The 125,896-nt window shown below is 37.8% G+C and overlaps 1 protein-coding gene across 1 annotated transcript; it reads left to right on the top strand.

Annotated features, from left to right (window-relative positions):
• Nucleotides 1-52,012: 52,012 nt before the first annotated feature.
• adamtsl3 (ADAMTS-like 3) lies at nucleotides 52,013-121,630 on the top strand. The gene is made up of 29 exons (XM_007909814.2): nucleotides 52,013-52,045; nucleotides 52,490-52,617; nucleotides 54,924-54,969; nucleotides 58,085-58,321; nucleotides 63,279-63,405; nucleotides 64,279-64,353; nucleotides 66,631-66,788; nucleotides 73,195-73,306; nucleotides 73,935-74,073; nucleotides 74,946-74,996; nucleotides 76,848-77,052; nucleotides 78,280-78,427; nucleotides 78,971-79,055; nucleotides 79,707-80,002; nucleotides 80,582-80,711; nucleotides 85,933-86,143; nucleotides 89,731-89,910; nucleotides 90,301-90,454; nucleotides 92,249-93,362; nucleotides 105,380-105,507; nucleotides 106,284-106,412; nucleotides 108,872-109,054; nucleotides 109,213-109,332; nucleotides 110,749-110,961; nucleotides 113,034-113,217; nucleotides 117,402-117,609; nucleotides 119,691-119,800; nucleotides 120,941-121,155; nucleotides 121,376-121,630. The coding sequence occupies exons 1-29, from the start codon at nucleotides 52,013-52,015 to the stop codon at nucleotides 121,489-121,491; spliced, it is 5,235 nt and encodes a 1,744-aa protein (XP_007908005.2). The 3' UTR covers nucleotides 121,492-121,630.
• Nucleotides 121,631-125,896: the final 4,266 nt, after the last annotated feature.

Below are 125,896 nucleotides of genomic sequence, written 5' to 3' on the forward strand. Positions count from 1 at the left end.
GGTTTAAAAACCTGAAAATTTGAATAGCTTTCGAACATATAAATGTTTGCGATATTTCCATAATTTACTTTGTCCAGTTGTTTAAAAGGCTCCCAAGATCTTGGCCACGGGGATGTGATTTTGCTGCCAATTTTGGGGGGAAAAAAACGTCAGACCAAAACTGCCAAGTCTTCCCTAGTAATTCTCACAGGAAAACTGTTTGCTCAACAGAGGGTAGTTAAGCAAACGTACACTCTCTGTAGCCTAGTATGCGCAACACTGAAAAATCCTGCTGCATGGCATTAAGGACAAAGTGGTCATTAGTTTTACCTTCACATATTTCAGTTTTGGGGTTTACCTTTCATATATTTATACAAAACTGATAACGATTAGCAATAGGTAGCTGGTGTTGTGTCCATTCTTTGTCCCATATGGTGGAAATTATCAGGAAAATAGATTTGTATCGCCATTCGTTAATGTAGGTAAAACTCCAGTGTGCATTTCGTACAGTAATTCTACCTTTTCATCATTTGCACTATATGTATACATGCCATATTGTATTTTAAAAAACTTTCCTTGAGTTCCCATTCACAAAGTAAATCAAGACCAGTATTCATGGTGAAAGAGCACAGCCTGTGCCTCTGCATCAAGTTAATGAATCAGAACTTGCACATCTAGGCAGACACATTCTGACCTTATTCTCACGGGGTCAATAGGTGGATGCAGTCTTGATCCTTGATGGATCAGATTATTACAGTTGGCTCAATAAGTTCCTGCTATATGGGCCTATAAATCATTCTGAATTCCTGCAAGGATGCATTAATGATTGTTGTTTGAACANTTTTTTGGTGAATTCTGCTGCTTTGTGTGGGAATGAACGCCTCCGTGATGGGAGGCAAAGCATGCACCTTGTGTTCTCTGTAGGTCGCATTCCACAGACCACAAATTGAATGTGCAGCTCTTTGAAAGATGCGATTTGTAACTTTGAGTTCTGGCTGTTGAATGTTACCTAGAAGGTTACCTAATGTTTGTTTGGAGAAGTTCTGCACCGCTCAGCAATGCAAAAAAAGCAGCATCACTGTCCGAACCATGGACTGCTGAGCTCAAGTGACTATTTTCTGGGGGGTGGGAAGGAGTAGGGTCTCTTTGAGACTGATTTGGCTGTGAAGTGACACAGTTCGCAATGGATTATTGGAATCCGTGGCAGTCTTGATGGTCCATTTCCTGAGCAGGCAGGTTCACCGTAATACAAGGCACTGCTGATGAATGACCGGTTAGCCAGGCTCGTTAGCAGAACATGGAGACTTAGGCTTGTTACTGGGATTCTTTCCTCCTTTAAATCTGAATCCAAAGCCCTAATGGGTAAGATGCTGCTAACTGGAAGCTTGCCAGTGTTTGCAATAGTAAGCTACGTGGCTTTAGCTGGTTAAAATCTAACAATTCCTCCAGTACACACTCTGGGTTCCCCAAGCCTTAGCGCTTGCCAACCTGCGCTTAAACTCTCCGGGATTAGGTAAGCAGACTGCATCCTGCCTGGGATCCAGTGCACACTCCACACAAGATGAATGGAAACCATAATTATGTGGAACTCTCAGCAGTTTGGTTTGGGGTCTCTGAAGCAAGGTGATTCATGGTGATGGGTTTCCGCATGTGTTAGACATGCGGCTGACCAAAAAGAGTTCAACTGTAGTCTTTGTAGCCTTTTTGGAGGGGGCGAATAGAACTGAAATTAGTTTCTAAGAACCCATATGAAAAATTTCATTCTATAGCTTGGCAATGCTGAAGGCAATTGCCTAGCTGATATTATTCCTATTAAGTCTGCGAGCCAAAGCCCTAATGGGCAAAATGATGAAGGATATGCTTCACACAGAACTGCTATACTCTTTGAGTATTCTGTCCAAAATTCCTAGTAGCAGTGTTTCCACCTCGAAGTAAATGATCTAGGCTTCTAGTGCAACGAAAATAAGGAAGAAAAAATGCATGAGGGGTGCTGCATTTTGTTTGCCTTGAAACATTCTTTAATAAGTTTTTTTGTATAATATGGGTGCAGGTGAGTCACACTCAGATTTTCAGCACATACAAATTGTCAGTTATACAGTCAACTGCTTAGATATTGGTAACATGGAGGGAATGGAATTGGTACAGTTAGGTTTAATTAAGATTTACTTCTCTGCCAAGACTTATTCCAGTTTCTCTGCCAAGACTTCAACCGATATTTTCAAACTAGTATTCATTTGGAAGCACAAATAAACTTTAAGACTGCATTCAGCTTTCTATGGAAAAGTAGATTATGAATTGATTGAATGAACTGAATGAGAATGTATACAAGTTATGAAGTAAGGATCAACTTTTTTTAAAAAAAAGCCAACTTTAAACCTATTTAAGACTTTCTTTTCATCCGGGGAAAGCATATTACTGGTATGCCACTCTAAAGCAATGTGGGAGTTATGCTGTACTATTTGGAACTGAGGTCTTGTTCACCTGTTGAGGTGAATGTTAAAGATCCCACGACACTGCTCAAAAAGAGATTCTCCTCGTGTTCCGGTCAACAACTGCCCAGATAAAAATCAGTCATTCACTTCATGGCTGTTTGTGGGACATTCCGAAGTGCAAATTGGCTGTTGCAATCACTGACAAAGTACACGGTCATTACGCTTCACAGTAAATCTTGTGAAGGGTTTTGAGATAACCTCCTGATGTGAAAAGGAGCTATGTCACGTGCAAGGATTATTACTTTTGAACGTTTTCCTCTTTCCCCCTCTCCCATTCACATGATTTAGTTACTGTGTCCTATTTTTCCCTTCGCCCAGAACACAAGAGACCATGACCTCCATATAACCCAGCTACAGCAAGAGACTATTTTCCCTCTTCCCAGCTCAGAAAAGAATTCTGGGCAATTGTTTTCCAGTACTGAAGGCCATGGATCAGCCCTACTAGAAAGTATGTCAAAGGAACATGCTTCATTTTGAGCATTTTAGCCCAGTCTATTTCAGGGAACAAGTGCATTAGTGGAGTGCTTCAAACAGTTACCAGCTCGGAGGTCTTCATTAACAAGAAAATTGATTTCTTTGACATTGAACTCTCAGGCAGAGAAAAAGGTCTGGAAATGACTTTACAATCTGGTAAAAGATGGTTTCTTAAGTAAAAGTAGAACCAGCCAAGAAAGAAGACACAAGTCTCACTGGTTCTTAGCAGGATATATAACCTTTTGCGGAAGCAATGTAAAAAGAATATTGCAACTCAGAAGTGAGATGGAGCAGTAACCTCACACAAGATTTGTATCCTCTCAGACATTCTTTAATGCTGTGAATAAAAAGGTTGGATTCATACAGGGAAAAGTCTGTTCTGCCTCTGAGTCCCTGCGGATCTCTATAATAACTTCCTATGGGCCAGGTCAATTTGTATGCTCTTGGATGTCTTCTCTCTCTCTTGGTGTCTTGGGAACTATAATTTGTCGAGAACATATCTAAGTTAGCCTCAAAGTCTTTTCATCTAACTCCCTGTGTAATGTACCTTTGATAACATCAATGTAGTTTCAAGGTGGCTATACCTGTGGGCATCTGACTCTGGTCCTAAGACTATCTATACATCTACTTAAATAAAAGAAACTTTCTTAATCAGACCTAAATAAGGTCTTAAAACTTTGCCTTAATCACAAAAGTTGTGTTGTATAATGTTGGATTAAAATGAGATTTAGTGCACTTCAGGGAATTAAAATACCATTTTTTTATTGTAGGCTAGGGGCAGAATTCTCTCCTGTTAGAATAGTGGGAGGAAAGGGCCCGAGACCTTTAAGTAGTATTTAAATGGAGATTATTTGTATCTGCGTTATTGTGGTCGTCTTGGCTATTATTGTGTAGCGGGCTTGCCAGTGATAATATTTCCAGATGAAATTTATTTTCCTCGTGCAGTGGGAGAAGCACTGTACTGCGTGGTGAGTACTGCTGTTGTACAACCTGTTCAAACTGTGTGTCTCCAAAATGAACAGAGATATATTGAGCAGTGAGCATGGACGACCCCTTACATTGGTAATAGCACACAAATGAATAAACAGCTATCTTACATTTGAGTGAGTGAATCATAATAGCCATTTATTTTCAACTATCCAAACCACAACACAAGCATTTGTTTAGTTGTAGTGTTGTATATCTTTCCAAGCCAGTAATTAGGTGGTAACATCTGTTTTTTTGTGGATTTTGATGTTCTAGGTTGATGTGGTCTCATAGTAGAGGAAGTGAGAATTGGCTGACAGAAACAAGATTAGGGCCAGAGGGACCGGAATTGAGGGGCGGGGAGGTTGGGATAATAACATTCACATCCAATATTAACATTGAATTATTGTCAATAATGTTTTTTCAAAGGCACTGAAGCTTTCTTACAGCTCTGCTAGTAAATCGTTTTTAATGTCAGGAAAGATACCACATACCAAATAGTGCTTCTGGAAAATTATTCAAGTTTATTTATATAAAAAACTAACTGGAGCATGAAAGCAAATTAGTTATGTCATAGATTGCAAAGCTACCTCAGATTGAAATTCTTTTAACGTTTGAAAAATGCACTGTTCGGACATCAATCCAACACAAACGTGTGCTTAGGGTGCAAATATGTATTTCAGTTAAAAAAAGATACTGTATATATTGACAGATGTTTACACTTGATAGGTTTTTAGGTAGCAACAGTGTAGCCCTGCACCTTGAAAGGAAGGCTATTTGGGATTTGTAGCCAGGGTTATGTCAAGCTTTTCTTGACATTTTAATTAAATACGTGATATTAATCTTGTTCGCTGTATAAGCTCTATGGTATAATGAGGCACTATATCAATTACAAGGATTATTATTTATTGTAAAGTGTAGTGACTGTATTTTGTAGGTGAACTAGGTAGCCCATTTTTGCACACATCAATGCTTCTAGAATATAATACTTGAACTGCATCTTTTACATCTAAAGAATTCTCGCAGTAATAATAGTAATAATCATGCTCGAAAGCTAAAACAGTGGATGAAACGATTTATACTGTGTGGTAATCTCATGTTTAATTGTTGTAGAAATTGTGTCCATATATGCTGCTTGTATTAACTCAGCATTAACTTAATATATTTCTGCTGGAATGTTCACACACTTTAAGAACTTTCCAAAACGAGAATAATGCAAAGGTTGAATCACTGGATAATATTCAGTAAAGTTGGATTTAGGGCATGTGAAAATGCCAAATGATTAGAGTAAGACCAGTACAATTGTCTTGGTTGATATTTGATTTCACAATTGAGGAGAAACAGAGAGAAATGTCCTGCTTTTTTTCCCCTCGTCTCTCCAGGGGCATGGAGAACAGCCACAGACTGCCTACTTCCTTCCCGAATTTGCACTTTCTCCACAAGGGAGTTTTTTGGAAGACACAACAGGAGAGAAAGTCTTGACTTACCGCTACGATGATCAGGTCAGTATAAGGTTTTTTTTTTCTCCTTAAAGAAACGCCATTGCTCTTGAACAAAGAGCAATTTTGACAGAAGCCAGATCTGAAAGCAAATGTGTAATTATACATTTTTCACAGAATGTTCCGGATAATCAGTATGAATGGAATTTTACTTCTTTCCATGTGTAAATAATTTGGTGTTTCTTCCTGGTTTTTTTTCCTCTCTCACTCCACTGATAATACTTATTCAGAACTAACATTTTTCAGGGCATGGACATTCACTATTAATAACCACATGTCCCAAATTCAGTGCCATCATTTTTAACATTGTGAATTGAATTATTGAGAAGTTAGCACAATTTTAAATGTATACTGAATGGTTATCAGCATTATATTTTAATGGTAGACCATTACCAAAGAGTCTTGGTATTGAAACTGTTTGGTTTAAATATAATAATGATGGAAAAACAATGCTTTTAATTCACCAAGAGGCAGTTTATTTACTAAGGTGTGTTAAAAGATAAACAAAATATAATCAATGTAGCGATGGTTATTAATGTTAGATATTATTAATGATCATATCATCATACAGTAGTCTACTTAAGACAGACCCTTGCTGAAAATTATTTTTACTGCAGTGTGTACTCCAGTGAATTTACAGAATGATTTTGCCAATACAAAAGTAGCATCAAGAGACAGTCACTGTATCTGAATATAAGTTGCAAGAAAAGTTTCTAAAGACACGCTGAAATACTTCCTATATTACATTATTTCTTCAGGTCATTGTGTGTGATTCTTGGATCCAGAAAAGTTCCAACTGTAATACAATACAATAAAAGAGTCATGTAGCAATTGCTCATTCTTCCTAGAATTTTTTTTAAAGAATACAGAATACAGTAATTTAAACAATTTTTCAATATAGAGTAAATCTTACTACATTCTAGCAATGTTGATATTGGAACTCTCTGTGATTGAGGATCTTATGTCCTGTTTACGTTACATTTTCGATAGTTGCAATGTAAATACCAATGTAATTGGTTTAATTTAAGCATGAGGGCTACAATATTGTTGTTACTTGGCAGTTGAAATTTTGTTTCCGGAGAAAGGTTAAACATGAGAGGAAGGCATTTCTGCTGAAAAACANTTTTTTTGTGATCAGGAATCTTAAGTTACGATATGGCGGACTAATTTGCAATTTTCACTGCTCAGGTTTTTGTCGTAATTGCTACTTCCAGTTTGCAAATTTCACAATCTGCAAATAGCGAATCCCAAACATGAACAAAGGCAGTGAGCAAAACGATTGCTTGTTTCTTGCCAGTGTCTTGCTCACCTGCCTCCTTTCAGGATTATGTTATATAAAACCTTTTTCATTTAGGTTTGAAGCATTATTGCCATGAAATAATTTGCAATGTTCACACACTGGATTATTTGTGTTAATTGTAATTTTCGGTTGGCAAAAGTTCATATTTTCACAAAATTAAATATTGACCAGGGGTGTTCTGCTGCTTTGTTAACTGCAATTCATGATTTATGAATTTCGCAAACCGGAAGTTACAGTTAATTCAATTAATCCACTATGTTAATATCAAAAACTAGATCCCTATAGCATGGTACATATTGTGTTATTTAGTCTGCAACACCATCAAGAACATACCGATTACTTTGAGGGAATTTTATCTTTCAGTAACTCAGCTGGTTAAAGAATAATACTGTATCCACTACAGTATTTCCTTATTATTTTATTTGGCTTTTGGGTATAATAGTATATGAAGGAATGCTACTTCTTCGATTTTAGTTTTCTGTTCAAATCATGCTTAAACTGTAAAGATTAGAAATGAATCGCAAAATAGATACTGTCTCCAGTTTTTATAAGGGAGTATAACAATAAATTCGCCAAAAAGATGCATTTAACCTTTTACTACTAGCATGTTCTATCCTATACACCACAGTAAACCAAATAATTATAGTCGGCTGAAATACAAGAGTTTTCTGTAAATGTAATTAAGCAGAAAAAGGAAATTTAACATTTATGTTTTGATCAGTTAGTCTTTATTATGGACTGGGAATCAGGACAAGGAACAGTTGTTTCCTGTTCTGAGTAGCGCATATATAGCAGACAATGAATAAGACACAGATGTTGTGTCAGGGGAGCTTAAACATTTTAACTTAAAACATATTCTATCTGAACTATGTTTGTCTTTATTTGAAAGTAACAAGCAATTTCACGGAAGTTTATTGAAGCTAACCTTGAACAATGTTAAGTGCCAGCACGTGAGATGATCTGTGTGAAACCTTGTCCTGACAAAAACTTCTATTTAAAAAATAAAACGAGAAATAAAAAATCTTACTCATTCGTTCAGCCTCCAAGTACAAATGGATACAGCACTGATAGGAAATCCCCTCGTGGGACTGTTCCTTTAAGATCTTAACGATAATGAAATGATCAACCTCCACTCTATCAATTATGTAGGCTCTTCCTGAACAGCAACCTTAGTTTTTTTTAATCTCATCAGTTTTGGCAGTATTGACTTTCTACTTGGGGCAATGAATGAAGCAATACTGAACTGTAAATAAATTCATGTTTACCACATATAGAGCGTTTGTTTCATATTTAAATGTTTTTAAAGTCGTCATTAGAAACAAAACATTTCTCAAGATGCAATTGTGTTTTCATAAACAGGGAAAAGTGATTTATAAGGGCAGTACTCCATACAATTTATCTGTTTACATTTTGCTCATATAATAGTGTTAAAGTATACTTTGGCAATGCATTTCCTACACCATTGATTTGTTTGAAAGATATTTAACCTTTTAAGAGTGAAGATGCACATCATCCGCCACCAATAGTCTCTGCTATTTGACTATGGATTCCTACCTGTCGCAGAACCAAACCAAAGTTATTGGCATGGATCAACACGCATTACTTGAACCAATCTACGTAGTAAAATATTAAACATCTTCCAAGCTGTTTCTTCAGCTAAAACTACACAAAGACAAATTTAAGTTGTGTGCAGCTTAGAATTTCATTACTGCTACATGGTGTACCTCAACATGACAGAGCATTCAAGCTTAATGGGAGGGAGAGACCTGGGTTATCTTATTTTTAAGTCATTGGACAATTTATGAGGCAAGGCATGTCAGATAGGGAGGGGGTGATGTTAACCTGAACGCCCCCTCTCCCTGCTTTAAGGAAAAGCTTCTATTTCAATAAGAATGGGGTTAACGGTATTTGAAAATGGTTTCAAATGTTCTTGCTGTTTATTGTATTAAAACAATGATGCCCCATAGAGGTCCAGAACTAAATGATCAGTTCAACCATGAGCACAGCACCACTCCAGCCTGTGCAGCTAACTTAATAAGGTTAATTATTGAAGTTTTTATTTCATAGAAGAGCAGGAGCTTTCGTGTCCCAGATAATATTCGTCCCACATCCAACTTTTAAAAGCGACTGAATAACTAGTCATTTACCCAAGTGCAGTTTGTGGGATGTTGTTGGTTCAGATTATTTGCATTGGTTGCTTACATAATAATCACTGCACTTCCATAAAGCCTCTTATTGTATGAAGGGTTTTGAGACGGTTCATTGTGATAAGGTGCAATACTTACAAGGCTTTTGCAATAAGTATTAGCATCATTGGTGTAATTCTGACAGTTTTATAGCTTATTCTTCCTGGAAGTTGGGAAGGGAAGAGGGTAAAAATATTTTGGCTCAACATTGGCTGTAGAGATGTCTTATGGTTGCACAAAACATTTCAACATTATGCCCCAATACTTTTAGTGCATTCCTTCAAGTCAGTCACATCTGAAATGTAAAACCCATGTGAATAAATAAAATTAACTGCATGTAGTGGGATTTATGGTGCAGAACATGCTGGCAGCAGTGGTATTTGAGTGAGTTTAAAAAACAAATCGTGCCAAAATAAACAGTGAAGACTGGTTAGGAATAATCAAAGTAATAAATGTTTTTGACTAGAATCTATGCGCAAAATGCTATCACTTTAATAAGTGCAGCTAGGTTTTCGTTTATCAAACACATAAATAAAACCCCTTATCCGAGAGTAAATGAAGGAAGTGATCACTCATTCTTGGGGAGTAATTGAAGTCAACAAAGAGCAAAAAAAAATTAATAACAATAATAATAATGAAAGCACTTATTGATTGTGGGGAGTATCCAAGATATTTTGGGTTATGGCACCTCGGTCGATCACAGGCAAATAAAGATCAATGAAGACAAAAGCAGCACAGTAACTCACATGGGAAGTAAAAGTGATCGGGGCTGTTTAGGTGATTTGTCACTTGTCATGTACGAACAGTATGAGACAACCATAAACCAAAATATGCTTGGTTATATTGTTAGGGCAGTTTGACTTCAGAGTCCCAGTCATTGTACCCAAATTGGTACATTCCTCTACTTAGAGTGTACCTGGAGTACTGCCCCAACATCTGGGTGTGAAGAGTGAAGTTGATCCCAAGTATTACAGGGGCCTGCTGCAAAGAGCAACAAGGTCAACTCGGGCAACTTTACCTCGAAAAGAGCCTCTCCAAAAGCAGCTCCCAGAAGTGTATCCTGTACAGGGTTAGAAGCAGGATTTTTGAAAAGTTAGGTTTATCTGGACGTAGCTCAGTTGTTTCAAGGACACTTCACTTTTTGGCAATAGGGAGATGGGAGAAATTTTGTAAGCATTACAGTTTAAAGTTGAGAGATATTAATTCCGAGTTTCAGACAATAGAAATTAAGTTGAGACAGCATGCATATTATTTTAACAGGCTGATGTTGGCCTACACATTTGACCAAGCTATTACATGCTTACTATTCAGCCAAAAATGGATTCTTTCCTCAAATACATTTTGACCTGATCCTGGGCCTCGTTATGTGAGCCTGGCAGTGATCAAATGCCAAGCAAACAATACAACAAGTACAATGACTAGGAACTGTTAAATTACCCAAAATGCGATCTCTCATCTGCTGTTTAAAAAAAATCTCAGAATCCAGTGTAATAAAAATCTGAATTTGTCTTCCATCATCCTAAATGAGTGCTGTTGGTTATGATTATGGTCTCTGGAACAGTGTAGTGTTTGTTTATTATGGAATAAAACTCACTGAGGTAGTTTGACCTTCGTCAGTTAAACGCTCCACAGTTTGGTGTAGATTGTGAAAATTATTTTAGTATGTACACCAGGGACCTGAAGGGAGAATGCCCAGTAAATGTTATGATATAACATTTATACAGCTTGTGAATGCAACTGGACGTAACACACTTGCTATTTTGCCAATGGATTGTTGTGCTGTTTAAAACAACAACTTTGCTATGCTCAGTAACTCACCTTCTCGGAAGCCAATGTAAGATCATTACAATAGAATACACATTTACATAGCGCTTTTCAAATCGTAATTGTGTTGTAGCACGAACATGGTGTGCAAACATGATGCAGCAGCTTGGACACATTAATAAGACACTTTATAAATTGACTTGAGTGTTTTTTTTAGAAAATTGCATATCTTAAGCTGGAGGAGGTGTGAGGAGACAATAGTTTAATGATTTTTCCACAACATATTTTAGTATCTTGTTTTATTTTTTATCACTGTTGTAAGAGAAAAGCATTGTTTACATAAGCTTTCTGCACATGGGGATGATATTCTGTTATTACTTGGTTGACACCACATCAGTTTAAGGGAAGTGAGCACCATAACTGAGAACATTCAAAAGCTAAACTAACATATGACAATCACTTTGAAACTGCCCTTCTGTTACAAGATGCATGAGCCACATTTATGATTCCTTTCTTTCATAGAATCATAGAATTTTACAGCACAGAAGGAGGCCATTCGGCCCATCATGTCTTTGCCGGCTCTTTGAAAAGAGCTATCCAAATCAATCTCACTCCCTTGCTCTCTCCCTATAGCCCTGCAAACTTGTCCTCCCCAAATAATTATTTTTCCACAGCAAGATATTAATGTAAGTAGTAGTAGTTTGGTTCAAAATCCTCGGAATTACATTGAACATGTTTCACAAACTTGAATCTGTGGTTAGTTTGCGTCTGTAGATGTCTGTAAAATATCTATGAAAGTAAAGATGAATTTGGTCACTCAATCCACTGTAATTCTAGGAGGAAAGCATTTCAGTCATTTTGGAAGATTTACACACTGAGATTTGCATTTGTGCTGTGATTTTGTTTTTAAAATGAGTTTTAGAGCTTAGAGTCACTTTAAAACAACTCAAATGTTCACTTTTCAGTCTTTTTTTAGTTTCAATACTCTTATTAATTCATTTTTGGTATAAATAGAGGGTACATTGTTGGAAGTTAGTTATAATAATAATGCTAGCATTTGATATAGTGCTTTATTAGTCATGTAATTGAAATGTTTCAAAGTGCTTCACAGAATATAATGTAAACTGAATTTGCTGTATATTTTGTGGTAAAACGTGGCAACCAATTGCACACAGCAGTGGATTGAGTGACCAAATGATTATTTTTTGAGGGATTATTACCAATCAACTAACAACTGAGTTCCTACTTAATGCAAGGTAAACAGAGTCCTAGGTAATGCAAGTCTTGCAGCATTTATCAAATGTACAGCAGTTCTACAGTTTCAGTGAATGAAAAAACAAAGAGTAATGTTGAACCTATAGTTTGAAGTAAGAAAAGTTTCCCCTCCTGGGAATCGAACCTGGGTCCTCTCGCTTGCAAGGCAAGAGCTCTGACTAATACTCTTCAGGACTTTATAGTTATTTTATAAAGTCATAAATCATTGTCTTAAGTGGAATAAATTATCAATATCATTGACTAGTTCCCTCTGTGTATTCTGTTTGTACATTCTGTAAAACTTTCCAAAATTATTTTTGGACAAAAATAAGCCCTTTTTCACCAAGCTGCCCATCTATCTTCTATTTATTGACAATATGATGAAAATCAATCCACTGAAAAGACTAAACAAAATTCATTCAGTGTAATAAATATTGTCGGAAGGAAAAGTGATTTATATTACATAGAAATCCAGGCAGTTCCATTTCAAAATCAATGAAGCAGTAAAAAAAATTGGAATTCTGAACCATAGTTCAAATAGCGATGGCACATTAAATGTAAAAAGTGATTTCATGGTTGTGTGAATACATATTGGCCCCCACAAACGCTTTGTCAGAAAGTACAGACCACAGCAGACATTTTATGGAAAGTGGCATGAATTCAAATCTTGGATGTTGCACACAGTTTGTTCTGCTTGCATAGCAAAGCAGACAGTACACCATTGTGTGGGTCTACAGTAGTGAGATTGATAAGTTTCTGTTAAAAATAGAAACTGACAAGTGGTGAAAGAGTTGAGGTATTTACTGTACAACCCCTCTGGACATGATGTCAAGTCCATGGGTGATTTTACATTTCCTGCCTGAGCTTTCAGGATTGTCAGAGTACAGATTAAAACTTCACCCATAAATCTTTTGCCCCATTGACGCAGATTCTTTGGATATTTTCCATCAATTCCTATTTGTATGGCAGAAATCTAAGGATTCAAAGTTTTTTGAACTTGTCATCGGTTTTGATTGTACACTGTGGTGAACACAAGTCTGCTTGTAAGTGGCTCGACAGTAATGCATTTTGCATGTTTGTTATCTTTGGGAAAAAATAACAGCCAAGGTTAAAGTTTCATAAGGATGTTTTTTTTTAAATTGTATTGTTTGGAAGAAAGTTAACGTGAGTCTTGCTGCATTTATCAGATATACAGGAATTCTGCAGTTGCGGTGAATGAAAAAGCAAAGAGCAATGTTGAACCTACCATCAAAGATCTGGTTGGAATGAACTCAGCTCTTGTCCACTTCAGTAGTAAATGATCCTGTGCCTATATGTAGACAGCAATGAAAGAGATTTTCAAGGAGCCTCATAATGCCAAATGCACCACACAAGAAACTGTAAAGTATAATGTTCAAATTTTACTCACACCATTTGACTGATGTGGCAAGACTAACAAATCAGTTTTATGGCTTATTATGTCAACGTGGACTGCAATAATAATTGCAGCAGTTGATATAGAGCAACATCCAAACATACCAAACCCTTAATGGGTAATTGTTTTCAAGTGTAGTCACTGTGTATTTGTAGGTAAATCACAAATGCTAGAGCTACAAGTTTCCTAACTAGCAAAGAGTATTTGTGGATCCCTTAGTGCGGAAGCCAGATTTTAAATGAATTTCACATTTCTTTTGGCGTAGAAGTGAAGTTGTGAAGCTCAAATCTCATCTCAGTTTCATGACCGAGGGTTGCAAAATTCTCTGTTTGGCCCGAGTCAGCCCTTTTAAATTGAAGGGATCACTAGCACCTCAAATTTAACATTTATAGGTTGGATAAAAAGTGCAAAATAACCCAAGATTTGACTTGAGCTTCTGGCACCCTCACCAACCACAATTTCAGGTCTCAGTGACCAGCAGGAGGGGTGTGAGAGCAGTGCAGTCAGGGCTGTGTTGCTTGTTTAGTTGCAAACCTGTGTAGAAACAACTGGCATCTGCTTTGTGCCTTGCTGGTGAGATTGGAGAGATTCCAGAGTCTCCCAGAATCGAACATGTTGACTACCGCCCTGTGACACTGTGCTGGTGTTTCTTTTCCAAAAATTGGTGAGCAGTGAGACATTCTTCTAATTTGGCATTCTGCTGCAATGGCTTTGTTGAAGATTTATAGACAATCAAATCCTCTTAAAGATTATGCTGCAACGTTTGAAGATTTATGTTAAAATATGCCCTGTAAAGATTGGTAATGTTTGTGTTTAAAAACGCTGTGAGGTAGTTGAAGCTAGATCAAACAATGCCATATTTTCACATTCAACCCTGAGGAGAGCTGGAAAAATGGTGGTTTTCACAAATGGTGTTCTTTTCATTGTGTACAGAATTAATTTTGTTTTTCTTTTGTAAATACTGTACTCTCTGTTCTTTTCTTCATTGATTCAAGAGATGCTCATGATAATTTAATAATGTATGTCCCCATGATTTAGATCCTGCTGTCAAAGATAAAAGTCATTCCCATTTCCAGTTGGCCAATTGCCTTCATTATTTTAAACACCAAAAGTACATCACTCTTAAACCAGCTCAACTCCAAGAAACACGGTCCCAAGCATACCAAATCTCTCATAGCTAAACCCTTTCATTCCAGGTACAACTTTGGTGAAGGGGCACATGATACCCTCCAAAGCTAATACAGCCTGTGAGGTTGGGGGCGGGGGGGCTTTAAATGAACACAATCCTCCAAACAATTAAAAAGGTTTCAAGCACTACAACAAACTGGTTGTTTTAAATTGAACCAGCATTGCTTATTGGTAAATGCCATTGAGTGTGGACAAATGGACTACAGGAGGAATACATGGATTGATGATGTGGAAAGCTTTTTCTCTAATCGAATACAAAAAGTTTTGGCAGCTGCACAAAGCAAAGTGAACAGTGCTTTGACAAGCTCGCTCCCTTCAAAGCAAAAGACTGTCCATTTCTATCATCATTAAATTAAGCGCTGACAGGGCCAAGGTATTCTGTGTAATATATTTTGAAAGGCGTCGTCTTATTATGAAGTAAAGATAAGCAGCATCCTTTATACATGTCAGTTCTCATGTACGAGGTCTTTAACCCCTTTTTCATTATCAATTATTTCACTTGAACCTCCAATGTAATATTTGAAACTTGGGGAAAAAGACATATTCTCCCTGTAGTTCAGTAATCTGAGAGTAGCCCTAATTCCTTGTCTGAATCTTGGTTTAAGGGTGTGTTTGGTTTTGTTTACTTTAGATATTTTGGGATTTGAATCTGCACAATGGAAGCTCTTCAGAACTTATTGCTCAACATCTCTGGTATGTGGTGCTGTACTTGATGCACTTGAGACTAATATGGTGAGACAGCATGGCTAATTAAAGTGGAATGATAATATTCGTTTCTGATCCTGAGTATGAAGTCATCTGGAAAAACGTACAACTTTTGGTACTCTACATCAGTTATCTTGCTGGTTTTCCATTATAATTCCTATCCTAGTCTGTTTTGCAGTACTTTCTAATAAGGGAGGACTGATATGTGCATGGTGATTGGAATTATATTTGATTTAGCGTAGGTGTTCTTCAATGATCTTGTTAAAAATGGAGCTAGAACTTTAATCTCGTCTTGCTTTAAATCCTGCTCACTCTGTATCTTTGCTATGATACTTAGTGCGGATCTCGTCCCTGATGTTAACACAGACTCCTGCTGTTCTTGGTTAACGGACCAGTAGCGGTGTTTGCATTATACGGGAAGGGATTTTCTGTGTCCAGTTTAATCTGCACAAATGATCTGTTACGTTTGCCCCCAGAGAAAACCAGAATGTAAAATTGATATTGATGTTTTAACTCAGTGCGGATATTTGGAAGCCAAAATTCTAGTGCTGCAGTGCACCCGAATATCTTTTTTTTCATTAGCAACAATATTTTCCTTGTACTTTTATCTCTGTTAGAAACTGCTATCAATTAAAGTATTATATCATTGATTATTGAGCAAACAGACTGAAGACACAGATTAAAATGCCACAGTAGTGACTTGGGGGCTTTGTAGGTAATGCACTGATATGTGTTTAGTTGTATTAACAAAGAATGCTTTGTACACAACAGGTAAAATAAACTTGTTTGTTCAAACTTGTTGAAGACTGTTCTATTAAATCCAATAGGTGGGGCACTGCAATTCATATACATAGATTTACTGATTCATTCCACTTTTATGGATATAAACAGATTTAGTGTTTGTGCTCACTGGTTGTGGGATATTGCTGTGTGCAAATTAGATACCACTTTGGCCTACAAAATACACAGTTACTACACTTTGCAGGATATCCAGTTAAGCACTTTGAGACGTGACATGGCACTATATCAAATGTAAGGATTATGATTACTATGTTTTTCTTTATTAGGAAATTCAATGGGCTGTATTATTTAATTGCTGTTTAGCTCCATGATCAAAATCTGACCTCATTTTAAGGTGTTACTGCTGTAGGAATTTCTTCAATACATAGAATGTATTGAATGTGTACATCAGTGCTGTAATATTTCAGCCTCACACTCCTTGAGTATTCCTCTGATTTGAAAATATGCCAATAACATCAAACGCCTCAAAGCGCTTCACAGGTAATTGCTGTCAAGTGTAGTAACTGTGTATTTTACTGGTAGGTGTGGCAAACACAATCAATGGCAATATCCTACAAATAGCCATAAAGTAAAAGACCAATTCATCTGGAGAATTGATGACAAAGATATTGGAACAACTTCCTTCTCTTTACAAGTAGTGCTGTGAAAGCTTTAGCATTGCCACACCTCAGTTTGAAGTCTTATCCAAAGGACAGTTCATCTGACAGTGGAGCCTTTCTTCAGCCCTACATCGATCAGAACAGAAAGCCTTCTGACTCATAGGTGAGAGTGCTACTTCCTACACTGCCTCTATGGCTTATAAGATCCCTCAAACCCACTGGAGACCTTAGTGCCATGTAGATATGATCCTGCATGGTGATAATTTAGTGATTTAGTGCAACCAAAATATATTAAAACAGATTTTTAAATATATAAATAAATGTATTCCAACAATTAGAGTGCAGAATAATGCATGGACATTCTTCTAAGCATTTTGAGTTTCCCGCAGTTGGCAGTTGCAGTAAAAGTATTCACACTGTGCCAAAAGAAACTTTTTAAAATCAGAATTGTAATGTTTATGGTCTACTAAATTTCGTTTGTATCACCAAATAAAGCTGTAGCTATGGCATGTTGGAATGTTTACTGCAGTGGACGCAATGCCAATTCTCATAGTGATGATGGAAAAATGTTGCCCAAATTGTTATAGTTGGTACATATAGCTGGCCTTAGAAATATTAATGGTTTGTAAAGCACAAATCATGCCTGCTCCTAATCACAATACTATACATAAAGGACTGGTGTAATTTCCTATTTCAGTGGAATTATGTTCAAATTTTCCCGTCCAGTTTCCGGAGGCCCCTTCTGCCTGTTCTTCAAGTGAATGTTAAAGAACCCATGACCTTACTCGAAAAAGGTGAGTGAGATTCTTCTGGCTGCCAACAGTTCTCGGATTAATTGAACTTTCACCTGGTTGTTTGCAGGACCCTTCTTGTGCAAATGTAGTGCTTGTTTGCCTGGGTTAGCAGTCAATACTCTTAACAATAATTACCTGTGAAGCGTTCAAGATATTTCGACATAAGACACTATAAAAATGCATTTTTTTTCCTCCTCGCTTGGAGTCATTTAAAATTGTGTAAAATGTAATGTCAAATCCAGGGTTTGGCTGTATGGATCCACTATAATTATAGATGCTCAGCAATGGATGACTGCTTCACCAAATTTATTCAACTCTCCTGCTTGTACCTTACTTCCCAGTAATAACATTGATGGTTTCTGTGGGTATTCTTAAGTCAATCACTGTCTTTTTCCCCTTTGCTTCAAAATTCACAATTGTTCTAAAACTGATAACTCGCCTTTGCTGCTGACATGTGGAGGGTGTATTTGGTTCATCTGCTGTTATATAGAGAGATCTCATGAGGTACTGCCATGTATTCTTGAATGTAAAGCTTTCAGTCAAAACAGCTCTTGTTGTTTCAGTCCCTGCCATTTAGAAGAAAGATTAATCTTCTCATTTACTGCATGAATTAGTTAAATGAGTTCACTGCCCTGGCCTCTATCAGCTTTAGTAATGTGTTCCAGTTGTTTGGTTTACCCTATGTATCAAGAAATAAGAAGAACTTGACAATTTCTCCCAGTTGGTCCATCTAGCACTTGGAAATGACTCTGTTCCAAAACCTTAGGCTAACCCCTTAAGTCATAGAGACGAGTATGGTATGCAGTACTCCAGGGATAGCCTAACCAGAGAATTATATAGCTTCAGGAGGATTTAGAGGAATCACAGGTCAAATGATTTGACAATGTAACCTGGAATTCTGCTTGCCTAGTTTTCTGCTGCCTCACATAGTTTGGAACTAATTTATATTAAAATGATCAAAATATTTGAAGCTGCAGAGAATGCAGAATTGTTTTTATTGCCAAGGGGTAAGACAAGAGTTCAGTTTACATCCATGGTTGCCAGATCTTGGGTACCATGTCAGATCAAGTATTTATCAGACCCTTGGCCTTTTACTTCAGGGAACATACTCTTGTGTGTCCCCTCAAAACCAGTTGCAATTGGCAGTAGCAGAGACTGGGATTACTTTGTGTGACAGTCCCATGAGTCAGGAAATGGTGGATTATTGCTGTAAATTCTAAAGAGGTTTTAAAAGTAAATGTTTTCAACCTATTTTATTCGAGTCTCCCCTAATGGTTCAGTGAGCTTATCCAGCGCACAGCTCAGCCACACAGATCTGAATTGGTGTCAAAATTCACTGTGCTCGAGTTCACCGACCAATCTGCAATGGTCTCTGGATTGGCCTGGCATCTGTCCCCTGATCATTCACCACCCATCATTGTGTGTATGTGGTGGATCTGGATGAAGGCAGGATTCAGCTTGCATTGTCTCTTTTATTCCTCCTCCTCTTTCCCCACTGCCAATCTGTGCAGTTGAATTGTCTGCCAACAGTATCCATCAAGCCTCACACATGAATAATGAGCCATTTGGGTGAGATGCCTAAGGCAACTTGATTCCTATGCAACCTTAGCAGTAAAAGGGAGTCAAATGGAGGAAGCAAAAGAAAATGACTCGCTCAAAGGTTACAATGAACCCGAAAAGAAATGAGCAAAGCAGTGCGACACATAAATGCTTATATGGCCACCATTTAAAGATGAATTAGGTCAGACAGATGACAGACTAGCTTTGCACTTAATCCATGTGCAGACAAGCAGCTGTTCAGCAAACCATCTATCAAAGGGTGGAGTAAAATAAACTCACAAAATTAAAGGAGAAGTACGCTTCCATTTTGGGTCCCAGAGTTGAGCCTTTTGCAATGATGGGTGCCACAGGAATACTGACGTTTTAACCGTATTTTCTAGGTACGGGATTTTGAATCACTTGTGTTTTTATTTTTGAAGAGATTAGTGTGTAGAGCTGCATTGGTTGACAATGCGACAGCCACAGCCTTTGAAGACTTGAGGCAAAATATTCCTCTGATTGTTAATGTTCAGATACGGAACATCATGATTTTTGTGCTCGTCTCTCCATTTTTCTAGTGTAAGACTCCTTTACGGCAAAAATAAAGGCTTTTCAGCCAATCTAATCAAAGGTCCTGTAAAAAGATTGATCAGAATTCCACAGCTGAGAAGGCACATTGTCTGCAATATTTTCACGCTAAGTTTGTCACAGTGTGACTGAGTCTATCATCATCTGGATAACACCGAACCTAAGTGCGGAGGTGGGTTAAATACTGACCCAGCTGGGAGGAAATGTGCAAAAATTAAAACCACCCAGAGAAGCAATCCAATTCTGCCCATCCCCTCCTTATAATGCACACTTTCTCCATTTATCTGCAGAACTTCAAACTTAATTCACTGTCACAAACTTGAAAGCATCGTTCTCATCAGCCCACTTTTATTAATGATAGCTGAACATACATATTTAATCCAAATGGCAATATTTTCAATTAATACATGGCAATTTAGAATGTCCATTAGAATTTTTGAGCACATTCATTTTTATTGTTATCCACTCATACTCTATATTCTGTGAAATGCTTTGAGATTTCTCGAAGACATGATATATCAATTACAAGGATTATAATTATTTTCTAAAATTCTTCAATGTTGCATAAGCTTAACTCGTGTAAAATAGTATTTTAAATACTGTAGAAAAGAGAATAAAATAATCTCCTTTAAAAGTGTGTGTTGCAATCATATTATTTCAAAGAGATCCAGAAGTCACAACACCTTTTGTTTGTTCCTGCATCTCCATATTAGGATTTTGTTTTTGATCCATTGCCTCCACTTCGCAGATTGATTTGCAGTCTTTATGGCTGATACTATATCAGTCACTTACTGTATAGTCACTACACTATACAGTATATCATATGAATCACTCTTTGTGACGTCCTCCCAATGTGAAAGGCATTGTATCAAATGCAAGGATTATTATTGGTTAGGAAATTCGATAGTCTGAAAAGTGTATTATTGAAGATACCTGCAATTTTGACTCACGACTTCCCCCGGCTCGGAGTCATGCTTTACACCAGGCATTGTGGAATTTCTGGTGCAACACCAATGTTATAACTAAGCAAGAAAGTTGATGAACAGATCTAATGTCCCTTTTACTGACCTAAGGAACTTCACTCTCCAGATTTCAAAGTGGCTTTTGCAAATTGATTTTGCAAAATAATTGCCGCAAGTGCATGATTTAACACGGCTTGGTGAGACTAGGCTTGCTATCAAAGAGGTTGATTGTTTTTTTAATTAATGCCCACCAGCGTTTTAAACCTGTTACAAACGAATACACTTTGACCATATGTTTGAGTTCTGTTTTCATGCCATGTAGCTTTGCTTCAATCCCTTACTTTATAACACTCTGTTTATATATTTGTATTGGCGGCTCCATTGCTTAACAGCAAATTCCTAAGGGTTATGGCAAGCCTTACACTGCTCCTAAAGAGAGCAATAAATATAATGTATGTAGATGCCATCGATTTTTTTTTATCAGATAACTCATAGAATGATAGGTTTGTGATCCAAACATACAAAGTAGTTAAATTTGTACTGTACTGTGATGTGATTCATTCATGATGTGAAATGTTAAGACCAAGTGAACCAAACATGGCTTAACTGTAACGTAAAGCCTAGTTGCATTGTTTTATGTTTGATATGTAAGCAGCAATAACAATTGACCTCGCTGTTAAGAGTCCATTATTTACTTGAAAAATATCTTTGATTGAAATAGCATTCTTTAAAATAAAATTGCGACCACTCTATTTGCAGCTCGTATGTGAAATTGATTGTTAATGTATGGTTTTAATGTGCTCTGACATCTGTTTTTAAACGCTTTCATCAATTTTGGACGCGTGCCTTCCCATCTCTATAAAGTGACTGGGAGATCAGCCTCTGGGCCAGCTAAGTCGTCAGTTACTGCAACATCTGGTATCTAAAATGCAGTTGGATGTGTTCTTAGCTACACAGCAATAATAATTCAATATTGAGCCCGAAGCACAACAATGGTGTGAGTTGAAATGACAGTTTGCTTTGTGAGCAGATTCCGTTCAGAAGGGAGAATTTTGTTCTTGGCTTGCCTACTCATGTCGGGTGGTGGTGGGGCGGTGGTGGTGGTGGTGGGGGGGGGCAGAATGGAAGTTTTTTTTTTAACAAAGGAGCAAAGATGCAATGCTAATTTTTCAGACAGTCACAAAGTCCTGCCTGGTATCTAATCCAAACAAGGGTTCACAAATGCTTATGCACTTTTTGTAGCTACTGTATTGTTTGCACTGAAGCAGAAAAGAAACCGTAATGCAAAGATGCAAGTCAAGGTACCTTTATGTAGTATCTATGCTCTGCTCAGTTGCTTACTTTTTACTCCTGCTGGTGCAATAGTACCTGCATCTGTAACTGTTTAAGTAGTTGACTGTACATGTAAGGACCAGGATGTGGTTTCTAATGAGGAGCATACATGAAGCTGTGCCGCACCTGTACTATGAGTTGTACATGCTCATGCATCTGCATGTAGGTTTCAGACATGGAAGGATTTTTTCACTTACATGTGGCTTCCAGGGAATGTAACTGAATAATTTCTGGAATTTCCAATAAAATTGGATATTTGTGTCAGACACCAATTAACATTGGGTAACCTAGATTCCTAGTTTAATTTAAAATGATTGTAGAAGCGATTATGATTTCCACAGTTGCAGATTTATGGATAAACACTCTATTAAAGGAATACGATCATATATATATTTCAAAGCCAGTTTGAATTATGGCATCTTTAATGCATCTGATTTTGTCTGACTTCTCTGCATCATTATATCTTTGGTTTTAATAAATATTTGATTTCTGTGGGCTAGAAAAACGTTACTGATGAACCAACAACAACATATTTACATTTATACAGTGCTTTCATGTCGGGGGGCGGGGGCGCGGGGGGGGCGGGGATTGCCCTATTAAGATGATTTTATCTGTTAGATTGGTGCTATAGACATCTCCTTCCATTATTCTATGTAGTCAAAAAATGACTGAGAAACATTGAACAATGTTGCCTTGGTCATCTATAATGAGGTATAGTGTGAACTCATGAAACAGATTAGATTTTGTAGCTCTATAGGTCTTAAATTCCACCTGGAAGACCAATTTGTCTTTAAAATTTAAGAATTGTTTAGAATTGTGGAAAGTTCTTGAATGGAGTCTTAATTTAGAAGACGGTTTATTGCTGCTATTCTCAAAATGAACCAGCTTGCAAATTAAGTCTGAATTTGAGAATTTTCCGCAGATACACCTGGCCTTGCATTTTAAGGCATAATCGTCTTGCAAACTAAGATCAGATTAAATTTTGGGGCATTATATTGGCTCCAGACAATGACATCTTTTCACCATTGTAGATGTAAATGTGGTGTGAAGTCTGAGAAGGCAATGTAAACTTCAATTTATTACCATCTTAATCTAGATTTTAAATAAACCCTTCATTTCACCCTGAAACAGAAATCTGGTGAACTCTGATTTCTGAGAAACCAGAGGGACCTGAAGGAAGTTCAGAGTTGGAGGGAATAAAACATTCATTGCAAGATATTTGCATTGCACAATTCACCCTGTATATGTACAACAAGTTTTAGGCTAATGCACTGGCTTTCGCTATTTCTGTTTGAAAGTGCTGGCTCGTACTGCTCTTAATCTTCATTTTTCTAAAGAAAACACGTGTTACGTTATAGGGAGCCTTGGAGCAATGTGCATGTGCTGTCAAAAACCTATTTTAAGCTTGTCTGAAATCTAATATACTCATTGTTTTCTTAGTAAATCTATGTAAAGAACATTTACTTCCTCAAGATTGCTACTGGTATAACTGGAAATATTTGAATGAATAGTTCAGGGTTTTCATACTTTCACCTTTGATCAACTGCGTGTGAAAACAATTGTCTTTAGTGCACTGCAGCCATGCAAACATTGCATGCTTACACTTACATGCAGGTTACAAATACACTGCACATGTACAAACAGTGATTGGTGAGTTTTTTTAAAAAAATCCCTGATATTATTTCAAAGACTACGGTGTATTTTGTTTTGCAGAAATTGCTGCACTGTGATCCTTTGAGAATTCTCTTAGTTGCCCGTAGCCTGTCTACATAATACAGTGATCTGATTCTGGTAGTCATACGGTGAAAGATTGGTAAACCGCACTCCATGTGTTTTTTGTTGAGCAGCTGTTTGAATGTTGCTTGGTTTTTGTCTCGGAAACAGGAGCAACTGGAGTCAGGTTGACTGGCAGGCTGTTTGTATTTAGCACACAAAGAATGAATTAAGTGGATTGTGAGAACTGTCTCAAGAAGTTGGTCCATTGTCGATCATTCGTGATCACTAACTAAGATGGTAATTATAGTCACTAAACTGCTTATACAACTGAAAATCCACACTCATAGAAGTAATTGACTTTTGTTGTAGTGTTGCATCGGAAGCAGACGTAGACAATTTTGACTTTCAAATCAATCAGGGTAGGGGACTGTAAACTGGTATTTTAGACTACTTCTCTTGTAAGTGACCTCAGAGGCCATTTTTTAAATGTTGTGATGTTACAATTTTCCGATTTTCTGTCTTATCTTTATTATCTCTGAACACACAGTATCCGCTTTCTTGGTCACTACCAATTTCAGCCACAACTGTTTCACTCCTTCTAAAACTATTCTAAAGCGTGTGCTGTTTATGCAAGGCAGACATTTAACATCTCATCAGAAGGATGGTACCTCTGACAGTCCAACACAGCCCTTGCATTGGAGTATCAGCCTGGACTGTGTGATTCGAAGTTCCGACACAAACACACACACACAAACATATAGTGGCTTGATGGTTTTCTGATTTTAAATATTTTTTTGCCCCAGATGGAAACTTCATCTCATTTGGTTGCATAATAATCGAACAACTAAAGACTGTGACTATTGTTTTCATCCACTATTTTCATGGAAACCTGTAAATAGCATCATCATATATTCCACGATTTGTTTCAGTTTAGCGTAATTTCAATACTGATTTTTTTTTCAGCTTAAATGCTCTGTTATCTCCACCAACAAAAACTAACTCGGGAGGTTTCTCACGGTTTTCTGGCCAGCCAACCTCTCCAGATAAAATTGGTCATTCACTTAATAGCCGTCTATGGGACACTGCTGTACACTAATTGGGTGCTGCATTCTCCGACAAATACACAGTCACTCCATTTTACAGTAAACAACACCTTGCATTTATATGTGAATCCTGTGAAGTGCTTAAAGACTGATGTGAAACGCAAGGATATCACATGCAAGGATTATTATTATTTTAACTAACAAATTGAAAATCTATAATACCTCTCCATAAAATGAGATAATTGATAAATTATGCATACTGGAAATTGCATAGGACCAGTTTTTCTGATGCACAATGAATGTGTAGTTGCCACATTATCACATCGAAGAACAGTTTGATATGAGCACGCGTAATTGAAAACCTCTGGCCCTGGCACTTGAGCTCTTCCTTGGCAATTTAGTTTTAAACCCCTTCCCAACATTTCCTGTGAAATCTCTGAAACAGTTACTCACAAGAGTGTCCAGAATAAGTTGCCAACTTTTTTTTTAAGCGCTTTTTTTTTACATCCAGATGTTCCAAAAAAATCAATTAATTGTTCAGTGATCGGCGTATTACATTTGGTAAAAAGGACTTTTTAAAACATTTAAAAAAAAATGTAACTGTCATCCTGGTTTTAAAATGTCTATTTCCTCAGTCATGCCCTGTTTCAGAGGAAAGTCAGGCAACCTGCTCTGCACTTTCCCCCATCATACGTTGACTTTCCTTTCTTTAGGGCAAGCCCTTTGGTTCTTCTAGACACTGGCCCCCAATTAAAATGGTAAAGCTGACCCATCTGTGCAAGCTCGCTATTCTGATCAGCCGCATCAGTCAACGACTCAGTAGTACTTTAGCTTTAAGAAATTTTCTTCAACTTTCAGAAACTACTTTGCGAAAGGTTTTGGATGGGACAAAAAAAATCATGGAGCAGTTGGAAGATATTGATTTCCATTGCAACATTGGTATTTAGTTGACTAAATACTTGGAACCATTCTTGTGCCCTCACTGATGAGAATATTTGCATAAAAAGTATCAGAAGCATCTGGTTAGGATGTCTTCAGTTCCATCCTTGCAAACACTTCAGCCAAGTATGTTCAGCGAATTGTGCCAAATTTCAATATGGTGGTTAATGCAGGTTTTAGCTTTGTCTTGATCGCTGCACAAACAGTGATGCTCAAGAAGATTTTAATTTCTACCTCTGGGATAATTGTCATAATTTAAATGGAAAAAGGAATGAAGCCTAGTCTTGATTTTCTTGGCATCTACTGTGTAGATATTGTTGGCATGTGAAACAGTGAGTGCCGTTTCTGTCGGAAAAACGAAAAGTGGAACATGCCTTGAAGGGAAATTGCTTTGTAAATCCATATCAATATTCAGCAATCATCTAAATCCCAAATGGGTCCCATCAAGTCAGTTGAAAAAAATTAACATTATATTGCCATTCACTATCTGTGTTATGATCAAGTAGTCATTTTCTTGCATTTTTGTNAAAAAACTGTTGAGTGGCATTTTTATGGAAAATAAACAATGAAATTTAAATGGGATATTAGACTCGAAGGAGTACATTTTGTTCCAAGTATTCCCTCTGGGAATTGAAGGAAATAATATCCTTTTAAAAATAATTCTTCACCAGAAGTGAAGAAATTCTTGCTTGAAGACTTTATTTGTTGCCTCCTCCTACTCTTGGCCTGGACTCTGGTCAAGTACATTACAGGGAACACTGGCATGGAGATGAGGGACATGCCAGCTTTGTACTCTGGACTGATCCAGAGCCACCTAATGTAGGGGGGATTCAGGACTGTCTGGATTTAGCTGTCGTTCCTGGGGTTCAAGCAGCTGTGTATCAACAGTTGGGCAGGTCCGAAGCTTCTGTCCCTGTTAAATTCAATAGAAGCATTACTGCTTCTCCCTGCAAAGTGCATAAACAACAACAAAATTACATTTATACCGAGGCTTTCACATCGGGAGGACTTCCCAAGGCGAATCAGAGGAACATGGGAGCACCTTCAAATAAGTAATACTGCTGGCAATAGACTGTGAGTGAAAATATTCTTTGGGTGGGTGGGGGGGGGGCATGCTGAACTGAGCAGAACAGAGATGAAATGGGTCAAAAGGTCCGTTGATGCAAAACTCTCATTTATCTCATAAACAAAAGGCTTCAAAAGAAAGATGCAAAATCAAAGGACGTTATTTTGACAGAGAAAGGAAAAGTAGTAACTTGTTTTTATGGATTGGATCAAACAGAATATCTTAGAAATGAATGTAATGCCTATATTTGGCTGGATGAAAGTAAAACTTGGAAAAATTCATCGTATGATATTGGTCTTCTGCCTGTGAGAATTTGTACTGAATCCAACCTCGCTGATGGGACTGATGTCAACATTATTTTCTGGCAGTTTCACTCAGGCCACAAGAGTGAAGCTGAAGCTTACACTGGCTTAATCGAGGGTATTCTCTGAGGGATGGAAGGAGATGGATTCCACATATGTGCCCTGAGCTGGAGAGCTTGATGCTGACACAGAAGGTCCAAACGCCAAATCTCTCATAACCACTGGTTAATAGGAATTGGACGCATTTGTTGGTGCAAGGTTTTGCTGCCCATTTTGTTGGATAACCTAGCTTCATATCTCCGTAGACCGACACATTTTTGGAATATTCCTTCACAGTGAGCTTGTTCATCAGCTTAAACTGCAACATATTTCGGGTGCAGACTACACAAGATTTGAAGTTTTTATAGACGTTTGTTTCCTGATTTCTGAGAATAGTCATACTGCCACTGCAGAACTAACATTCCTTGCATTCAGAATGTCGGCACTGAATACGAAGTCTATCATTAACATCTATCTTCGTAATGCTATTTGTACATTTCTTTGAGGTCTCGCCAACTCAGTCTCTCTTGCGGTCTTTAAAATGACCTGTATCTGAGGTGGTTCTGAGGGACCGTAATTCTGCAATGTTGTGGTTCCAATTCCTCCAACATGAACTGTCACCACCTCTGTACTCAGATTGGTTGACACACGTTTCAATTATATTTTACCTGAGGATCTTCGGACCTTAAATGAATTCATAAAGGCGCAACAACTGGCTGAAACTGAAAGGACAATGGCTATGTTCCCTTATTTCCTCAGCCCGATATTATGATGTTAACCATGAAGAATAAAGAGCTGTGGTGTTAAATTCTCAATGGGACAGGCAACAATTCTGGACATATTGCAATGACCCTTGTAGATATGGCACTTGTTTATAGAGCAGTAAATCAGCTTTTCACATAACTGTAGGGTTGGTAGTATTTTGTTTGTAAACAATGCTTCTTAAAACATTACACAATTTTCCACTTCCTCCAGTCAAGACATAAAAAGCAATTGGCTGCTGCGTTCGCCCACAAATATACAGTCAATTCACTTTACAGTATATTCTGTGAAGCGCTTTGGGACGTCTAGAAGACGTGAAAAGCGCTATATCAAATCCAAGGATTATCATTATTATAAAATTGAATAATGTAGAGTTGTGTGTTACAGAGAATAGATGAGTGAAGAGTCGCTGTGATTTGAGAATAGTGCTCCCTCATGTTCTTCAATATAATAAAACATACCTTGAAATTATGGGATTTGAACATTTATTTAGAAAAAATACACACACAATGGGCCGAATGGCCTCCTTCTGCGCTGTGTAATTCTATGACAATATAAAAACTTCTCGAAATGTATATTTTGATCCTGATCAGTTTATAAGTAATGCTTTTTTTAAAAAAAATTGGATACATACATTTTTTAAATTAAAGCAAGATGGTTGATTTCTTCTACCTATAGGTTCAGGCAGCTGCACAACAGATGTAGTGAACTTCTTTATTACCAGGAAATAATGCAACTATATTGTTAAGGTTCCTAAATCTAAATATAATTTCCAAAAGTTTGGCCATACTAGAATGTTCTCTTTGATCATGATAACATTTGCAGTGGGTAAGTATCTGAATTAATGCATTTAATTTGCTTTGTAGTAATACGTCTGAGACAGTAAATTAGATTATCCTATGCCAATTACAGATGATATCTCAAACTACAAGTGTTTGCAATAGGAAGATCAAATTCCATTGAGTGCCAGTAGCAGCAAACACAGGGGAATAGCCCCCAGATGTCAGATTTTCTATTTTTATTTTTGTCTTTGTGCAACTGATAAATCTCACTTTAGTGGTGTCTTTAACCTTCCCCCAGCATTCATATCATAGGTGAGCAGATGGATATGTTAGGTTAAATATACTACCAACAGCTTGCATTTGGAGAGCACCCTTCATGTACAATAATATCTTGAAGAGCTTTACAGAGATGACACAATACAATATGAAATTAAATTTTTATAGTGCCTTTCACACCGGGAGGACGTCCCAAGGCACGAGATACAGGACACCTATGATATCCAATCAAGCATTTTCAAATATCTTTAAAGTTTTTTCCACCTATTCTACAGTAGAAGAATATCAATGAGTTTTTTTTTCTTCTGTTAATTTTGCCTTGTGTAGAAAGCTTAATTTGAATGGGGATCGCACATGAAAAGCATGAATGTTGGCTTCTTATATGCCCTGCACATGATACTGATTAAACATTCTTTTTTGTGGAACAAAGGGTTTGATTTAAAGGCCTGAACTTGGAATGTAACTTCAAAGCATCTGGATATTTGTGGAAAATCTGTTGGTGTCAGTGCAACACTTCTGGGTTTTACATTAAAGGGTATGTCTAGTTTTTAATGGACTGAATTTCTTTGCAAGCAGAACCTGTTTATATTGCAAGCTACCCATAATTTTCTGTTTTCTTTCACGGTGGCAGATAATTCTAACAATGTCTTATTGAGGAAACTCAGTGCTGAGGTTCATATGTTCCAAAAGTAAAAACTAAGAAATAAATCAATCCATCCTTTCCCTTTCTTCCAAGCTTCCCCGACATTTAACATTTTTCTTTTTATTTATGGTTTCCTTGTTAAACGCACCAGTCAATGGGTCCTGAAGCCAATTATTTCAATGTTTTATTCAGGCATGTCAATGAGCAAAGTTGTAGGATTATCTCAGAGCTTTAATTGAATCTTTCATTTTTATTGCAGCCCAGAGGCTGAGAACCTCCAATTTTTAATGTTGTTTTCTTCCACGAGTGATGGGGAAAGCATAATTTAAAGTGGCGCAGTGCAGGGAGTTTTATGCACCAAGGATGAGAACAGTCAATCGATTGATGCAGTGATAAAAGCTTACTGTGTATCTCAATTTAAGATTTGAGTTGGGGGAAGAACAGAGCACATCCAATTCAAATATCCTGCAAGCTAGTATTGCTGGATACATTGGAATGTTAGATAACTGTCTTTAATTTGCGATTTGTGATATGCATCATACAATCTTCCTATTTCAGCATAGTTTCATTTTCAACAATATTTTAAGTTCCAATACTAAAACCGCAGTAAGTGCTGTTCATGTGATCACTACATTAATAGAGTTACATTCGTTACTGTATTTACTAGAGGATAAGAAACCCCAAAATCTAAACCAGAGGTAGATTTTTAAAGGATTAAGGAGGACAATGAGAACTTTAGTGCAATGTAAAAGCAACATTATAAGACACACGCTGATTTGTGTAGGTCCTTTTTAATAAAATAGGTCACACTTTGGATTCAAGTGTATATAGTAGTTAATTTGTGATTTTAATGAACACTTTTAACAATGTGATTTTCACCAGTCATGGTTTGTCATGACACAACGCTGAATATTAAGTGGTGAATTTTTTTAAAAAATCACTTTGAATTGTTAAGCAGCTGCCTGTATTATAGTCGACAGTCGAAATAGAAGTGTCATGTTCCCATCACAGTGTAACACAACACATGACACACTGAAGTGTCTGCTAATCAGTTTCATTTCCCTGGACTAAGTTTTTTGATAAAAGAGTGTCTCTTTTGTTTAGCAGTTCTGTCATTAGGCAAGTGTTAGCTAGATATGTCATTATAATTAAAAACTGCATGAGAACCTAAAATGCTCAGAAAATGGATGGGCGTGTGTATCTGTCTTTCAGGGAAAATTGTGCAGTGAACCCTGTTTGTTAAATCTGTTACTGGTGTTGATATGAAAGAGATCTCAAAACCCAAATCACATTCACTTCGTGGAGAAATGCCAATAAAACAACAACAAAATTACATTTGTAAAGCGCCTTTCACAATTACAACTGATCTGACCAAACTTTTGACAGTTTTATTCCATTGTGCATGCATTTACTACAGTATTCCCTCACTAAAGATACTTTAGCTTGCCACATCTTGCCCTACTCTGAATTTTCCTTTATAATCCACTCATACAATTTAAGTTAGTGAAAGCTTCTATATTCATAAATTAAAACTTATGACAATTATTCATTGAGCATGTTAGAATATTGTACTTTTGTTAGATTTAAAAAATCCAGTGACATCTCTAAATACGAGCATAGAATTCTAAAAGCTTGCAAATATATATTTTTCATTGTTGGGAGGGTGGGGCTTTATCATATGAAGCATTATCCTTAACAATCAGGAGTGTGATTCAGAGATCGCTACTTCATTCACAGGATGTGGCCACTTTCAAATCTTTGATCAAATTGTGCATGCATTACATCATGGCATATAATCTGAACATGATGTAACTCACTGACTTGTGGATCTTATCTTTTGAACAGGGTGGGAGGGGGTGGGGGGGGAATCAAGGTGGTGGGTGATGATCCTTGTAGCTGATTGCTGGCAGAGAGCATTGAGAGTTTTGGAAGTTGCACATGTGTTTGATTGGGCATCTCTCTGGAGTGTCCGTTCGTCAAAACAAGCACAAAGGGATCCGGAGCCCAGCTGCGCAAAAAAAACCATCTGGTGTGGCATAACAAAGTTTGCATACAGGCCGCTCTTTTTCCCAACTCTATAGCATTTCCCGGAAATACTTGCAAATGCTTGGTTTATTGCCGTCATTCAGTAAACTGCCCTGTGAAGATGGTTGGCAGATAAGAAGATATTTATCTGCTAACATTTTGGGCACTATTACGATTTGGGGGAAAGGTAAATGGTGACACACTAGTTAGAGTCCTAATTGTTTTGGTTCACGTTTCTGAGCACTGTGACCTCCACCCTCACCCCCCACCACATCCCCCATTTTCCAGGTTGCTCAGTAAACGCCAGCCTGCTTCCTGGTTGCTTTCTAGAGCCCTATCATGGAGTTTTTGTGCCTTGCCCCCTCCCTTAAGACGTATCTTTATGATTACACTTTAGGCCACTTCTCCCGCCCTCTTGCCGCTCAAGCGCTCATACCTTTTTGAAACATCATCCTGACATGAAAGATGCAAAATAAATTATTGCTGAGTGATCATTAGATTCTCTTTGGAACAGATAAAGCTCTTTAGCACTGGACTCTTTGAAGCTGGGTACGTGATACCAGGTACGGTTCTCATGTCGTATCTGCAAAGGAAAGTAGGTTATATTCTGCGTTATATGCCATTGAAGCTTTTTTTCCCCTTTTCATTCTTTGAGGCTATAAACATACAGATTATATTAAACTGCTTCATGGAGAAAGTTGCATGCGTTTCATATTAGTATTGAAAAACTGGGTGTGCCGACTCTGGACACAATTTAATTAGGTCAACTGGCTATGGACCATCACTCCTGCCAACAGTTTTGACAAAATGCAAAAACAAAATCATTTTACCCATGAAATGGTTCCCACGCCACACCCATCACTGTTTGTTCTGTTAGTAAAATGGGTCAAAGGAACCAAACAAACAAGAAAGAGCAAAAGAGATGATTTCTGAGGCAGTGCCGGCCTCAGTGGCAATGTTATTTTGCTGATGGAGCCTTTCGACTTTACTGACTGGAGAGCTAAGAGACTAAGTCCGGTAAAGCAGCTTGGGCTGGTTGCCCTGTGCACACCTCCCCCAGGCACTGGGAAAAGGTGTGGGAGCCAGAAACTAGGGTGCAAATTGTGACTTAAAAGGATGTGTTATGTGTGAAATTGCCTTTGATTCCACTAATAAATATGAGTAGAGTGGTTTCTCCAGCACTGGGACCATGAAAGGTATAAGCGATTCTGTAAAAGAAGTCCCTGTAAGTAACAGCCACACTACTGTACTCCCAGGTTGTGTTGCCTTGAAGGAACTAAAGCATTGAAACATCAATCCACAAACGTATCCTGTTAAAATAGCCGTACTGATACATCCTTACAAATGCCATACACAGAGCAGAACAACAAAATGGCAATAAATTCTAATTTCAAACAGTGTCATTAAAATTAATATAATGGGGATTATTATCCCAATGGTGAATTAACTGACCTTTGGCAGAAAGTACACATAATGGGACATCCATTAAGTAAAAGTAACACACAAGACCCATTAGAATGTCAAACCCATAAGATTATGTTTATTGTAAAACAGCCCCTGCTAATTTCAAACACAGCCATTGGGGAATGGGGAAAGATGCTGTTAATGTTCAAAGCATGGGAAAGGGACCGATAAACTTCAAAATACAACTGGTACCGATAAACTCAAAACATGTAAAGCTCTAATAAATTTAAAGCTCTTTGGGGGGCATTCAGTTTTGAGTCCAGCAGATTCATTAAATTCTCAACACAAATTAACAAGCATCCCTTATGTGAGAGTACAAGCTTTGCTTTAAATCAGTCCAGTGTTGTCTCGCCCTTTAATCAATACCAGCACAGGGCTTGCATCTTCCCTCTAAACCGAGTATTCAGCTTGAAAAACCACAAAATTTGTTGTGTAGCCTTAAATGAGCCCAGTGTATTTACCAAGCTGCCTCTAGGCTTACATAACTAGATTAGCTAGTCTGCAAATATTTTCTTCTTGAAACTAGAAATGCCATGTTTTGCTCAGAATGCATGCCAATGGGAGAAACTAGGGGCTTTTTAGCATTTGCTACAAGGCAACTGAAGTCAACAATACTACAGCATTGAATGGCAAACAGGGTTCACTTGCTGGCAAAATCTGAATCGATCTGTATCAAGCTACTGGGTAATTTGGCACCACTGATGTTCTTTTCCGCACTTGGAGCCTCCATACTAGTTCCTCTGTTAAAATGCATACACAGTACTAATATTATCAAGTGTATCATCACCAGGATCAGTATTGTATTGATTTAACCTAATGAATTGCAAGAAGTCCTTTCTCTTGACAATTGCCTATGGCAATTTCATGGCATACTTTATTAATATTTTTACTTACGTTATCTCCTGGCGGTACTGGTAGGAATATTCATTAATTCAGTTACTAAGGAAGACATTTCTGTTCAGTTTAGAATAACTTTTTATTTAATTGCTAAGTGCACTATGTTGTAAAGGAGTGTTGCCAGATGTTTTCTTGAGGCTTGACACTTATCTTAGACTCCAGTAAAGTAGACATTCTGTCATTGAACATTTGAACTTGAGTCTGATTCAGTCATTGAGAGGTCATCAAGTAGATAATGCCCTGTTAGTGGGTTTGGAATGGAGATGTGCATACCAGTTGCTGCTGCCAAACCATTGAATTTGGCAAGTACTGTAGACAATCGTTCAAAATATAGTCATTATGGTAGATAAAATTAAATCTATTGTGTTCAAAACTGTTTGAAGTTAGAACTATTTTCATCACCGCATTGGTATACTATCAGGGAATTTGGAGTCCTGTAGTTCAGTGGTTAGAGCACTCACCTCGCAAGCAAGATACCTGGGTTTGATTCCCAACAGGCAAGTTGGGCAGGTTTCCTTACTCTACATGCCTCTATTTATCTAGCAGTATGTAGGAACCTGGTTGTTAGTCGATTGGCAGGTCACTTTTCCAGGGGTAATAATTCCTTCAAAAATAATAATAGGTTGGTCATTCAATCCAGGACTGTTTGTAGGACACTGCTGTTCGCATTTGGCTGCTGCATTTGGCCCACAAAATATACAGTCAATTCACTTTACAATATATTCTGTAAGTCAAGGCTTATTTAATTTACTACATAACAAAAGCCATCAAAGGACTTCCAGAATTACTGGACAAAATCAATCTCAAGTTGGGCTCCAGTTAATTTTCTCTGTTACACTAAATAAACCTATTCCATAACACACATACAGAATTCCAGTCACAGTAGATCTCAGATTTTGAAAAGCAGGTTGAAAAAAGTGTCTCATCAGGCTGTGAAGTAATGCAGTAACAACTTGCATTTATATAGCGCACTCCACACAGAATAGTGTTCAGAGCACTGTTCAAAGACGCTGAGCGAAGAAGAATGGGGATAGGGAGGTAACCATTAGCGAGGTCAAAGAGATAGGTCTTTGGATGAGATATAAAGATTGATTAAAAAGGGGGCAAGGTGGAGGGATTGAGGCAGAAAATGCCATTCGAGGCATTATGGCAGAAGGAACAGTTACCAATGGTAGTGGCGTGGAGGGGTCGGGGGATCTGCAGCAGGCTTGTGTTAAATGACTAACTCTAGAAGCTGAACAAATAGATAAATAGATCTAATGCAATTTAAGATTGCCAGAAGCCTGGGTATATTTGTACCTGAAAATACCTCGGAGGAAGTGATTATTTAGAGTAGTTGTTTTGCCCACTGATTTTCCACATCAGGGACCTGCATTTAAATTCAGGCCAGAGTGGGACTCTGTTTGTTAGCTATAGAGGTCCTACGTGAAATATATTTGGCCAGATGTATTCGGGTTTCTAGTTGATGTGGGCCATGTGTTCGAATCAGGCAATCTGACAATTGTGGCAATCTCACTTAAAGGGAATGTCTGTTTCCATCATACCCACTTTAGGGAGCCTGACAATGATTGAAATGAAATATTGCTGAAAATTAGGATTCTGTGAAGATCACCCAAGAAGAGTTGTGCAGCAATTCCTGTGAGACAAGTTGAGGGTATTATGGAGTTGATAAATTGACATTAAGAGTAAGCACACTTAAGAAGTTCTTCCAGCTCGTATTCATTTCAGTTGACAGGAACCAATTCCACCAATTTATTTGAATCTGTCAGATTTTTTAATTCAAATGCCCTTCCCTTTTGCAATGCATCTTAAATCTCTACGACTCATGGGAATAAAATACATTGAAAATCCAATACTCAATTTGTGATATTGTCTAAATAGCATCTGCAAAGTTTCTTCCCTTTGGATCTGACAACTCAGTTCTTCCTCCATATACCTAAATGTTGCTTGAAGCAGAACTCAGGTTCTGTGCAAGGCATGTGTGCTGAGTGAAAAATGTCTGGTGTAAAAAATAGTTACTTGAAAACAGTAAAACGGCTGCCAGATACTGCTTGAGAGAGAGTCCCAGCTCTCCTGGAGAATAAGACTCAGGTGGGTAAGCAGTTGTGGAAATGGAATGGTTGTGAGGAGGCTCACATAGTGAGCACTTTTACCGTCTCCAACCTGAGGCAGAGTCTCAGTACTATCAGGCCTATGTCATCTCCAGTGGTCAAAGTGGAATTTGTTAAGAGAAGGTACTTACTATTTATTATCCACAAAAATATGTGGCATGTTTTTGATCCAGGTCTCTTCCACTTCCTTTCCAATTCTTACTGTGAGAGTCCTCTCTCACTGGTCACAGCCCTCCAGACTGTTTAGATTTTAAAATCCTGTAATCCTGTAACGTGAATTGAAGAGAAGGCCACTTTAGAATGCAATTGATTTGAAAATCAATTAATTAATCAATCAATCAGGAAGTAACATCAGTGGTGACATAACAGTCCTGTAGCTCAGTGGTTAGAGCACTCGCTTTGCAAGCGAGAGACCTGAGTTCAATTCCAGGCAGGGCGAAACCTTGGGCAAGTTTCCTTACTCCACACGCCTAATAATAATCCCTCCAAAAACCCCAAAACAATAATAAAAAAAATTGATCAATTTCAATCTACGACTGTTTGTGGGACATTGCTATGTGCAATTGGCTGCTGTGTTTGCCCACAAATATACAGTCAATTCACTTTACAGTATGTTCTGTGAAGCGCTTTGCAACGTCCTCCCGACGTGAAAAGAGCTATATCAAATGCAAGGATTATTATTATTATAACAACCCAGAAGTTGTTTTTTTTTCCCCCATCAAGCAGGAAGTCAGCTAGTAGGTGTTCTGAACCTAACCACAAGACACCCACCTTATAAGAGCTGCCCTGTATCTTGAAGAAATAAAAATTATGATGATTTGTCATAGCGTTTTTTGAAAAAAGTCTGCTTGCAATTAACTCAGAAGTTTTTTTTAAAAAATTGTAAAGTTTAGTATTAATCAGAAGCTAGTTTTAATCTAAGTGGCCATTTCTCATTGCATTGTGCATATTTACTTTTTGTTTTGATTCATATTCAATTTCTTCACCTCAACTGCTATTTTTTTGTGGTTGTTGTTTTCAGTTCAACTGTGTGACACTGAGCTCCTCCATTGTTTGAGAGCCAAAGCTGCTGTGTGAGGCCAGTCAGTGGTGGAATTGCAGCTGAATCCAAACACCAGTGACCTTGACTTCAAAATGTTTTGGTCTTGGATTTTTTTTTGCATCCACCACCAGCAGGGCAACAAATTGCTGAAACTCTTGAGATGTAAGAAGATAATAAAGTAGCGTGGTTGGAGCAACTAATAGCTGCCAAGTCTTTCGCACCAACAGCTTTCCACTGAAAACAATCCCCTGACTGCAAATAAATCAATCAAAAATTCCCATACATTTATTAGATAGTACAGATTAATCATTGGAGCTAAAAATCCACCGGTCCAATTTATAGCCTGTGGTGGAAAATTCCATTAAAGAGCCTTTTAAAATAAATTGAGCATGTAAAATATGGAACTGAACATATACTTAAACCAAAGGGTTTACAGAAGTAGCTCATGTTGGAAGAGCGAGGTGGAAAGTGGACTTTTTTTGTAAAATACACATGGAGTTTGAATGTAATCCTCAGGTGGACAGTAAAGCTTATGGGTCTTTGTGATCATGAACCAAGAATGCAGCCATGGAGAACCAATTAAGTTCCTACTTTACATCTCATAAAACCAATTCAGACCAACCCCCTCCCCTGCAATAAGCACAAATAATAACACTTGGATTAATATGGTCAGAGACAGTATCAAGAACACAAAGAATGACAAACCAGGGCAATTAAAGAGTCTCAATGATATTATAGATGGAAGATTTCAGCAAGTCAAAGTGTAGGATCTTTGGAAGTGTAATGCTAATTGTACCACTCACCTCGTCTTAGCCCAGCAATAGTGACCAAAGCTCGGGAGCCAGTTGGAAGCTGTAAACCAGCTGACTGAACTTTGTTCAAATCAGGTCATTTATACTTTGAAAATTTTCTTTCAACCGAGCAAGAATGGCTTCATGTGGTGTTCCAATGGAAATGCTCGCTGGTTGGTCAGTGCAGACACGTTTCCCTTGATGCTCCTCACCAATTGTTTTTGCCAATGTGCAAGTACATTCCAGTGGCTTTGAGGTTTGCTTCTGCACAAACAGATCATTTAGCTTGAGTTCCTATTAAACCTATTAAGAACAACAGTGGTCACTTAATCCTTCACTTTGTGACATCCCATTAAGGCTGTTGGCTTCACAATTGATGTCTAATCACACTTTAATAGCCTCCGGTTTCTTTCACTCTTCTCTCCTTTCTCCCCCACATGGTATCCAAGCAAAACTGTTAATCTTGCTGCAACCTATAACCATGCCATTTTATGTTTCAATTGGCTTGTGTGTAAGATTTTTTTTTCCCCTTGTAGGTAATTCAAATAATATTATATTTGGCAAATATATTAAGAGATAATGAGGTGTGTACTGCAAATGAAACCAAATATTCATAGAATGTAAAATCTGTTAAATTTGTTACTGTAAAAAAAATGGGTGAATCCTGGGAAGGGCTATGAGACATTTTAACGATGTGATAAGGTGCTCTATCAAATGCAAGGATTATTATTATTAGTAGCAGTACAATGTTTCAAAAAATCTCATTCCCCTGTGGATTTGTTCCTTTCATCTGATCTGTAAATCACTTTGGTCTTATCTTGATCTTCTTGAACTGCTGTGGTTTGTCTAAATGTTAGAAAGAATAATTGAGTGCTCAATCATTTTGGTTCAGTCTTTTCGAAAAACATAATGGTGAAGTACAAACATTTTATACAAAATGCTAAAATGAAGCTATTAGGTAAAGCACTACTTTTACCACTTTATTGTAAAACTAATGTTGTATAGCATTAAATAAATCCTGAGATACAAATGTACATTGCTCCCAAAGTTTCCTTTGTGCTATTGATGTTCTGAGCTTATTGGATCCTAGTTTGAAGAGATCACTGATTTGCTCTAAATGGGGCAATGTTTTCTTATAAAGTGCCAGTAGCAATATCTCCAGCACAGGATACTTCTAATTCCCAGGAAGAGGGTGGTAAATTGGGAACTGAGGCATGTTTTTAATCCGCACACCTCCTCATCTGGGAGAAAGCCAGAAACATTTGGCCTGGGAACTGTGTGTGTGTGGAAAAGAAGGGTGGAGAACTTTACTTAACAAAATGAGGGATGGAGAGAGGAAAATATATAGTTATAATTCCAAACTATAGCAGTATTGTTGCATTTTAGGCAACTGTTATGTGGATCAGCATGTATTGTCAAATCGCTGTTTTTAGCACAAGTCAAAATCCAACAGAGTCCATCTGGGTCATTTGCACCATAAAATATTAAAGGATGGCAATTAATTGACCGTATGTTTAGTGAAGGCAGAATGGAGTGTCCTGGCCAATAATCCTGCAAATAAATTTGGTTGTTCACTTAATGACTGTTTGCGGCACATTGCTGAAATACGCATTTGTTATTATACTTGACAGTAAAATTCTCTCAAGCCCTTCAAGACATTCTGATGATTAATAAAACACTACAAAGTGCTCAAATGCAAAGATTATTATTACTATATTGTTACAACGTTTGTAACTTGGTTGGCACTGTTAGAGGTGCTGTGCGCTCGCCTGCAAAATGCATGATGGAGCATTGTCCTTTTGGTTTAGACTTAAAATGTGTCAGATGGCAGAACACAGGTGATCCATTATTGTGACCTATTCATCAGTTTTTGTGGCGGAGGTGAGTTCTTCTTATTTCTAAGTAGTATTTAATTTTCCATTTCTCCTCATTGCTTCTTGCCATCATATGCCAGGAACAGATGGTGCAAAACAAAGTACTTTTTGTCTTTTCGTAGTTTTAAACGAAATGAGGATCTTTCATTCTTTATCTTTCAGTCATGTTGTGGACCACATCAAATTTAATTCATTGGAGATTCAAGGCTCCATTTGGCTCACTTGCCATTTGTAACTATTTGCAAACAAAAGACACTCCCTTATGAAACTTATATTCATTTTGGAAAAGTACTAAATTGAAATTATGAAGATAATTGAACCAAATGGGGCTTTTATATAGCCAGTGATATTGGATTGCTAACCCCACCTTGCCAAACTAATATGTGTTTCAGCAAAGTTGTGGAATTAAGAAGATTAGAAATAATTGCAGTCTCTGATGTGCTTCCAGTTAGTTTGTGATTTGACGTGATAAGATACTTTGATGCCCATGCCAAACCATTTAATCACCCAAAATGCTTATTTTTTTTAACTTATGCTGTGACCACAGGGAAAAGATGCAACTTGCTTTATTCTGTTTATACAAATGCTCGTGCCATTTCATTACGTAATCCAAACAATTTAAAACTAATATTTAAGTTAACTGGTGATTGATGCTAAAATTTGTCATTTTTTTAAAACAACTTTCCTCTCCCTCACAACCTCTAGAATTTTGCATAGATGTTGATGGAGCAGGTTTGATGTGGAATTTTTTGATCAGTTGGGAGGACAACACATGTGGAAATCTATGACCACACTTAAATGTATTCAAACCATTCTGAGCATTCCACATACATATGCCACCAATGCACGGAAACTATCCTGTGTCTGGGATGGAATGCGCACTCTCTTGGTGAGAGCCAAGGCTTGGGGACTGCAGAATGTTCATTGGGGTACTGCTTCAGTTTGATGAACTAAAACTGCATAGCATGAGAGCATTGCCTGGCTAGCTTCTTGCTGCTTGACCAGCCTGTACCACTCTACCTTTTGGGAGTTTGGAATTCAGGGTTAACAGGAGCTGAATGGAAAACATTCCTGTTCGCAGGCTGACTGGTCTGTCACCAGCAGTATCTTGGAATATTGCGGACCTGCCTGGCTCATGAACCAGACTTCCAAAACTGCTGCAGAATGTTGACTTGATTACGACCTTCTGTGGCCAGGCACGTCACCTAGGAGCCAAGTCAATTCCAAGGAGACCCTGCTAACTCTCTCCCCCCACCCCCCCACATCACCGCCCCACTGGGAAGTGAAAGAGCAGTGTGTTTAACCTACTGTAATCTTCAGATGCAATGATATTTTAATAATGCATCTTTAACAAAATAGGCACCACATTGGGCAGAATCCACTGAAAAGGCTTAGTTAGAAGTGAGTTGTATAGTTGGGTGGACTTTGAAAACAAAAACCTGTCTGGAATTTGTTCTTGTTGCAACATTGCCAACAAAGGTACTGCAAGTAGAGAGAAACCAATTCCCTGACATCTTAAACATGATTTCTCCAGGTTTTGCAATTTTTAACTAGAGTCCTTATGGGTGGCTTTAATTTGAGCTATTTCTAGCAGTGGGGAATTTGGTCATTTGCCAATTTTGTGCGGTGCACTTTGATTGACCTGCACCGCATTAATTTTACAGTAGTTTTACTGTAGCAGTATCGTTCCTGAACCATATTGCCTCTTTATGAGCAATTATGACTATGAGAAGACACAAAAGCGGCACAAATTGGGAAAGTTTCTTTGGTTTCTCTTCCAGGTGGAACCAGACAATTTACTTGATTTATGAAGCTATTTTCAATGGGTATCGCTATAGAAAAGGCTTTGCTGCTAATATGGTCCATTTTTAAAATCTATCTCTTATTCCAAATGAAGAATTCTTACCATTGATACAGTGAGCATTACTTGTATGTACTGGCATAGCTCCAAGAATTTTGCAAGGACTAATATTTATTATTTTTCATTCAAGTATTGAAAATTTCAAATTAAAACCCAGCCTTGCGAACATGAGATCAATAAATCATTTGAGCTAAATCTGATATTTATTATTTGGAATAAATTAAAACTTCAATTTCCAAAACTTTTTTTCACCGAGTACTTCATCCTTGCTTGATTCTGTTCAGCACAACTGTAATATTCCCTCATGTTATTTGCAACACCACGTAAATCTTACCAGTTGGTTCAACTGTCTCTGATTCTGTTTCTTTCTCTCTTTTCCCACCACCGCCGTGGCTTGTTTGGAGAGGAAAAGATCACATCTGAAGCCACAAATGTAACAAAATGCTGATCCCCGTGCAACATTACAAGAGCTTTTTCCTCTCCATTTCTTCCATACTTGCAAAATCTTATCTTGTTGCTACTGGGCATGGGGACAAATGGTGCTGCTGCTTTTGTGCAGCATCCTTATTTAATATAGCGCCTTTCATGTCAGAAGGACGCCTTAAGCGCTTAAGTCAATCAAAGTTTGTAGGGCTATGGGGAGAGAGAGGGAGTGTGGGATTGAATTGGATAGCTCTTTTCAAAGAGCCGGCACGGACACGATGGGTCGAATGGCGTCCTTCTCTGCTGTATAATTCTATGATTCATGATTCTATGATTCTATGACTGACAGGATTTACTGTAAAGTTGAGTGGCTTTATTTTGTAGGAGAATGCGGCAGCCAACTTGCAACTTGCATCCTCCATGCACGGAAGCATCTCAGAGCGCTTGAGTTTGTAGGACACACAGCACTGTCCAACAAACAACCATGACATGATTGATCAATTTGAGAGATTGTTGGCAGGACACCAGGAGAAACTCTCTTCAAACAGTGCCATGGGATCTTTATTGTTCACCAGAACAGGCAGATGGGACCTTGGTATAACCTCTAATTGAAGGATGGCGGCTCTTAACAATGCAGGACACCCGCAACATTGTATTGGGGGTGGGGGGGCGAATCAGCTCAGACTATATCAGTTCAAACTCCTGATGTGGGGCTTGAACCCACAACCTTTTGATGAGGCAAAAGTGCTCCCAAATGAGACAAGCTGACATATTCATGGGGCAAGCAAAAGTTTCCATTCCAAATGCATATACAAATGATCCACCAACAAAACTGATCCCAAGCACAATGTTCCTGCAAAAGAAAATGTTAAAACGATCCTGTAATCAAACAGACCGTTAAAGCCGATTTTTTTTTAATGCTGCTCCAACTTGTGAACAGACATTTGCCAGACCAATTTAAATGTTTTCCACAATGAAAGTAAAACTTAAAGGCTATAAAGGAAAAAAAACTTTCCATGAAAAAGATTTATGTTTGTTTAAAAAATACATATTTGCCATGCGAAATCTTACAGATATTCCTTTGGTAACTTCAAACCTGATTTTCTTCAGCCTGTTGAGCAGGACAGTTTCATTTTGCAGAGTGTATTTTTCTCAGCTAAATAAAACACATGTCCAATATGTGATTCCTGGATTCATGTTTTTATTTTGTATTCCCACTGCAATAGCACTGATCCCACTTATCAAACTTTCACATACTGTAGCGAGGGCCTCAGTAGGTGAATATGGTCTTTTCCTATCCAAATAATGCGTGTTAGTTATCATGGTCAGATCACTAATGCAGCCTTTCCCAGTCAAGGCTGAAGTGGAAGTTTAATAGTTCACATCATAAATTAGGTTCTAATTTACTGCAAATGATGTTAGATTGGTTCTGCCATATGTAAGGTGTCAAAGCAAAAAGAAAATGGATTGTACCCAAAACAGCTGCCTTATCAGCCGAGTATATGTATTTTCATCTGAGCATTGAATTTGTTGACCATAAATTTCCCATGTCATTTTTGTACAGTCACCAAACATGAATGCTTTCAATCTAGTGAGTTACACAAGTATATGGTTTGTGAAATGTTTTCTCATTAAAAATGGGAAGAAAAATTCTGCTGAAGGGAATATGCATCTCATAACATCTATGTTAACACAAAGTGATTTATTTTCTGGCCTGTTTTTGTATGAAGTCTGAGTGAGTTTCACAATAAATTAATGCAGATTTTGTTTTCAACTATGGAGATCTTAATTTACATGCATTGTTTTGCTTACTGTACCTTCCACTGGCAGATTTATGGAATGGTTTCTTGGCTGAAGTCACTAATAGTACAATTTATTATTTGCAGATGGTGCATAGAGCATTGATTTTATTTTGTGATGCTTGTTGTTAGTTGTACTTCCAATGATTCATTTCTTCCATTTACAATAACCTGCAGTAGTAACAGTAATAAAGTACTTGCATTTTAATATGGGGTGATCTGATTGAGTCGTTTAGAGCATAGTAAAGGGAATTGACAGAGTGGATAAGGAGATACTCTTTCCTAAAGTTTCCCCTAATCCAGAACAAGATGACAATGTAAAACTTAAAGCTAAACCTGTTAGTGTGAAATAAGGAGACATTTCTTTACTCTGGGAGATGTGTGATTGTAGAAATCACTTGCACAAAAGACTGTTACTGGAAAGACAAAGTAGGCAAATAATATTGAGTTATAGTTCAGCTGTAATCTCAGAAAATAGCGGCTTAAACTTGATGAGCCAAATGACATACATTTGACGTTCCTTATCACATTTCAAGGTCATGCAGCGCTTCGACCAAAGTGATTCAAGCAAAACTGCCATTAATCTGCTTTAGTATTGTCTTTCAAACAATTTTTGTTTTAATTTCTAGTTTTGACAAATTTAGATAAAGGAGCAATTTGCATTTGTAAAATAATAAACAATTTAATCAAAAAGATGTTTCCTGGAATTAAATAATAATAATAATCCTTACAGTTGATATAGCATCTTATCACATCATCGACATTTCAAAGAAATTATTATTTACAGTACACCATTAATAATAATAATCATAATAGACACAGTTATGAGACCCTCACTACAGTTTGTGAGAGTTTGATTAGTGGGATCAGTACTATTTTGCAGTGGGAATGCCAAACAAAAGGATGAATCCAGAAATTATTTCCCAGGATCTACTGTAAAGTGGATTGACTGTGTATTTTGTGGGCAAAATTTGAGTACCATAATTGGAAATTACGGTGCAGAGTGTACAATTATGAATTGAGCAGCATTTCTCGGTAAAAGATTAAATGGTTGCGTGAAATGCTTCTGACCTGTTTCAACCACAGTCATTCACCCATACTACACTTGCTCTACAGATTTTACAGCTCCATTATTACTTTCGTTCTTCAAAATAGTTTCCTGTTCACCAAGTACAGTTAAGTTACACTTGAATGAACCGTCTTTATTTTAATTGAAAGTTGCAAAAGTGGCCATTTTTTCATTCTTTTAATAATTCTGCTCATTTACTCCATGACCTCAGCAACAGAAGTGAATGTACAGAGGAACCTTACCAAGTAGCATCTTTCAGGTTAATGTTACTTCTCTACCTCCCCTCTCCCCACTCATCCAACTATTAGAAATCCAAAAATTTAGAAAGACTGTGTGTAGAAAAGGGTCTCAAAAGACAGTCCAGTATTTACAATAGTTAACATTAAATTCTTCACACCTTCATAAATTCTACTGCTAAAATAAACCCGTTGAACCAATTCGGATGAAGCACTCACATGTTAAACATCCCAGCAGGTTCTGTGTAACATTAAGGGAGAAAAAATGCAAGCCCAGGCCATCAGTATCACTGGAATTTTATAAGCACTTTCCCTAAACTGTAGCTGGTTCTGTTAAGTGCAGTTTAAATAATGTTTCGAGACTGCAGATTATCAGACTGTTTAAGATTTGTGATCTGTTTAATAGAAATTGTCATTGGATACCATGTGGCACCTTTTCCATTCAATATAAAGATAATTACAGACAATTACAGACACATCCATCAATATTGGCTTTAGTGCTAAATACGAGGAGACATTTTATCAGGTAGGACAGCAATATCAGCTCAATACTCCAGGGACGTTAATCAGAACTAACAGGATACAGAGATTACACACCTATCATCAGCCACTCTAAAGGCTTCTGTCTTTTCTTTGCTGTGGAAAGGAAAGATGATCTTAATCAGAACCACCAATGAGAATATTTTGTTTCCCCCACAGAATCGTGAATATATTGAACTTGATATTGCATTTGCTTGAGATTTGTATAGGAGTTAAAAAAAGAAAGATGCTGACTGAAATGAGCAAATGTTCAATGGGACATAATTATTTCTTTGCCGCTGATGATGAATCATATTCTTTACATTACATTATTATTATAAATATTGTGTTCTGCACTACAAAATATTACATTTTATGTCACTGTATGTTCAAAAGAAATTGTGTACCCCTATATTTATTATAAGCAAGCACGGAGGTATATGATGGAGATTATTGGATACAGAATGTAGAGCTTAATTGTGAAACAGAAAATTCAGTTTTTAGTCACAGCTTACTCCTGACGCAATGACATTGTCTTAATGAAACCTTTTTGTCCTTAAAGTAAAGGCGTTAATGGGTTCTAAAATGTAACATTTGTAAAACATATTTGTTCCACTGGGGTTTTGCTAATTGCTTTCTTTTCCAAACATTACCAATTTGCTGTTCGAGAATCTCAAAATGACTCTTGCAATCCGATGTTAGAAAACCAGAAATTGCTATTAACATGACAAAGACGGTTTGTGATTATCACATTTTAAACCCCAATGTTACAGTTTGAAATGGTGTCATTAGAACGGGGATGGGAAGGTGAGGCTCGGTCGAAGATGAAGGTCTTCGATGAAAATGGGGAGAGCAGGGGCAAGGCGAAGGGTTTAGGGTTCCACAGCTTTGGGGCGTAGTGGCTGAAAGCACAGACGCCGATGGTGGGGAGGAGAGTCTGGGGGACAAGGAGGAGGCTGGAGGCAGCAAACTTACAAATGAGTATCTTACAGTGATTCAGCAAAGGGCCAAAAGTGCTATCTTCAGTGCTAAAACATTCTATGATTCCACACACTCTGCGCTGGGTAACTCTTAACACAATTGTGTTACTCACCATATGTGATTTAGGACTTCCAACTCTTTGTGTCAGCCTAAGTGTAGGATATACATCATTGCATGTCTCATTGTCTTCTGAATCAGTGTAAATTTGAATAAACATGATAGTGTTTTTAAAAAAATAGTCAAAATTAGGGGGGAAAAGTTCAACTTGGACTTTATTTGTTTTCACAAGAAATGATGGAATCATTGAGATGCAAAATACTTGCTTCTTGATGCCATCTGTATGCTGGATATCGTAGTTTGCACACCGAGTTCTGGTTAACAGAGTGGAACTGCTATCCACAGCCTGAATGTTCTTTGCATGTTCTCTACTGCCCATTTGCAGTGAAACCAACCAGAGATAAATGATTCATGCTGGCATTAGCAGGCTCTGTTTTCTGGCTTTTACAACCCTACCATTTCTGAGGCACCTCCCTGCTTTACTGTGCGTTTTAGTGTTTTGGCTCCTTCACTGTTAGCTAAGATTCCAATGATCTTTTAAACAGTCTCTTCACCTGTGAGCATGGATATCATTGCCAATTAGAAAATAGCTACCTTGCTCAATGCCAACTATTCAGTTTGGTTCTCAAGGGATGTCTGTAATTATTTTTACTTGGTGAGGGATTGAATTCTTTGCTTTTAATTTTAGGCCAGCTGGCTATTTTTAGTGCTTGTTTATCAGACTCCTAAAAATGATAATAATAATCCTCCCATGACTCAAGCCCTTCACAGATAATTGTTGTCAAGTGTAGTGACTGTATTTCTAGCAGATAACATGCTCACAGCAAATTAGCTTAAAGTCCCAACTTCGTGCTTGAACCCTCATCCTTTTGATCCAGAGGTGAGAGTACTAGCAACTCAGCCAGGCTAATCCAATTATTCTTGAGAAAAACATTGGAACTGATCCTTGGAAACTGCTGTGAGTAAGAATACACCAGTTGGTTTCATTGTGTTAACAACGAGTTGCGAGATGAATAAACTTGAGCCAGGTGTTGCTTTATAATAAATGATAGTGATCCTCTTTTTAAGATCTTGCACCTTAGTGCAATTACAACCTTACATATATTGCAAATTGATTCTACTATCTAACTCGTATGGTTGGTTTGTAAACTATGTTTATCTGATGCGAGAAATGCATTTATTAAATATATTAATAGGCTTGAGGATGTGCTTGATATTGTGTAAAAAAAAATGTTGCATTGGCAAAACTACCTACCGAAGTCATTGAGATCTTTCCAACATCTGAACTGTAAATAAATCTTCACAGTGTTACAGTGAAGGGCATGAGAGCAATTGATACCAGCTACATTTTGCCCGAGTTGAGCCAGCCCTTTGATCATGTGTCGAATCACATATGATAGGGCAGCTTTGGAAACCTCATAGTTGGCTGGCTCCTCTTGAATGTGAATAGATGGTTGAATTTGAATATCTAGCTCATTTGGTTTAGCAATAAATCACCAATTAACAGTTAAGAATCATTGTTAAAATGTTGAGCTTCAGTCCTATGCATGAAATGTCTTGTGATAATTTGATGATAACAACAGAAATATTGTCAAAAGTTTAATTACACAAAAAATAAATAATGCAACACAGTATCAAGAAAAATATCAAACAATCACAATAAGAGTTTTACCACTTTTTTTTGTTTTAGTGCAGTTTGGAGAAATAATGCAGCTACTTCCAGAAGTTGCATTTGTTGGCTGGCAGTAACATGATTGTTGGGCTTTGATATGAAGCTAGAATGTTTTGCCAATCACAAGTTTTTAAGTATTTTTAACACCTACCTTTTTTTTTATTGCAAACCTTATGACATAACCACCTCCAGTCCACCAGAGAATATGCGAGGCTGTGGCTGTGCATGTGGTTTCACCCAGAAAATACACAATCAATCTACTTTACAATATATTCTGTGAAGCGCTTTGAGATGTCTCAACGATGTGATAAGGCGCTATATCAAATGCAAAGATTATTATAAACACTTTGTGAAACATTGTAAAACGTGAGATTGTAACTGTTTGGGATTCTGTCATTTATTGTTGGTTTTAATTCAAATTTTTAGATGTATCCAACTGGAGATGATATGAAGTGTATTAATGCCATTAATGGAAGGAGAAAAACAACAAGAAAATATTAATAATAGAGGATTAGGTTTTGTGTAAAATACCGTTTTACTCTCAAGGAATGTTTTGAACAGGTCATACATCTTGCAAGCAACAATACAGTGATTTATCCTGTAAGTGGAGGAATATATATTCTGTCAGAACATTTTTTTTCTTGCAAAGCAAATGGTTTGAATCAACTAGCTTTTAAGCCGATGCTATAGATACTAGGCATAATGCTTCTGAAGGAACCTTGGCAGGATACCAAGAATAATCCAGCTTTGATCATCCTTATATCTTTTTTTGGAATTACTTGAAGTAACAAAAAAGAAACTATTTCTGTTGGTTTTAACTTCAAATGCTACATTAGAAGGCCTTGATTTCCAACCACCCAAACTTAATGATAAAAAACACAAAATATTTTGAATGTATCTAACTGGAGGTGATATGAAATATAATTTTGAATGGCATTAATTGAGGGGAAAAAAGACAAGAAAATATTCTATCACAGCATTCAGTAAAAGAAACAGTTGTACGTTGTGTTAAGTGCCAACTGGAAATACATCTGTGAAAATCATGCAATTAATATTGATAGCTACAGGTCTAAAAAGGACCTGTTAACAACTGAAAGCTACACGAGAAACCAGGGGGATGGGGGCATTTTATGCGACAAAGGATAAAATATAAATTCAGTAATTCTATTTTAACCTCTGTTCTTTCCCCTCATCCTCTACCCAAGTTCCTATTATGCCATCCTACGCTCTCTTCCTTTATACTTTTTGAGTATTCACTGTTGCGGGAAGCTTAAAGTGACTGCAGGGGCAAATTGAAAATAGCAGCTGATCCCAGTCAGACTCTCGTACTGGAGTATATTCTGGCATGTATGAAATATAAAGACTTATTTCTTCTTTCCATAAACTCAACATTTTCACTTGGGTATGAGCCTGTGTTTTGGAAGCTATTAAAAAAAATTGTAGTTATTAACTTAAAGTATTCTGACACAGGGTGAGAATGTTGCAAGCTGTGAGGCAGCGGGGATGTAAAATGAGTTCTGAACTCTATCCAAGATTCCATTTTTTTAAAAAAAACTTATTTTATTGTATAATATCTCCAAAACAGCTACAATTTGTTGATCTGGGATAACTTAACTGGTCATTATGTAAATTAGGTTACCTCTAAATTTAATGTAAGTTGTACAGTAAATGGAAACAATAAATCTCCCATTTTACTGTTAAGATTATCTTAAAGTTTAGGCATACATCTTCCCATTGCAACTTCTTTAACATGGAGGAAGTGTTCAGTTAAAAGTTACTGAGGGTAAGGACAAGTTGAACAATGCTTCAGACTTCAAGTAATTCTATAATAAGATGCATTAATGCCCCTCAAGTAACACAACAAGAGAGGTTCAGTTGAGAAAGTTTAGAATGAAAAATTTCCTTTCATTTAATCCATTTGCTTCCAGAATACTGACCTTCTGCCCTTCCCTTTACAGCACCAAACAAAAGTTGCCCTTCTCATCCCCAAACCTATGTGCATATATCGAGTTCTGCTAAAATGTTAGATTGTGGGTCAATTGCATAGAATGGCTCTTAAAAACATTAAAAATTAACTTTTAATAACTTTGAATGAGAAATTTTAAGGAAACATTTTTGAATAGAGGCCGAATTACTGTGCACCCACTGAATTAATAGAAAAAATAATTTGATTTAGCGCTTTTCATATCGGGAAAACATCTCAAAGCACTTTGCAGAATTTTCCTGTAAAGTTTTGTAACTAAGTACTTGCAGGCAAACTTCGGCTTTTGCACCTCAATGTGGGTCGAATCAATCTAGTTGGGATAACACCTTCTCAAGATTGCCTTAGCCACTGGGTACCATAGTGAAACACTTTGTGATTGCGTGACTAATTTATACTGAGCAATTCACATCACTTTCTCAACAGCTTACTGCCCTTCAGGGAAATGAGTTACCACTGACTGCAGTACGGTATTGCAGGTGTTTTTACTTGTGCCAGGGCACGTTTTAAAACCTATTAAATCTAATCTTGCTCTGCCAATTTCCAATAAAAATGTACAGTCCTGGAATAAAAATACTACCTCAATCTCTTAGAATAATAAGACACATACTTGTGATTCAGATTTTTTAATCATTGAGATTATTGCAATGCTGTTTTCCCTGTACCCTGATGTCGCCCCAGTTATTCCTCTCCCACTCATACAAAAACAACTTGCATTTATATTGCATCCTTCACACCGTGCTTAAAAAGGCATGACATTATACTATTTAAGGCATTACTTTGGTAATTAAGCTTCATACAAATAATTTCAATGTACATTTATCTTAATTTGATGAATTTATCTTATCTTATATTTAAAACTTCCAGTACTCCAAATTCTAAACCATAAGCTTCAAATAGATCAAGGCTGTTTAATATGTCATTCATATTTTGGTCCAAGGTTAATGCTTAGCAATGAATAACTGGAATGTTTAATAGTTGAGAGGTCAACCGTGTCATACTGAAATCTCTCGAGAACCCCATTCAAAGATCAACAGAGAAATGTTTAGCTTTCACTTGATCTCTGCTGACAAGAATAACAGAAGTCCTCGCCAGCTAGTTAATGCCCTGGATCGATTTCACTGCAGTAACTGATACATTTTCAGAAATTAATAGCAAAGTGTTAAATGTAAAAGACAGTATTTTTATGCAGTTCCAAAAATATTTATAATAAACTGATGGACAAACCATATGTTGTTAACTGTATTTGGAGAAAGGCAAGGGTATGATTAATAGTTCAAATATGTGGGTACCCTTGTATTTAATCAATGCAAAGAATAGTGCTAAAGAGGAAATAATGCTGGGTGATTAAATGTATACAGTGGTGCAGCCATTTGAACAGTTGCATTATTGTTTTGTACACAATCAAAAAGAATATTATAAATCATAATCATAACATTATTCCATATGAGTACGCTGATTGAATTGATGTCATTTGGACTCATTGTTAGCTTTGATGGTTCCATGAATCCGTACTGTTTGCCAAACACTTTACATTTCAAATGAACCCAGCTTTCAGTATTGCAACAGAAAGCGAAATGCCTCATGAACATCTGTGTGAGTGCCCTACATCCCCATTAAGTGCTGTTAACCTTTGTTGTGAAGTGGGACTGGGCATTTATTAAGGTTGCATTTTTATTGGTTGACGCACATTTTTGTTAATGGACACAGATCATATTGAAGCATCCACCCCAAACTCATATGTTGCTCAGCTTTTTATCAATCTGCTGTTTTGGCTTTAATGATTTACACATTTCCTCTATTAACATGTGGTTTCATTTCAAAGACTCATTAGAACCTGTAAGCACTGATCTAACTGAAGCAAGTAAAAAATTAACGAGCCTCAAAGCAAATTTCTCATGTGCTGATGGGAAGAAAATAAAATTCTATAGAATCATAGAAATTTATGGCACAGAAGAAAACCATTCAACCCATCGTGCCTGAGCCAGCTCCCTCAAGAGCAATCCTTTCAGCCCCATTTCCCTGCTCTTTCCCCATGCACCTTTTCAGTATTAAGCAGGCCTGGAACATTGTTGACTAAGATGTGCTTAAATTCAACCTGGTAATTTCTTGTTCTAAATCTTGTATTGCTTGACATTTGATATGGCGATCTGAAATAGTGTCATTTGTATTTTATTTTCCTTAACGCAACTGCAAGAATTTTATTTCTTTAATGGAGTGTGAATTTGAAACTGATCTATTTCGTATAGCTTTCTAATATGGTTTTGCCTTCCGGATTTATAGACATCCAGGAGCACACGATCAGACGAGGATAAGGCTTTTGGATGGGACGCCTGGGGGCCTTGGAGTGACTGTTCTCGGACTTGTGGAGGAGGAGCCTCGTACTCTCTCAGAAGATGCTTAAACATCAGGTCAGAGCCAGAACCAATTGGTTTTCTAACTTCCAGTTCCATAGGAATAAAGTGATCACATACAATGCCAGACAAATGTTTAAATGGCGAAAATTTTCACAGACAATGGAATTAACATTTTAATTGTGGATTGCCCTGATCTTTTAGCTGCTAGTTCTCCTAAGGAGAGATGTGATGTATTTTGTTCACTTTTCTCTTTCAATTCAGACCTTGATGATGTTCTTGGCAAAGGACCTTCCTCCATTCTTCCTTTTCGCCCTGCCATAGGTTAATACTTCAGTTCTGTGTTGTGGGAGTTGTTGCATTGTTGGAGGCAGTGTCCTCGGGGTGACATATCAAATTATTGCCTGCTACTTCTCTGGTGGATGTTAAATAACTCATGGCATTACACAGTTTGCTGTATCAGAACCTCAGTCAGCTTCTCTGCATTGTCTCTGAAAATGCAGAAATGCTGTGATTATCTCTTCATTGGAGGAACACTGAGGTCTCTTTCCTATTTAGGGCTGGATGATTCGTTGCCAACTTTGTGAGAGTTGTCAACCTTCACAACCTCCAGCAATGTGCCACACTCTTCACCAGGGATTGATCCACTTCTACCAGTTTATCTTGTGTGACTGCTCCTCAGCTACTGTATACAATGTCCAGTAGCTGTGCTCCATGCAGGAGGTGCAGGGCTGAGTTGCTGAGAAAGACCTAATGGTCCTATCACTTACGGTAGCAACTGATACTGATAAGTTATTTCAGTCTCGAAATATTGAACCCCAAGAAACAAGAACTGTCAACATTTTCTGCATGCCAAGCTAACATAATGCAATACTGTTTCCAGTCATACTTTTACTTGAGGATTACATTAATGTTGTTATGGGGTTTTGTGCCTCTCTTGTGATATCTGTCATACTACAGAACTGCATAGTACCAAAGGGAGCTGATCAATGCACTTCTCTCACTCAATGTGTCCACCCTTTTAAGGTTGGTTTTCTTTATCAAAGAAGCAACCGAGTTTTCCTCCACCGGGGTCACCACAGTTAAATCTCCCAACGCTCCTCCCATTCACCTTCAGCTTGTTATTCTATGACGATTCAGGCTACTGAAACAAATGTTTCATTAATATTCTGTGCCAATGAGAATGACACAACATTGCATTCATGCCGGGGCATTGAAACTCCATGTGGCATTTTGTTCACCTTGGAATATATGTAACGTAAGACCTATCACAGTGCTTGCCAAACCACAAGCCCCCATTCACAGCAAGGATATGTAAGGCATTGCAACTGATGTCTATATCCTAGCACTCTCTGCTTAAGGTGTTATGAGACACTGCTTCTACCAAGCTATTTCACCAAAATATGTGCCTTGGAGCTAGCTTATGAAGTGAACCACACTTGTTTATGTTGGATATGAAGCAGGTCCCCAGGCAAAAGATTTGTGCCTATATTTACATTTTTCACAATGTTTTTCCAGTGCACTATTTTGCTTGTGATGCCTGAATTAATAGCCCGACTATGATCCCCAGTTGCTAAAACCGGGGATGTATTCAGAGATTGAGAATCAGAAACCACTTGCATGATGAATAATAACAACAACAGTACCTTCATTGTGTAATAGACTGTGTTTGCCAGAAAAACAGATTATTCACTATAATCTTGAAGAAAACTCAGCAATATGGACTTTTTTTTACACAGGAAGCTTTTTTTCTTAACCATAATTGTGATTGATATATATGATCAAGTGAGTCGTTGGTGTATTCTGGATCCATCTGAATGACCTTTAATAATGGTTAACTGTATGTAATCAGCTTATTTTTTTAACAAAAACATGAAAGGGAATTTTATTTTGATGGTAAGCATTTGATCATGATAGGACTGGGGAATGTAAAAACAAATTACTAAAATAGTATAGACTCAGCTCTTTGGGATTGAATGTGCTTGTTCATGCTCAGTTGGATTTTTATCAATAAGTAGTTTCATTATACATAAGCTTCTGGCAGATACATTCTACTCGTGTTTTGACAGGTGAAATAAAATTTAACTTGATTTAGGATCAGAGCAAAAGCCCCTGTCAAGAATGATTTCATTTGGTGCAATTGGCTTATATTCTTGGCCAAAATCTTACATTTATTATTAGTAAAGAGAATTAAAAAATATTTAGGATTAGAGGATTTCTACCATGGAGACTTCCTTTGTTGAGTCATTCGCACATGTGAGATTGGCTGAATAAAGGAAGCTGTTGTAAATTGTTTGACGTGTGTTAATTTTATATTTTCAAAGCTTGTTCTCTGTCATTTTGTTTTATTTCTTGTCTCCTAGGCATTGTGAAGGGAGAAATATTAGGTATAAAACTTGCAGCAATGTGGTAAGTAGTGAATAAAATAATTTGTTTGGACACACTTGTGCAAACTTCTCTTTGAAAACTGCTTCATGGACTCTAATGTTCAATTTGGTCTCCTAGTTTTTTTCTCTGTGCGTGGTTTTATGGCTAAGGAATAGAAAACCTTTTCCACATCAGACACACATTTATCATCCACATGATGGTCAATGTTCATCTTCCTGATGATTGCAGATGTTATTACAGAGGAATGGATTCCTTTGCTGCTTCAAACACCCAGCAGCAGTATTGAGCACTCCAAAGTCTGCTGACATTGCATGATCAGTATAGATTTAAAGCCCCCTGTGTTCTCCTTCTACAATGTACGCAAATTCTTCCACTTCCCACACCAACATCCTAATGGCTTCTCTGCATTTGATTTCGTGGAGTCCTGTAGCTCAGTGGTTAGAGCACTCGCTTTGCAAGTGAGAGACCTGAGTTCAATTCCAGGCAGAGGGCGAAACCTTGGGCAAGTTTCCTTACTCCACACAGAGCCTAATAATAATCCCTCCAAAACCCAAAACAATAATAAATTGGTCATTTTCAATCTACGACTGTTTGTGGGACATTGCTGTGCGCAATTGGCTGCCGCGTTCGCCCACAAATATACAGTCAATTCACTTTACAGTGTGTTCTGTGAAGCGCTTTGGGATGTCCTCCTGACATGAAAAGCGCTATATCAAATGCAAGGATTATTATTATTATTATTATTATTGATTGACAGTACAGTACCAGTTGTAGTGGTTTGGACACTGCACTGACTAGGAGCTATGTTGAACTGGTTAAAATCAATGCATTAGGAAGCTTGCAGCTAGCAAAGAGAGAAAAGCTTCAGCTATGAATTATGGGTTGAATTTGAACGCAAGGTCTGGAGGTGAAAGGATCGACTGTTAAGCCGCTGTGGCTGCCGTTCGCTGCTTGGCTCAGTTCATTGCAAAACACTATCTCGATTTATATCTGTGAACATCTCTTCCAATAGTTGAGGTGAGTTCATCCAGTGAGTAGCTGAGCTGAACAAACTGAAAACATTTGACTCCCTGGTTGGTGATGAATTAATTAATCTTAGCTCCTTCTCTTCCCTCTCTCCCTTGTCAAATAGCCTGCCAATAGTGAACATCAAGGTTTAGATGTTAATAATGGCCACTTGGGTGAATTAGCAGAATATAGCTAGAGCTCATGGAACAATACTACCAGCAAAAGAAAAGTAGCGAGTGATTAAGAGCATAGCAATATTTTACATTTTCGTCGTTCCTTGTGCCGTTCAAATCCTGAGTGTACCTGCTGGTTCATATATGTCTGACATCTCACACTTGAACAGAGTGTCCCCAGTTGGATCCATAGGATAAACATGTCCCTGATGTTTCAGAGTCTATCCTGCCAGTATCATCTCATGGTGGTTTACAGTTCTTTGCACTGTAAAGCATTAGCAATTTTCTTAGCTCTACCAGCAGGACATGCGGTGGTCTGTGTGAGACCATTATGAAAATTCCAGTGCATCAATTCCTGTGGGAGTAAGTAGAACCTCATAAAACTAACTACTGGAGTGATCATTATTGTTCCCAAGCTAATGTTGCAATGACTCAAACAAGTTTGCTCTTTTGTAAATGTTTCTCTTCTGCACATTAATTAGTCTTGAGAAAACTATAAAATTTCCAAATTCCAGTTTTTTATTTAAGTGATTCCTATTGAGTTTCTATTGATTTAAGGCAATTTTGTTTTATGAGAATAATATATCTGGGAATGAATAATAAGCAGACATACCAACAATTTTACTTAAGTACACATTGAGGACTATAATTGTTGATATTTTAAATAGCTTGCTTTCAAATGCATTTCTAATATTTAAGCAGCAATGTCTGAGAATTATTACCATTGTCAAGTTAGTAAATTAATGTTGTATTAATGCTGTGTGATTTCTAAGCAAGTTATTTTCATAATGAGCAGTTTTGTACAGTGAGGACTATACCCTGTGCCCAGCTCCTTACATTTACTTTTGTTGTTAAATTGGCAACGCAGAGGCTGAAAGCAGTAAAGTATCAAGTTATTTAAATGACCTCATCAACTACAAGAGCAAAGGTTTTGTGAGGTCTTGTAAAGGTCTTGTACAACCAAGTGTTCTGCTTGTACAACAACCTTATATACACACTGTCCTTTTCTGGAACTTTTTTGATCTTTCTGGAGACATTTTTCTTTTATTGCCAGTAGTAGCAGTTATCAAGAAAGACAATGATGGATGGCAGCTTCCCTTGATTGTACCACATAATAAGGGCTGACCATCACCATTGTGCTTTGTGAGCGAATGACAGACAGTTCTATTTGTTACGGGTATCTGGTACATATAGAATAATGCACAGTTAGGATTGTATTAATAAGGCATCACCCATCACTGTGGTCAGTGTGGCCTTTCCTCCCTGAGGATTGAGACTTTCTGCAGCTGGGGCTTTCTCTCTCTTTGTCTCTCTTTTCACTCGAGGTTCAAAATTTCACCTGGTCTTTATCCTATTAAAATTAAATTCATGCAGAATTGAGGAAAATTCTTAAATTCCATCTCAAATTGGAAGCAGGTTCTTTTTTTTAAGAACTATGAAATAAAGTTTTCTCTATAAAGCCTCAGTAATACACCCTAGCACCAATCCCAGAGGAGCACTTTCAATTGCACGAGCATGACATTTTGCGTTCCTCACCATCCACCCAGAGGACCTTCTGAGTGTGATTGCCAATTTAGTTCCAAATCAAGGGCAAGGTTGTTTGAATTCATGTAGGTGGTTGAAGGACTGCACCAGTCAGTTTTACTAAAGGTTCCTACCTCTGCAAGAAGATTCAGGGCCAAGCGACAAAGAGAATTTCTTTCCGGCAATTTAGGATGGGTTTGTTTGAATTGTGGTCTCAGTGGTGAGAGGCCATTATGCTATCCCACGATGTATTGTTCAGTTTCATCTCAGCCCTTCATCTCTTTCAATGCAATGTATTATTGCATATTTCCCAGGATTTAGAGATGCAAAATGAGAGTGCGTGTGTGTGCATGCATGGGTGTGTTTTGCAATACTGTTTTGGAACACTTAGTTTCTTCCACGTTGACTTTTTAATTTTTTTGTGTTTAAAGGATTGCCCTCCTGAGGCCGGTGATTTCCGAGATCAGCAGTGTTCTGCACATAATGATATGAAACACCAAGGACAATCTTATGAATGGATTCCTGTCTACAGCGACCCAGATAATCCATGTGCTCTGAAATGTCAGGCTTGGGGAACAAGTTTGATTGTGGAATTATCGCCCAAAGTGCTTGATGGTACCCGATGCAACCCCGACACTTTGAATATGTGCATCAGTGGAATTTGTCAGGTAAATTTACGTTGTTCTTACCAACAGTGACTGTATGTAGTTAAAGCACTGGGTTTTTTTTGCTGGAAAACCATCATGGAAACGTTGAGGATTAAAGGCATAAGGTGAGTATTTACTGTGTTTCTTAAACCTTGGTCCACTTACTTTGAGGGGGGAGGGGAGAGTTAATGTCAAATATCATCAAGAAAGTGAATGCTACTTTCAATAGCTTTACCACAAAAAAAGTGATAGTTGAACAACTTGAAAGCATTCCATGGATAAAGCTTGGTCCAAGTTTCCGAACAATTCATTGTAACAAAACCTCTCTCCCACTGACTGCCCAATGCCCAGCAGCTACCTATTGAAGCATGGCTAAAATTGAGGAATTCTTAGTTTCAGAAGCAACACAATCCTTGCCAGCAATCGGAAGCATAAACCTCTAAACTAGCATTGGCCAACCCATGGCCCTCAGGGCTGTCAAATGTGCCCCCGCCAAGAACATTCGCACAGTCCACACAAGTCTGTTCCAAATCAATGTCTTGTTTCCTGTAGTTTCCGTGCGTCGATCCCTTGGTGCGGCAATAAATGAAGAAATATTCAATCAAGAAAATTTATTTTGTTGGTTGATCAAAAACATTGGCCACCACTGCTCTTGAACTTATCACTCTGTGGTGCCCTTGCCTATAAAACCGTACATATTAGAATTTAATAGACACATTGTTTTATCCATATTATTTTATAATCAAGGGTTTCTCTGAAACGTGCTGGAATCTTCGCAAGTTAATATATTTTTAATTTTGTTTCAAAACTTTCTAGATATATTGGAGTTAACTGTAAAGCTTATTTGTTTTATTCTTCTGAGTTTTTATGTTGAAGGGCAGGTTCCTCAAAAATTGCATTCCATTTAATGCGGGACTAAAATATTATTTTTTGTAAAGCGGTAATAATAACAATCCTTGCATATGACATAACGCCTCATCATGTCAAAATGTCTTGAAGCACTTCACAGAGCTTTCTCCAAACGTGAGGTGGTTGTGTATTTGCAGTCGAATGATGTCGTTTTCCTTTCAATTTGAAAATCATCAGAATTCTGAATGAGTGTTCCAGCTATTTTTAAAAAGTAGAAAAACAAGCACTGTTGCACTTCTCTCCTGCTGTTTGCAGTCAGCATGTCTCCTTTGCCCCCAAACCAATGAACAAGCTCTGTTGTGCCTGGGTGGGTTCAGAATACCAAAAGGTGAGGTAAGCAGGTTTTTCACTGAGCACATATGATGAAAAGTTGATTGCATTAACCTGATACTTGCTTATTCAGCTGATGCCAGGCTAGAGCAAGAGGTCCCAGTTCTATTCAGATGAGATCCACTTACCTCATTCATCAATCTCAGTGAGGTACGAGTACTACCTCTCCACGAGAGAACACTCTATTAGTGAACACTCCTTGTTGTCACAATGCAAAACCAGTTGAGCACTTTTATTTTTTTGAAAAGGTAATGCTTGCTTTACTGCTCACAAGACTATAGCCTGATTGGTTCTCATTACCCTTCTCTCATTACCTTCACACTGATTGATCTTTAATACTGTCGTATAAAGGACTAAGCCTGGAACTGAGACATTCCGATTGAAAATAAGGGGGAATTTGTTCTGCAAGTTGTGCTCAGCAAACTATTAGTTTCTTGTGCAATTTCTGAAGATGGGAGTTTAAAATTATTCTTGCTTATAATTTCAAATCTAAGTAATCTGAGATTTTTGAACCAAAATTGGAGCACTTTTAAAAAGAGCTCTTACATTTCTTGTTATTATTAATATTGCACAGTTGTTGCAATAAGTTGGTCAGTTGTTCTTGTATTCACCAAAGTGCTTCTGATTTAATAACAACTTCTGTTAGATGTAATATTGAATTTTTCAAAAAAAAATCAAGATATCGTTTGTAGATATGGTCAATTTCTGTTCTGAATCTTTCATTGGCTGCAATGTAAATCATTGCCCCAATGGAATAACTAACCTTTAGTGTGACTAAAAGGGGAAAAGAGAGTAAACGCTGTATCTAGCACGGCAATAGTGGTGTTCATTCCTGTATGCTTAGTTCCTGATCTCAAGTGACCTGATGTAGAAAGATGCCTTTCTTTAATATCAGGAGTCAGTTTCACAGTGAAGATCCAAAGACAATCAAGTATGAGCATCAAGAATTTTCATTCCAACCCCTCAAGCCTTTCTTTGTTTCCTATTTGAGACCCATCACAAGTGAGACTTTTTCTGAATAGTTCATATTCCTTGGTTATTTTCCTTGGTTATCTGAGTATTAGAGGTGTAAGTGTGGCATTCTCCTGAGAGAAATTTTCTCTCACGTTGACATGACATAAGAAATGGGGAGGCAAATAGTAATTTAGCTGGTAATTGATAGAAGAACTCACTGAAAATCTGACTTCCAGGCACAGTTTGCTGTGGAACACATGTTACTTTTTGATGGTTTGTAAAATTCAACACAGAATCTTACCTGCGTTCTATCGTGAAAAAGAATCTGTTTACTCTATCATTGTTGGCCTATATTTTAAGTCTTTTATCCCTCTCTGCAATTCTCTCCAATTAAAAGTCCTGACTCTTACTGGGGGGACAATTCTATGGCTGCCAGTATACTCTCGAACCTCACCTAAGTGGTCAGCATCATAAGCGAGTCCAGACGGCTAGTTTCAGAAGCCTTATACAGAGGTATCAGAGGTGTAACTGTGGCACTCTCCTGAGAGAAATTTTCTCTCACGTTGACATGACATGAATAATGGGGAGGGAATAGTAATTTAGCTGGTAATTGATAGAAGAACGCACTGAAAATCTGACTTCCAGGTACAGTTCACTGTGGAACACATACTTTTTGGAGGTGTGCGAACCACATTAGTTTGCAACAAAAAGGTGTTTACGATATTATCCCATCTTTATTATGGATGACTTGGAAATATGTTAAGAAACAGAAATGCCAACATGGTACCTTGGAGTTCCATGTTGCAGCAGTCAGTTGCAACTAGCACCTCAAAGGAAAGCTGCAGTTATGACTAGCGTTTTGTTGCTCCGGCTTTGAAAGAGTGTGGTTTTCCACTACATCAAAATTCTAGATTACACTGCAGTTAAATCCATAGGTTTTTTTTGTTAGCAGTTTCCATAATCTTTTTGCCTCTGCCATTATGTGTTTTGTCTGGCTGCAGCGATTGTGCTTCAGAAGAATAAAGTCCGAAATGACTTCAGTCATTCAAAACGTTAGTTAAATCCAGGATTTGAATGGTTAGGTTGTGAGAGGCAGCAGTCTATAAAGGAGTAAAAAAAATTGACACTGTTCATGATTGAACAAGGTAGTACAGTTATTCAGGTTTAGAGTTCTATGAAAATGACAGATGGCTGAGGTCAGACCTCAGTTGGAGAAATCATTGGACTTATAGAAGTGGTGGGTGAGAAATTCCTTACCCCTCTAAGTGGTAATATTGACAGTGTGTGCTTGAATGGAGGCATACAGCCCATCATCAAAGCCACTGCACTCAATAGCATGAGGAATTTGTAGCCAAATACATGACTTATTTTTCCGGTTAGACATTTCTAGTTCACAAAAGCAAATCTTGCTTTTACAAATCAAAAAATGTGCATGCTCCCCTTCAGGCCCCTAATTACATTTTATTACCATTTAGTTTGAGTGCCGGCTTACTAATGACAGTGTTTTTATTCCTAGAGCAGCTGTTTCCCAATTTCTAGTATCTACTAAGTGCAAATCAAGGCAGATTACATTTTATATTCTGTCAAGCAGAGAAATTCAATGTTGGATAATACCACGGATTTGGAAGGGCTTTATCCATACATTGCACCATGGATGAGTCTTCATGATGCGGAATTCATTTATTAAAGGGAGCCGGTGTATGCAATACATTATATTTCAAATTCTGTACAGCTCTTAGGTGTATTAAAGCACTTGTAAATTTTGGGATTGATTTATTTAATTATATATAGCTTGTCACAGAAGTGCTATAAAGTGGAACGTTGCATTCTCAAGACAGTAACATGATGCAGGCAGTAAAGGGAGGAATAGACGTGTAGCATAAAAAGCACGAGTAAAAAGAGCAACTTGAGTTTACAGTTAGTGAGAATTCACTGTGGTTAAGATGAATCTACATTTCAGTTGTTATAAAGACGTGATTTACACACTTAATGAATATTCTTCACTTAATGAGGCACCATAGTTTCTGGATGCCCTCAAAGGATTTCTAACACCCATACATGTAAGACTCTGGCTCAATTGGTCGCACTTTGTTCTGTTCTCTAAGCCAGAAGGTTGTGGGTCCAAACCCCACTCGTAGTCTAGGCTGATACTCCAATATAGTGCTGGGGGAAATGCCATTGTTGGAAGTGCCATCTTTGGGGATATTAAACCAATATCTTCAGGTGGATCTTAAATATCCCATGACACTGTTTGAAAAGAGAAGGAAGTTTTTCAAATAGTTTCAGAAAATAACCAGACGCTGCACTTTACAATAAATGCAGCAAAATGCTTTGAGATCTTTCACGTCAGGACATCCTCCTGACGTGAAAGGCGCTGTACAAATCTAATTTGTTGTTGTTGTTGTTTTCCTGATGCACTTAAGCAAGTGGAAGGATAATTATTTAAAGTGAGAAGTAATTGATTTGATCCCCATGACTTCCTAATAAGCACATTTAACTTGGATCAAGGTACGTTGATAGAACCTGGGTACCGAATGGGTTATTTCGCACGTCTGATGCAGTGATTGTTTTTTAGAAAAGTGCAAAGTAAGATGTTCTAGAAATAAAACAGTCCTGTAGGTATTCCAAATAAATTAGCCGTCAAATAATAGAGCTATGCAGTGACAGAATGAGGTCAATCCAAATTGTGAAAGGTAACACNAAAAAAATTATAGTTTTCCTGTAACTTGAACTTGTATACCATCAGCTTTACCCTTTTGACTGGTGTTGGCATTGTTGTTGGCAGGTAGTGGGATGTGATCGACAACTTGGGAGTAAAACCAAGGAAGACAACTGTGGAATTTGTGCAGGAGATGGATCCACATGCAGGCTTGTGAGAGGACAGGCGAAATCCCACGTGTCTCCTGAAAAACGTACGTGTCATTTTTTTTCTTCTTAAATTTGTTTGTTTTAAAGCCTAAATCCTATTAACTGAATGCTTAATCTGAAACTTCACGCAGCTCGGTGCATAACTGAATGCGTCATTTAATAAAGAGAATGCCATTCGCAGGAACTTTTTATGCTTTTTCATCCTTTCTATTTTTCTAAGAAATTCCTTACTTTATGATGTGTTAGCACAATAGTAATATAAACCAGAAATGTTTTATTCTATGTTGTTGGTAGGGGTGGGGGGAGGGTTTAGTTAATCACAAGTGGGCAAGTGGGGTTTCGATGAAGAAAGTCGATCGGGCTGCTTGTTCTCATCCTTCCATGAATAATTATCAGAGGTGTTCACAGATTGTTTTGTAGTTTGAGACTGTGCAAGGTTACTTGCGTTACTTGCGTTATTTGACTCTGGTGAAGGCTGCCTGCTGGAACAACAATCTCACAAGTTGAAAGTGCTTTACCTGGCAGCAAAATCTGGAGATCGTCTACCATGATACTGTTTGCTTTAGTCCTTTTTCTTTAACCACTTAAAAGTATGGTAAACCAATCACTGCTCATGAGTTGGTGTAAATCACTCTTGATCTTGTCGCTATTTGGAACCAAACAAAACTGTGGCATTAAGTCATCGTCAGGCTTTGGTCACATCTTGTATTGGGTTCCTCGGGTGCTGGTTAGGAGCCTGAATTGAATTTCATGCCGTCGCATGTGTGTTCACACGTTTTGACAGCTCATGTTGAGAAAAGAAGTGTCATGTGAATATTTAGGGCTCTAAAGCTGTGCGGCGTGATGAATTACTGAGTGCTAACTGATGGTATGTCAACATTCAGCTGATTTTCCTCCTTATTTTTTAAACCATTCAGTGGAAGATACAGTGATTGCAGTTCCATATGGGAGTCGACACGTGAAAATCACAGTCAAGGGGCCAGCCCACCTTTGTGAGTTTTATTTCAAAATCTGCAAAAATTTTAAATTGAGTAAGAGCAAAATCTTTGATGCGTATAAATCAGCGCGGAATAACAGCAGGGTAGAACGTAAAGCAAACACTGCTGCACCTTAAGCCTAAGCAAGCTCTGGTCTCTCCAGCCATCACTCACTTCCGATCAAAGACTGTGTATGTATCACGTTGCTTTCATTTATTGGAAAGTCGTGTCGCCACAAACAGGAAAAACGGGTAATGCGTGTAAATGTTTCTTTAAAATGTAACACATTTCTGAAATCTGTGCAGGTCAGTGCGTTAGTATTCGTAATCGAGCAAAAATCTAGCCTTCAGACCTTCTCAGCAATAAAAGCCCATCTGCAGTAAAATAGTCGAAGTGCTATTTGCAAAATGCACGTTTGTAATAAGCAGTGCCAGAAAAAGTCAGAACCAGCTAATTACCCTTACTTTGCTCAGTCAATCACCTCCCAGCTTGCAGTGATGTTTATGTAAAACCTCTCTGCAAAAATGTTGCATGTGAAACTTATAAAAATCAGTCTGAGGTAAAAACACACTATTTACAGTCTCAAAGCTGTACACCAGAAGGGTTTATAAAAGTTAAGAAGGGGGAAAACAACTAAAACACACCACTCAGTTTTGAAATTATTTATGTTGTCTTATCCTACAGCTGATGGTTTTCATTTGTTTCATTCAAACTTTTTATTTTTCAATTAATTATTGCATGAGTTTTTTTTCCCTCCATTCTTCCCCATTCTTACACAGCCTCCCAAGTTATATTTTGTATTGTACCGAGCCCTGCCTGAGAACACGGGGAGATGATTAAAATTAAACTGCTCCCAGGCCACAATTGAAAGTCTTCATTTGAATCGCAATTAGGAACAAAAATGTGCGTGTTAAATCGGCAATAAAAAGCAACTTCCCCAAGGATATTCTTTAGTTTGTTGTTTTTTTTATTGAAATTTTTCAATTAAAAAGAAAGCTGGTGTTAATAATGTAAAAGAGTGTTATTACCCACTGCAATGATGGAACAATAAGGCTTTATGGATGCTCTTCGCTTTATGGATGCGTCTTTTTTTCCTCGTCTACTTCTGTTCGCGGTCTCTCTCTCTCTCTCTCTCTCTCTCTCTGTTTCTCTCCCACTTTGGATGTGCTTTTTTCTTGCAGTAATGTAAAAAATTCATGCATTTGATATTGAGCTTTGTTGCTTTGTTGAAATGTCTCAAGAGCCCTTCACAGGGTTCATTGTAAAGTGTGTGATTGCTTATTTGTTGTGTAAGCCCAGCTTTCACTTCCTCTGTGGCTAAGGTGTCTCTTTTGCTCTCTCTATACCCCCCCTCCTTCACCCACCCCACCTATACATATATCCTCCTTTGAGGTTTTAAAATTGGATGTTAATTAGTCATATTACTTTTAAACACAAGCTTCCAGATTTTTTTTTGGTGCAGCTTTGCTCGTACGTTTGTGAAGTAGTCATTCAGAAAATCATCAAAGAAACACAAGAAAATACACAAGCTAATTCTGCTAACTAGGTGGGATGTGCCAACTTCATAGAGTGGCATTTTAGGCCTATTAAATAAACAGCATTGATCTGTTATTAAAAGTTATGGATACAATGGTTTCTGGTGTGTGACTGTGTATATGTAAATAATATCTTGTGATCATCTGGTTTGTGTAACTAGACATATTTAGTTGCGTTTATACTGCTTTACCTGGCAAATGTGGAAACTAAAAGATTGGCCGTAATGTTTTCAAGAACATTTTTTTAAACCATAAATATGTTGGCCGCACTCAGGCTGGGTGAGATATGCCAGTCATTGTAACAGTGTTGTAATGATGATAATAATAATACATGCACTTGGTATAGTGCCTTATCAAATTGTCGAGATGTTTCAAAGCGCTTCACAGAATATATTGTAAAGAGCTGTGACTGTGGGCAAAATGCGCATATTTTGTGGACAATTGCGCACAGCAGTGTCCCACAGACACTGTCGATTTGGTTGATTGAGTGACCAAATTATTATTTTTTGGTAGATTTTTTGGTTTGCAAAATTGGTACATAAAATGGAAAACAGTCTTCGTAATTCATTTCAAAAGGGCTACTTAGTTGCACTGCTGCCATTTTCCTCAACCTATCTTTAACACCTTAAAGAATAAATTGTGTATTTCTAATGCATTGTTTATGAAATTACATTCCTCTACCATTGGTGGAGGGAGAGGGAGCGTGACAAAAAACATGCACAATATTTTGATATTCCTGGAAACCAATTTATTTCAGATATTGAATCCAAAACGCTACAGGGACGCAAAGAAGAACACAATCTAAATACTGTGGGATCGTATGACATTGAGAATACCACTGTTGAGTTTCAGAAAAGTTCTGATAAAGAAATCCTCAAGATACAGGGTCCACTGGGTGCTGACTTTATCATTAAGGTAATTGTTTATTAAAGTGATTGTCCTTTAAGGTAATTGTACCAACTTAATTCACGGTCATCCTAATGCACATCTTATTGCTGCTTTACTTCCTACTCTCGACAGTGAACATATTCACTGAGAAGTACATTTTCATGAGACCAACACATTGACTGACCCTTTCAACTAGGCACAGCCAAACTCTTGTTAGTCAGTGATACCTTCAAGCATATGTTTTTCTCATATGTAAAGAAAATACAGGCCAACTGCAATGAACCTTTTTTTGTAGAAATATTACCCAATCCAGGAAAATTGATCTGTGGATCAAGTGACTGTCAGAAGTGATTTTCCTTAAGCCGATCATAGTTTTATAGTTGGTAAAATGATATAAGACTTACTCCCCTCCCTATTCTGAAAGTCGTAAAAGATCATTAAGTTTTATGTACTTTTGAACACATTCAGAGCCAATTGTAGTTTTCATTTTAAGATATTTTTCCAGATTGTTAGAGCTGATCGATAAGTTAACATGGTATTCCAAATTCTTAAAATCTCGGACTAAACATTTGACAAGGTGTGTGTGTGTATGTGTGAGTTTGTGCTTGTGTATATTTATAATACATATAAATATATTTGCTGTACTTTAGATATGTCCAACAAATCACTTTTATATTATTGACTGTTTCATTCATAGTAACTATATCGCATATGATACAACTTTTTACATACAATTACATAGAATATAAAATACAGAAACAGGCCATTTGGCCCAACTGGTCTATGCTGGTGTTTGTGCTCCACATGAGCCTCCACCTACTCTTCCTCAACTAAACCTATCAGCATAACCTTCTATTCCTTTATCCCTCATGTACTTATCTAGCTTCCCCTTAAATGCATCTACGCTATTTGCTCCTTGTGGTAGCAAGTTTCACATTCCCACCACTCTCTGGGTAAAGAAGTTTCTTCTGATTTCCCAATTTGATTTATTTAGACCTTTACTTTATATGGTGCAGAAACATCTTTAAAGTTTATACTTTTCCATGCAGAAAATTTGTGTGAGAAACATATAGCTATATGGCAAAAACAAAACAAACAAAATATAAGTTAAATAAATCATCAACTGCATATTTAAACCATGTTTTGGTGGAAAGGGGCCATAATTTATGTAAGGACCCACTGTGAAATCATTTGAATGTTCACTGTACTAAGAGGGACAGTATCTCAGCAATGGCTTGATAAGCGGGTACTTGTCAATCAATCATTTCAGATTATTTGCCCCTAACTTCTGAAACTCCCTCCATTTTGCCTCTCCTCTATCTGTTTATAACCTATCCTTTTGACCGTGCCTATGGTCACTTGCCCCCAAGCCCCTCCGCTCTGCTAGTTGCTCATCTCTGTCAAAGACTTGCACGTTATCCTATGTGAAGTGGGTTATATAAGTGCAAGTTGTTGTAGGACCCTTATTAATGTCAACCAATACTACAATGGTTGTGATCTCAACAGCAGGAGAGATAGCACTTGCTCGTGAAATTATTCTCAGTAATCATGAGGTCACACTGCTGTTGTATCTTCTCGGGAAGGAGAGCAAAATAGAAAATTCCAATATCGAGGCAAATCAAAACTATCATCAAAAGGCTCCAGTGAAATGCAAGCAAATCCCTCTTCAAGGAATTATCCTAGTAACACAAAACTGCATAAACTCTACCTCGCTGCACCAGCAGTGATCCTCAAGAAAGTAAAATCAAAGTTATGGTCAGTGTTGAAGAGCTCTCATGAACCATCCAGTACTGGAGCAGAATAGGCAGACATTTGGGAGACACATTTTTCCAGCTTGGTATATAGACTGGCATGGAGAAGAGGAAAAAAAAGTTAACACCTTTTTTTAAAAAAACTAATCTCCCACCCTGCCAAACCCAAATTTTTGATACTTCTTACTTGTAAACCGGCCAACTGAGTTCAGAATTGTTCACCCTCTTGTATGTCTTCCATGAAATATCATTTGTCTGAGAATATGTGATGTCTGTAAGGCAATCTCAGGGTTCCTGTGTCTGAATAAGGTACTTGAGCTTGGCTCTCACAATCTGATGTAATTAGAACCACTTTGTGATGTTACAGTCTCATAACAGGCTCAGCTAACTGTTATATCAATCAATAAGATCAAAGATGAAGATCATGTTAACTCAAGTGAGGGCCTTACTATCATAATGGGAAAGTTGTCAGAGCATTTACAGCTATATCTTTATTCCCGTTGCTGGTTGCGGGTCAGACTCCGCCATTGTTAAGCTCTCCGGGGCGCTATATCAATTCAAGTTGTTGTTGTTGTTGGTATGAACACAGAATTGAAAATACAAGTCCAATAGAATCAAAAATCACTTTCAGCACTGGTGTATTTTGCTTCCATCAACTAGCAAAAGCTTAGCAAACCTACTAACTATCTGCCATCTACTCTGATGTACACACTCTCTTCACAAAAACTCTGAGTGAACTCAGCAGAAATGTTTTTCTTCGATGTTTTCACAAAATGATTTGCGGAACCTCTTTTTGGCTGAATTTTTTTTGTCAATTCTGGGAAACAATTGGTAAAACTGAATGCAAATTAATAACGATATGTGAAGCCAGTGTCAATTATCAGTACTCAGTAGACTACATGTCCAGTCTACTCCTCGGCGTGTTCTTCGGCTGCTTTGAAAATATGCAAGTCACCTTTAGTAACTGTGAGAGGTTGATATTTCCGACTGTTGTGAAATTAATCTCGCAACATTAATTTTCTGTAAATGATAGCACTTGAACTCTTTTTTTGTAATTAAAAATTTTATTTTATTTTGGCTCCTGAGCTGTCTCCATACCTACTGGAAGCCAAATGTTTGAAACGTAGCTTGATTTAAACCTATGGCCTCAACACGTAAGGGAATCCACAACCCACATGAGTACATAATGTTGGCTCAAGTCACAACTCGGCCTCAGGAGCTATAAAAAAAATCACACTTGAATTTCTTCTCTCTAAAAGAAATCATTAGAAATGTATCCATTTCCACAATTCAAATCACTACTCCAGATATTATTGGCCATGACACAGCAAATCTAAACAATGGTGAAAGCTGCTGGTAAGTATATGCCAAACCACTAGGCAAAATGGGGTTTTTAGTGATCTAACATGGAGAGTGTTAGCATGATTTTATTGTAGAAATTCCTGGGTGAACCATTTTGAAACAAAAGGCTAGATAGCTAGCGAGAGACCAGTACAGTATTAGAGAGTAGAGTTAATTGCGGACCATGTATCTGGGGTAATTGAAATTTTATCTGCATGGAATTGAATTTCGCAGTGATCAGATCAGATTCATACCTTTTTGCGCTCTTTCTGTAAAATTGTGGCTGCCTCTTCTGATTCTACACCGTCCCTATGGTGCCATCCGCAAATTGTGCTACCTTGCACCGAGTCTGCTTGTCCAGGTCACTTATATAGATCAGGAGCAGAAAGGGTTTGAGCACAAACCCCTCGATACCACCTCACAGGTTTGTACAGATAGTAGAGGAAGCGGGGTTGATGGTTCAAATGGCTTTTTGTTTTGTCATGCTCGCCAATGTTCCTGCTTGCGGGATTGAACAACATTCAAATTGTCCTTTCAGATTCTTGCGTACAGCGGTACTTCTTATTAAATTGTCTGAGCAGCTGCTGCTGTAATCATATGGGGGAGATTTAGCATTCAACAAATTGAGCTCCTTGGTTGCCAATTCGTTTTAAAGTAAAAATTGTGAACAAAACAGTTGTTGGTGTTTTTTTTACATTCCCCAACCATAGATTGGTACAGTCTGTATCACTGATAATGTGGATGGTCTGTGTTTTGGTGGGAGGTGGGGGAAAGGGAACCCAAATCCAATCACGTTTTTTCTCCCTTGCCATCTTAAGTCTCTGGTCACAGAGGGCTTTACAGAATATTATATTGCTGATATATGAGAATGATTCATTTCAAATATATTAAACCTAAAATTCAAACTGAAGCAAAGTTACCAAAATCTCTGGTCCAGATTTTTTCGTTTGACAGCTTGGGAAAAAAACTAAATACGGTACAATGCCTGTATTCTTCAGGCTTCTTTCCACATTTTGCACAAGTCTTGTTAATGTGTATCGGGGAGGTGAGGGTGAAATCTCTATCTCTCTGTATCTCTCCCTCGTGTGGGCTGTGTGTAAAGAGCTTGATGATTCCATTATAGGCACACTTCATCCAAGTCATTACAAATTACTGGTAAGAGGAATTTTGCATTGTCTAAATCGTTTCCAGCAGTAATCTTGGACTGGAAAGAGACCAAATTCAATTTTATCTTCTGCCCATTCTACTCTTAGCCAGTTTGATCTCTCATAGCAACCAAGAATTCTGGTAGAGTGAGTGCTCATTCCTGCAGGATTGTTTGGTCCAATGGAAAAATTATAATAGAATACAGTTGTTGATTTTAAACAACCGCCAACAAAACAGCAAAAGATTCATGTTGAGTATTCTAAGGACACAAAAGAAGCCTTAGAATATTGTTTGGAAAGTTACAAGTGATTATTCCCCGTCACCTGGTCATTGCTCAATTTATATCTGACTAACACAAGTCCAAAGTCTAGTCTGATCTGCTATTTTCACTGAGAGTCAGTTTTTGCATGTTTGTGAGGCTAAGAACGAAATTACTGCAGAACAAGAGGAGAGGATGCACCTGATGGTACATTTACCCCAAACCTGTACTGACAGTATCAGCATCGAAAGCTATGGCCTTCACAGTCCACTACTTTCAACTGAGCATGGAGTGGGTGAAGATGAAAAATGTTTAAACTCATAGTGTGAAGAAAAAAAGACTCATGTGAGTGAAAAGTATCAGTTGCCAGGAAGTGTACCATACACCAGAATGTATTTAAAGAGTAATTTTAAGTTCCCTACCACATTCTGCACATTCAGAAAATAAAAAGAAGCATTTCAGTGGTAACATACACCAGATTGTTGCAACAAGTTCAGATGGTGCTACTTATGACCTGCAGGGATCAAATTTATGATATACACTGAGTAGGTTTAGCATTCCCAACCACTCACTAAACCTGCTATTATACCCTGACTGGTCACTGGCGACAGTATTCTGCCCCCTCCCCATGTTTTTCTTGGGTTAGGTTTAAACTCGTTAAATTGAAATGTGGGTATTTATAATGAGCGCTTGAACCAGTTACATCATCATGCACTTGATTTAAGGTAAGGATTTGGGTATTTCCACAATGCTACCATGATGAAAATAAATGTGTACTTCTTGCAACTCTGTAAATGATGTTGAAAACAAATAATTTACAGTGCAGAGTGCAATTAATCTGAGCTTCCTTATAGTTCAGAGTGGTTGATAACAGCACCTGACCTATTGAAGGCGCTTCAGATAAGACCACTTTCTGTCATACAAAATCACATTGAGTTTCAAATGCTACGAAATTTCCGAGATAGGAATTATACTCATTCAAAACCAATTTACCAAAGAGCATGACCGAGATATTGTTGCTCAGGACATGACGTGACTTCTTGACAACAATCTAATATTTTCAACAATCTATTTTCGAACACCTTATGACCTCAGCAAGATTTTCAAACTGCCTTAATTCAACATCTTTTTTCATTGTGTGCCAGCCACTCTTGTGGAATAGATAAAATGTCATTTAGATGCACTAATTGGTTGTCTCCCTTTTGCTTTGATGCAAATTTTTCCTGGGTTGTCATTTTTAATAATAATAACAATTGGAATCCTTCCATTTGATATAGCAACTTATCACGTCAAAGCAGTTCACAAAATATACTGTAAAGTGGACTGACTGTGTATTTTGTGGGCGAAATGTTACAGTTGACTTGTTATTTCACGTTTGAGTTTTATGGATTCTCAAATGATATAACGGGACTGCACTCAACTTGTAACATTATATCAGTAGGAAATTAGAACAGGGGCATTATTAAATCAGCAGATAATGATCTTTTCTTAATGTTCAAATTTTCTGAATTTTAAGTTTTTATTCCATCAAGTATAAATCAAGCCGTGATCGAAAGTTCATATGTTACAAATACATATGTCAGGATTTAATATGGATTTGGAACATATTTGTAATAATATGTTCCAGTACAGCACAACTGGGGATACATCACATTGAGGGAATGTATTTGTGTGTGTGTATATGTGTGTCTGTATGGAATAAAACCAGGCTCCAGTGTGAAATTATAAACAGACTAGAACAATAAAAAATGTGATTTGAAACAGAATATTCCAAATAGTCTGTGAGAAGAGTCTAAATAGGGAATCGTTGACCTGGTCAAGCCAGTTATTTAGATCTGTTTCTCAAAAGTTTACTCTTCTCTCTTCTTAACTGCCGTTTCATGTTGAAAGCTATGTTTTAATTTATTTTCTTTTTTTTCTCCTATAATCGTCACAGACCAGGAATATCGCAACAAAGGACAGTGTGGTCCAGTTTATCTTCTATCAACCAATCAGTCATCAGTGGAGAGAGACTGATTTCTACCCCTGTACAGTGACCTGCGGGGGAGGTAAAGTCATTCATGTTATACATAATATATATAATATGGAGAACGATTACATGCTTCCAAAGTCCCCATACTTCAGGAGTGCAGCAGTCATTTTCCATTCATTGACAAATTTACTGATCTTTCCGGAGCTCACATCAGGTTTTCCATTTGTACATCTAGAGTCAGTAAATTTAACATCCAGTGGAGAATAACTAAAGTCCATCACAAATAGTTATTGCTATGTCAATCAACTTCATAACCAGAAAGAGCTGGACAGATGCTTGGCTATGAAAAAGATTGGAGGTTATAGAGATAAATATGCATGGCCACATACTCTATGGAGTTTTCTAGTAATTCTAGTCTTATTGGGAAGATTAGACTGTGAAATGGTTGCAATCAAGGTTGAATAATATCAATTATAATTTAGATAACTGTCTTTCATTTTTGTTTCATTTCATGTGCATCTGGAAGGAATCACTGAGTTTTCTCTTTTTTAAGTTGTTTTAGCTGTGGTTATTTATCTCATTTGGAGAATTTAAAACAATAGATTTTGCACTTAATATTATGGTGATAAAACTGCTCTTGACTTTTGTTTCAATAAGCATTCTCCACAAGACAATGTGTGAAACTGTTGCTTTTCATTCGCTAGGTTACCAGCTTAGTTCTGCAGAGTGTATAGATGTACGTTCAGGTCGTGTTGTTCCTGAACACTATTGTAAATACTACCCAGAAAATAAAAAACCCAAACCTAAACTACAGGAATGCAATATGGATCATTGCCCTTCCAGGTATGTTTACAGATGAGCACTGCTGGTGTCCTGCTATCAAATTTGCTCAATATACCCATTCTTAGAAACAAATGTATATATTATTAGAACCATAGAAATTTACAGCACAGAAGAAGGCCATTCGGCCCATTGTATACCTGCTGGCTCTATTTAAAGAGCAATCAGAGTCCTATTTACCTACCTTTCAGGCCCAATTATTTGCCTTTTCCCTGTTGCCCTGTAGGGTTGATTTATACCCAGAGAATTTGCAATATCAGCCATGTTCTATTATTTCCTATTCATGGCAAAAAGTATGTGTGTGTGTGTGTGTGTGTGTGTGAGTGTATGTGTGCAAAACATTGGGTAGCCTGCTGTGCTAAAAAACGGCCAACCTCCAAGTCATTAGGTCGCCGCTAACCTCTCTTGCTGCTCAATACACAAGGAGTGAACTGACTACCTGGAAGTTAACCTTTTTTTTAGTGAGCAGGAAGCCAATTTTTACTTAAGCCAGCTGGCTTTCTGCACGCATTTGGGATTTCTTTGGTAAACGGATCTCAGGAATCCAACCCCAATCATCCTATAAGAGAACCCACATTGTAATGAAGTGCATTACTGCAGGGTTCTACTGTATATGCCATTTCTACAAGAATTGGACCCAATTTGTGACTGCTGTACCAAATAAAATGCTGGAACGCTTGTGATTCTCTCAACGTTCACCCCTTTACTATTGTACAGCATGTGTATCGTTGTGTTAATATCAAGACATATACAATTTTGTTTTCACACTATAGCATAGTGCATTGTAATATTGTATTGTAAAATGGAACTATACAATTGAATTTCTAAATACGCATTTAAACGTTTAATTAAATGGTGCTTATTCTCTCCCACAGCGATGGTTTCAAACAACTTGCAATCTATGATCATTTTCAGCCACTTCCTCGGTATGTATACTTTAGATAGTCCAGAGTTGTGAGAAATGTAGAATTATGCTTATGAAATACTGTAGTATCCATTGACCTCTCCAGTAGTATGTCTTGTTAGCAAATCTCAAAATAACAATGTGATGATTATACAAGTAATTGAATGTAGCTCAGTGGTTAGAGCACTCGCTTTGCAAGCGAGAGTCCTGAGTTCAATTCCAGGCAGGGCGAAACCTTGGGCAAGTTTCCTTACTCCACACGCCTAATAATAATCCCTCCAAAACCAAAAACAATAATAAATTGGTCATTTTCAATCTACGCCTGTTTGTGGGACATTGCTGTGCGCAATTGGCTGCCGCATTCACAAATATACAGTCAATTCACTTTACAGTGTGTTCTGTAAAGCGCTTTGGGACATCCTCCCAACGTGAAAAGCGCTATATCAAATGCAAGGATTATTATTATTAAGTTATTTCTGAGGTCTGGGAACTAAACATTTAAAAACAAAACACTTAGTTGGAACTTAGTTGTTAGTTGATTGCTTTCCAGGGGTAATAATCCCTTAAAAAAATATTTTAATCACTCAAACCACGACTATTTCTAGGACACTGCTGTGTGCAATTCGCTACAGCATTTGGCCCACAAAATACGCAGTCAATTCACTTTATAGTATATCCTGTGAAGCGCTTTGAGGCATCTCAACGATGTGCCACGGCGCTATATCAAATGCAAAGATTATAATTATTCCTGAAGAAAATGTTAGGTTACTCTTTCATTTCTCACAACCTTACAAAATTGTTTTGTAAATACTCTGATTTCAATCTCCGTTAACAATCTGAAATCGTCAGTTAAACTCCTCTTTCTATTTGTCTGTTGGTTTACAAGGTGATGACAAGCTTGTTATAAAGGCTTAATAAGAAATCTCAGCCAGATCCTTCAAGTAGCTGTGACCAATTTTCTTTCAGTTGGTTGCTTTGCCATTTAGCTGTTTGAGGAACGCTTTATTTTTCCTGTCTTCGCCTTTTCAGGAAATCAGTAAAATTCAATTTGTTTGTGCCCCTAATTGAATTAATGCATTATGCTGTTTGTTTCCATTTAAAGTCTTGCTGCGGTGTTGCCTGTTTGAAAAGTGAGTAGACTATTAATGTACTGCCTCGAGGCAGTGACAATTTCCAGGATTCCCTGTTGCTGCTGCTTTGCAACTATTTTCAGATGTTTTGCAAGTTTATGATTTCATCGTTGTATCTTAAATGAGCGCCAGCTTCATGTGATTTATTTCGCAAATGTTTTTGGGATCATTTAACTTGAAAATAAGTGGTGACTTTTGACATCCCACATTTCCTGCTGTGTTTTAGAGGTGTTTACTGTAGATAGCGAGCCATTGATATATGAAGGTTGGTTTGTATGTGCAATAAAAATAAAGTAAGAGTTTAGAATTCATTAGTTGGGAGGCTGTTAATTTTACAGTATTTTAAATTTGACAGTATTCCTGGATATTTGTTAATCCTAGATAATGCTTTTTAACTGTCTACTATATTTGTTGGAGAACTTTGTACAACATTTAATGATGTAAAAATAACCTCAAGCAATCGAGCGTGGTGAAATAATGAGAACCCGTGATCATGACTAAATGAAGAAGGCTCTGCAGTCCCTGTGGCAAAATGTAAAAAATGTACTTTTGTACATCTATGTTACTGATAATTGAAACACACAGTCACTATGCTTTACAGTAAATCCTGTGAAGCGCTTTGAAATATCTTCCTGATGCGCAAGGATGAGCTCGATGGCTCCTTATTTCCCTCGCACCAAGTCATACCATCTTTCAGGATGTCTTCTGACTACTTATCTGCTGCATTTTTTTTTCCTACCCAGTTGGGAGACCAACCCTTGGACTGCATGTTCTATGTCCTGTGGAGGTGGAGTGCAAAAGCGCAGTGTTTCTTGTATTGAAGAGAATGTGTATGGAGAAATTAATCAGGTGGAGGAGTGGAAGTGCATGTATGCCTTGAAACCACTATTAGTTGAAACCTGCAACCTTTTCGAATGCCCAAAATGGAGAGCCATGGAATGGTCGCCGGTAAGACACCCAGCCCTTTTTCACTTCACTCTATTGTTTTTCCTGATGAATTCTGACGCATTTGCATAACGTAGGCGTGGATGCAACTTTCTTTTAAATGCACCGTTTTCGATGTTTTAATCAGGAAAAACAGATTCCTTTGTGAAGTGACATGAGCGAAGCTTCCTGTGTATAGCTGTCATGCTGTCAGCTCATGTGCCGTGTGCAGGGAGTGACTTTGGTGATGCTCCCTGTACATGCACACAGTGCGCAGGATGTGACCTGACAATCCAGAAGTTGGCTGATATTTATGACAAGAAGCAGGTTATTCGGTTAGTTTGCACATGCAGCAGACAGAAGCGAGGCCATGCTACATCGAGAGGCACCCTAACTGGGTTCCCCTGTATATACAGTAAAAATCACATAAATCATATCAGTCGGGACCGTAATATTTAATATGACTTGCGCGAAGTCTGAGTCACAAGCAAATTGTAATTGTTTAAAGTCCAATTTAATGAATAATCTACACTGCGCATGTGTTATTCAATGCAGCCGATGAGTGTGCATGCAGTGACTAGACTATGTTTCCCGCGATTCAATGCGTCTTGACCCAATTGCCGCATGCACATGTACGGGAGAGTATTGCAATCGCATTGAATCTCTGGAAATGAAGTTCTTATGCGCGTGCGTCCACGGGTCTGGACATCATTTTCCATGATTCAATACAGTTGGTAAGTGCAGGAGTAATGGAGGATTCGGGAGTAGCGTTATGAGTTAGGAAATGATAAATACGACTAGTGCAAAGAAATCTAAATGGTTTTGATAAGAAACTGAATGGGACTCGGACTCAGGTCCGATTCAAGCAATTACGCGATTTATAAAGATTAGACTTACACAAGCTTACCTGTATGTATGTCTGTCTGGATATATATATATATGTGTAGTGACAATACCACAACACAGGAATGGATAATACACGTAGGTTATTAGAATTGTAAAAACCTTTCTACATCCAGCAGATAGATACATATCATAACGGAACCTGTCCTAGATGACCCAGTCTGATGTCCCATTGAAATACTTTGTGCCTTAGAGTAAAGAAATCAATAAAATGTAATTGTTAGTGTGCAGCACTCGTAACATAGTTGGGGCCCTACTGTGATTATTGATTTAACTACTAGTGTGAGTCTAACCTTTATATATTTTGTAAGCAAGAAGCTGGTAAGGTTCTCTTTTGTTTCCTTGTAGTGCACAGTAACATGTGGTCGAGGTCTGCGTTATAGAGTCGTATTGTGTATAGACCACGGAGGGCAGCATACTGGCGGATGTAACCCACTGCTAAAACCATACATAAAGGAGGAATGTACTGTGCCAATTCCATGTCATAAAACCAAAGGTAATTTATACAAGAAACTGTAAGTTTCTAGGCGATGGGCTTAATGGTACTGTATTTCTGCTGAAAGGTTAAAAAAAAGCTGCTTGAGTTTTGTTTCGGGTGGTGCAAAAAAAACCAACTGGAAAGTCAAATCCGCAGGCGAGGGATCAACCTCGAGGAAGTGCGGACATGTAAATTTTTTGAAACCAAGCCATCCATGTCGGCAAATTGCATTTCAACCAAGTACAGCTCCATATGTGGCCAATGAACTGCAACACTGGTGCGTTACTGCAACACCTTTTATGGAAACCCAGGGACCATATTCTTCCACTGTTCTAAGGCAGTGGGGGAGAATAACTCTGCATAGATGCAAATCGAATAACCAGCATCTAGAGGAAGGAATTTCTCTCTTGCCTAATAATATTTTGCACATTTAATATAAGGGAAGTAGTGCATTAAATTGGCGTGGAAAAAATGTGTTCCTTATTGAATGATATTTAAATTAAAATTGCTTTCATTGAGTCTGGGGACCTATACGTTTGATTTATGCATTGGTATTTCCAGAAAAACTTCCTGTGGAGGCTAAAATACCCTGGATTAAACAAGCTCAGGAACTGCTGGAACCCAGAGCAGAATCTGAGGAGCCAACGTGAGTTCCTAAGCTTTCGTTTTCACATTCACGTTCTGCATAATGCTGCATCTGTTCAACCATAACGCACTTTTGCGCAAGGAAAGTGCCCATAAGAGAATGGAATTTGTGCAAATATACATTGGACTTTGTAAAATTAACAGTATGTCTACTGGAAACTATTCACCATTGTTTTGAATGAGAAAAATTGTCTTCTTATATTTCAAGGTCACTCATCTTTACTCAGGGGGAGGAGGGTGGGTTATGGGAGCAAACATAACTTTTTTGTTTACCAGAAAAGGCCACACAATTATTCTCCCATCTTAGAGGATTTTTGCCCATAAAATACACACTTTGCAGTAAATCCTGTGAAGCACTTTGAGACGTCCTTCACCTGTAAAAGGTACTGTATCATGGCAAAAATTATCTTTTTGTTATCAGATCAGATCATAATATCAATGTTTCCATGATAATTGATGGAAGTGTGATTAGCATTTGACCCACAAAATAAACAGTCACTGAAATTTACAATGTATTCTGTGAAGCGCTTTGAGACGTCTCAATGACATAATAAGGCGCTATATCAAATTCAAGGATTATCATTATGATTATTATTATAATAAAGCTACTCTGACGGCTGTGCCATTTATTGTTCACTGGTATCATTTCCAGGTTTATTCCGGAGGCGTGGACACAGTGCAGTACTTCCTGTGGAGTTGGCAAACAAGTGCGTGTCGTGAAGTGCCTTGTTTTTCTCTCATTCTCTCAAACGGAAGAGGAGCTTCCAGATGAAGAATGTGAAGGACCCAAACCCGCTGGCGAGCGGGTTTGTAACCTGGGACCTTGTGACGGGGTCACTGTGTTTTACGAGTCAGAAGGTGTCCACTATGGTGACAATAATGAGATGGAAGAACAATTAGATTGGGAGTACGAAGGCTTCACCCCGTGCTCAGCGTCATGCGCAGGAGGTATCCTTGAAACGTTCCAATGACAATTGCGTTGAAACCTTTTTTTTTAAATGTTCTGAACCCCCCAAACTGCACCCTCCCCCCCACCACTCCCACCACCCAAAAGAAAATTTGTTTGTCTTAGCTGTGAATTTTGTTAATTCTTCACCAGGTCAGGGAGCATAGGAGGGCGGCTGTATCTTGTAATAATTGCAAAGCATTTTACCTCCAGACAGAAAAAAAAACCCTACAGCAGTAGCAACAGACCCTTGGTGCAAGCATACCATTTCTCAGCTGATACTGGAGCTGTGTTGATGCACTTCAAAGAGTCTAGCCCAGAAGAGAGAAAGTTGCACGAAGCCATTGCAAGAGAACAACTAATATACTGTATAAAATCCAAATCTATACATTACATTGGTGTCAATGTTTAGCTCCAGGTTTAGAAGTCACAGAAACCGACATCAAAATGTGACTCATAAAATCATATGGCTGATTTACTGTGTGTGCTTGACCAAACTGTGCATAAGTTACCACTGAGCTACTAACTGAACCTGTTTTGTGTGATTCTGATTCCTGAAATGTTTTTGTTTTAACTGTTAGGTAAACAAGAGACTATAGTTGTATGTCTTAATATGCAGACACACGAAATTATGGACGACCGATCGTGTGATAGCTTCAAACGTCCACCTCATATGGTTCGAACCTGCAATGTTGAGCCTTGTCCTCCCAGGTATGTGCTTCTCTGCAAATCTGTAAGTTTAAAAAAAAACTTACGCTTTAGTTTTGATAATGCCATTCCTCAGGCTTTCCAAGTACAACTTGGTTAACATCATCTCCATTAAATTTGTTAACCTGGCCTTTTATCACCAGCAAGTTGTATAATAATACAACAAGATACTTCAAGATATTTATGAATAGTATGAACAGCAAAGGATCCAGACCAGATCCCTGGAATTTCTGCTTATCATTGTCCCTAAACAAAATGCATCAATTATTCTCACTTTCTGGCCCCTACTGATAATGTACAATATACATTCCATTCAGCTAATTTGCATTTAATCCCATGAGTTTTAAAAGACTTAAAAGTTTCAAGTGTGCCTTCTTGGGGTTTTTTTGTATGCAAAAATCTGAATTGTGCACATCAAATTGTGCAATGCTGTAATGTTAAGACATGTTGATATCACTAACAGTTACTTCTGTAGCAAGGGATATTTGTTTGCTATTGAAATGCCATCAAAAGAAAATAACATTTCTTGTTTGATAACATACAGTAGTAACTTCTAACCAACACTCTCATGGTTAATGTATGTAATCCAGTGTGTGTGTATAGCCATCATGTCAGAAAAGGTTTAGTAAATGTTTTTCTTGTGTCTGCAGAGCGTAAGTGATGACACACGGATTTGTAAATGAACCGTGTGGTTGAGTTGAAAGATCAGTAGCAAAGTCTGCATTCTCATGTCTCTCCAGATCTGCGCATATCTCAGCAGTCATGCATCATTAGATCCACACAGTTGTGGAAGATTTCCAAATGAAAGATGTAATAACCAGCAAAGGCTTGGGATAAAATGACACTTCATGCTTTCGCTGCACCTAATATTTTTAAAGCTGTTTCGTACATATCAGGATTGTATATTGCAGTAAATTTGTACTTTTTCCCAGCTTTATAATCAGCAGAACACGGATAGTTACTTGAAAGCGGATGTATTTCAAAAGTTTAGCTTTAATATTCTATTAATTTGAAGAGAATTCAAAGACTATTTCAGACAAATGGACAAGCCATTTAACCAGATGAATGTCTGCAGAAAGATAAAATAATACCTTTTGGTGAAAAGACAAGGAAGTAGAGTGGAAAACAATTAAAATAGAGCTAGACATATTGGGCCAAATCATAGGTGCGTAAGAAACTTGATAAAGATACATTTTATTGACTTTTTTTGTCAAATACAGACGGAGGGAACCCACTGAACACAATTACTCCTCTTAAACATTAGACATTAATAGTAACATTATTATTAATTAATGCTAATTTGTTGTTTGGGCAAAATTCAAGTCTTGAATTTTTAAGATTTTGGAGATCGTTCCAATATTTGGCTGTTGGTGGGACATTGCAGTGCACAAATTGCCTGCCGCATTCATCTATAAAATATGCAGTTTACGCACGTTGCAGTGTAACCTGTGAAGTACTTTGGGTTGTCTTCCTGATATGAAAGGCGCTACATCAAATGCAAGGATTTTTTTTGTATTAGTGAGGTTAAAGGGTGTTCACGCATTCTGAAAAAATTGGTGAAAAAGGAAGGGACTCCCGTTATAATACTGTCTCATTGTACATTAACATTAAAAGAGAAACTTGTTTTTCTTGCTCGCCATTTAAAAACATTATGTAGCTTATTGTGAAAGGGGTAAAGGCATTAAAGAACCGAACATATTGGGAATATTTGTTTCTGCCAAAGGATGAAAGACATTCTTTCTTTGTGAGTTCAACCCTTGTTTGTGCTGCTGGAAGTGAAGTGAAGTGATTTTGATTCCAGCAGTAGAGTGAGGTGGAGCAGGAGCTCTCACTTCTCATTGAATTCATTCAGGCTGTAACAAGAAAAACAAATTTAGGAGTTCTGCATGCAGGGAAGCATATGTGGAAAATATTGAAGCCAAAGTCTCGCTCTCGAATCATGCTACCCATCCCTGATGTGTAAAACACTTTCTGCACGTAAAGACAATATTATATGACGTACGCTTTCATGAAGTTTCCATTATTATTTAAGTTAAGAGTGCTGGACTACTAGGTGGTGCTGACACCTACTAGATAAAACACTGGTCAGATAAGCCAAACATGACAACAGATGTGCCAGCAGAACTTTACTTAAAAGTGTCATTGAAAAATGGCTGAAAAGCCACAGAGATATTTCCCATCAGTTTTAAATGCTGTACACAGGATCACATTTACTGTTCTCTTCTCCCAAAGATTTAGGGTCAACAATAATTGTTTTTCTTCGCTGATGTGCCTTTTCTTTGTGTTATTCAAAGTAAGTAGAGTATTAAACAAAGTTTAATATTATTTTAAGCCAAATGTTATTTTATTTATGCTGATTTAGCTTGAAGATGGACATTAATTACTCATTGCTCCTTATATTTTTTTTGTTTGAAGTACTGTAGGTTTGGCTTGAGTGAATTGAAACTAGCTCCTTCTTTTCCCAACTTTCTTTTCCTTGTTATATTTTGATCCTCAACAGTAGCTTAAACTGGGTACGATGTGAGCATAATGATAAAAGGATCTTCTGGTTATAAAAGTGAAGGATAATGTTTTCTTTTGAAGATGAAAATTGAAACAGATGATCCTCATAAATCTAGAAAAAGACACTGCCAGAATTGGAGGAAGAATCAAGTAACAAAATAATTTTTCAGACAGGAAAAGGCAACTGAGTCCAATATGAGCAGCTCTTCTTTGATAGTCCTGAACCCGACATACTTGCCCTCTCATCAAATCCTTGAAAGTCTTCCCCTTGCAGAAACGTATAGCTTGAACATACCACTTGAACCCATTAATTGTGTCTGCTTCAATGGCAACTTATTCCCAAACTTTATTGCCCTTTGTTGTGATTCTCCAGATGTAGTTTTGATACATTTAGAAGTGCTCTTACCAGGGTATTTCTCATTATAAAATCAGATTGATAAAGTGAACTTTTTGAGTAACAGAATTCCACTTAACTTCCCTTCTTTCTCCCTTTCAACATACCATTGCACAGGGGGGAAAAAAACTAAGTAAATAACAGGCACAACACATTCAAAATCACTTTGATAAAAGTAACAAATGTGCATTATCACTACAAATTTATGCTACGGGTATAGAAATGTGTAGTTTTATACCTCAGATGTAGGTTGAAATGAACAGAAAGAAAAGAGGTTGCAAGTTTGGTTTGAATGAATCACTCTAGCTGCAACTGGTGCAAAGCAAATATTGTAAGATTCTAGTTTAAAGCTTAAAATGTCATGGACTATTTTTAGCTTTTCTGATATTAACGAAGAGCTGATATGTCAACAACTTTTCATTCAATTCCTTTCTCTTCTTGGAGCTTACTAAGTAAGCTTGCCAGACAATATAATGCTTCATGATTTTGTAGTATTTGACAATAAAGTTGGATTGAGTGCAACTCAATGGACAACAGACGTTGACAATTCAAATCCCAGATGATGACAATTGTACTTTGACTTCACGCTCATTGGAAACTAGATTAAGATTAATTGCACTTAGTTAATTTGTGATTCTTAAAGAGAACCCAATCCGGTTATGAAATATGATCAATTTCAGTCAGATACTTACTGACTGAAATCTCGGTCTAGTGTTTTCAACTTTACATAGCTGTAGTGTGGAGGAATCTTGTTTTTCACCACTTGGGTAGTGACATTGTGCTCTCTGCTGCTGCCAAGTTTCTTTATGGATGGATTTCTTTTTTTTTGCTGAGTGATAAGAGTCCTAAGAAATGCACATTATTCAAAATCCTGTCAAATCCAGATAAAGTCACATCAACGAGGTACAATGGATTTATTTAACAACTTTTTCAAAGGATTTCATCAATTCAACATCAACTGCTTTGGCTGGGAGTCTGTTCTACTGGGCCACGCTTGCTGACAGAGCCTATGTACGTCCTTGAGATCTGGGTCAAACGGTTTTAAAAACCTGGATCAAGTTTCTGTGCCCCTCAATTTTCTTTTCTTCAATAAAAAAAGTTTAGTTTTGTGGGTCTCTCATCCAAACGGAAGAGCTCTGTATCCCAGAATCATCCTCCTTGATCTTCACTCAACTTTCACCAATGCATCAAAGTCCTTTTTGAATGCAGGGTGCGCACAGTTTTTCAAATGTAGCCTTGCCAGTAATCTATACAAAGTTAGAAAAACTTGTAGTCAAATGTCTTTAGGATATACACTGGTATTTGATTAATTTTGTTGATAGCAGCTTCACACTGACTGAAAACATTCAGTTTATGATCACTCATCACACCCAGGTTCTTTTCTTCCTTGACCTTTGCTAATGTACATTGTTTCATCACTTTCCCAGGTTTTCCCATTTCTACATACATTACCTTCCATTCATCCACATTAAAAATCCCTTTGCTATTACTTAGCTAATTACCATAATTGTTCCAGATCATGAATGTCATTTGACCTCCTTGTAATTACCTCACATCTTGTCATTGATGACAAATGTTATAATGAGAAGGTACTCTGAGTCATTCATATTTATGAATCGTATGAAAAGCAGGAAATCCAGAACATTGCAGAACTTTACTCATCAGTTTTATTTTGGGCATTTCAAACCTTGTAGATATATTTAACATTGTGATTTATGACACCAACTAATTTAACCTTACATTTAAACTGTATTTGATTATCGTTTTTTTTCTATCCAGATCTCAGCATAATATTGGCTCATTTTACATTTTTTTATAGTGAGATTGTACAGAAAACAGTTTCCGCAACCAGTAAGCAAAAAAAAATCGGATTGTTCCCCTCTTGCACATGGTGAAACGATGTAAAATTAAAATACAGGGTAGTTGGATTTCTCTTCAACACAGCTGCAGAGTTTAGAAAAGTGAGCAGGGAATTCTGTTCATAAGTAACATGGAAATTCATCATTTTCAAAAATAGGATTCCTTAATGGCCATCTGTGAGATCAGGCTTGACCTTTATCTCTTTTTTTTCCTACAGTGAATGTGAAGTAAGTCTCTAGAGATAAAAAGCTAGCAGCGTATATAAATATCTTGGCCAAGAGAACCACCCAGCAATATATTTCATCACAGGGCTGTTGTTGATTATAGCTTCTATCGCAAATTATCAGCATCTGATTAAACTAAAATCTGGCTTATTGGAGCTTGGGCGAACTAAAACTTGAAGCTGTAAATAACATTCCTCCCACAAGTGGTAATGTTCTTTAATGTGTAATTTCTTCTACTTATCAGATGGAACACACGATCCTGGAAACAATGTACTGCTACTTGTGGAGTTGGAATACAGACGAGAGATGTTTTCTGCTTACGTATAGTAGCACATGATGCCGAGGATACCACTATCATTCCTGACGAGGAATGTTTGGGTCCAAAACCCTCTGAACTGCAGGCCTGTAATCAGTTTGATTGCCCTCCATCATGGCACAAAGAAAAATGGCAGCCGGTAAGGGAGCATCAATCAAGTGTTTGCAGGAAGAATACCAAATTGATATCACAAACCCATTGTGGTCATTCTCAGATGACAGCTTCCTTTTATAGACAATGTAGCCAATTATGTGTCAACATGGCTCAGTTGAGCACTCTTGCCTCACAGTCAGAAGGTTCTGGGTTCAAGCCCCACATCAGGACTTTGACAACAACAACAATAAAATTACATTTGTATAGCGCCTTTCACTTTGGGAGGACATCCCAAGGCGCTGGACAGTCGGTGTTTCGGACCCAAGCTGGGGGGTCAAGATTGGGGAGGGCGGAGGGCAGGGGGGGAAGCAGGGTGATCGAAAGCACGGTCAAAGAGGAGGGTCTTGAGATGGATCTTGAAGGAGGCAAGGGAGGAAATGAGGCGAGGCGAGGTGTGGGAGAGGACACGGGCTGCAGGGTTCTGGATGATCTGCAGCCTATGGAGGGAGGAGTTGGGGAGGCCGAAAAACAAGGACTTTGCATAATCAGGCCTCGATGTAATGAATGCATGTACGAGGGTTTCGGTGGACTGCAGTATGAGACAGTAGCGGAGCCAGGCAATGTTGCGGGGGTGGGGGAAGGCAGAGTGGTTCATGACACAGATGTGGGGTAGAAAGGATAGTCGAGGGTCAAAGAAGAAGCCAAGGTTCCGGACTGGCTTAGCAAGGTGGAGTGTGCAATCATGGATGGTGATGCTGTCAGCGCCTGAGGTGTGGAGGCGCTGATGGCGCCAATCAGGAAACCCTCAGTCTTGTTGACGTTCAACGGAAGAAAATTAGCTCTCATCCAGCACTTGATGTCTGACAGACATTCTGACAGAACAACAGTGGTCCTGGAGTCAAGGGTGGAGGCAGAGAGGTAGAGTTGTGGGTCATCCACATACATGTTGAGGTTGACCCCATGTTTGCGGATGATTTCACCAAGAGGGAGCATATCGATATTGAAGAGCAAGGGACCAAGGACAGAGTCCTGAGGAACGCCGCACAAGACAGTGTGAGGGCTTGAGGTGAAACCGTTTGTGGAGATGAAGTGGAGGCGGTGTGAGAGGTACGATCTGAACCAATCAAGGACAGATCCTGGAAGGTTGAGGTAAGAGGAGAGATGGTGGATGAGGATAGAGTAGTCGATGGTGTCGAAGGCAGCAGAGAGGTCAAGAAGGACGAAGAGGCAGAGGGAGCCCTGGTCTCAGATGGACAGGATGTCATTTGTCACTTTGACTAGCACTGTTTCTGTGCTGTAGGTAGTACGGAAACCCGATTTGAGGGGTTCATGAAGGGAGTGGCGGGAGATGAAGGCACGAACCTGGGAAGCAATAACTCGTTCCAGGACCTTGGAGAGAAAAGGGAGGTTGGAGATAGGGCGGTAGTTTTGAGAGTAGAGATGGGTCCAGAGAGGGTTTTTTAAGGATAGGAGTGATGACGGATGGTTTTAATGGAGTGGGAATAGTACAAGTGGACAGGGAGAGGTCTATGATATCTGTGAGTAGAGTGGCAAGAAAGTGGAGCTGGGAGGTAAGGAGAGGGGTAGGGGTGGGGTCGAGGGAGCAGGTGGTCGGTTTCATGCGGGTTATAGTGGTGGTGAGAGAGGAGTGGGAGACAGATTCAAAGATGTGGAGGGAGGGATGTGGAGGGGTCGGGGCCGGGGTGAGGGAGGGAGATGGGGAGCAGGTAGTAGATGGCTGGGCAGAAGCAGCTGAGCGAATCCCCTCAACTTTGGATTTGAGGAAGTCCAGCATCAACTCGCAGTTATAATAATAATAATAATAATAATAATAATAATCCTTGCATTTGATATAGCGCTTTTTACGTCGGGAGGACGTCCCAAAGCGCTTCACAGAATATACTGTAAAGTGAATTGACTGTATATGTGTGGGCGAACGCGGCAGCCAATTGCGCACAGCAATGTCCCACAAACAGTCGTAGATTGAAAATGACCAATTTATTATTGTTTTTCGTTTTGGGAGGGATTATTATTAGGCGTGTGGAGTAAGGAAACTTGCCCAAGGTTTCGCCCTGCCTGGAATTGAACTCAGATCTCTCACTTGCAAAGCGAGTGCTCTAACCACTGAGCTACAGGACTCCACGAATCCTGTAGCTCAGTTAGCATTGGAGTGAGGATGGACGAGGCATGAGAGAGTGGGTGGAAGAGCCAGTTGGTGATGGAGAAGAGGAGCTCACATTGTCAAGGCTGATACTCAAATACAATATTGGAGTTGTATTCCATTATCAGAGGTGCCATCCTATAGATGAAATGTTAAACCTGAGTGTTCAGGTGGTAGTTTGGACACTTGTTAAAAATAGAAGAGAGTGTCTCTCGGTATCCTTGTCAACAACCCTTCAGATACAACTGGTCATTTATTGCATGACATTGCTACAGAATACACACTCACTATGCTTCACAGTAAATCCCATGAAGAGTTTTGAAATGTCCTCCTGTTATGAAAGGCACTGTACCAAATGCAAACATTGTTTTATTTTTAAAACAATGTATATATTCAAGAAGCCAAAGTTTGTATTGTGGTTATTTCAAACCCCAGATAAGATGATGTAAAGTTTTGTCTATAGCCATCTTCATACTGAAAGATCAGATGCAGTTTGATTCAAACTGATAGACACTGAATGTGAAATCTTCGAAGTGCAACTTTGCCGTGACCTAGTGTATGTGCCAGACAGGATCAGATTGCCAGAATTGTAGTTTCCCTCTGGGAAGAGAGTGATGGGGGATTTGAATCAGACTGTTTACGCCAGCCTGATTCAAATTACACTGGTTCACAGCCAACTTCAGGAGGTGAGAGTTTTTTCTCCAAACTAAAATTGGAGTAAATAACTGCTTTACATTTACACTGGCAATGCTGATGTGAAACAGCTGCAGATTTAAAGCACACATATAATGGAACTGTGGGATGAATGGGAAAACAAAAGAGTCGGTTGTAAGATAATCGTTCCGTTAAAATAACGCACATCTCACACACTGTGAATGTGGCGCTTCTACCAAAGTCGATCCTAAGAGGGAATGTTGCAATCTCACGCTTGATTGTGATCAAGAGCCTCTGCTGGAAAGTGTGTGGGGGTGGGGGTGTCAGATGAGGGCATGACCCCCTTCTCCCCTCCCATGATCGAATAATCTACTAAATAATAATTATAATAATAGAAAAAGGAATTTGTTAGTTCAACTTAAAAAATTGCCAGCACTTGGAGATGTACAATCTCCATAAAAGCACAATATAAGTGCCAGTGGTTTAGGCGGCAAACCCACTATTGACTTCGGACCTGAATGTACTCTTCATCAGTACTGTGTCATATGGTGGGAGTGAAGTCATATTACTTCCAGCATTAGAGGAATATGGAACAGGAAGCCTGGACTATACTTTCTGCTCCTCATCACATTGATTGTGAGACTGTAACCTCACACTTAAACCTCCTAATCCCTACACATGCACAGCTTCGGGTGTCGTTTGTTAACATTAATAAAGAGCCAGACACAGAAAAGTTCTAATGGAAGGAAGGGAAGGTTAATGTTTAATAAGCTCTGTTTATCAAGTTAATTATTTAATGTTCTCATTTTTTAATACAGTGTTCACAAACATGTGGAGGAGGTCTGCAGTCCCGCAAAGTGCAGTGCAAACAACTTGTGACTGACGGAAGTTTCCTAAGCCTTCCAGAGGAGTTCTGCCTGGATCCCAAGCCACTTCCGCAGAAGCCATGTGTGAACATTGACTGTGCCCCTCACTTGGCTTTAGGGGGGTGGTCAGAGGTAAATAAGGAACATGTCTCACCATGAAGTGTTTATCAGATGCATGTTTTATAGTATTGTTGGGTGGAACAGCTAACCCTAACTCTAATTCGGAGTGTCTTTGATTCAATGTTCAAATTTACTTTAGTGGTTTTACAATTAATGTTGCTAGGATGCTATGAGCATTTACCAGTCTGCTGAAAAGATTTTCCTGTTTTGTTTTAGCAATAAAATAATCAGCACAGTCTCTGTTTCGGCATCTTATCTGGCGTTAATTAAATTAAATTGAAGCTGCCTGTAATATAAGTACATTACTCCGGCTCGAGATTTTTGGCAATTCACACTGAAATAGTCGAAGGTTTAATAGACAAGATGGTTTTATATTCTGTTTGCATTATCTCTTGTTTCCAGTGTTCTGTAAGCTGCGGAGAAGGGATTCAGAGAAGAGAGTGGATCTGCCATCGGCTTGCAGCTAACGGTCAACAGATCACAATAAACCAATCAATGTGCAGTGGATTCCCCATTCCATCGCTGTTTAAAACCTGTAGCATGTCTACCTGTAAAAGTAAGTGACTCGTAACGAGTTCCAAACAGTACATATCAAAGCTAGTCTGATTGTTTGTTTGTTCATAGGAAACTAAGTGTAACCCCCTACAAACAAACATTTGTCTTTACTGTTGTAAGATGCAAGTGCTGCGAGGTTATGACAGCCTGGTTCCCACTGATTGTTCTTATTATCCGGCATTCCCAAACTCTGACACCACACCAAATTCTGCACCCCTCCCCCCCCACCCCATCACCTCTGTTCTCGCCGGGTTCCACTGGATCCCTATTTCCAAACTGCTCGACATCAAGATCTGCACTCTCACCTACAAATCCCTTCATGTCTGAGCACCTCCCTATCTCTCTGAGCTTCTTCATCCTCTGCTTTACCCTGTCAGCTCAGTGAACTCAGGCCTGCTAAGTGCCCTCCGCCCCCTCCGCAGCAATATTGGTGGCTTATCCTTCATTTACTCTGTCACTAAACTCTAGAAAGTCTTCCCTCTACCTCTCCACTTCACCTCTCTCTGTCTGTCTTCAAGTCCCACCATAAAACCTAGCTCTTCAACCAAGCCGATGGTCACCTCCACCTTCTCCATCCCCTTCTCCCTTGCTCAGTGTCCAACCCCGTTGTTGTGAAGCTCTTTGAGATGTTATCGTACATGAAAGTTGCTGATATTGTTCAAAAGTGGAAAGTTTGAGAGCCTGTTTTGGTTCTGCAGTAAACAGTTTCAAAGTTTCCCCCTATTTGTTCAATTTAAGAATCATATGCAGATGTTAAAACATTCACATGTATGAAATGTTCTTTTAATTAAGTAAAACAGATTTTTGTTGGTTGACAATTATTTTCCTGGAAAATTCCCAGTCCTCGTGTGCCAAACGTCTGCAGGCTCCAACATTTGAAGCAAATCCAACAGATTTTAAGACCTATTGCTTGCAGTATGAAAAAAACATGAGCAACACGCTAAGCATAGACTCCAGACAGATATAGTTTTGTATTGCAACTTTTATTTTAAAAAAATACTGATCAAGATTGAAGCATGTCAACGCTCAGAAATGGATATTTTTTCCCTTTACTCATTCCAGGCCCCCCCCCAAGCTTTTCCCAGTCAGATTTGACATGGGTTATATCCAGGGTAAAGCTCCTGCTACACTCCCTCAACAATGTTCCATAGTTTGTCATTGGCACGCTGACAATGTAGTAGTTTTACCCTAGATAAACATTTGCAGGAACTTTGCATTTTTCCACTCCCGTCCAGAACCAGTGGTACGGAATTTCCAAGTGGGGCTTTTCCCCATCAGGGCAACGGGAAACCATTGCCCGGGGGGCCATTCCAGGTGGAAGCTCAAACCTCTTTTAAACACATTTCTTTCCTGTTTTTAACCACCCTGTTTGTTCCATGTTCAAAAGTTGTCTGCGGGTAACTTCGCCATGTGTGTTCAAACCCATTCTTAAAGCCCCTTTCTGGGCTGAGCCTGAGAGCACTGTTTCAAATCAAGCCCAGTATATCAAATGCATCCTGTGTGCCACTGGCTTCGTCATTGGCAAGCAAGTTGTATTAGTTTTTGGGAAAGAGGGTTGGTAGAAAAAGATGTCTTGCTGTTCACATCACAGCAGGAAGGGTGGTGGGAACATAACCTCTTACAAACTGAGTAACCTTCAGGCTTTGTTACTATTGCTCCTGAAAGTAAGTCACTCTGTTTTTTTTTAAAAAAATGTTTGCTGCATTAGAATAAGTCGTACTGCTTCCAAGTATTCCAGTTTGAGCAGAACCGTTCCTCAGCATTTTGTTCACGTTTTACTTGTGCATTTTTCTAGAGGTCAGAAAGAACCCCAAAGCAAAGGCTTCCCACAAGCAGAGTACCCGGGACCCTCAGATCATCGGTCTCCACCGAGTGTACATTCAAACCAGGCAGGAAAAACGGATACATTTCAGCATCGGTGGTCGGGCCTATCTGCTTCCAAAAACCTCTGTTGTGATTAAATGCCCCGTAAGACGATTTCAGAAATCCCTAATTAGGTGGGCAAAAGATGGCCAAGATCTACAAAATACCAAACGAATTGGTATCACTAAATCGGGTTCACTGAAAATTCATCACCTCAAAGATGAGGATATTGGAATATATAGTTGCATTGCTGGATCAGTGAGTGATACTTTTGTCCTCAAGCTGATTGGCAATGATAACAAATTAATCGAATCGCCTGCGTCTGCTAAAACAAAAACGGGACAAAGTTTGGGACCAGAGAAAACTGGTCACAATGGATCCAACAGATTGGAAGAGAAATGGACTCAACTGGGCAAGATGTGGCATAACTGGAGTGAAAAGAATGAATTTTATCTGGACAACAACCAGGCCTCTGACCGTGTTTTCCTCCGCCTTCTTGGAAATCATTTGGTTTCAAAGGGAAAGACGAACTCTGCAGATTCATACGATTCTCGAGAGCTTTACGATAAGCAACTAAAAGCCGCAATTTTCCGGGGAGCCTACAGTATGGACGCCAGTCAGTTTGAAGAACTTTTACGCAACGTGAGCCTGTGGATCGAGTCTGGCGAATTAGCAGAAGATTACGCCTCTCTGCTCATGTATCAGTTAGCAGCCGAAGCCTCGAGACCGGAACCAACAGTAGAAAAGTGGAAAATGCCTCTTGAGGAGAATGCATCAAATGCAAAATTCTTAGATAAAACCCCAAACGCCTCTGAAACCTTTAGCAATAAAGATGTGAATCGCCAGACAGAGAAACAAAATCCCACGATTTTGCGGAAAAATCTTACTCATGTATTTCTGGAGAAAAATATCAATGTAACAATCGGCACACTGGCATTTCTGACAAGCCATATGGACCGGGTGACTTTACTCTGTCAAGCTGCTGGATCTCCCGAGCAACAATTCTCTTGGACCAAAGATGGCTTACCTGTCACGCTTGGTAAAAGGTACGAAAATTACTCGTGTTCATTTTTTACTAAAAGTTTACCTGTTTTACTCAGCCAAGAGAGTATCAAATAATTCAGATAAACCTTTGTACTCATCCTGTACAGCTTTAGAGAGCAATTGGTCCAGTGCCACATGTACAAATTCTGGTCGCTGTACTTCTGCAATTGGGACTTGCTGCAATTCAGAAAGGGTACAATACATGGCAATTCAACTATCTATTTGGATCAGACACCAAAACTCAGAGGAAAGGCAGCAGAAACTGGCAATGTTTACTGGCAATGAGAGCAAAACACTTGGGGAAGATTTTGATGAATCTTTCAAGAGACTGAGGGATGTAGATACACCAAGCCCAAATAATATTTTGGCGTGAAACCACAATATTTACAATACGGAGGGAATGGCACAAGCTCCAGAAGTAAAGAAACAGCCTTGGGTTGACTACGTTACACAGAGGTTGTTACATATGGAATAAACTGTCCGGGCGGACACTCATTCAGGAGGGAGCTGGATAGAGTTTTGTTGAAAGAAGTGATTGAGGGGTGCAAGTGATAGAAATGATCTGGTATTTTGTCTTTTCCGGTCTTGAACATTCCTATGTGTATCAATGCCTTTTCACAGTAGAATCCAAGTATGCATGGCAGCACTGTCAGAGAATGAGTCAGAGGTCATTATTAGAGCAGTTTTTATGAGACTGCACACGAGACATTTTCTAATGGAAACCACATTGTCAAAAATTGAACATTTAAAAATTACAGAATATATAAAAAAAAGTTATCTCAGGAAATGATTTGTGCAACCTTAAAAATAAATTACAATTGTAACCCTCCATCCATAGGCTTGAGTAAGCATCCTAAAAGAACTGTACCCATTTCTATTGTATTTTATTTGCGTGTTTAGATCAAGTTGCTAGTTCAATATTCCATTCATGCCTTTTTCATGTATCCGTGAATCTGTCATGTTTTCCATTCTGTCGTGCCACCTGGCCCAGATGCAACAGACCTTTTAGAGAATGGACTGAATTTTCCACTATTCATTTTCAGTATTAAACAGTGTCCAAGAACACACAGAACTGGAGGGTGTGGATATAGTGTTAAAAAGAAGCATTTGTGGATCAGTTTTCAAATGCAACTTTTTTTATTAGAATAAGAAGAGATGTGAAGTCATTAGTGTGCTCTAAGGACATAATAATAATCATAAAAAGTAATAAACTCACCCTTATCTTCGAAATAGCACATTTAACACCTTTGAAATGTCTTGAAGCATTTAACAGGATCTTTACCTTGAAGTGTAGTGACTTCATTTGCAGGCAAACGAACGATATTAAGATTAGATATAGAATGTATGGTAGGATCCAGTCTAAAGATATTACAGTCTAATTCAACTAGAGTCAGCTGTTTGTTTTTTAAGTTACATTTTGCATCATGTATTGCTAAGTCCTGTTAGGAAATCTCTTGTACACAAATTCAGTCCAACATTTGATACTTCACAGACTCTCAATATAACTTTTTCCTGTTTGGACACTTATTGGAGTCTATGCTCTCTCATTTTTTAAAAAGAATTAAAGATCTGGAAAATTTAGGAGTCTGGTATTATGTTGCCCAAGTTTATAATTATATTTTTGTTAATGTAAAAAAGATGCTATTTTATTCCACATTTGTTATTTTTCGTTTTGCTCCTAATCACTTCCATCTTCGCACATTTTTTCATTGCAGCAACTGTTCTGTTTTTTACCAAGGAGGTGTCAGCCTGGTTTAGTTGGTAGCACTCTCACCTCTCAATCAGAAGGTTATAAGTTCAAGCCCCACGTCAGAACTTTAAAACTCATAGTCGAAGCTAATGAGTACTCTAGTGCAGTGCTGGGCGAACACTACATTATTAGACGTGCCTTTCTTTGGAAGAGATGTAGTGCCGAGGTCCTGTCTGTCTGTTCAGGTGCATGTTAAATGCCCATGGCAGTTTTCCCAAAAAAGAAGGGAATTTTGCCAACAATCTCCCAAATGAAATTGATCATTCACCTCATAGCTGTTTGTGGACATTGCTCTGCACAAATTGGTTGCCAGGTTTGCCTGCAAATACAGTCACTGCACTTTACATTAAATCTTGTGAAGCACCTTAACATGCATTGATGTCATGATAAGCTACTCTATCAAATGCAAGGCTTATTGTTATTATACCATAAAGAGGAGGTGAAACAACTATTGGGCGAAGGACTTTCCTTTTCTTGCCTGAAATGGGACGTTTTCTCCCTGAAGCCCTCTCGTGCCTTCTCACACCCTGTCAAATTGAGGTGTGCTAAACACAGGTCACAATAAGTAATCAGTGTTGCATTACACCCTCTGTTTGCTAAGCATTTGACAATCCAATTTATCCATCAATAAATCTTTCAGGGCTGCGTGAAAAATGCTTTGTGTTGAGTTAATTGTGTAAAAATGCTTGAATCTTAACATACCGCCTTGTCACGCTGAAAGATCACAATGCGTTCCCGAAATTTGATATATTTTGAAGTTTTATGTAGGTTAATCCTTGCCAGCAATGCCCCACAACCAAATGATGCAATGTATCAATCAAGTATCAAATACCAGTTGATCTGTGTGCCTAAGATCTTAGAATCAGGGTCAGTAGTAAATACAGCCTTGCCTGTTGCTCTGAAGATAACGTTAGTCGTCATCTTCTGTGCCCCTGGCTATTTTAGTCACTAAACTGGAGATTTAAGCAGCATGAAGCAATTCACCATATATAACTGCATTAGGTCATTGTGATGGGCTGCTGGGTATATTAACTTTCAGCTGAATCAAAAGTACCAATACAAAGCGGCTTCTAATATTCCTCATTCCCACTGAGTTCTTGTGCCACTGTTTCCACACCAGTGGAATTATGTTCACCTCCGGAGAATTCTAATGATATTTGAAGAACAGTCGGGCAGATTATCTGAGATTGTATTATAATATAATCAAAACATAGAGAAATGTGTAAAGTGTTGAAGGATATTAGATTTGAAAATTAAATTGTGTGTGCTCCCTCTCTGCTTTGCCTTGGTCTTACTAAAAAAAATTGTAAATGGTTTTGATAGAAGAAACAGACAGAACTACGTAGAACATTACAGCATGGAAACAGGCCATTTAGTCCAACAAGTCCATGCCAGTATTTATATTCCACATGAACTTCACCCCTCCTAATCTCTCCCATACCTTTCTTTCCATCTCCCTCATGTATGCATCAAGTTTCCTCTTAAATACGTTAATGCGTTGTTTTTTTGCTTTAACCACAGCTTCCGAAAGCGAGTTGCACATCATCATCCATTGTGTAAACTCCCTTTTAGATCTGCTGTTGGCTATCATATTGATGCTATAGCATTTTGGATTCAACAAGTGGAAACATTAACGTAGACAGTGACTTCCATTGATTAATGTGTCATTGACAAGAGAATATAAATTAGGATATAAAGAGGATTACCACCAGAAGAAACAAAAGGGAACAAGAAAAAAACTGTTTTTGCCCAGAGGATTGTCAGGATATGGAATATGTTACAGCAAATGTTAACCAAAGCTCAATTCATGACCAGGCTTATTATAAACAATAATCCTTGCATTTGCACCTTTCACGTTGGGAAGACATTTCAAAGCACTGTAAAGTTTAGTGATAGCATTTTGTAGGGTTAACAAAGTAATTGGACAAATACTTATGGAAAAAAATATAATTGAAGGTAAGAGGGAATAGCAGAGCAATGAGATTAGAATACTGTACATAATTTCTGTTGGGGAGTTAGCACCAGCACAGGCCAGAGTGGAATGAATGGCGAGTTCTGCTAATGGGTTCGTTTTTAGTGTTAATAAAGAGTTGGTTGTGCGACCAGCTCTTTAATAACATTAAACGTGGTTCTGCAGAATTCCTAGGGCAGTCCGTATTTGACCGGAGGCCAAATTGATTCACATCGCCTGCTGCAGTTCAAATTCATTTCCTGGCAAAAAAAAGATCTTCAGCAACCATTTTCTGACTCGCAAAAGACAAGCAGAAATGTGGATTTAAACTACTCCCCCAAAGGTTGGTTGAAATGACTAGTTTCACGGTCAGGTCTCCTTTTTTAATATTCAGGGTATTTTGTTCGAGAGACTTCAAATAGTGTTTGTTTTAACCTGATTCTCACAGCAAGGTATCTGTACAACAACAGCTTGCATTTGTAGAGCGCTCCTCACCTAGGGTAGCATCCCGGAGCACTGTATCCATGCATGGGTAGCAATGCATGTAGCAAGGTATCTGTAGCAATGCATGGGTTCCCCCAAAAGACCCTGATATCAATGAGAAGACGTGGAGGAATTTTGTTGTCACTTCTTGCTGCTGTTGGAGATATTGGAGCGTAATACGTGGTATACCTTAACAGCTTTCTTAAAAAGAATTTCGAAAAGCCTAGTGTTGCACAACTCAAAATGGTACGCTCGGTAACTCTGTGCCTTTCCCATACCTATTTCCAGCAGTTTACTGGTGTCATTAAACTATGATTTCCCGTGAGCAGTCGATGAGATCAAACAGGTTCAACGGGAAGCCTAGAATTTTAAAAGCTCAGCACCCTTTTCAGAATTTATCCCATCTAAATAGCTATTTATTTGCTTACAAAGTTGGGTAAAAATTATTGTGAGGTGCTTATCTCTTAGTGGTTTCCATCCATTGCTTCACAGGAGCCAAGAGTGCAAACTCGGTAACATTATCAGTCAGAGGGAACTGCTTCAAGGTGCTGGTGTGCCCTCTAGTGGTCTTCATGGAAAACATCTACTTGACTGCCTGCCTCACTTTCTTTGGGATATTGGATTCATCATCAATGTCATCTCTTTCAATGGTTTTTCTGTACTGATCATTCTGATTTAACCTCCCCATACTCTTTAGATAATGAATCTGGTAAATCTCAACCCAGTTCCTAGAGAATAATAATAAATAATAATCCTTGCATTTGATATAGTGCCTTATCATGTCTTCAAGACGTCTCAAAGCGCCTCACAGAATATACTGTAAAGTGAACTCTCTGTATAATTTGTGGGTGAAACGCATAGCCACAGCAGAATGCAAACTGTGAGTCTAATTAAGTATCAGTTGACACCAGTTGTCAGATCATAAGGAGGAGGTGCTTTCCTCAGGTTGTAGCCAAGATTCACGGTTTGGGTTGTTGACGCAGTGTTCCTTTGCCCTTGGCACGTTCCTCACTTGGAATGGAGATCTTGATATTCACTTAAAATGCTGCAAATGGAGGAAAGCTTGCCCACATCCATCAGCTTGATTACCAAACGTATTGCAAACAAGAAATATCCGTTCAACTAAGTTAAAAGTGGACTTACTTCAATTGAGCTCAAATGGCCAGTGTTTGACTCCCCACTGCTTAACATTGCAATAGTGGATATCTTGAGAGCATTCATTACGAAGCAGGTAACCTTCTGGGTGGAGAATGGTGCATGGCATGAGGAGTCTTTCAGGGCAAGAAGTATATTAAACATGTTCAAATACAACATCAATCAATCAACTGGTTAATAATTCTAAAAACTCCACGTATTGTCATTCTTTTGCATCTTGTACATTTAACTTAGTTCAGTATTTCTCTCTGTCTCCCAGTAAGTATGACGAGTAGTGGAGATGTAAAGCTTCCTACCACACAGAGTTTGTAGCTTCTCCTTTTTTCGATCAAAATAAAACATTTAAATATTAACGTTTCTGCAGAACAGGTTTTAGGTGCTGTTGTTATGTCTCACTGGGGGGGGACAAAAGAGGTAAGGAGGACCGTTAATGTAAGCATTAATTGTCGAGCAAAAATGTTGAAGTTGTTGAAATTAGGACTTTCCTGTTAAACAAACCGCTCACAGCCAGAATGTAAGGTATCAATTCTTCGTAAGTGCAGTAATTGTCTGGGGTATCGAATTAGTTAAGGGATCAGGAAAGGCTAAGAGTTTAAAAAAAGTGACCTAGCATGAAAATATTACCTTCCAATTTTTTTTCGATAACTCGTTTCAAGGTTTATTTTTCTATTACTTCACAAAGTCTGAGGCTTGTATAAATCTATGGGAGTTAGACATGAGGCAGCAGACAAGGTCAGAGTGGACCATGCAGTCACCCAAACAGCTCAGTGAGCTTCCACCAACCAATGGTAACTTAGACACTTTCCTGAGAAAGTATTAACTAAATATTTGGGCCTGTCAGAGTTTTAACATATCCTTAGGTTAAGGAAGAAAGATTAAAAAGCATGATAAGCGCTTTACAGTAATATTTAGATACACCCCAGGATTGTAAATTGACTTGACACCTTGCCAATGAAAACATAGCTGTTCAGTAATACCAATTGATGCCATGTTTATACAGCACTTTCTTTGGTTTTTAAACAATCTGCGTCGTGCAGCAATTCGAGGGGATACACTCAGTCCAATGGATTGCCAAGGAATTTTCAAGGGGCTCTTGTTTATTAACGTGTCAGTCACTTAACCAGTTTTGTGCGTGCGCTCAGTTCCAAATGCAATATGTATAACTCCAGAATCAGGTGTGTTTTTCTAGCATTCCCCCTGACCAGTCCAATAAAGAGCAGTCTGATTTGGTATACTTAAGCAAGGTGATGGGTTTTCGCATGTGTCAGACACCCGGCTAACCAAAATAAAAAGGTAAAGAGCAGAAAGCATAAATCAGGACTCCACTCTACATGAGCAAATATTGATGTTTGAGTCATTTAATTGCTGTAATGTACATAATTTTCCAGCATCACAGTCCTAAAGGATTGAAAACATACCGTATAGAATTGATCAGCCCAAAGACACAAGGTTTTAAGATGTTAGAATACATATAATGTGCAGCATCACAGGATATTTGAAGCTGTAATGCACATACTATATTAATTTTATATTACTTTTCTTCATATCTTTAAAACTTTATTTAAAAAACAATTTGCAAACAAAACTTCTATAAAATCCGCATAACCTGAAATTGAAGTTAATTTCTTATAGTAATTCACCAGCTAATTTTAGTTTTAAAAATTCAAACCCAGTTACTATAAGATTAGGTGGCGTCTAGTTTTATAGCACAGTATTGAGTTGGATTTGAGTACAAATGAAGGCTTTTCCTGACAAATAAGAAACTATTTACCAAATGAAAAATGTAATGTGGGACCCAATTTCTGATGGAAGGTTTCTGCCCACAGTGATAATGATCTAAAGATTTGATCTTATCAAATTGGCGCTTAAAGGCACTTTACTCTTAAGTGGTTTACAGCAGATTATCTAATGTGGTGTAATCATGTTGAACTAGATACTTATTCAAGCTTAAGCACAGCTATTTAAGCTCTGCCTGTGATTGTCCTTGGTCTCTTGGTTTCAGTCAGTCAGAGTGAATGTACCTTGTATGATTTCACAGTGATTTTATTTTTTCATCATTGTTCAAGTCTGTACAATTCAAATTAAGTGTTGTCCTCAATCCAGATTTGAAATTCAATCTGATACCACCCGGGGGATTTTATTTTTTTTCTTAAAAAAAGGGCGTTTGCGGTCAGCAAGTGATGGCTCCATTAATCATGATGCTGGAAGCAAACGTTTGTAACTTCATGTGGAAAGACAGGATCTTTTTACCATCCAGTATCATTGAAAACTGAGTTAGTATTGATAAACTACCGATTCCTTAGATTTACACTAGATCTTGTTTCAATTGTAAACATCATCTTGATGAATTTCATTTGTTTCCAGTTTGTTCTGAGAAAACCGTGCTCTTGCTCACAATGAACTGTTTCCACTTTTATATTCTTGTATTGCAGGCCTCAGTCATAAGGTCAGTCATTTATAGCAGTCTTCTGTTCAGGGTAATATGAACCAGAGTTTCAGAAGGCCCTTATATATCATCCATTGGTAATGTTAATAAATGGCATTTTATTATTGTGATATCATGGCAGTTGGCTGCTGTAACCTATTAGTCTGTGCTGTGCTGCAAGCAAAAGTAGCTTTGCACTGTGTCATGGGGCCAGTTTAATCCTTAAAGCTGAGCTGGGTGCCAAGAATCTTTTATGTTAAACTGTCAGAGGAGACACAATATAAGGGAGCCATCTAAAATTGTCTTTCGGTTAATATTTGTAGAATCTTAGAAATTTTAGTACATAAGGAGGCCATTTGTATCATCATGCCTAAGCCAACGCTAGCTTCACTTTGCTGCTATCTACGCTAATCCCAATTTTCTGATTTCCTTTTAAAGCATCTTTTTATATTTTTAATTTCCATAAACTTCTTCTGAGAACTATTTGGGAAGTTCAGTGGTGTTGTTGTCGTGGGGCAGATGGAAGGTGACAGTGGGCTGTTCAGTATAACTAGTTGTTGATGCAGGTTCTTTACCATCAATATACAGTAGTCGAAAACTAAATCAGTATTGATGATCTGCAGTTCCCATACGTTTGCAGTGGATCCTATTTCAATTGCGAATGAGTGGGACAGTTTGCATGTCACAATTACTCACATTAAGCAGCCATATTAATCATATTACAGGAAATTACTTCTGCAATTTTTTTTTTACAAATTGCTCCAAACGAACATAGTACATTGTTCATTTCTGTTGTGTTTGTATGAGTGGTTTAATAGTCCACTAATGGGTCCCGCTACCCAAGAGATGACTTTCTCATGTTCAAGCCTATTACCACTGTCCAAAGCTCAGACATTTACCCACTGGTCGCATCTACTGTGTGTTTCCAAATACGAATGCAGTTTTCTTCCCCCCCCACCAACCTGAAATTACTTGTGGCCACTGTTTTTATAACATCATATTCCCTTCCGATGACAGATTAATGGAGCTGGAAAAACAACAGCTGCTTCTACTGTCTGAAGCTTCAGTAGGCTTGTCAAGTCTACTGTCATTTCAGTCACTAAGTAAGCAACTGTTTGGATTTCAAATGATGCACGCTTATTAATTTGCTTCTTTTATGCACTGCCTGAATATTCCTGCTCTATTATAAACTAATTGCAACCTATGGCCGATTTGGCACAAACTCAAGTCATGTCATAGCGATAGGTAGAAGTGAAGTGCTTTTAAAACCTCAGTGTGATTTACCTGATGTTACCTATTTGCTCGTAAGATGACACTAATTCCTGATGTTACAGAATCTGTCCTACTTATCTGTTCATTGTTATTGTACATGGTAAAGTGTCAGAAAGCCCTTCCAGTGTTTTTCCAGTGCTTTGGCGAAAAAACTCCAATAATAATTTTTATATTGAATTACTGAAATGACGTTCTCTATTTTTAAGAACTTAACTGTTGCCCACTTGTTTCAATCTTACCTTTGGGACTTTAACATAATTACTGCTAAGATATTTTGACCCTTCCTAATCAGAGTTATGAATATATTACGGTAATAATAATCTGTGTTTTGGTTAGTTCTTCTGCATACCAAAGGCCTTTCCTGCTAATAGGTGCCAAGTATGACAGGCTGGTGTTTTTACTCGGCCAAACTCTAGTTCCAGTATTTGGAGTGTGTCTTTGTTTTTATATTTGCATCCTTGTTATATTGATCTTGGTGGGGAGTTTTAGATTGAGAATGTTAGGAGGAAAATTCAGCTAAATGTAGCTCTGGCTCAAGTTCTCTGAGGTTTCATTAACTACCAAAAATATTCTGGTCTGCAAATTATGTCCGACCAGTTTTATGTGCAACTAAATAAATAATTCGGGAGTTTGTTTGCCGTAGTTCACTTTTTGGTCAGTATTTTATACATTGCACATAGGACATCACTGCATAGGCAGGGTTGTCGTCCTTGCTTTTTAAACTGCTCCACATTCACAAAACGTACACAAAAACTAAGTGGAATGTAATTAAAAATATAAGCGAATTAAATTTTGTAATGTGATGAAATTGGTTCTGAGGAAGTTCAAAATCTTATTTTTTTTACACACACGCACACAATCAATATGTTGCCTGTCTGGTGTTTTTTTTAAACCTTGCTCTCTCCTGCCTGTCTGAAGTGGTTTTAATTTTGTTTCTCGATCTCACTTTCTCTTCATCTGTTCGGTTTTACTTCCTATTTCTAAATAGTCACTTTTTTTTCTTGCCTCTGTGCTCATCTGCTTCCCTCTCCATCCCTTTATAATTGCTATACATTATAAATGCCTCATTGCTCTGGTTACTTTTAACTTGGTCTTGTTTCTGTCTTATGCGTGTGTGTTTTGCTTACATTTGATCACTTGGCTGATGTGGTTGCATTTCTGGTGAATTCTGTTTGTTTTAAATTTGAACGTGGGGCCAGGAATAGTAACGTAAGTTACACGGGCTATTATTAATGGTTGTACACTTTGCCTTCCTTTTGTATATTTTAAAAGATGTTAAAAAGTGACAAGGGTGCTGAGCAAACCTTGGAAGGTTGCTATTATCATTTCAGCATTAACATCAAAATAGATCTGATTATTTTGTGCAAGATTAAACAGAGCTTTTAAAAAGCAGACTAAAAGCATTTTCAATTTGAAGGTTATTTACTAGCCTTTCTAGCCAACTAAAATATCATTCAGAGGGCATGATTTGTGTGACATGGTTCACTAATATAATTAATAAATGATTAGATTTACTGTAAAAGGAATTAAGCATACAAAGTTAACGTATCAAGTCCTTTAGTTGGCCCCTTCAATTCCCCAGTACAAGTGGAGTCTCTTATTTCTATTCAATCATACTACTTGATTGTGATTTCAACCACTAGTATTTCTTCTCTCCCTCAAGTCCATTACAGTTTTCAAGAACTACTTCCCTGGCTCAAAAGACAAGCAATAAACTCTTCCATGCTTCAGATGCCAGTCATGTGCTAAATCATCTCATGCCGCTTCCCCTCGTATGTCTTTGTGCATTTAGAGAAGATTTTATTCATAATAAAAATAATTAACTTTAAATTTGATACAAAGTCTTCCAAGACGGGAGGACATTTCAAAGCTCTTCACAAGCTATACTATAAAGTGCAGTATAGAGTGTGTGTTTTGTAGGCGAATTTGAAATAGAAGTGTGTTTTGTTTGGCCACAGTACCCTGGTGTCACTAAACTGCTCCAAGGAATTCATCTGAAGGTAAAATTGTGGTGCTGGGAGCAAAGTGACAACAGTGGAGTGATGTGGAACAGAAACCCTGATTTATACTGCACTTCCCACTTTACTTCGCATTTATGCTTTGAGCTTTCAGGGATCTTAAGTAACCAGATTTTGAATATCATATTTCCAAAATATTTCAGGAACGTTTTCCCTCTTTCCTAGAGGAAAATATAGCTTGACCTGTATCGTACTCTGTGGCACAGGCCAATAATGTATCACTCTATCACTTCACCCAGCTATTCTTAATATTGGTTGCGTATTGTAACTGTTGATGTAGCACAAGCCTAGAATGTTAGAATAAGGCTCATTTACCTGATAAATAAATGAAAGTAAAGGGCTGACTTTCTCATGCGCCTTTGCTAGGAATAAACTAAAGTGGGAGGAGATGTTAACTGCAGTGATAGTTTGAGCGTATGATTCCATTTCATTCCTTTCTTGTTTCCTTATTTTTCATTCTTTCATTTGTTATTTAGGCCAATAAGCCAATAGCAAGGAGTAATTTGCCTACAAGGCTCTCAGAAAAGAGAATATGCCAAGAACGACTTTAAACAGGATGGGGAGTGGGGGACGTAGGACTGTGTGTAGTATCACATTAGTTAACTTCTAGTCAAATAGTATTCAAAGTGCATTAATAAAGTGCCTAAGTTACAATGACTCCCACTGGACCCCATAAGCTCATAGTACTGGATGTATAAAGCAGCACACTGCATCGGTATATTATTTGTAAGGCATTTGAGGGTTGCAAAATAGGGCTTCCATTATTTGATCTACGTTATGCCTTTTCTCTGGCCAACTGAAATAACATGAAGTAATATGTTAAAATGTCAAGGGTATAATCACGTTTTAAGTGTTTAAAAGCTATAAAGCTCAATTTAATATGAGCCAGTAGAAGACTGTTTGGTATATGTGCTTTGCAATGAATTAATAAAAGCCAATAGTGTATTTTCCCATTAATTTTGCAGGATTACACTGCTTGGTTCTGCAAGACTTCAAATCCAGAATTTCTCTCGCCAAGACGCTGGCCTGTACGCATGTACAGTATCGAGTGAATTGGGGACAGATACTGAAACATCATTACTGTTGTATTCAGGTCATTTGCAACTTGCTTTTGTTAAACATTACGTAGAATATAAAATTAAGGTTATAGCATTAATATACAAAAATCTGAATTCAGCAAGTATTTTTGATATTTTGAATCTAGCGCCTTGGGACATTCTCCTGGTGAGAAAAGAGCTAAACAAATGCAATGTGTTGTTGTTGATAAGTTTTATTAAACCAATACAAATATGCCTATATCGGCACCTATAGTATTATAAAATAATTAATAGAATTAATGATCATCATACTGTCTTTTTATATTGTGATATCCCCATGATAAATAACTCGTGTTGTTATGTCTGATATGTCCCAATATTTATTACGCAATTAAAAAATTGTTATTTGTAGATTTACATTCAGATGAATCTGGAATGTACATGAAAAGCCCCTAAATAAGTTATTGCGGTATGTCACAGAGCAAAATATTGTGACCTTATAATTTAAAGAGATGGATTTATGAAACATGTTAAATGTTCTTTCACTTACTCTGTCTTTCTCAATACAAGCAATACAATTTTCATTACACTTCAAGAAACACTTTGTTTTAAGGTATAATTATCCACCCAGAATATTAATCCATTAGAATGATCCAAGAAACTTTATTTCGATAATTCTTGTATTTGATATAGCACCTAAAACATCAAATGCCTCAAAAGGCTTGACAGAGTTTCTCTGTGAGATGTAGTGACTACGTATTTTACGCACAGCAATATCACCCAAATAGCCATGAAATTACTCCATAACTGTAATTTTACCTTTGTTCTCCAGAAATACCTGTTATCAGATTCTCCAGAGCAAATATCACAAACCTCACAACGTGGCATTTATCCGCAGTTGTTGGCAGTGCTATAATTGCTCGACTTCGGGCAACCATCACAATTGAATGCCCAGCAGAAGGTGAGTATGGGTGGGTGGGTGGTGGGGGGGACAAGTATATCTAATCTTTTCCGAATTTGCAATATGTCACCTTAAAGGCGTAAGTCATCTTTATTGAACAATTGAACTATTAGGACAGTTTTAGTGCTACAAATAAATGTTTTACACAGTCTCACAATTAGCCAAGATCCTGATTAATCTGTGGTGTTGAACACAACACCTTGTGGGAACCAAAATATCTTTGCCATGGACCACTCACGGGACCTTTTTAAGCTTTGACTTCTGTTAAACTAGTGTAACCTGCTCGCTTTTCGCTTTGACATTGTACTGTTCAAAGAATTTATTACACAATGTATTAGTTTCCTGCAGTGCAGGCCTCCCACTGTTCTGCACGCAAATTGCATGCCTGTGGCTTCCACATAAACACGATGCACAGAATCCCTTTGTTGATGTTGTACCGCAGAAGAACCGGCTTATTACAATGACACTTGTAAGTTATGGGGCTCTTCCGACTTTTTACTGTCTTCGAAAAGGGAAAATTATGTTATGGAAGGCATGTGTTCTTTCTGGATTTGATAAAATATTCAACCATGTGTGGAAGAATGCCCCCCAATACTTCATTAAGCTTCCGACTGCTTGAAACCAGTTCAAATGCTTTGTGGTGCAGGAGTCGTGGCATCAGTAGGAATGTGGAAACAGCTGCACATGCACTGGGAAATGCTGTCCAGGATAGTGATGCTAAACCCAGTGTTGCTGTCCTGTCAAGGTGATCAAGATATATTGTGGCTATTGCACCCAGCTTCTCAGGAAATGTTGTTCAGAGAAGGGATGAAGGTCCACCTTGAGACCAGTTGAGCTACTTTCAGAGGTTGATTCATTTAGAGAAAACACTACTGTTTGGGACAAAGTTGGTGGTGATACTGTAAGCAAAAGGGGCCATAAATAACAACACACACACATTACTGGGTTGGGGACCATACTTTCTAACTGAGTCATAAGAATAATTTGGCTAGCCATGTGTTGTTATGTAAACAAAATGTTAGACCAGATCCCTGGTCTGGCTTGACAAATTATGTCAGGTCTTTAAACACTAAATTTAATGTGTATTGCAATATGGAAACTGTCATTGTTGTGCCCCCTTGTGACAGGATTAATTGGTTCAAAAGACTGCAAGTAGGGCTTTTTCCAGTCTGGTCAGTGTTTGAATTTCATAAATACTATTTTGCTGCACGATGGAATCATGAACAAATTTTGCTGCTACAGAGATACTTAAAATAATCTTTAAAATGAGTACTTTACTCAGATTGTTTTGTTTTGCGCTGTCTGTGAAGATAAATGCAGAGGCAAGATTATTTTTCTTGAGTTGGACAAGCAGTCGTGAAAAAATAAATCAAGCTNAAAAAAAATTGAGGAGATGAAATGAGATTAATAACATTGAGAGTTTAGCGTATTTATTACGTAATCTTACAGAAGTGCATTTGTTTTAACAGGGTTTGAGTCAGTTATATATTTTTCACATGTAATATAAATCAGCTGGAGTGAGAGCTGTTTTGATTTTTGAGCACGAAGGAATAACAAAAATTACTACTTAGAAATAAAAATCTTCCAACTGTGTATACAACGGATGTGCACAAATCCAAAATACGTTTTCGTTGAATGGTGAACTTTTACGAGACAGGCATTATGATACTCCAAGAGTTCAATGCTACATCATACTGCAATATGATTTGTATAATTTGTAAGGCAGCTTTTCAGATTTAGAATTATGTGCTGCCGACATCATTAGCAGCTGGAAAGGTGCCCCTCTCAGCGTCAATGAAAATAGAACCAAAAAATGATTAATGTTTTGTTTCTTGCTGTTAGGCTTCAACCATTTGGTTTCTGTGTCAGAACTTAGAATTGCAACAGGGCTGAGTTTAAAATGGTACTTGAGTGAAAAGTAGCCCAATGCAAAACAAAAGAAGAAACTCTCATGGATAGTTGGTCATTTTGGCAGAAAAATGTTTTACCTATCTTAATTTCAATCGGTGCTACATTTACTGCAGGCTAACATTCTGGCTCTGTCTTTGAATACATTTTATTGTGCAAAAAAAAATCAAACTGAAATCTGCATTAAAGAATACTTTCTTTTGTATCTTTATCGCTCAGCCACTGACCGACTGTTATTGGGAAGAACGTTAAGTATAGTCATGCTCATTAAACTAATTCTTGTTTTGGGTCTCTAACTGATGGAACGTCTCTGGTTATTTTCACTTTGGGTATATTACATTTTTAGAATTATATTCCCTTTGTCTTGTTGCAAAAAGTAATTCGGATCAAGTTTCATTCTGTTAATAAACTACGTGAATTACAATGCTACATAGCTGACAGATATTTGTACATATGGATGTAGTGGAACGTATTTCAGAAACGTAGCCAAAAGGCCTAATAATGAAGCTTTATACTTTAATGGGACTAAGGGTTAATACTTTTTTTGCCAGGTATTCCCAAACCCAAGATTACTTGGCAGAAAAAAGGTGGTTTCTTAGGTAATAATTCCGCTGTCCTTCAGAATGGATCTCTGGTGCTAATAAATGTGACACTTGCAAATCGTGGGATCTACTCTTGTTCAGCAGCAAATGAGGTCGGACAAGCAATCGCATCTACATTTCTTAAATTTGCCAGTAAGTACCTTTAAAAACCTATCTCTTACACCATGCCTCTGCCCTCTTCACTGAAGAAAGAAATGTTTCAGCAAGAGGTTGTAAAGGAGGAAAGTGGGTGAAAAATATTGATTAAAAATGCTAAAAGGTCATTGAATGATTTCAAACTTTCCTTTAAGAGCCAAGAATATTTCCACCATCTGTAGCATCTCATCGTGAGAAAGGAAGAAAGAGGGTCTTAATGGCATCCCGGGCTGGTTCTACCGTTACAGTCAAACGTGGCGATGTGTTGCGAATAGGTAGGTTTGTACTTAGCTTTGTTTCACAAGGTACAATACAATTAACATGAGGATCAATACATGATCATCTAACTGTAGGCAAGCTGTTTTAAAACTGTAAAGATTATGCAGAGATGTAAAGATTAATGTGGTTGGGGATGAAGATTTCTGTGCTGATACGATTGATTATGATCATGTAGATATTAATTTGAACAATTTGATCACGGGATATTAATTTGAACAGTATTCTGGAAAGACTGCTAATGGCAAAACCAGTAGGTTTGGTGGCCTGAAAGTTTTGGAACTGCCTCTGTTTGCTAACATTGTGTTGAAGTCCTGAGAGACAGCGGGCAGGCAGGAATACCGCGGTTGCAAAAATGTAATTTCTCATAACAAATCCTCTCATACATTCCGCAAAGGTGGAATCTGCTGTGGAGCATAGCATTTTTCACCTCAACAGGAAATCAATGAGACTTTTCAAACCTATTTTGGTAATGGGAAACCTCCTTCCACAAAAAAGCACAGTGAACAGCACTGATGCTCGCCTCATTAGCCCATCGGCAAAGTGTCCGACACCTGGAAACGCGCCCATTTATTCTGAGCTGTCAAACTGGAACTGACAATTACAGGAGTCCCCTTATTACAGGGGTGAAAAGGTCCACGGGCATAAAATGTGCCGCTTAAAATGCTGCGGCAGGAGAAAATGCTGGCTACCGCTTTGTTCTAATTACATCAGAGCAGCAACATCGGCAACCACCGTGAGGAAATGTGTGATGTCCGGGTGTGCAGTGTGAGCAGGCCCACCACATAAATACTCGACTGCTTGTCTGTCTGAGAGCTGATGCATCAGGACTCCAGCAGTTTGCTTACTCATTAAAAAGAAATACAGTCTCTCTTTGCATTTGAGAGATTAGTGGGTCTGTTTGCGTGTGTATGTGTGCGTGTGTGTGTATGCATGGTTATAAGAACCTTTAACATTTTTATAAATATTTTAATTTCCATAGTTCTTTACTCATTTTTGCCCCCCCCCCCTCCCCCGCACAGTGTTACAGTGTTTTTCTAAAAGCAATCGATCTCATTAAAATATTACAAATTTCTATGATGTATTTAGTGTTTTTAAACCTGTTATTGCTGCAAGGAGTAGATTGATTTGGCCTCTAAGGTTCCATTTGTGATCACCAGGGAGGCACCATGTCTCTTGAGTGTTACTGTGCCACATGCTGTTTTACTCTCCTTCCAAGTGTGCCTGAGAAATCATAATTAATATGTTATGTTTTCTGATTAAAAATTCCATGGGAAATTGTCTAGAGCACCCTGAGTCTCTGCGGGTTTTGTAGAGCACTGAATGCACACCCATATTTTAATAATAATAATAATCCTTAATGTAATAATTATTTAACATTGGTCTAAACCTGGTTCTTCAAATGTGTTCATCAGGTTGCCCAGTGACTGCTAAGCACAGAGCTACGGTGAGCTGGAACTTCAGGAACCAGTCCATTCATGAGGTTCCAGGCCTCGAATACAAAATACTAAATGGAGGACGGGTCCTTGAAGTGAACACGTCCTTTGACACGATGACCGAGCAGTACAAGTGTCTGATTCACAGTGATTCTCGAATTGTTTCTGCCTCCATGAATGTGAACTTTGTAGGTATGCTCAGAATGCAAATTTTATTCAATCATATTTCTTATAATAAGGAATCATAATAATCCTTGCATTTGATAGCGCACTATCATGTCAGTGAGCCATCTCAAAGCACTTCACAGGATATACTGCAGTGTGGTGTGACTGTTTTATAATTATCTTACTAAGTGCATGCAAGTGTGTTACAAGAGCTATGATGGGAATTTCGACACTGAAGCTTGATTGGTTTGGGCTAAATGTGAACTTTCACTGGAACTTGTTACTGTAAATGGGGAACATGCCACAAAGAAATCTTTGCACTCTAGACATTTTCAGTGATACTTAAGTAAAGTAATTTTCTCTCTTTGATGAGACAGTTAAACACTGTGAGCATGCAGTAAGAAATCAAATTTGCAGCTTAAGTGAATTAAAAATGTAAATACGCAAAGCGTAAAATTAAATTGACCACGTTGCAGTTTATAATCTCAGCCAACTGCTTCTTTAAATCACATACACAAATATATATATTTAAAATATAATTCTGCTACTCAGTTCTGTTTGTTGGAGTTTTGCCTAACTTTCCTGTTGCCAAATTCAGATTGCATGTTCTTCTCCCACTGAGCTGCCATTCCCTCACAGTTTGTTTTTCTTCCACTCCCAGTACTGAATTTTGTCCTTCAGTTCATATTTTCTACAGCTGATACTCTTTCAAAGGCATTCATTGAACTGTATACATTCTATGTCTGTTGGCAGATCCACGTTTATTAAATTCTCTTTTCAATTTAAAAAGGACCTTTTATCATGTTCATGTGATTGAGATTCTGAGCCAAATTCATTTTGGAATATGGATTCAATCACGTTTTAAATAATCAAAATAATAATAATAACCCTTGCATTTGGTAGAGCGCCTTACCAGGTCACCAAAGTGATTCATTCAGAAAAAAAACAAGTTGATAGTGTTGTGGGAGAATGGCAGAGAGAGTATTCAGGAAGGGTGAGATCAAATGGGCTGAAGGGCTTTCTTCACATCTAAACCTCTTGTGATTTCCAGCGAGGCTTGTGTTCTATTTAACACACGGAAGGCTTTCATATGATTTCATTGTGTCAGCAGCACAGCACAAAAGCTCTTCACCAATTGAGCCATGGGGAATGCTGGATTTTGGATTTTTCCACCCAGATAGTTTATGAAAGTTAGAAACCAGAAATCGCTTTATTAAGCTTAATCCAGAACATTGTTTAGAACTCAAAACATTACTTTTGTTCACGATTTGTTACAATTCTCCTAAGATATTGAGCATAATGGTTGTAAGATTTAGCAGGAAAACTCAACTGCAGAGTTAATTTCAATTTTTAAGTAGCATTTAAGCAGCCCCCACCATATTTTAACAGTTTCAAAATCACAGGAAGGGTTTATTAACAAATGTGTCTTAAATCACTAGGGTTTTGGGGGGGCTGAATCCATGTGCTGGGGACAGATGCTTAAATAATTAGACGAAAGAGCATGGGAGGTTTTTGAGCCATGCTGTCATCTATGGGCCACATCTGGAGCCTATCAGTTTGATCATAACAATAACCATTCATTGACAAGCTACATGATTCACCTTTGAAAATTAGAGATTTATCTGACATTAATTCATTTGTTAAAGTCATCTCACAACTGGATAAACTGGATGTCTTTTACTGTCTGCTTGTACCGGTTATGACTCACAAAAAATGTCATGTTAATGGTTGTTTGACTAACTTGACACGTGTAAGTGAAGCAAATTTTGACATGCTTTATAAAATGTGAGAAAAGGGAATATTAAGCAGTTAAATGTCAGCATCCTGCCACTTCATATTCCAGAAAACGTAGTGGATGAACTCCATACTCTAGTCCTCCTCCCAGTCCTCTCACTTCCTTACCTCTGCAGGTCCTGTAGAGCCTTAGAAACCATGCAACAATTCATTACTTTGTGCTTCTTTTGGCCAATTTCTTAATTTTAGCTCCAGAGGATAAACATTTGCACTAACGTGAGAAATTTAACCTTCCATATTTTAATCTAGTGTTGATATTCTCATTACCCAAGATATCTTCCTTTTGTAATATTTCTCTCAAGCAGATTTCACCTGGGCTCCTGGTGAGTGGACTTCCTGCACCGCAACCTGTGGGAACACAGGAATCCAGTACAGAAAACTGCGCTGCCTTAACAATCATGGAATTGAAGTGAATGAGTCCACGTGCCATGAACTTCCTAAACTCCCATTAATTATCCAGCTCTGTAATGCACGGGATTGTCCTGCCAGGTGCGTAACAGGATTATTACAATTTATGTCGTTTTACACCGCCTTTAACTTTGCACGAATAATCATGTTTCGAATGCTATTGATTCTCTGCATTTGTCATAAAAATTGGACAAAATGTATCGTTATGTCAACACACAGACCTAAAAACTGCATGTGCTCTGTGTTTCACAACAATAATGACCAGTTTTGGGGCTATCCACAACTCATTAACGGATCTAGATTTATTCGATTAACATAACAGTTCAGATGGTCNTTTTTTTTAAACACCGCCTTTAACTTTGAACCTTTTTTCTGTAAGTTTATTTTGAGAACTGTAGGCGCTACGACAGAGGATTGTTAACAATTATGCAGAAATCGAGGTACTGATTTTTTTTAACCAAAAGCAAGGTCATGAGAATTAATATGCCACGATGGCAGATTTGATGGGGTCGAATTTATCTAATGAATATCAGTGTTTTGGAGAGAAGGCAGATTTCTGGGGTTTGGGTATTCGGACCCTGGAAAACATTATCCAAAAGTTCTGCTCTAATATTTAGGAAAACAGCACTGTTCTCATTTGAGGGCTGGTTCTAGCCTGTGTTGGATTTTGCATTCTGCTCCACTGGGATTCAGCTGGACATCTTCCAACGATCTCTGCTTACTTGATTTCGTACTCATTTATTTTTATTTGTGGCTGGACTCGCCCTTTGGGAATTCATACTCTTGTTTTTATTGTTCTGATCTAATCAGTTTCGACAGGATGTTGTCAACAGATTGTTATTAAAACAAAAAAAAGTTAAGAAAGTAAAACGCTCTCTGGCATGATCACACAAAGCATGAGCTTACAAAAGCACTGTGTGCCATCAAATATTTTCAGATATTTTGATATTTCTCAAAAAAAGGTGCAGTCTCGTGAATCAGTGACTCAATATCTTCCTTTATAATAAAAAATAATAATAATAATCTTGCATTTGATATAGCGCTTTTCACGTCAGGAGGACGTCCAAAGCGCTTCACAGAACACTGTAAAGTGAATTGACTGTATATTTGTGGCGAACGCGGCAGCCAATTGCGCACAGCAATGTCCACAAACAGTCGTAGAATGAAAATGACCAATTTATTATTGTTTTTGGTTTTGGAGGGATTATTATTAGGCTCTGTGTGGAGTAAGGAAACTTGCCCAAGGTTTCGCCCTGACCTGCCTGGAATTGAACTCGGGTCTCTCACTTGCAAAGCGAGTGCTCTAACCACTGAGCTACAGGACTCCAATAAGTCCTGAGCTACAGGACTCCTTTATGAAATAAAGGAGTGGGAATCTGGTTCTGCGGCACAGCACTGCTGGGGTGAATAACTGTAGATTTAGGGGTTTTCTGTTCCATTTTTTGTGCATTTCAAAAGGTTTGAAACTTGACTAAAAGGTGAGAAGTTGATACCTTTCAAGGTGGGAAACATGTTACTGAGAAATGCCATCTAGATGTTTCAAATTCACTCCTTGCCCAAGTTCTAACATTTATAAGCTCCAGCTCATCCAAAATGTCAACCTCCCGCATCTATCCTCAACCAATTCTTTGCAAGGTTCCACTGGCTCCATCGGATTGACTTTAAGGTCCTCACCCTCACTTGTAAATCCCTTCATGCCCTAGTTCTTCCTTCTCTCTGTGATCTCTTACTCCATTCTTCTGGTCATCTTCTCCCTCAGCTAAACCCAGTTTGCTGTGCATCCCCCACATCCTCTCCGCCACCATCAGTGGCAGAGCTTTCAGACGCAATGCCCCTAATCTCTGATATTCCCTCCATGTATCCTAACCATTTTGCCCCCTCTCTACCTCTAAATCTTGCCTTAAAACATATATAAATGTTGTTGTCACTTAGTTATCCAGAGTAAGTAGTAGCAGCGCTGTAATTTGCTGAGATCATTTTACTCAGCATATCCGGGATTTGAACCTGTGACCTTCTGGCCTGTCCAACTGAGAGCAGTGCACTTATCCAGCAGAATTAGGCTTTGGTCTCGCTCAAACATATTAGGAACTGTGCTCAAACCTTGTGTGCAATCCTGCCAGTTCCATACATAGGGTATTATCAAACAATAACAGTTGCACAGTACCTGTTGAAATCCTACGTGGCGGCCAATGCATCTTCATAGTACTTCCAGTAAAAGTATTAAAAATTACAAAAGTTTGTCAATATTTTGTAGAAATTGATTATATGTATGAAAGTGCTTATGTATTTTCACATATTCTTTTGCCAACCGCTTGATTTTTATTTTACCCATGTGTATTTTTTTTAACTTTATTCACGGCATTAATTTAATATGGTAAATTGTTAGCATGCCTTTGAAAGCCCCACGAGGTTCTTCATACAATGAAGGCTTTCATGCTTGTCTTGAATAATAATCTGAACTCCAGCCTGCAAGGAGCTATTGATTGCGAACTTAGTTTCAATCTTCCAGAGTAACCTTTAAATATGCCAGTTCTGCTGTGGCTTTAATGGGAATAACACGACGCAGGTGTTTTTGAGATGCAAAAGAAAATAGTGGGAAGAGAAAACAACATGCTGATTTTACAGCAATGTAGCTTAGTTTAGTTCACCTGCCCCTTTTTAAGTGTAAAATGCAATGGCTTCTTCCCAATGTCTCATTTATCTTTTTTTTAGTATGAAATGTGATCACCATACAACTTCTGTACTGTACTTTTATTTCCTGCACCCGGTTGAATGACCAGTACCTTTGAAACTTATCTTCCAAACTAGCAATCCACTTTACAATATATTCTGTGAAACGCTTTGAGATGTCTCACCGACGTGATAAGGTGCTATATCAAACGCTAGGTTATTATTATGATGATCAATAGCAAAAAAAGTGCAACGATTGGAGTTATAAGTATCTAATCTCTAGGAATCAATTGGTAAATATTGTTCATAGTTTTAGCAATGTTGATATCTGAAGATTATTTAAACTTTAAAAAAACACTCCAGCAAGCAGAAATATTTGCAATAAACATTTGCTGGCATAATTATTATTTTGAATTCTTTTATATTCAGCATTCAAAATTACCAATTTTTTAATTTATATATATTTCTAAAATCTTTGTACAAAAACACAGAGCAGACTTATCCTCTGTACACCATTACAATAATGTGACATTTACACAGTTATTTACTCCTAATTTTATAATTGGCAGTAAGTTAAGCACCGCCAATAGATTCTTCTTGTGCAAATATTTGGCTGCGTAACCAAGCCAGCTAGGATTAGTCTTGTGTTAGGAGATTGCTTCTGATATCCTATTGAATTGAAAGCTATAGACGCTTATCTGGAGAATAAATGCATCATAATTAGTGCTGCAGGGTGCAACATCCCCACTCTATTGGCAGTAGCTCGATTTCTTTTCAGTGCTGGCTGAAATGTGGAAACACTTTAATAAATTAAATGGGAGGATCTGGCAACCAAATCAAGATATAAATGACATCTGTTCTTGTTACAACTGTATCTGGCTTTACCCAGTACTTGTTGCACTGAATATGATAAAGCCTCCAAAAAAAAGCCCATCGGCAAAGCGCTAACAATTGATAACAAGTCGAGTTTCATTTCATTGGCAGAGCCAGAATCAAAAAGGCATTCAAAATCCTACCAAGGTGTAAGGTACTTTACTGTAGACTGTGAACTTCATATCTTAGCCAAATAATGTTTTAAATAGGAAAAGGGAATCTTTGGTTTGAAGCCATGCACTTACAACAAATTGGCTTTGAAATGCCTGGACAAAATTTTCCCCAAAACGAAGATAAATTTCTTTTAGCAAGGGAAATACAGAGGATTGCAGGAAGCAGATGAGTGACCCCAAAAGAGTGAAGTTGGCCCGTAATAAAAGTTTATGAGCAGAAGCACAATTGTAGCAGGAGAGGGAAAAAAAATGTCTTTCTGTTCTCTTGAGATGGATCTCTTCAGTGAAGTGTTTTTGGCGATCACTAAAGATTTCCTGCACCTAGTTTGAATTCAAGCTAAATAATACTTATCTAGTTAGGAAGTCGTGGTTTTAACCAACAGTAATGCTAAGTGAACTTTTTTTTTGTTTGATTGTAATCAACAAATGATATCAGACTTCAGGCTGTCTGTTGATTTTCTACAGCACCTGAGAGTTTTGCAGCTTAATATAATTTCACTTGGAAGTTTGTGCATGATGTTTGTAGTGACTTGAGTGCTCTTCCTCCAGGTGGGTTGTCACAGCACTGTCAGAGTGTTCAGTGACTTGTGGGAAGGGCATCCATCAAGAGCAAGTGACATGTGAGCAGATAACAGCCAATGGAACATTGAGAGTTTTACCTCCGGAGAAATGTGCAAAAGAGGCAAAACTATCAGCTGCCAAAGAGGGTTGTTTAATGCAGTCCTGTGCAGAATGGAAAACTGCAACTTGGGAAGAGGTAAGGATATAGATCTCGGGTAGGAATTATTCTGTGCTCCTTGACATGAGTGATAATAACAGAACAAGAATTTTAAAAAATCACATTTGCGGTCTAAATCATGATACTGCTGACTGCCTGTTTAGGTGGATGTTAAAGATCCCATGATGATACTGGGATGAAGTGGGGTTTGGGGGTGGGGGGGGGGGGGGGGGGGGTGGGGGAGAGGAGAAGGGAGTGTCTCCTGGTTTCCTGGACAAGAATTCAACAGATAAAACCATTCACTTTATGGCTCTTTGTGGGACATTCCTCTGCTCAAATTGGCTGCCTTGTTTTGCCTACAAAATACAGTCGCTATACTTTACAATCATTTCTGTGAAATGCTTTGAAAAGTCCTTCTGCAGATGTGAAAGGTGCTTTATCAAATGCAAGGGTTATTTTGCATTTATAATTTGTAACTCGCAAATCCCAGAGGTATCATAGAAACTCTATTTGAATACCAACCTTGGTTTTGAGTTCCTGGGGGGCTTGGTGTCAGAGTACCAGATCGAGACATCTGTGACACATCTGAGATTCCTTCAGCATTGTTCTATTGCAAACCCAATCACAGAAGGATTACCCCCACACCCAGCTACAGTGTGTGGTACATTACAGCCAATTTTACATGACACTGTGGCTGTTTTACTTGAATTCAGAGGTAGATCCTCCTTCAATATAAACTCGTGGAATCCTATAGTTCAGTAGTTAGAGCACTCGCCTTGCAAACGAGAGACCTGGTTTTGAATCCCGGCAGGGCGAAATGTTGGGCAAGTTTCCTTACTCCTCATGCCTCTGTTTACCTAGTAAATAGGAATCCGGTTGTTGGTCGATTGGCAGATCGCTTTTCCGGAGGTAAAAATTCCTTTAAAAAATAATTAGAATAAATTGGTCACTTCAATCCATGACTGTTTGTCTGCTGTGCGTAATTAGCTCCGCGTTTCGCCCACAAAATATACAGTCAATTCACTTTACAGTATATTTTGTGAAGCGCTTTGAACCACCTCGAAGATGTGATAAGGCACTATATCAAGTGCAAGGATTATTATTTTTATAAGATGATTATAAGTATTAGCTATTCCAAGATCTGTTTTCCTAAACTGTCAGAAAAGATGGAATTTGATGAGGTTTTATCATGAATGATAATAGCTGTTGGCTCAGATTTCAAACAAAATCTTAGTACTAAAGGAGGCAATGTTTATTATATATGTATATTATGCAAACTTCTTGGGAACATTTAATGTGCCGTCACATGCCCTGCCTTTGTATTGCAAAGTGAAGATTTCCATGCTGAACTATTCCTGCAGCCACCACAAGATAATGAGCAAATCCTATAATCCCCCTAATGTACCTTGAGTGTTCCATGAATAGTTGCACTAAACTGCAAATGGAAGGAACAAGTAAATAAAATACCTGAGGGCGCAGCGCAACAAGCAAGGCAAATGAATGAGCAAAACAGGGTGAAATAAGTCAAGTGAGGAGTTCCAATTCAAGCAAATTGCAAAAGGATTCGCCATTCATATCTAGTTGGCTAAACAAATGGATGGAAAACGTGTAGGAAACTAAATATGAATTAGCTAATAAAAGAAGGGGGATGAGAAGCTAATGTGAATACTCCAATCACCAGTGGCAACTCGAGTCTGACTGGAGTCCCTGATGATGGCAGGGCCACACCACCAACCTGAGGGAAGATGCCAAAAACAGAAGACCTGTTGCTACTTGAGGTAAATTTTCGATGCCTAAAAACAAACCACGGCACATTAAAATGTAGACCACCGTGAGTGGTGGAAGACAATGAAAAGGAATCAAAGAGAGCATCGTACTTATAAACCTCAATGTTTTGCTGGCTTCAGAATTAAGGCTATATTGAAGAATTTGCCAAATTCTGGATACTCTAAAATGTTTACAGAATACAGAATAAATCCAGGTGGAATTTCTACCCCCATTGATTTTTGAACAATTTCAGATTGCTGCTAAAAGAAAGTTAACCACATTAAATTGGCAGTATTAAGTTTAACACAGACGTTTTTGTTCAGAAGCTCAACGGTTTACTTTTTGTCCTACAGTGTACCGGTCGATGTGTGGGTCAAAACTTTGCTGTGCAGCATCGTCAGATTGAATGCCAGTTTACAAATGGAACAGCAACCACAGAAGTCATTTGCAATGAAACAAAGAGGTACAGAGCAATTAAAAGAACCACATTATATGCCACTTTCACTCATGCCATAAGTACCACTTAGATTCTTTGTGGTATAGAATAATTGAAAGCAATTTGCAGATTGCATCAGATGGTTTTAATGTTCAGAAATTTAATGCAATTCAGTGTAATTAACTTTCTTTTAATAATGGTTAATTCTATCAAAACTGAAAGGAACACAAACTTTAGAAAATTCCAGCCGCAGTTTTAAAATGAACAAAATAATTTGAAGCAAGAGCTTGAAATTGTTCACGACTGAAACGAAATTGGCTGGGAATAAATAAAACGCCAGTTGTTTACTCTGAGAGTTCAGAGGATATCATGAATATTTAATGTATATTTTCAACTATCTGTAATTTAAAAAAAAGTAATATGTTATTGTTAAAATATAAACAATTTAGCAGTAGTTTTAATTTGTCTTAATTATATTCTCGAAGACAACATGACATTACTACAATTTCACCAGCACAGAATGCTACTTTTACATTGTTTGTAGACAGATGCATGGAAAATATTTTGCTAGTTCTGTAGCAGAATCATTAGGGATTTGAAGCCTTGGTGTGTCCTGCTTCAAAGATGTAAATTTATTAAGCTAATGCTTTCCTTCAAGACAAACGTGTTTATTGGAATTAAATTTACAGATCATACTTGTGCTTGATGTATTATTTAGTGTGTCCATGCATATGTTAGGGAAAGTACTGTTATAATTATATAATAATTATAATAACCATCGCAGATCCTCTAGGTTGGCTGATTGTAGAATCTGCTCCGTGCCATTGCACGATTAAATAACTGATGTTCCCTGGGAGAATAGGTTAAGTTTGAGATCGTACATTAATTTCCCTTATTCTCAACAACTATTTTCAGGCTAAAACATCTTTCAAACAGTAGTTACGAGTCTTTGGAAGAATCCAAACAAACTATCCATCACTACTTCATTTTGTGACTACACAGAATGTTACAACACAAAACAGGCCATTTGGCCCAACCTATGTGTTCATACTCCACATGAGCCTTCATCCCTCCAACCTCTTCTCCCTCATGTATGTTTCTCCTTAAATATGGTGATGCATTCTGCTTTAATCACAGCTTTGACTAATAAAGTGTTTCAATTTGCAGGCCTGTTTCTACAAGACAGTGTAAATTAGATAGATGCAACGTGCAGTGGAGAACTGGCCCATGGAGACAGTGTACAGCAACATGCGGGAATGGTTTCCAGTCTCGATGGGTAGCTTGTACCAATAAGAGAAATAACAAAGCTGTGACTGACCAGGATTGTGGTTGGCAGAGACGACCAATAACTTGGCAGCGTTGCAATGTAACCTCTTGTGACTGTAAGTACTCCAGCACTTCAATACACTTCTAACATTGTACAGAGAGAAATTAATGAATCAAAACAGTTGCTTAATTTAAAATATAATGCTTTATATTATCATTTGTTTAAAATAGTATCAAATTTGTTAGAACCTCATCATTGTTGGTTGATGGTACAAACAGAATTGATTTTCATGCTGATAACATGCAGTTATTTAGAGCTAAATATCTTGCTTTCAGCTTCTGAAGGGGATTGTAAGGATACAACGCGTTATTGTGCACTTGTGAAACGTCTGAGACTGTGTCAGCTGAAAACCTACAGACAGAGGTGTTGTGATTCCTGCAGAATGGTTTAATTAATACATATAGTGTACCGCTGTGTTATCTTCACAAAGGTGTGTGAATCAGCTTCAACATAGGCAGAACTTGGTGTGGATTGACTGACTACAGCACTGAGTACAAGTTGGTAGAAGAAATATTTAGTATTTTTGACATACAGAAATGACACAAAAATTCTATTGCTGTGTAGATCAACTGAAATTTATGTAAGACAAATATGTACTGGCTTACTCTTAACAAAAGGACTTGTTTCTGTTTGAATTTGATAAGATGAATGTTAGGATTGTTATCTTTTTATGGGTTTTGACATCTATAATATTTCTAACTGGGCACATTCCACAGAGACTTCTGTTTATGTTATTGTATAATTTTACAGAAGTTAGTATGTGAATTATTAACTTTCTGGAACAAAACCTTTCATCCGCATGACTATTCTAGAGGATTGCTCTTTTATAGTATCCCGATAAGGGCATCGTACAGCTTTCAATACAGATGAATAATGAACAAAGAATAAGATCCTTATCCTTTGAATTGCTGTAAACCTCTTTCATTCCTTTATTCCAGAATTTGTATATTCAGGTGTGTTTACATGTAGCACACATTAACCAAAGGATAAGAATTCAGTAATTTAGATATTAAACTTGTATATGCCTATATCATTAGTAAAGGCAGTCATATTTGCCATTGTTAATGTAAAGAACAGCATACAAGTCAGATGACAATCAAGTCACTTTTGGAGTGAAACATTAAAACTGAGCCCCCAAATGACTATTTTTATTTATGATAATGTGTTTTAATGCAAGCCCAGTCATGTATCAGTGCTCTCTTTAGTTATGTTGTTTGTTAATCTTTAGGGTGCTGTAAACCTCCAGGGATTATATATTTATGTCCCAAACTTTTTTTTTAAAAAGGACACTTCAATCAATAGGTGTTCGAAACAGAGAACAGAATTATAATAGGTAATTTGTGGTATAAATAAGTCTTAAACCCACATTTATAAAATGAAAAGGGAACGTTCAATGAAATTCAAAACCTTCCTGTTTCCATCTTTATGCTGACTTTTCTCGGAATTGATTCATTTCAATTACTATAATAACACAGGGTAGAAGTCAGCATGTATAAACATAGAACTGCATTATGGAATTACATGGAACCTACAGCACCAAAGCGGGAAATCTTATCCTTTTTATTACTGTAAACCCCTTTCATTCCCTTATTATGGGATTTGTATATTCAGTTATCCTAGTCCATGTCGGTGTTTATACGCCACATGAACCTCCACCCATGCTGACTGACCGACCCTCTCCTTAGCCTCCCCCATACCTCTCTATTACCTTGTGCATCATAAAAACAGACATGAAGACTAGATGGCCTCTCTTCATACACACACAATTCTAGGTCTCAGACACTTCAGGACCAACTTGTTGGCATTTTTTTATAGAAACCTATTTTTAACTCACTTACTGTATAACTCACTCACATTGCAGTTCCCCCAAGCATATAAAGATGAGTGACTTTGCTTACGGAATCTTGGTCAAGAAACAATACAGTTCTTTATTTTCAATCTACATACAAATTAGTCCAGTCACAAACGTTAGCCAAAATGGAGAAGGTCTTGTATCCGATAGTCAAGCAAACCTGCTTTGACTAAAGAACAGTGGACGTTCTGTACCAAAGGCAATCAAAAACTTTAGTAACATTGAAAAACTGAATGCTTCACTGGTTTGACCCTCGTAAGGTTGGATCACTAATGGTGAACCATTTAAAACGTCTAATTGTGTTTCAAAAGCAATTACAGTAATACTGCCAATCCCAGAAGTGACAATGGGGGTCTATTTTATGTTGTGTGCCAAAAATAGCAATCTTCTCGACCTATTCTGTTCACATTACAAAAGATTTGCTGCATTTTGCATTTGGTTGATCATTGGCTTCAATTTATTTCAGGCTTTGTCATAAATACCCTAAAGAATCGCCAAAATTAGATTGAGTAGATTTGCATAGCCACGTATTAACTGTGAATCGGAATCAAGGAGATCTGTTTGGATCTACCAGTTTATGTTGGTTGTTTGAGGTACTCTATCCTTGTGAGATTAAAGCAAAAATAGAAAAGTGCAAGTGATGCTACATTTAAAGTAAATACTCGAGGTAAACAAACAGAGGCAGTAAAAGGGATGCAAAATTAGTTTTATTTCTAGTTGCCTTTTGATTGTTTTACTCTCTTCATTGTGCAGATTGCAGGTTTTGCTATCACTGCAACCTGTATTCAACACTGGTTTTATGCCAGGAAAATATCTCTGTAAATCAGTGTAGTTTTAGAAGCCCAAGATATCCATGTTGTATAACAGACATTTTCTGAATAGAATATTTGTGAATTTCAAAGACAGATTCTGTTTTAATTATTGTAATGAAGACTTCTATCATTATTTATAAAAATAAATATTCAATCATTCAGTGAGATTATGCAGTGGTAAACTGGTCATTTAGGCTATGAAAGACCCATCTTCATTCTTTATCGAAATTGTTGCTTACATCTATTATTTATAACAGTAGGAGTGCTAGAATTGGCTTCAGATCCTAGGGTTAGGAAGGGCAAAATAGAAACCCATATCTTGGGATTCTCCATCATATATTGTTCACTGAAACACTGCATCATTAAGCACCACAAGCAAGGGAAAGGTTGCTTAATTTACGCCACTAATTACCTACTACAATTATTGTCATTTGCTTTAAAATAGTTATTTTGGTTGACTTAATAAGCACTATACATTGACTTAAGATTTTTAAGATGGGAGTGTTAGATATAGAATATTTGTTTTGCTAATTAAAAAAAGTCTTTTAAAATGTATGGAAAAAAAGAGGAAATATGTTCAAAGGGATTTACAGTAATTAAATAACTGTGTGGTAGTTAATCATGTAGACTGTTGAGTTCGATATTGATGTTTATTGTAAATGAGATTGACACCATATCATAGGATTTCTGTTAACAGTATTTGATCAACAAATGAGTGCGTGTTCAACAATATTGCATGTCTCAGTGTTACAGTATTATTAGCAATGAGAACGTTAATTTCATCTGTTCATGTATGTTTCTACATTGATGAATGTTATAATAGTTTCTGTATACAGCTGTTTTAAGTTGATCTTTTTCATAAAATAAGAATGCTGAGTAATATTTCAGTCAGTGCACTTGGTGGAATACCCTACACTTTTGCCTTCTCTAATCATTGATGGGTCTTGACCTTTTGCTAAAGGTTGTGCATAAATTAAACGAAAAAATCATTGTAACATATTACTTGTATATATTTATTTTCTGTTATAAAGTGCAATACTGAATGTTGTACATTGTGTGTTATAAAGAATATTTTTTGCTGGGACTTTTATTTTTACTACCAAAGTTTCTGTTTTAAATTTTCTTTTACTTTCTATTTAAACTTAAAATGTTATTACACACTTGCCAAAATGTTTTACAAATGTCTAATTATTTTCTTCTTCTGAGTACTCATGTTATTTGGTAATAAAATTACCAAGGAAGGTTCCAGGTCTACTTGTCTATGATAGCATTATATAATTTGTTGTAAGTTTGGGATTTGTCTAATTTACCCAACATTCCTTCCTAACTACTGATAGTTAGAGTTGTGACTTCGTCTGAGGATGTTGAATATTTTGTAAAACTTGCTTCGGCTTACAAAAATGTACAATAAACCCAATTTGTACTACAGATATAATCATGAAAACACTACCTGTGCTGTGTACGTAATCAAAATGTTTAGAAAGACTGTGTGACTTTAATTTTTTATTGCAGTTTAATAAAATTAAACCTTTAACCACCATTACCTGACATGTTTCAGAGGATTTATTTTATTCAAACTATCAGGCGTTATTACTCAATGCAATTTCTAATTTAACATTTCTGTCAGAATCCCGAGAGAAGAATTGACATTGTCTGCTTCTTATATATTTACATGTGTACTTTAAGTATCGTAATCAAGGCAGCATGTGAACATTCAATAAACCAGATGCTATATTAATTAGAACACTTATTTATACAGAAAAGCATAAAGATAAAAGGCAGCATATAAAACATTAGTAAAGATATTTCTGCACCAAATATGATCTTAATTTATGAGTTCAAAAATGGAATGGCAGCAACCTAATAGCTAAATCAATTGAGTGATATGAGCAAATCTTGTTTTTACAAAATGTATTTGCTGTCATAAACTTATAAAGCCTTGCGTTTAATACAACATCTTATCATATTATTGCAATGTCTTGAAACGATACCACAGAATTTATCTGTGAAGTATAATGATTATGTATTTGCTTGCGAATAGCTTTCAGTTTAAGATTAGAGGCTGTTTGAAACATAAGATTTTACATAATAAGTCTGACTGAAAATGAAGGAAAACCTGAAGGAAATTCATA

This window comes from Callorhinchus milii, unplaced genomic scaffold, assembly GCF_018977255.1.
Source record: "Callorhinchus milii isolate IMCB2004 unplaced genomic scaffold, IMCB_Cmil_1.0 Scaffold26, whole genome shotgun sequence".
Lineage (NCBI taxonomy): Eukaryota > Metazoa > Chordata > Chondrichthyes > Chimaeriformes > Callorhinchidae > Callorhinchus > Callorhinchus milii.

What these genes read in the sequence shown, in the direction of transcription:
- adamtsl3 (XM_007909814.2), top strand. Translation starts at nt 52,013, where the DNA reads ATGTGGTTTCATTTCAAAGACTCATTAGAACCT. An exon ending in AATTGAATGCCCAGCAGAAG is followed by an intron (nt 106,413 to 108,871) that starts GTGAGTATGGGT and finishes TTTTTTTGCCAG; the next exon opens with GTATTCCCAAACCCAAGATT. An exon ending in ATTTGCAATGAAACAAAGAG is followed by an intron (nt 119,801 to 120,940) that starts GTACAGAGCAAT and finishes TTCAATTTGCAG; the next exon opens with GCCTGTTTCTACAAGACAGT.